General features: G+C 37.2%; 1 protein-coding gene across 1 annotated transcript; it reads left to right on the top strand.

Annotated features, from left to right (window-relative positions):
- Positions 1-2,453: 2,453 nt before the first annotated feature.
- On the top strand, positions 2,454-68,027 carry LOC131037767 (putative disease resistance protein At5g47280). Its single transcript, XM_057969961.2, has 5 exons — positions 2,454-3,244; positions 65,210-65,619; positions 66,097-66,452; positions 66,537-66,748; positions 67,210-68,027. Exons 1-5 carry the CDS (start codon positions 2,566-2,568, stop codon positions 68,025-68,027), a joined length of 2,475 nt encoding a protein of 824 aa, XP_057825944.2. The 5' UTR covers positions 2,454-2,565.
- Positions 68,028-144,179: the final 76,152 nt, after the last annotated feature.

Below are 144,179 nucleotides of genomic sequence, written 5' to 3' on the forward strand. Positions count from 1 at the left end.
TTGGATGGCCTGTTTCTTTTGTTCATTAGCTTCTCTGTGTGGAGCCTTTGTTCTTTCTTGGTTTATTCCTTGGTGAGGGTTTTTATGCTCTTTTTGTCAATTCTCATGGATCTTTGTATGAGGTGTTTTGCTCTCCTATAGTGGTGGAGTGGCAGCATGGGTTTTGGGTTGTGTTTGAGGTGTTTGGGCAGTCGGGATACTCTCTTTCTTATTCTATTGAGGTGGTCTTTTCTCCTATTGAGGTGGAGAGTAGGTGTGGGAGATTTTCTTGGCTACTGCTGTTCGTGTTGCTGGTTGAGGGAGCCGGCCAAAACCCTCATGGTTTTCTTCGTAGACAGTTCTGGGTTTACAGTTTTTCCCTTGTTTCCCATAATGGTTTGTTGGTTGTGGGAGCCTGTAAAAACTCTCTTGGCTAGATTGTTCTTTCAGGAAAAGATTTTATTTTCTGGGCCTCAACAGGTTATGGGAGCCTTGTAAAACCCACTTTCATGTCGACCTATGTTCCTTCTTGTCCTATTGAGGTGGCCCTTTCTCCTATTTAGGTGGAGAGTGGGTGTGGAGGAGCATATTAGTTGTTGCAATTTGTGTTGCTGGTAGAGGGAGCTGGTCTCAACCCTCATGGTGCTCTTCATAGATGGTTTTGGGTTCACTATTTTATCATTGTGTCCTTGAATGGTTTGCTGGTTGTGAGAGCTTGTAAAAACCCTCCTAGTCAAATTGTGCATATAGGTAATGTTGTTGTTTTTTGGGGATTAGAAGGTTGTGAGAGCCTTCTAAAACCCACTTTCAAGGTTGAGGGAGACTAGAAAAACCCTATGCTTTTATTTTATTTTTGGGACTGGCTGGTTGCTAGCAGGTTTTAAGGGCCCAATCTGGTCATTGTTTGGTTTTGGCTAGGTATTGGTTGTGTGGTCTTTTGTGGCCAGGAGCTTCTGTTACAGGTTATGGGAGCCTGGGAAAACCCTTATTCCAGTTGTGGGAGCCTTCTAAAACTCATTAATTGAATTATGGGCACCCGGAAAAACCCTTGGTTTCTGTTGAAGGGTATGGGAGGCTTGATAAAACCTTTGAGATAGTCAAAGGCTTTGGCCACCTCCACTTTCAACTAGGTTTCATTGATATCTCTTTGCTGCTAGGTTGGTTTTAGGTTGTTGTTTATCTTTGATGTACCGTTTACAGCTGTCTATTCTGGGTTTCGGATCTTGGTAAAATCCGAGGGTTTCGGATCACTTCAAACCCTGTTGCATGGGGTTTCGGGTCCTCTCAAAACTTGTTTACCTAATAAAAAACAACATGTTATTTGATTATACCATCACAAAATAACCAAGTATCACAAATTAGAGAATGATCAAAACGAAACATGTGAATTTACCAAGGAAACAAATTAGGCACTCCTTGGTCACAAGGATAGGTGTAGATTAATGATAGACATGAATCCTTCTTAAAAGTGACTAAGAAAGAATGTTATTATGAGTCTCAACCTATATAAGAATGCCTACATGTTTGCTACTTCATGTGTGGCATATTTGCTTGCACTTGGATCTATATAAGAATATTGGAACAAATTCCACTATTTGATCACTCGCCCAATATGACTATATACCACGACAAAAACTTAAAGTCATAATATTGAAGTTATAAATATTAAATAAGGATTGAAAACAACATGAAAATGTTGCAAAATATTAAACAATTAAAACCATGAATACGCAAAAATAGAATTTTCACAATTAAATATAAAATTATTATATATTTATTCTATGGAAGATTTTATATATATAATTTATAATGTCATAATGCAGAACTTGATCTTGATAGGTTCTTCAAGAACCATTCAACTTCACCAATAGACCATATATTTATTCAATATAATTAAGCTAAAAATTTTAATTATATTTATTTAATATAACTAGGATCTAAAATTCTTTCACATTATTGTGCCCAGCAAAACTACCAGCTCAACCTAACGATCTAGTAGCTGGTACAATGGAAGACAGCAGCTTGAGGGAGAACAGCAAGGTAGATCAAACGTAATAACAAAGCAAGGCGTATACGATACGTCGCGTGATTGTATGACGAAAGGCTAAAAGTCCAATGCTAATTCTTAATTTAAATGCGAAACTTTCAGGAAGCCAAACGCTCGTGATGGACTAGGAATTTTAAATTCGCATAGAATTTCATGGCAATGCTAAGCTCTACAAATGTCAAATCTTCTTAAGCAACAATATGTCAAACAATGTTATATAAGAGAAAATACAGTCTGTATGTATCGAGACCTTGGTGTGAACATGCGACAATATGTATAGATTCTAAGCATGACTTGATCTTTTCCTTTCAGCGTGCTCTCCACGTGGAGTAATAAACACGTCATGTTGTTTTCCTTATCACTTTCATGAATTAATTATGAAACATTCTAGATGCTGGCTTAGGCCAGCCAAGTCACGAAAGAATTTTCCAAGCGGAAGACACAGCCGGGATGCATTAACAAGTCTAAAATATAAAAAGCCAATTAAACAGTGCAGAGGAGAAGCTATCTTCTAATAGTTTTCATTGAAGAATCAGGCTATGGAGATGTTCAACTGCAAGTCTGTGGGCATTAGAGTAGACGGCCTGTTGAAAGCTCTAAGCCCAGCCATTCAAGAAATTTGTTTGCAGGATTTGCAATTACCCACACATCAACAAAATGCAATCTTTCACGAGTTTTTCAAGACCCTGATAAAAGGAGCCTCATTGATAAAAGAGAGTGAGAATATAAGCCCATTTAACCTGCCTATCAATTATAGGCATGCATCTCGAATCTTGGAGCTCGAAAAGGAGATCAATGATTTTATGGGACTAATGCCTGCCCACATATTACTGCATATGAGAAGGCTCATGGGAGATGTGGAAAGTGTTTACTATCCACAAGACATCCAGTATTTACATACACGTAGCATGCTCAAGGAGTCAATATTCAGACAAGCTTCTATGCTCACTAATGATCCGTGCCAGAATACTATGATGCTGCAACAAATGGGATCAGCGAATCTGATTGACTGGACAGAAATGGTGAAGGATTCGACGTACTCTTATCATGACAACGTTACTGGTAAATCTCAGTTTTATGTAGGAATGAAGAAATCTATTACGGAGTTGAAGGGTATTTTGTTCCAAAGAGAGGTGTCAGTCGTTGGATTACAGTGTATTGGAGGCGGTGGCAAAACTACATTGGCATTGGCTCTCTCCAATGATTCTGAAATTAAAGGTAAGTTCCACATCCTACAGTTCTTGTCTACATTTTTCTATGCTCTATGCGGTTACTCTATGACCAGGTTTATATGTGCGATTAACAAGAGGGGGGATATCGGTACGTACACTGATACTACACACTCTGCCTACATTAACATTTCCAACATAAGGTTTCTAAGTATTTTTCACTTTTTTTTCTGTTTTATTCACCATAATATGGAAATTAATACTACCTTAAAATCTTCTTTCATCATTAATGAATGATATATCATGATGTTGTTTGTGTGCAATAACAACCAGATATGCAATTATTGTTAGTTTAAAACGAGCAGAGAAAACACATAATAATGAGCGCAAAATAGCAGAAAGAATAATAGACACAACAAAGAACTCAAGACACAAGATTAACGTGGTTCACCACTAAGTGGCTACGTCCACCAGAAATGCAGGGAGAATTCTTATTAACCAATATCCAATCACACAGTACATCATGTATGGGCTGCCGACAGCCATTTATATAAACATATCAAATATGAAATGAAGAGTCTTCCGGGGAAGACAAACAACCATGTGACTATTGGGCTTCATATACCCAACAATCTCCCCCGTGAAGTCCAATCAGCACAGCCTGTAACATTCCCTGCATCTCCATTCCAAGGCTCATACTACAACCAGCTTTGGAGAAGATTTTAATATCACCAAACTTTGTTCATGAATAGTGTGAATTAATCTTCTCCAAGTCAGATCAGAGTTAAAAACATATTCTCTAACTACTTCATCCGGTAATCCATAATTAGGAACGCCATTGGTTGCGAATGCATAATACACTCCTCCATCAAAGTCTCTTGCTCTTGTGCTCCCCCGTAATAGAATATCTAGAAGATCACCATTATCAGATTTTAATACCCAAATATAAAACTCTTGTACAGGTGTGAATAGCCTACAAACATCACTCCCAATTCTCATGGTTGCCTCACTGAATGAATTTGTTGTATTTTGTGTAGAAACTTGTGCAGTACCTGCAATCAATGCATTCCACTCTGCCTCCACTGCTGCAATCTGCAACAATAAATCATCACTTCTGCAATCTGCCTATTCTTCTTCAGGGTCATCCTCATTCTCTAGATTCGAGACTACATCCTCCTCACCTCGGGAGGCATGCTCCTCATCTTGGAAGGGAAACAAACCAATCTCTTCTTCAAACAACGAATACAACAAACCCTCTTCTTCTTCAGCCAAAGTCTCCTCCTTTTTCCAGCCATCCCACCAATGATGTTTGGTTTCATCCTTCACTTGAACATCACTCTCTACCGAGTCTAGATTGCCAAGAAATTTTTCAATGACTGATCCGGCTTCATCATCTAATTCGGCCTCATCATCTGAAACTTCAGCTTGTTTATTGATAACATAAAAGCACCCAGATCCGGGATTAAACACAAAGTAAGGACACCCATATCCAAGATCAACTATCCAATCGATTCCCATGTCTGCTCAAGCCAACCGTGGCTCTGATACCCATTATTATATTTCCCTTTCAAAATGAAAATAGAATGATAAGACGAATTTTTTTGCATACTCTCCATAGAAGGAAGCTCAGAAATATTAAATTTTCGGAGGAAAGAACCAATAACGTATTTGCTTCTCTCAATATGATAGATTCAAACATAGAGAGAAGATTTCGATGTCAGCATCTTAACCAAAACCATAAATTTTGCTAGCGATACTGTAAAATTTTGGCAAATTGCTAGATTTCTGTTGCCTGAAATCGAGTCAGTGTCGCCTGGGTGAAAGACCGATTTCCTAAACCACAGTAGATCTATACATGTGTGATAAATCTTCTTTTATGCAAACTAATCTACAGGGTAAATGAAACTCTAGGATGAATCTTTCAAGCATTAAATTGCCACCGACAATGGTATGAAACGGTTTTCATAAAAATATGCCTACCAACAGGATCGATAGTTACGGAAAGCCAGCCGCATAGTGAGTTCGAAAATGAGAACGTTCTAACTCCATGAACTGTCAATTTAAAGCTGGAGACTTTTAATTGACAACGACGAGCTGTGGTTGTAGGAATTTCTCTTGGAAATAATAAATAGAAATATTACGGTATAATAATTTTTCATTTTCTATTTTTATTTTAATTTTGATTGTGTTTGTAATAAATGTTTTTTTTATCTTTATTCTATTTTTTGTTTTGGTTGTCATTTATTTTTTATCTTGGTCTTTGATGTAGTTGTGTATTTTACATTAAAAACGATTCAAATGTGATTTGTGATCAATTTTCTTACATCTATTTGAACTCTCATTCATCATATGATGGATCATGAAGTGTGATTTGAAATGTTTATGATAAAAAAAGCTTCTACACAATCAAATCCATAAGCTTGCATACAACATTGACATTAACTGTGGAGATATAATAGCATCAATCTTCTAAATGTTATGTAATTTCATTTTTTATTATTTATTTTTGTCATCCTAATTCTAAACAACGTTTAAGACCTTTACTTTTTCTTTTTTTTCTTCTATAATTATTCTCAATTGAACGTTAAATTTGTTGGAATATGGTTGTGTTTTATAACTAAAATTAGTAAATGATTGTTTCAAGTAGTTTCTAGAAGTGGAAAAATATGAAATATTTGTTAGTCAACTCTTCCAATGTTTTATGCTATTCAAATCTCTAGAAAGATCTCAATACTTTTCTATATTGAGACAACTCTTAACAATTTAAGAATGATGTAATTGTGTAATCAATTCATTAGAGAATAAAGTGATTGATGAATATTTGAGTGCTCTAGCACTTTGAGAAATTTGAACGAAATTATATGTTTACTATTTTCTATTTATTTTGTGTTTGGTTTATTTTCATCCACCTCTAACAAGTGGTACTAGAGCTAGAAGATTGGTGGAGATTTAGATTTGGAAGAAGATCCAAATTTTGTTAATTGAAAACAAGCACAACTCCCAAAAAGATTAAGTTAGTGAAAAGTAAAGAAGGAAAATATTGTAAGCCAAAAGTGAGAAGATCTAGGGGAAAGGACACAATAGTTGAGCATGTTCCAATGACTCTGATAGCATTTGTTGATTTAATCCCCATACTTGTTGACTTAAAACCCAATATTTTTGACAACATTGCACCCATAATTCTGACTTTTAAGTTTTTATTGGGATGATGACTACCCATAACTGAATGAAATGTATCACTAAGCACTTAAAATCAATGAATCATGTGATGTGACATCAGCACACAGGGATCGATCTCACTTTTTTTTTTTCGATTGTTTTGGATATCTTAGCAAAAAAATTTTTGGTGTGGTATCATATTTGATGATGTGGCCCTAAAACCTTAGTTATAAGTAGGGGACTTGCCAAGTAAGTTGCTGTAAAAAATTGGGAGTGATTTGAAATATCCATCTAGAATTTTGAGAGGTGCAAAGTTAAAGTGCTCAACTACTGGGTCCTCTCCTTGAGAAGAGAGAATGGAACAAAATATTCTTAGTCAAAAAAGTCCCACAAAATTTGCACGAAGATCTGAAGATTGGAGAGATATCTATTTGCTGAATTTTTTCACAAAGAAAAATTAACTATTTTCATAAGGAGGAGATGCATAGCGATATTTTAAGGAAAATCATTCTAAAAATATTTATTGGAATAGAGCACAGAAGAAGGAATTTATGACAAATTATATGCAAGTAAATTCTATATGATCAATGGATTGCATTGGTGGTAGCTTACATATATATTCAAAAGAAATTATAGGCATAAGTATTCGTGTGTTGAATAAAAATGAATCAACAAATATTATAATGTTTCAATAAAGTGATTGATAATTTATTATGACTCAAAAGAAGTAACTATTGTTGGGGAAATTATGAGCCCAATAAGTTGTGCATGTAAATGATGTTCAATTTACATTCAATATGCAAGTTATATTCTATTATATAATTTTGTATTATTACTTCCTTATTGTATATATCTAACTATCTTCTTGCTTGTGGCAGATGAGAGGAGCATTTACTATTTTCTATGTCCTATCTCAAGAATGCCACTCACTATAAGTATATAACAAATGGGGCATGGTCAAGCAATGCCTTGATCGGTCATGACCGATCAAGACATTACTTGATCGTGCCTTTTTGTTTATACTAACAAATGCATGTTACCGTAAATGCCAATCGGTGTGGAGTAGGATTGTAACCGAAGTCCATCAGTGTTTACCCAACACTAACAACCGATAGTATATCGGTGACTGTCAACGCTAACAGCCAATAGTTATCGGTGTGTTAGCCTTGACAACCGATAACTATCGGTGTAGACTAACACACCGATAACTATCGGTGACTAATATATTGCCACCCGATATGCATCTCGATATACCTTATATGCAACCCGATATATATTATATGCAACCCAATATAATATATATGCAATCCGATATATATTAATCGGTGTCATCATTATTTATGTTTAATCGATATTCATCTAAATACAAGATTCATTAGATCGATAAACATGAGGAACATACATAGTATGGTTATCAATAGGTTGTCCATATGCAAATGTAGAATGATTATCAAGGATGATTTAATTGCTTGATGGTTTTTATCATAGTTATCGATATGATAAAATGATTGAATGAGAGAATTCATAATTCTCTCATTCAATCATTTATCTTACCGAAGCTATTATGCATTAACACTCCCTCTTAGCTAGGTAAGATGAATGTAAACAATATATTCAAGCATCATAATTTAATTGATAGTGATCATGTTAGTCATTCATGGGAATCATACCACCTAATCATTTGGTATGAAGTATCACCTAAACATGTGATACTGAAGTTCATTACATCAATCTTGCGATTGACAAGATATCACCTAAGCATGTGATATCAGTATTGCCTACACACGCAATACTTAAGGATAATCATATGAGAAAGATTAATTTCTCACCTTATCCTAGTTGTGATAAGTGCACTGACATTTTATACAAATGTTTTATCACAACACAATCATGGCACATCCATGACATACCAGAGATCCAACATGATAACTGTTTTGGACATTATAAGATCATCACCTTATAATTTCCCCATACAAGTGTTCACTATCTTGAGAGATCGTCACCTCTTAGATGTGAACCCAAGGGATAAAATCCAAAATTGTCCTAACATGACAAAGAGGTTTACACATTAAACATCTTATAGGTATGCAAATATAGGTTACAAAGCAATTTACCTTTCTGTCATACCTAAGCCTTTTCTGAAGTGATCAACCTTCACTCTAGAAAGGGATTTGGTCAGAATGCCTGTAGTTTGGTCTCCTCTACAAACATATTCCAATTGGATTGCATTCCTATCTACCATATCTCGCACATAGTGGTATGGAATCTCAATATGCTTGGATCTGTCATGAAACACTGGGTTTACTGAAATTTGTATGCAACTCTGATTGTCACAGTGTATAACAGTAGGTTTCATAGGTTCTCCAAACAATCCCACAAGCAACTTCCTAAGCCATACTGCCTCTCGGAAAGCTATAGAAGCTGCAATGTATTCTAGCTCGGTGGAACTTTGACCTACAGAAGACTGCTTCCTGCTGATCCAAGATATCATAGCTGAACCTAGACTAAAGCAACACCTTGAAGTGCTTTTCCTGTCTGTTACACTTCCAGCCTAATCTAAATCTGTAAATCCATGTAAGTCTATCTCAACCTTCTTGTATTTGAGACCAAGGTTTAGAGTACCTTGTACGTACCTCATAATGTGCTTCACTGCAACCAGGTGTATCTCCTTTGGTTCACACATAAACTGACTTAGAGCATTGACTACATAACATATATCTGGTCTTGTATTTACTAGATACATCAGGGACCAAATCATCTGTCTATATTGAGTAGAATCAGTGGGTTGTGACTCTGCTGCTGCTTCTTTAAGTTTATGTAAGTTGGTTTCCATAGGAGAGGTCATGGGTCTACAATTTAGCATTCCGAATCTCTTCAAAATATCCAAAGTGTACTTTCCTTAGTTTAGTATAATGTTGTTAGAATTTTGTCATACTTCCAATCCTAGGAAGTAATAAAGGAGTCCTAAGTCCTTCATATCAAATTCTTTAGATAGATCATTCTTGCATTGTTTTATAAGTTGATAACTTCCTGTGATTAATAAGTCATCAACATATAAGATCAATATTAGCATATCACCTTTATTTCTTTTGTAGTAGAGATTAAGGTCTGCATCATTTTTGGAGAAGCCTAGTCCTGAGAGATGGGTATCTATTCTTTCATACCATGCCCTGGGAGCCTGTTTGAGCCCATAGAGAGCTTTCTTGAGTCTACACACATGAGACTCTATGTCATGGATTTCAAAAACTTTCAGGTTGCTCTGGGTAGACTTCTTCTGAGATCTCACCATTTAGAAAAGTTGTCTTAACATCCATTTCGTATACCTTCCATCCCTTTGTTGTTGCAATGGCTAATACAACTCTTACTGATGTATACCTGGCAACAAGTGCAAAGGTTTCTTCATAATCTATTCCCTCCGTTTGTGAGAAGCCTCTAGCTACAAATATGGCCTTGTGTTTTTCAATACTGCCGTCTGTAGCATGTTTGATTTTGAACAACCATTTAGATGAAACAACAGATTTCTTGGTTGGTCTAGGAACAATCTCCCAAACATCATTTTTCATAATGGATTGATACTCTTCAGACATGGCATCCTTTCATACTTGATATTGAAGTGCATCTGATACATTGCTTGGTTCAGCTTTAGAGAGGTCATTCATAAGGGCAACATAGCTAGTAAATTTATTAGGCCTTTTGCTTTCTCTGAAGGTTCCTAAGGGAGCAACAAACTTCTGAGCTTCTTGTACAGTTTTGGTAGCCCATGGTGGTCTTTTCTTGAGGTTTTCTTAGGTGGACTTAAAGTTTCACTCGTAGTTTCCTCAAGATTCTCCCTCTGAAGCTCAGGAGTAGGATCTCTATCTAAGTTGGGGTTGGGAATATGGACTTCAGTATCTAGAGAGCTTTGGGCTCTTTTGAAGGCTAAGTTTTCTTCAAAGATCACATCCCTACTTAGTTCAATATTCTTTTGGCCGGGTATATATATTTTGTAGGCTTTGGAGGTTTCACTATATCCAACAAAGATCCCCCTCTTTCCAGAGGGTTCTAATTTTAATCTTTTCTCCTTAGGTACATGAATATACACTGGACATCCAAAAATCCTAAGGTGGCTTATATCAGGTTTTGATTTAGTAAAGACTTCTTCAAGGGTCTTGTCTTCAAGATGAGAGTGAGGACATCTGTTTTGAATGTATACTGCAGTGCTGGTTGCTTCTGCCCAAAGATTGATATTTAGATTCTGATCAAGAATCATAGCTTTGGCACCTTCAACGATTGTCCTATTTTTCTTTTCTGTTATCCCATTTTGTTGAGGGTTGTAAGGTATTGTTAACTCCCTCTTAATCCCTGAATTTTTACAAAACTCTTTAAATAATTCTGATGTGTATCCCCCCCCCCATTATCAGTTCTTAGGGTTTTAATTTTGTTTCCTGAGTAGTTTTCTATTAATGATTTGAATTCTTTAAACCTATTAAGGATCTCTTTTGATTCTTTACATTTCAGAAAGTAGATCCAGGTTTTCCTAGAGTAGTCATCGACAAATATTACATAATACAAAAAAAACCCCAATGAATTTACAGCCATAGGTCCACATACATCATAATGAACTAACTCTAAGACTTTACTTGTTTTCCTAGTACTACTCTGAAAAGCACCCTTAGTATTTTTACCTAGGGCACATCCTGTGCATGCCCCTAAATGATATTGTTTTAGCTTAGATAGACCTGTGACAAGGTCTCCCATTGATGATAAAGCTCTAAAATTTAGGTGGCCTAGTCTTCTATGCCAGATTTCATTGGCATCTGTAGTTTCATGAATTAGGGCTATGTTGGGCTCTGTGCATAGCTCATATAGGTAGCCTTGTCTTTGACCAATTGTATTAGCTTTCTTGATAGATGAGTTCTTTGGCCAAGCCAACACTTTCTTGTCCATGAAGGTCACTATGTATCCATTATCCTCCAGTGTTGATATTGAGACAAGATTCCTCTTAATGCCTGGAACATATAGCACTCCTCTAAGTTGTAATGATACACCTTACTCCAGTTTGATGGTGTAGTTTCCAACTCCTTTGACAGGGTGTGTGGAGTCATCTCCGATGGTTACCTCTTCATCATATTCCTCTCTCATGAAGTCTAGTACTTCTCTGAATCTTGTGATGTGTCTGGATGAGCCACTGTTGATTACCCAGGAGTTCACTTTGTTTGATGTTTGATGTGTGAGTGTTGAATAGAGCACATACTTCTCGGAGTCCTCTTCCCTTTTAGATTTTCCTGATTTGGCAAATGTGGCTTGTTTAGCTCTTTCTGGACATTTGGCAACATAGTGCCCAAATGTGTCACATCTGTAACACTGAATTTGAGAGAGGTCCTTTTTTGAAAGAGTTCTTGCTATGATGACTTTTTCTCTTCCCGAATTGCTTCTTCTTGCCCTTTCTGTCTGAGTTCATAGTTAGAACTTGAAGATCTTCATCTATATTATTTTGTTTGATTCCTTTCTTGTTTTGCCTTGATTCCTCTTGGAGACAGTCAGCCTTTATTCTATCGAATTTTGGAAAGTTATCCCTTGCACTAATGCCTTGGACGAACGTTTCCCAGATACTAGGCAACTCATCTAAAGCAATGAGGGTTAATTCTTTGCTTTGGATCTCATATCCAAGGGTTGCTAGTTCATCCCTTAAGGTAGATATCCGCATGAAGTAGGCATTGACTGATTCTCCTTTTATCATGGTTATATGATTTATCTCTCTTTTTAGAGCCAAGTTTCTACTGGCATTGGATATCTCAAAAGCATCTTCAAGTGCTTTGAACATGTTGAAGGATGATTCGTGTTTCTTTATAATGGGCATAATATCGTTCCTTACCCCATCAACTATTATTTTGATAGCCTTATCATTTCCTTCTCTCCAAATTGCTTGATCAGGTTCAGTCTCAGGTTCTTTGGATTCAGTCTTTACGAATGATTCAACTTTGCTATCTCTTAGTATCATTTGAATTCTGAATTTCCATGCGGAAAAATCATCACCTCCTACAAGTCTGTCTTCAAATCTGATAGTGCTAGCCATTGATAGGATTGTGATGTTGAATATATACTTGATTTGAATTTTACGTAAAATTGAACAGCCTCAAGTTCGATTTAACTATAGCTCTGATACCATGTAAATGATGTTCAATTTACATTCAATATGCAAGTTATATTCTATTATCTAATTTTGTTTTATTACTTCCTTATTGTATATATCTAACTATCTTCTTGCTTGTGGCAAATGAGAGGAGCATTTAATATTTTCTATGTCCTATCTCAAGAATGCCACTCACTATAAGTATATAACAAATGGGGCACGGTCAAGCAATGCCTTGATTGGTCATGACCAATCAAGACATTACTTGATTGTGCCTTTTTGTTTATACTAACAAATGCATGTTATCGTAAATGCCAATCGGCGTGGAGTAGGAGTATAACCAAAGTCCATCGGTGTTTACCCAACACTAACAACCGATAGTATATTGGTGACTGTCAATGCTAACAGCCGATAGTTATCGGTGTATTAGCCTTGACAACCGATAACTATCGGTGTAGACTAACACACCGATAACTATCGGTGACTAATATATTGCCACCCGATATGCAACCCGATATATATTATATGCAACCCGATATAATATATATGCAATCCGATATATATTAATCAGTGTCATTATTATTTATGTTTAATCGATATTCATCTAAATACAAGATTCATTAGATCGATAAACATGAGGAACATACATAGTATGATTATCAATAGGTTGTCCATATGCAAATGTAGAATGATTATCAAGGATGAATTAATTGCTTGATGGTTTTTATCATAGTTATCAATATGATAAATGATTGAATGAAAGACTTCATTTATCTCTCATTCAATCATTTATCTTACCGAACCTATTATGCATTAATAGTACACACTTTAATGGATCAACAAAGAAACTATCCAACCACACATGAGAATGTTGCAACTTGAACAATGATGAAAAATGGAGATGAAAGTGAAATGCTAGACAAAACTTTGTTATGAATTGATATGATACAATGTACAAATGAGCTTGCTTATATAGGCAAGTAAGGAGAGAGTCGTTACAACTACCATGTGACAAAATTAAAATCATAATGTTGACTCATCTCTATCTAGAATGACACCTAAGATAACTGACATGAATAACATTAAATTATGGTGTCATGTGACAACTAAGCTATGCGTAAATAGGTGCTAACCAAGAACTAGTTGGTAAATATCTTTACTCACACCAACATCCCCCCTTCAGTGAAACTTGGGGAGAAAAAATATACAAATGATGTAATAATAATATGAAGATAAAATATATGGGTCACGACAACTAAGCCATGTTAGGTACCCATGAACAACTAATCATGTAACTAATCTCTCACAAATGGGAAAGAAGGAGAAAATATCATGGAACAAAACTCTCAAAAAAAGAGATATGCAAGATATAGACAAATGATAGATCATGTGATGTATGGATATCTCACATCAATACCCCTTGGAACTACATCCATCACAAGAATACAATAAAATCACCCATCCAGTAAAGGGAAAGATAGAGGCAACATTCCCCTCCCCCCTGAATCAAGTATCATCAAAACCACTAAACTATGTTTGAGGCCAAAAGAGAATCCAATGGTGACAAACAACATATCTCCCATTCGGAAGAAATAATTCTAATGGTGCATGTAAAGTAAACTTCATGTTCATAATGCAATGAAAGCGAAAATGTCTCGACAATGAAAGATTAGAAGTAAAGTTAAATGCCTCCACAAATGTCTCATCAAGACTACTAGAAAATCCTCAATCAAGCATGAAACAAAAAATGTAGGACACACAAGATCATTAGCCAATGAAAAAATTACAAAGAGAAGAGATAACTCCTCAATCATGAACTTCAAATATAAAGTAGAGGAATGAGAGGCGAAGATTGTAAGGCTTGAAATGAAACAATCTTGAAACCACAAATCTGAAGAACCAAATAACTCTTGTTATGTTGAAGTCCTAGAATCCATGTCAAAAGTCAATTCTGATGTAATTTGAAATTAACGAGTCATGAGAAGATCAACAAAACCAATAGGAGGAACTCCATTAGTCCTCATACTAGATGGATTAGTCAGAGGAATGTAAGAATCATCATTATCCTTAATGAATTTGAAGGTATAGAGCCTATGTATATGATCAGCCCTACCCATTGCAAGAATATCACCATTTGCATTATAAATGTAAGCTGCATCTTGAGTGAATGAAATTTTGTTAACATCCTATGTAATAATGTAAACTTAAAGTAGATTATGTGCTACCATAGAAACATGAAAGACACTAGACACAACTACAACAACCAGGCCAACATCACCTATGAAAGAAACTTGCACACACTGATTGCTTGTAATCAAGATGCCATGATATGGTGGAGGACCTAGAGAACTTGGAATCATGTTGTTAGCTAAATTGGAAATATGTACTAATGCACTTGAATCAAGAATCTAGCCAATGTTCCTAAGTACATGAGTGGTAATCAAGGTATAACCCTTTCCTTTGAGATCACGAAATCGGTCCTCATGTCTGGTAGGAGATGAACTTGATGAAGAAGGATCATTAATCTTATGCATCTTGAGTAATTATTGCAACTCATGGTTATTATTTTTGAAGAAAGTTTGTTCATCATGTCCATATTTCTTGCAAAAACCACATGGTAATTTGTCCTTATTGTAATTCTCATAAGTATGCCCAAGTTTCTTACAAAGTGAATATTTGGGTCTCTGCTTCTTCGAATTTGCCTCTTCGAAAGAGGGAGATGAAGTGTCACCATATTATATCTTGGACTTCTTTGTGTTCTTCCACTTTCTTTTGGAGGAGTGAGCCACCAAAGAATGATTCTTAGGAAGAGAATCTATCTAAACCAATTCGACTTGCTCCCTAGTCAATGAATCACAAAACTCCTTAAGAGAAGGCATATTACATGATCTTCCCCCATAGCATCTATTGTAGAGTAGAAGGTAGAAGAAAACACTAAAAATAGACCTTGAATCTTAAACAGGATCAAGAAAATACAGTGCTTATCTTCTTTTTCATGTCCACACCATTTCAATTATGATAATATCAACTTGAACTAGGTGAAAAATCCTGAAATGTAGGAAATTCATTTTGAGTGAGAGAGGTAAGATTGGCTTCAAGCTACAAGATCTTGAACTGGTTGACATTTCCATCCAACTCTACAAGCTTATCCCACACCTCTTTCAGCATTTTACACTCAACAATATGAAACAACAAATTATCTAACACATGAAGTCCTATGAGCCCCCTTGCCTCATCCATTTTGTTTCTATGAACAAATTGCTCAAATGGCTTATTAAATTCAGGTTAGTCTTCATCCAATAGTTGCCAAAGACCTTGTGGTAGTAACAACTAAGACATTTTGAGCTTCTGTGTGTGATAATTATATTGAGGGAGAAATTCAATCCTGAGGTTTGACATGATTACAAGAGCACACAAATAATGAAAATGCAATAGACACCCCCAAGAAAAGATAATTTTAAAATTCCCAGATGTCAAATTTTTCCAAGTGAAAAACAATTACAACTATGACAAATTGAAAAAAATAGCATATGAAGATGGGAAAAAGGCACCTGAATGGATGAGTACCACTCGTAGAGGGTGGTTTATTATAATTGACTGGCATTGGAAGGTGTCAATATGATACATAAACAATCACCATAAATACACTCCACCAAATATTCACAACCTTCAAATAATATATCTCAGTCCAAAAAGATAATTATTGTTGGAACTAAGGGAAAATGTGAATAGACATTATGCTCGTAGCCTTGATATCATTGCAATGTAATTTGCATCTTGGTGGGTATTTGCAAGTCAAAAAGAAGCAAAGAAATCACCTCAAGAAAATAAGAAGATATGCCTCCTTTGTATTAATAATTTTTGCCCAAAAAAATGCCACAATTGCATATATATTGCTTCAAATAAGATAACAACCACATGGCATTAACAAAAGCTGCACCTTACTATATAGCTCAGACAAATAAAAAAATGTCTACCCTTGTATTGTTGAAAAGAAATTAGATGACAAGGTGATTCTACAATACTGGGTTACTCTTTTTTGGTACATCTCAAGATTTTTGCTAAAAGCATATATCTTCTAGAAAATATAATGATTTAAGCCTTGAGGGGTCCCATTTGAATGAATCCATTAAAGATGTTTAGATCAAAATCCCTTAGGTCAAACTGCCTTTGAGAGAAAATCTATACTCTTAAATCATACCTTCAATGGAGTCTCCTTCACCCATATCAAAATGTTGACAAAAAATTGTTTTAAAATTATCTTTCTGAGGGTTGAATAAATTAATTTAGAGTTTTGTTTTGTAAGTATGTAGTACTTATTATAAGTTTTCCAAAAAGTAAAATTTTAAATATTATTATTTTCATTAATATATTTAGTTTTTTATTTCTTATGAATGTAGGTTTTTCATTGAACATTAAGATCTTTGTTTCACATGTAGAAAGAAAGGATAATAGAGATTGATATGCTCATTCCAACACAAAAAGAAGTTAATTCAAATGCATATTAAAAAAGTTATGCATGATGTCATACACCTCTATCCAAGTTACAATCACTCTAACTTCAAAAATAAACTAAAAATATATATATGCAACAAAAAATATTGAAACAATATCCATACACTAGATATTGGTGTGATAAATATATTTTTTAAAAATTAGAGTTTTATTTTTCTATAAAAATGTTATGCATGACATCATAAATGTCCCCTTTGAAAAATGTTGATTATTGTAAAAATAAAGTTATTAAAAGTTATCTAAAAATATCCACAATTTATTTCTAGTTCTCAATATATATATATATATATATATATATATATATATATATATATATATATATATATATATATATATATATATATATATATATATATATATATATACTTAGAATCTACAACAAAGGTCTCACAAATCAGTAGTATACTTCCTCTTCAAATTATAAATCATTTTGCGGGTATAATTGTTAGTAAGTGAAGATCTATTGCAAAATGTTGATTTTAGCATCAAGTTTGGCCAAAAAGTTCAAGCCATCCTTCTTCAGTATCGCAAATACTGCTCTATTGCATGGGGAGGATCCACTAACTTTAATGTGAGTACTCCACTTATTAAATATAAGAATTATAGATCCACCTTTACCTTTATCATGGTTAATAGAGAACTAAATTGACTCTTTCCAAATACACTTAAGGCTGATATCCAACACAAAATTGGTTTCTTTGAACTCTTTTTTTTTCTACTAAATATCAGAGGTTCACAATACAAAAAATACCACCAATGAGAGTTCCACAGTTAGAGATAGATCATATAGTTAAGCCAATCTACAATCCTCAAAAACTAACCCAAAGGCCGCATAGTCAGATAACATGTACAATTGCACATCATCAAAGGCGGTCAATACATAACACAAAAAGGACTATTCAAACATAGTTTCTCCATCTGGAGAGCTAGAATCCCTGAAATTCTCCATCCAAGTTTTCCATCCCTATGCACCATCACATCATCTCAGTACTTTACCCCACAATATGGGGTCCACATATGGATGAATGATTGCTTCAACCACTAGGATATTCTACACTTGAACATGTTGTCCTTTGATATTTTGTTCATTGAGCTCTCTCACAAAATTTATTAATCTAATTTTCAATAGGGATCTGTCACTATAGGATCTAGCCTAGGTGAAGCCATGTGAAATTTCTATTGTGCAATCATTGCAGCTCCATCTTGCAACAACCTCTCAAAATTTATATACACAATCCTCATAGCCACTGTCACCTGCACATTAATATCATGAAAGACAAGTCTCTTAAGAGACTCAATAAGGTTCTCATCTCTGCCATTAAAGAGGTTATCATTCCTATATTTCCAACTAAGCCACAGTATTTCAACATAAAGAAGAGACCAGAAAAAGTTAGCATGTTTCTTTAAGCTTATGATATGACCATTCACAACATCAAGTATATCAATATTATGACCAATACAGAGGCCAAAAATATTCCATATTTCTTTAGCAAACTAACAATAAAAGAATATATGATTAACAGACTCAGCAACCCTACAGCAAGTGCAAGAAATAATTTCCCCATGAAAATTATGAATAGGAAACTTATGGAGCATTAAGAGCCACCAAAAAAACCTCTTCTTGGGTTCAACCAGCCTACACCAAAGAGTCTAAAAAATCTTCTACCAACAGACAACATCAAGGATTACCTTCCAGCAAGAATTGACATAGGAAAGAATGGCATCACTGTCAACAAGGAGGGAGTATATGGCTTTAGCTTTGGTTCTAGGTGGCGGGGACCCATCTAGCCATTTATAGAAACAAAACATGGAACAATCAACAAAGCACGGTTTGGGAAGACAGAGAGGTGAAAAGGATTCTCTTAGCATGGTATAGGTTCTTCTATGGGAGGGGGGGACATTATACTCAGATAACATGATATTGTTCCAGCTTAAGAGATGCCCGTCTCTAAAAATATCAGAAAACTTCTCAAGACCTTTCCTTGCCCAAATTTTAGCAGAGCAACCCTGAACCAGAGCTAGAGGCTTACCATTATATTTTAGATTCAACCAAATAGAGTGTTCACCATAGAATTCCCCATTCTCCCACAATATACCATCATAGGAGATATAGCCTCTTACCACCTCCTAGGCTTTCCAAATTGATTTGAAAAGAGGAGAACCAAATGACCTCTAACCTCAAAGTCCCCAGCAATGATATCACAAAGATTCAAACCTCTCCAATTAGGGTTATTGTTAGGAATAGATTTATTGATATATTGTCTAATTAAGATTTTCCAAGGTTCCTCACCTTGCAAGGCTCTAAATATCCATTTAGCTACAAGGAAAATTCCTTTCCATCTTAGATCTTTTAGACCTAATTCACTTCTTTGCTTATTCATAGTGCACCATTTCAAATTCATAGCATGCCTTTTCTTACCTCCTTAACCATCTGACCAAAGGAATTCCCTAGTCATCTTTTGGATATGACAAAATTGGTAATTACTAAAAAGCCAAGAAAAAGTATAATAGATGTTATATGAGGAGATAATTTTTGAACAAACTTGAGCCCTCCCAGCAAGAGAAAGAAAATGCATATTCCACTTCCTAAACTTTTTATCAATTTTTCTTCTGATCCACACCCACATAGCTTTCAAGTTGGGCTCAATTGCAAAAGGAATATGAATGTACCTTACTAAATGATTAGGCCCACACTATTCTAAGGAATATTTATTGCACCAGTCAGGGGGTTGCATCTTCCATCCAAGTAAAATAGATTTGGAGAGTGCGATTTCACTCCCTGAGGCTTCTCATAATATGTCCTTGAGTTTACTCATTAAAGCATATAAATAGTCTTCATCCAATCTAGCTAGGATAGCGGTATCATCCTTAAATTGAATGTTGGATAAATTATCCCCATTAGACAAGTTGATACTTTTCACCATGGGGGAGGTAGTGGAATCTCTCAACAAGCAATACAAGGCATGAGCATCAATCACAAATAGGCTAGGAGCTTAGGGGCATCCTTGTCTAATAGATCTTGATAAACCAAAAATGTCTTATTTAGATCCATTAATCTCTACATAGGATTTAGCATCTTTCATCAAAATATTGACCATTCTACATAAATGTTCAAGGAACCCTAGGATTTCAAGCATCATATTAAAAAAACTCCATTCAATTATACCATAAGCCTTCTCAAAGTCCAACAAAGGTAAAGCAATGTCTTGTCCTAATTACTTGGCCCAAAACATGGCTTCCCAACATGTAAGAAGATTCTCACGTATGTATCTCTCTTTGACAAATCCAGTCTATGTAGGGGAGATAATATTTGGGAGGATTCTTTCCAATCTACAGGCAAGGATCTTGGCAAGGACCTTATAAGACATATTAATCAAGGTAATAGGCCTCCAGTTCTTAATTAAAGATTTATCCCCATCCTTAGGAATCAACTTGATCACTCATGTATTAATTTCCTCACCCAGAGAACACACCATCACAACCTCCCAATATACCTTCAATAAGTCTTCACCTATCCAATCAATGCAACCCTTGTAGAATTTAGTCGAAAGACCATCCGACCTTGGCACTTTCTCATTACTCAGGGATGAGATTGCTTCTTTAATCTCCTTCAACGATAGAGCCTGATTCAATCTCTCAGCATCCTCATTGTTCACCTTCCTAGGGATGATATTTCTCAATAATTGTCTAGTCTTTACCTTATGCAACACATTGTCCTCTCTAGAAAAGAGCTTTTGGTGAAAATGAGCAAAAGATCTAAGAATATCAGCTTGATTTGAAATAGAGTTGGCATCCTCACATATAATGTTAATGTTATCCCTAGCTTCTCTAGCTTCCAACAACTGAAAAAAGAATATGGAACCTTTATCACCATGTTCTAGCTAGTTGACCCTAGCTCCCGTTTTGGAATCTTGGATTTTTCTCATTTTGAATCTTTCTAAGTGAGTTCTTGGCTTGGCACAAAGAGTCTAGAGCCTCAAAGTTGGAAGGATCGGCTTGCAAGGTCTCTTCAGCATGGTAGAATCTTAAATGGGCCAAGGTTTCCTCTTTCCTAGAATGCTTGGCTAATTTATTAGCTATAGTTTGAAAGAGGGTTTTCCAAATCTGGACTTTTTGGGTCCAAGCCTTAATGGGGCCGACATCTTTCAAAACAAGATTATTGAATTGTCTAATAGTAAGTGTTGCCTGCAAAACTTCTTCTCTTCCCAAAGGCCACTATTGAGGGAAAAGGCATTCCTTTTAACATTCCTACTTGGGGTCATCTTGTTATGGGAGATAACAACTTGGATGGGGTGGTGATTCGAGAGGGTGTATGGAGTAACTTTAAACTGGACCCCCTCGCTATCTTTGCAAATGTTGAGAAAGTCATTGTTAAAATAGAATTTGTCACCTTAACCGATATTAAGGAAGCCTGTTTAATGATATAGTAATCTGAATAATACTCACAAACTACCCTCAAGAATATAACAATCTTCCCTAAGAACCAAAGATACCCTAATTATAAGTTTGGAAAATACTCACAATGCCAGTACCAACACAGTTCTTGACTTGGTTATCCACAATCTTGATCATAGCTTTGTGAATGGAATTAACTTTGTATATATATAGAAATGATAAATACAAAATATATAGCCTTGGATGGACTTTCTTCAGATCAACAACATGATAGGCTTCTTTAAACTCAACAACTAATTTGAAGAAAACTTTTATCTAAGTCATTTCATTATCATTTTTCCTTTTCACTACTTTCTCCAATCACTAAAGAAAATATATATAAGAATGAATATAATTGTCACCAGTTAGGAGTAGTTATTTGTTAACACAAAGACATTCAACTAACTATTGACAATACCAACTTATCTAGGTCAAACTTCAAACTGCATCTCTTAACACAACACAGATTTGGAAGGAGTTATAACAAACAACCAGTTCCATTTTGTAACAACTATCTCATGTAATAATACATGACTATCATAGGAGAGTAATTTATTTGTTTTCTCCATTGTCTTTTATGTTGTCATAGTGAGTCATTTTTTTAATAACATTACCAATTATAATCCCTAAAAAAAGTATACTCTGCAAGCCTGACAATAAAATGTTTAGACATTGAATGAAGAAGAAAGAAACAAGTGGAGGAGACAATCCCTATTAAAAAAAATTATATAATAAGCGTTAGATACAAGCCTCTCCCAACATTATTGGAGATATGATTTTGGTATAATTTCATGCCATGTTCAATTTTATTTCTTTATTTCATTCTAGATTTAATGCAGTGTCTTTTAAAATACTATTTGTACTTTTCTTTTCCAAATCCAACAATACACCATACTTCAGAATAACCACATCGTGGTAGGCTTACAACTTAAATCTATTCACAACAATGACAAGGTTGATGGTAGTTTCCCCCTTTGCCATTGATGTCAAACCACAAAACAAACCCCCAATAAAAATGAGACCAAAAAACTAAGATGAAATCTCTTTGCAAACATCTAAAAGTAATGTAAAACTTGAATCACAGTCAAATTTGAAACAAACCATTGCTAAATCAATAATTGTCAAGTCAACAAATCTGAATTTGAATCACAGTCAAATTTGAAACAAACCATTATTAAATCTGCAATTGTCAAGTCACCAAACCTGAATTTGAATCACACCATAACTAAAAAATTTAATCACCATAATTTTCTCTGCCTTTGACATAAATGACAAAGGGATGGGGAATGAAAGATAGAAATAATAATATACTTCACCTAAGTAGATGCACAAGGGCTTCACTGGCTAGGAAGTAGTATATCACGTGGATTCATATTGGGGGGTTTAGTATCCTAAAAAAGAGGGCGCAATATATTTTCTTATCGATGAAAATAGGGAGGTTTCTAATTCCGACTATGAAAAAATACAATATTTGGTGAATATAGGGGGGGATTTTGATTCAGGTTGTCTATTGGGAGAGGGTGACAAAAAAGGATTTTAGGGCAATATTTTTTGAAAATAGGGGGATTCTTTAGTATGCCATGAACATGCATGCTATAATCCAAGTTCATTAAGTGAAGTCCCCATGAGAAGATGCTAGTGTGAAGCCAAAGTTAGGGTGGCAAAGGCACAACCCCAAGTTGTGAACAAAGAAGTTCAAAAGTTATCGTAGGAGGAGGATTCATGAAGATATCAACAAACTAAGTTGTTTAGTATTAACATACTAAAGAAAAACATCATGATCGGAAACCTGTTCTTTCAAAAAATGATATTTGATAGAGATATGCTTAGTGTGAGAATGAAGAACATGATTATTGAAAATATTAATAGAACTATAACTATCACAAAATATGGAAACTAGACAATCAAATACCACCTTCAAATCTGTGAGCGTTTGCTTCATCAACAAAACCTATGTGTAACAAGAAGCAGTAGCAACATATTCTGCCTCTGTTGTAGACAAAGTGATAGAACCTTGGTTATTGCTCAACCATGCAACCAACCTGTTCCCCAAAAGGAATGCACCACCATTGGTGCTTTGTCTATCATCAACACAACCTACCTAGTGGGCATCTGTATATGTTTTCAAGGTAAAATCATTAGTCCTAGGATACCATAAACCATAATCTATAGTGCCTTTGAGATACCTGAAAAATCCTTTTAATTGCATTAAGATGGGACACCTTAGGAGTAGCCTGAACACATGCAACCATACAAATAGACTACATCATATCAGGTCTTGATGTTATGAGATACAACAAACTGCCTATCATTGATCTGCACTCTATTTATTATGTGGCTAGTGAATTGTCATTCTTACTTAGTTTACTACCTATAATCATTAGAGTACTAACCAGCTTAGAGTCGTACATCTGAAACTTTTTAAGCATTTCCTTGGCATATTTAGTTTGTGATAGAAATATTCATGCATCCAACTGTGATACTTGCAATCCAAGAAAATATGATAATTCCCCTATCATAGACATTTCAAAATTTGTTTGCATTTGATTGGAAATATCTTTACAATCTTCATCATTCCCATCGAAAATAATATCATCAATGTATACTACCACAACAAACACCCGATCTTCAATGGATTTGAAATATAAATTACTTCCAGCATTACCTCTATGAAAACCGTATTGTAGAAGATGTTGATCAAGCCTAGAATACCAAGCCCTAAGGTCATGTTTAAGACCATAGAGGTCCTTTTTGATCCTACAAACATAATCCTCCTTACCTACACACACAAAGTCTTCTGGTCGTTTCATATAAACCTCCTCATCCAAAAATGCATTAAGAAAAGTTGATTTCACATCCATTTGCTAGACTTTAAAGTTCTTATAAACTGAAAAAGTCAAAAATATATGGATTACCTCTAATCGGGCTACAACAGTGAATGTTTCATCAAAATCAACCCCTTCCTTTTGTGCATAACCCTTAAAAACCAATCTAGTATTGTTTCTAAAATTTTTACCATTTTCATTCAATATATTTCTAAATACCCATTTTGCACCAATGACATTTTTTGTTAGAAGGTCTAGGAACTAACTCTTGAGTGTTATTTTTCTCAATTTGAGTTAATTCCTCTTTCATGGCATTAATCTAATGAACATATAAACTAGCTTGCTTGCAAGACTTAGGTTCCATCTCAGAAAATAAATAAAGATATGCTTCTTTATTATAATATTTAACAACCTTTTTCCATGTTTGAATTTCATCATCTTTATGCCCAATTATCTGTTGTTCAGGATGATTTCTTCTAACAAACCTAGAAGTTTTCTTTTCACCAATATTTTCAAACGAAATATCACTAAGAGTCTCTCAATTAGACTCATCATTATTATTAGAAGTATTTTTTGCAAGATTAGTTGCACCAAAATTATATGAAGTATTAGGATTGACTTCTACAACATTATCAATTTCAACAATAGATTATTCACAATTATCATTTTGAATTTCTTCATCAATTTTTACATTAACACTTTCAATCACTCTTTTCAATCTATTGTTATAGCATTTATAGGCTTTACTATGAGTAGAATATCCCATAAACAATCATTCATCACATCGAGGATCAAAGCTACCCAACCCACCATCCTCACTTTTAATAAAGCATTTATTACCAAAGAATTTAAAATATTTAACTAAAGTAGACTTACCATACTATAATTCATATGGAGTTCTTTTATTATTTGGTCTCAATTGAACTCTGTTGAGAATGTAGACCATCATAGGAATTGCTTCTACCCAAAACCTGTGAGAAATTTTTGCTTCATTATGCAAAGTTCGTGCCATTTCCTTGATTGTTTTGTTTCATCTTTCCATCACACCATTTTTTTATGGTGTTTTGGCTATAGAATATTGCCCTTTATGCCATTCTCTTCACAATAAGCCACAAATTCATTAGAAAGGAATTCTCCAACCTTGTCAAATCTGAGACATTTAATTTGAAAATCATTCTCTATAATTGCCATTGCTCTAAAGATCTTAAGCGTATCGAATGCTTATGATTTTTCCTTTAAGAATTTTACCCATGTCATTCAAAAAAAATCATCTACAAACAACATAAAGAACATTTCATTTTTTAAATCTTTAGTTATTATTGGACCACAAAGATCAATATGGATTAATTTAAGAGGTTGTAAACTTGAATATTCTTTAGGCTTATAACTAATTCTATCCTACTTACCCTATTGATATTCTTTGTAAATAATATTCTAAGGTTTTACAATCTTGGGCATATGTCTCACTAAATTCAAAGAACTCATTTTTACAAGATTATCAAAATTAACATGACCAAGTCTTTTATGGCAAAGCCAGCTTTCATTAGTTTGACTTATCAAACAAATTCTACCTTTTACTTCCATTAAATCATAAACATTACTTTACGTTTTTTTATCTTTAGCTATTAGTTTTCAAAATATAGAATCTTTTATTTCATAACCTTGAGCATTAAAATTTACAAAATAACAATTGTTGTAGATTTGACTTACACTTAGTAAATTGTATATAATGCCATCAACATACCAAATAATATTTGCCTCTAAACTACCATTAATAGTCAAGGAACCTTTACCACGAATCTGTACCGAGGATCTATCTCCAAATTTCACTGCACCACCATTTCATTCTATAAATGTGGAATGCTTGTTTCTTTCACTCATCATGCAGTTCGAACAACCACTATCCACTATCCAAAGATTCTCTCATGTTGCATGTAGGGTTGTTTCAACAACAAGAAATCTTTTCTCCTTTCTCTAAACTTTCACTTCCTTTTGGTCTCCAGTATCTACATAACTCGTGTGATAATTTGTTGCAATGTGTCCAACATTCTAACATTTAAAATAAATCACATTAAAATTCCTTAAGGAATCAAATAAATTTTAATTAACCAAATTGATTTGTCTCCTTGGTATAATTTTGCAGTTAATTTCTTTGTGACCAAAATAGTTGCAAAAAATTACAATAGCCATAGAAAGAATAAAATCTTCTAAGATACAAATTCTTCCTTCTTTGTGATTCAAAATTATTAATTTTTGCAATATTAGAACTTTCATATTTTCCAAATCTCAAACCTGATTGATTGTTATTCTTTCTCTATTTAGCCAACATTTCACTTAACATTTCTAATCTTTTTCCAAACTTAGCTTTTTTTTTTTGAAACCATATTTAGCTTTTCGATTTCAATTTTGAATAAAACTAGTTTACTTTCTATTTTTGAATTAGAAGAAGTTCATATTTTACTATTTTTGCTTGTTTTTTACCTTCTTCAAGTTCAAATTTTAGATTTGTGATAATCAAAGTTTTGGCTTTTGTGACTTTCAATTGTTGTGACCCTTTGTTCTTCAATCTGTTAATCTCATCTAGAGCACAAACAAGCTCTTCTTCCAGTTCCACTTCGCCTTCTACATCACTATTAGAATTAACATCATTCCAACCTGTAGAACATGGTCCTATAGCCATAAAAAAAGTTTCACAAGTGTTAGAATCAGAATTACTAGCATCAAAATTAGTACTTTTCCCCTTAATATAAAGACTTTTCTTTTTCTTTTAGAACTTTCATTGTTTATAAGAAAATGTTAATATTTGTTTCTTTTTGAACCCTTCTTCCTCATCACTTTTAGAATAAGAATATTTGGTAGCAAAATGTCCAATTTTCCCACAATTAAAATACTTTGCCAAAGCGGTTCCTCTAGATCCTCTTCTAAATTTGTGTTCATCTTTTACCTTTTTAGTTTATTTAAAAGCAACCTCCCTTTTTGACTCATCATCACCTATCATTCTCATTGCATAAGCTATTAGAATACCATGTAAATCATCTAATGAAAGTTTACTAAGATCCATTGCCTCTTCAATAGAAAAACATTTTGCACTATATTTAGAAGGTAGAAACAATAAAAAAATTTCAACAATAATTGAATCTTTTATTGTTTCACCAAGTTCTTTGATTGCATTAACCATCTCATTAACTCTGAGAAAATAGTCAACAATACGTTCGTCTTCCTTCATTTTCAACTCTTCAAGATTGACCTTATTTGTCTACGATTTTGCTTGCTTTAACTTATAATCTCCTTCATAGATGATTTTCAATTTGTTTCATAACTCCTTGGTTGTTTTAAAATGTGTAACCTTCACAAAATCACTATTAGATAATCCACAAAGAATAGCATTATTTGTCGTAGCATTGTTTTCATAGTCTCTTTTTTTGCATGATCAGTTATAGCATGAGTTAGCATTGTATATTCTTATGCTCCAAAAAGCATAATTGGTGTCATCAAATAGTGGTCCTTTGTTAGAGGATGAACCTTCCTAACAAGCCATGTGCTCTAATACCATAATCTATTTAGACTAATTAGGTCTTTTCATAAGAACTGGCTCTCATACCAATTGTAGAACACAAAAGTACTATTGAGAGGGGGGTGAATCGGTGGTAAACAAGAACTTTAATCTTTCTTAAACAGCTTAAAATTTGAAAAAGTTTAAATTTGAAAACTGAAAGATACAAAAAGATGCACAATAAAACAATACACAAGATTTACATGTAAACATAGGATGGGAAAAAACACTGTGAGAACATTGCTAAGATCTACTATCCTAATCTAGCCTAATAATTTATCATCCAATTACAATGTTTTAAGGGCACCAACCTAAGGGGTCACCAAAACCCCGTCTAAAAGTGCACCAACACTTTCAATCCAAAATCTTTGAGCACCGACTCAAGTTTTAGTGGCATCTACCATTCAATACATTATCGAAGTTCAATTCACTGCAATTTTAAGTTTCAAATGACAATATTTGAAACTCTCAACAATATTGATATTAAATGAAAAATGTATCGATCTTCTAACTTCTAGATTTTTGTATATTTAGAAAGCATCCAATAGAGAATAACATTCTATAATCAACATTTCATGTACAAGTCTGTTTTGAATTGTCCTTAATGAATACATAGCCTCTATAATTCTTCTTCTTGTGATTCAACTTGAAACAAAGGTTAAACAAATTTCATTTCATGTATGAGCTAAAAATAATATGTGTTCTAAGTGAAAAGAAATGTATCCTCTTACATTCAAATCTGTATTCAACGTATTAAGCAACATTGCTTAATGATATATCAATATGAAAAATACTCACAAACTACCCTAAACGATATAGGAATCTACTAGTTTATTTTTCTGGATTCGATTGTGTGTAATTTTTTCCCACCAACGTTTCGAATCACACTCTGTGATTCATCATCAGGATGAAAAGAATTCCAAAGACATGAAAGATGAAACAATATAGGAATCTTTCATATGAAACAAAGATACCTTGATTATAACTTTGGACAATACTCACACCACTAATACCAACACAGTTCTTAACTTGCTTATCCATGATCTTGACCATGACTTTGTAAATGGAATTAACTGTGTATATATATAGACATTGGAAATATAGAATCTATAGTCTTGGTTATAATTTCTTCGGATTAACAACATGATAAGCTTCTTTGAATTCAGCAACTACTTTGAAGAAAACTATTATCTATCATTTCATTACCATTTTACTTTTTTACTACTTTCTCCAGTCACCAAAGAAAATATATATAAGAATGAATATAGTTGTCACGAGTTAGGAGTAGTAATTTTTTAACACAAAGAAGTTCAGCTAATTATTGACAAATCAATTTGACTTACAAAAGATAGACATCAGATGCAAAAATGAAAACACTTTCAATCTTTCCTGAATTTTTGTGCTCTGATTTCGACGAAATGAAATCCAAATATGACATTCTTAAGTCTTTTAATCATTATGGAGGAGATGAAAATGTTACCAAGATTACTAGCTTGCTACAAAAACTCATATTTTATAAAATATTTGTACCAAAAACCCTAGAGATCAAATTTTTTCTTCGAACTTTTCTAATTCACAAGTTCATATAGAAATGTAAGAGAAGAGCGTACTATGTTTATTTTAGGAAACCAACAGAAAACTTTGCAGGTTCACTGGTACAAGAAGGTTATCTTCATGACATTGGAGATGTTGACATCTTAAAGACATGGAGGACTCATGGAGTCTTTGGTTGAGATGTTAGTTTATGACTTGTCGGTTTTGATAGGTGATCCTTACATATAGGATGTTTTGGTATTATGTATTTCAATCATCTTTGTTGAAATTGACTCGTGGCTTAACCCCATTACCAATTTTCACAATTTTCCAGCAATGTCACCGAGTTCAAAGTTTAATTTTCATTGTCTTAAGGTGTTGAAAGTCGTTGATTTTTCAAACTTTCTTTTGGAAATGGTATTGTTAGTCATAAATAGAATCAAAGCCTTTAAGTTTAGATAGTCAAACTATTCCCGTACCCAGAAACTAGTTTTAAAGTTCTAAAAAGCCCTAATTGAGGGACCAACCTAAAAAGTTTCCTTCGTTGTGTGGTTCACCTTAAGGAGATTCCAAGATTTGTTGATTACTAAACCACATTAGAAGTGTCTAGTCACTTACGTCGGCATCACCTCAGTTGATATTTCTTTTGTAGCCACCCAACTACATGAAATTTCTCATTTTCCGAGACATAATTTGCCCAAAGATATGGCGGGTGCATCTCCTTAATGACAGATCGGGTGGCTAAAGCATGTAAAGATACTAACATGATTTTTGAAGAACAATCATATTATTTTTTCCTATTGAAATTTAGTGAGTTGATGGCATTGTACACATGTGAAAGGTGGAAAATTTTGAAATTCATCCTTTCTTTAGCAATTAGTTAGAAAAATGGCAAATTTGTTGGCATTTTTGATGTTTATGTTGTGATTGTCATTGATGGACACACAATTGTATTGAGATCCCCTTTATATGTATGAGCTCATGCTCAACCAGTATTTGTTCCAACCGGTATGTTGTATACTAGTCTCTAGACTAGTGGTGATTTTGCAGAATGTGTTTCCCGGTCTGAAGCAGCATGTCGACCCCAAGCGGTTCGCAGATCACAAGCGGTACGAGGGAGAAAAGCGGCACAACACATTCTTAACAGTCTTCGTTTTTGTCAAACCGGCAACTGGTATTTTGTATGAACCTGTAATACTCTGTGATGAGTTACCAATCGACATTTTGTGATGAGTTACCAATCCACCGATTGTTTGACGGTGCCGACACATTGACGATGATTCCTGTGTCATGTTACTAAGTATGTCTAGATTCATTGAACCTAGGAAATTGTAATGTAATCCTATTGGACCGACATGAAATCAAATTCCTTTAAAAGGACATCATGTATAGGGTTTTCGAGTTGTTGTTGCTATTGCCGAAAGGGTTAATGTCGAGCTAGGGTTTAAGGTGGAAGTTGAGAACGATCTTATCTGAGAAGATCAAGTTGTAATTGTGAGAGAGAGAAAGAAGACTAAAGTAATGCTGGAATGTATTAGCTGTGAGCAATACTGGATCTAACCAAGCAGTTTGTGCTATTAGATAGATCAAACACTTGTTGATTACTCACATCTTTGACAAGTCTGTAACCCTTAACCGGGTAGGCCTCAAAGCCTTTGTAAAATCCTCTAACAAGGTGGTTCACACATGTGAATCTAAAATCCTCTAACAAGGTAGTCTTTAATCGGACTTATCTCCTAACAGAGATTGAGATTCCTAACAGGATCTGTTCTGGTGAAGAACATTGTAAGACCTTAACCAGTCTGACCTTAACCGGTCTGGTTTCTATTCTGCAGATAGTGACTTGTGAGTTCCATCTCACCGTGGTTTTTCCTAGTTGGGTTTCCACGTCAAATATCTTGTGTTATGGTTGTATTGCTTTTGTGGGTGAATGTTTTATTTGCATTTTGGTTTGCATGTGTGGTAACCGGTTTGAGTGTTAGACTGCTTTACCAGTTTATTCTTTAGACTGTGTAAGTGTTTAAGTGCAGATATTTTTGGAATACTAATTCACCCCCCCCCCCCCCCCCCCCCTCTTAGTATTCATCAATTGGTATCAGAGCCTACCTTTCTATAAGTTTAACCACTTGGAAAGAGATATGGGGGAATACACCTTGAGGGAACTTACTCAATGGCTCACTAAGTCTGAGCAAGCCTATGATGATTTTATGGTCAAATACAAGGCATCTCAAGCAAAAAGAAGAGAACATGCAGAGAGGCTGATGGAACTATCTGAAAGTAGTTCTAAAGATGAAACTAACATGGAAGCCATGATTGCTGAAGTGAATAAGCTGAATGATTCAAACTCCAATCTGAGAAAGGAGTTGGAAGGACTGACTATTCGGTTTAGTCAAAAGCTTGAGAACCGGAGAAAAGCTGAAGATCTGGTAAAGGACAGAGATCATGAGATTAGTGCATTGATTGCTCGCCTTCATGAGAGCAGAATGAAAAAAGAAGACATGCAAGGAGAACTGAGCATTGCCATCTCAGAAAATGCAAGTCTAATGGAGACAAACACTGCTATTTCCAACGAACTCTTTGAGTCAAAGGAAATACTTGCTAAGTTTGGCAAAAGCATTGTCAAGCTAGAGCAAAAGCTTGAGTCATCTAGACCGGCAAAGAATACCAATGGTCTTGGTTTCTCTGGACATGAGGAAGGAGAATCCTCAGGAACAAATGCTGAAGCATCAAAGAAGCAACCGGCACTCAAAGGAAAAGGTAAGCAAAAATTCAAACCTGTTGCTTTAACTGTCTTAAAGAAGGACACACTGCTAATGTATGTAGGAGCAAAGCCTACAATAATTTTCCTTATTTTATCAACAATGTACCTAGATTCAATAAGTTCAATGGTCATTGTTATGCATGCAACAAGTTTGGGCATAGAGCATTTGAATGCAGGTCTGTAGTGGATAACACTGAAAGATATCCTCAGAGGACCCAAGGAACTAGTCCTGAATCTTTTATGAACCGGAATCACAACAGGTTTAATATCTTCAATCATCAGTCAAGAAGTGGTGGTCATCAAGCGGCAACCGGATGGAGAGAAAGTTGTATGATCTGTCATGGTCATGGTCACACTGCTGCAACATGTAGAAGGAAGAATGGAAGCATGTACAATGGACCTTGGACAGCACCTGGACTTGTTTGCTATCACTACAACAAACCGGGTCACATTGCAAGATTCTGCAGAAGCAGAAAAAGTATATCTGATGATATATCGGTCACTCAGGAAGGAGAAATAGATGTTGAAAAAGTTCAAGGAGACATGAAGAAAACATAGAGGAAGAAACCAATATTGTCGGAAGAGGAACTGGTTTTTGCACCTAGTCTGGAAATATCGGAACCGGCAAACTAAGCCTCAAAGGCTTAGGGGGAGCAAACGGCGAAATGCTTTCGAACCTCCGGTTAACACCGGTAAAAGACCTTAACTGCTATGCTATACCTGTCTCTTGGTAGAAGACCAGAAACGGTAAAAAGGCAAATTAGGGTTTACGCCCTAATAGAGGAGCATTAATGATGGTAGGTGAGAGACATGTATAAATGCATTTTTCAAGTCATTTCTCACTATCTGTTTTCGAGCGAAGAAAAGTTTTCAAGTGCAGAGCGAAGAAAAGGCGGTTTGAGCTTAGATTTCAAAAAATTGGATAACCTTGAAAGAGATTCAAATCTAGTTTGCAAGCGGTAGTGGAGAACTCAAAGCGGTGATTTGGTATCCGACGGAGAGTGAAGTGAAGTAGAATTAGGAAGCCCTAAATTCGCGTTTGAAAGGTATTTTTCGTGTTCTTGAAATACTCTTCAATGGCTTCCGCATCTCATACCAGTTCAAGTACATCAATTGAGTCGGAAAGTTTTATTCAGAGGAAGTCAAAATATAATGCTTTGTCACAAGTCCCGGCTGGAGTCATAGTCGAAGAAGGAATTTTCGATTATATTGATTGCAAAATAGAAGACTTAGGGTCTTTAGCCATTCATACTCAGTTAGGTTTATTTTACGAAAAGGATAAAAGGATCAAACCAGAGTTCAGTATCTTGGAGAAGAAGAAACTCCATAATGCAGCATATTTTTTGGAAGACTTCACAGATGATCACATCAGGATCATCTTGAGCAGAGTCCATGGTGAAAAGATGTACCTGGAGAGGACGCATGATATCACGCCTGAGGCAATTCATGCAATCACCAGTTTCAGCAACACAAGGGAAGTACCAACCCTAAGAACGGTAAGCAAAACGGAAATGACCAAGCTCACCGGTTCAACAAGTGATTCACGAGGTATGACAGTTAATCCTATCAAGGATGATCTGGTGAAATATGCCTGCATGGTGATAGGCTACAGAACATTCTCAGCCAGCAGGATTAATTATGTATCTGCTGCAGCGGTAAATGCCACTTACCGGATGATTAAAGAGGATAAATCATTTGACCTATGCACCGGTATGCAGAGGCAACTCCTGTTAAATCTAAAAGCAATCAAAAAGGACAATTCACTGAGATTTAAGTTTGGACAACTACTGGTAGAGTTGTTTTTCTATTTCCAAGGTTACTTTCCTGGTGTAGAAGATGTCCAGTGGTCTCCTGACCAACCGGTAACCAAGCAGATAAAGGAAAGTGTGCAAGGCATTGGAACCAGCTACCCTGAGGTACTGAACAAATACTTTGATGAGTTCAGAAGAAAGATGAGTCAGAGGGTACGAATCTCAGGAGACATAGTGAAGAAATATGAAGATGACATTTGTTTCACCATTCAGGTGGACAAATGCTTAATGGAGGTTATTGAGCCTAGAATGGAGGAAGTGGAGCCAATGGGCTATGAGGTTATGTATGACATGTTGGAAGGGTATGCCTCAACCCTTATTGCCTCGCCTCTTGATCCAAAGGCTAAGAGGACCGGAACCTACTTGGAGAGGATTGCGCCGGTTGAAAAACCATCGAAGAAGAAGGGAAAAGAACCGGCAGCTAAGAAAGCTAGGGCAGTGTTTGCAGCATCGGCACCGACTACCACTGCAATTCCAAGAGTGACCAAGCGATCACCGGTAAAGAAGAAACCGGAGGTAACACCAGCAAAAGTCTTCGAAAGAAAGAGCAAGACTAAAGCAAATGAACCGGACTCCGAAGAAATAGAGTCTGATGAACAGCCAAAGAAGGCTAGACAGACCAAGAAGATGAAGAAGAATGAACCGGCAACATTCGCGCCGGTAAATATAGATATCTCCTCTTACAAATCTTTGACACATTGTCAAAGAACAGTAAAGAATATTAGGAGAAAGCTACTTCATGATTTAATAGATTATTATGATGAATTCAATAGTGAAGAAAAAGATGAAGTACTGCATGAAATCATTCTTTATTTATGTAAAAATGACCGGTCACCATCAGAGATTAAATCTCAGACACCGGATTCATTATTTAAAGCATTAGATAATAAATGGTGCATTGCCATTGAAAAGGAACAAGAGATTAGGGAGAAAGTTTTTGCACAATACTTCCTCGAACTCTCAAATTCATAATTGTTTGATGTGTTGGATCAAAATAAAGGTCTCTTCTTCACAAGGAGAAGAAGACTCTGGTTGTTGGAGGGGAGAGTTGATGATGTTGAAAAAGATACACATCAACATATGGCTCATGCTATCAGCTCTCACAAAGCATGAATGGCCAACCTCCAAGCGAAAAAGGAACCGGTTATTTCCAAACCGGATGAGGTTTTTGATGAGGAAGGAAACCTGGTGGAAGAACCAGTTGACACTATCGATGTCAATGCCTTGGATGTAGATGATGTCACTCAAGACATACCTTCTGAGGGTACTGAATAGGGGCAATAGGCCGATCAGGGTGGTGAACAAGTTATGGACACAGCAAGCGGCAAAAGATCAAGAAGAGAAAAAGAAGAAGGATGAAGATGAGAAACAGAAGAAAGAGGAAGAGAAGAGAAAAGAGAAAGAGGAGAAAAGAAAAGATGAAGAGAATAAGAAGCAAGAAGAAGAAAGGAAGAAGAAAGAAGAAGAGGACAAGGAAGAAGAGAAGAAGAAGGAAGAAGAAGAAAAGAGGAAGAAGGAAGAGGAAGAAAAGAAGAAGAAAGAAGAGGAGAAGAAGAAGAAGAAGGAAGAGGAAGAGAAGAAGAAAAAGAAAGAGGAAGAGAAGAAGAAGAGGGAAAAAGAAGAAAAGGAAGAGCAGAAGAGGAGAACAGAGAAGAAGGAAAAGGCAGAGGAAGACAAGGAAGAAGAGAAGAGAAGAGAAGCGGAAAAGAAGAAAGTTGAAGAAGCCAAGGAACGAGAAGCGGCAAAAAGCTCTCAGGTGGAGACTCCGAAGGCAACCGGAAGTCAACCTTCACCGGTTGATCTCTCTAGTCCTATCGATCTCCAATCTGCAAGTGAGTCGGAGCTTATGCAGAGTATCAAGGTTGCTCAAGAGCGCCTTGAGATTATTCGCAAGAAAAGGAACAGGACATCATTCAGGCAATTGTAGACACACTTACCAGTTTAATCCCCGGTACTAATCTTCTTGACACTGATTCATCACTAGCACAACTCAAACTTCTGTGTACTGTAGTGGATGATCAGGTGCAGAGTCTAGAAGAAGCAGCAGAGGCCAATGTAAAGAAAAAGCACCAAAAGGCTCTTAATGTTGCTCTAGTGAAGAAATTAAATGAGCTTAGGACTGAAATGCTAAAGGATCAAAAGGACATAAGGAATGCCTTGGATGAGGGAAACTTGCTACTTAGCAAAATTTGTCAACCTCATCTGTTCTGTGATGATGTGCTAGCCAAGAAGAAACATCTTCAAACGGACTTACAATCCTACTTGAGCACATTCAAGACTCCTTATGATTCCTTTGCAGCATATGGGCAAACCGTTCACCGGTTTCAGATCCAGTCAGCCAAGATGGAGCAAGAGATCAGCACACGGTCTAGGATTTGTAGGAGCTTCAACTAGTATTACTTCCACGACTGCAAATTCTTCAGAAGTGTTATCTAAACCTGGATGCCCTGACAATCACACAAGAACTAAGAACAATAGATGCCATGGAGGAACAGGTATCCCAGATGCAAACAGAGAAGGAAGTGGCAACCTCCCTACTTGAGTCCTGGTCCCTATCCATGAAACAATTTTTGCAGGACTATAAATCAGTTTTTGACAAGTATTATTCATTATTGTCATAAACTCTTTTATATATATATGTAAAGCGGAAAAAAATCGAACCCTAGTTGCTCTCCCCTCTTCCAACTCCAAGGAGAGAGAAGGGAGGTTACTAGGATTGACGGTTTTCACTTAGGGGAGACTTTACATTCAAAAGAGGGGTTGAAACCCACAAGATCCAATCCCACACAATGCAAGATTGGATTCTAAATGAGTTTCAAGGGTTAAGACAGCAAGGCTACCCTCTTTTGTAAAGAATGTAGATAGAAGAATTAAGCTAGGAATGCATGCAAAGTGAGAAAGATTCGCTTATAACAAGAGATAGGGATATAAGATGAAGCTGCGGACCTGGAATTAACAGTAAAATGTCGAGACGGCGCTGTCCTGCAAATTTGAGCGAAAGTCGACGGGACGATGGCGCTCGGCGTGCACACGGTCCTCCGAAAAATCCGCGAAACGAAGGGGGATCTGTTCGTCTCTGCACAAGGATTCCAGATCTTCAATTACAGCTGCGTACCTGCAACCTACACACAGAAAAGCGAAGACGATTGGGGGGTTAGGGATTAGGGGTTTGCCCTTAGGTCAAACCCCGGTTTTGGAATTAACCAAGAAATGAGAAATGTTGTAAATGTAAATGACTGTAATGCAAAACAAGTACTAGTACCTTGTTGTAAGAATGTTTGTATTCTTACATGCGAAGGTGTAGATGTTGTTGTTTGTTGTATGTTGTATGTTTTAGTATGTGATCTCCTCTTCAATGGTTGAATCCTTGTCTTGAATGCAACACTTAGCCTTGAATGGAGACTTAGAATGATCAATTGCTTGAAGGAATGCTTGAATATCGTTTCCGCCTTTTTTTCATCTCCCCAAATGAGAGAGGAAAATGTAGTTTATATACTTGTCAATTAGGGTTGATAGACTGATTTTCCTGACCTTAGGCCGACCAGGAAATGTTATTTTCCAATTTGCAAACAAAAAGACCCGAAGCCCCATAGGAGACCGGGCCCAAAATAGGGCCAGGGACCAGGGCGTTGGGCGCTCTGGTCCCACCTCCCGGGACAGCAGAGTGCAAGGAGGGATCAGGCAGGGTGCTGGAAAAATGCAGTTTTTGATGTCGTGAGCAAGTTTCGGGGTCTCCATTCAAGTTCCGTGTTGCGTCGCCATCATGAAGACCGAAATGCAGTCGAAATTGCAAGTGTCGCAATTTTAGGATGCTACATTTAGCCCCCACTTTAGCGGGAGTATAGGCATACGCTCATACTTCTGGTAAAGTACAAGGAAACAACATTGAAAGGCTTTCACCACGTCAAAGAGGCAAGACACACCAAGCCCCCAGTGGACTAAGGATCTTACGACTTCGATTGACAAAGTAAAAGGGAAGATCACGAGGGAGAACCATGACTATCAGTAGTAAGGTTCCCTCACTATGAGTCATGCAAGAAAAATACCAAAAATTTTCAAGGCAAAGCTAAGTTCGCCAAGAAATTTTCAAGTATCCTGAAGGGATAGACGGGGTGTATGCCCCCCTACGTTAAAGCGATCGCACACGCCTCAATGGGGGTGATTGCTTTAAGGTAGTGATACACATAAGAAATGAGAAGGGAAAGGAGCACGTTATCACAAAGATTTAGCCCCCAAGTGTGAGATAAACCCAAGGATAATAGACACAAAACACAAAGCACGAGGTGACTTCACTTTCCTCGGGGTCAGTATGTTGTATGATAGTTCATGTATATCATATGTATGTATGCATAATTGTTCTTCATTCCCCAATCAAGGAAGGTCACCTAGAAGAAGGGAACACATGTGTCTTTTGAGTCAACATGAGAGAGACCAACAGAGATCTCAATGCTTTGCATCGTCCTCAAGTAGACAACACTAAGGACAACAAATAGAAGAATGAGAATAACATATAGAAGAAGTAACAAAAGAGAGGAGAAGAGAATCTGCTATGCTAATGTAACTAGTCTAGCATGTCATCGACCCCCCGATCTTCCTGATCAATGTTTTGGGAAGGTAGGGAACACGCTAGAGGAAGAACATCCAACACAGCAGATGGAGCTATCACAAGATCCAAACAAGGGCTATGTTCATGTTCCAAGCCACGTTGTTCTTGTCTAGGAGCTAGGATAAGTGCTTTAGAAAATTCGTTAGATAAATGGTTATCAATATCAACAAGTTCATATTCACTATCAGAAGCAAGAGAAGTAACATTTTCATCATGAATAACATTTTCATCTATAGCATCATCAAGATTTATAAAAATAGGATCTTTAACTCGCACAGGATCAAGACCATCATGTATCTTATGTTTAGGAGATTTTAGAGAAAATGGAATAATGCTTGTTGAAGGTGTTTTTGGAGATTGCAAAGTTTGAGAAGCAGCTGCCTGAGCTCTAAGACGACGCTTTCGTCGGCGTTCACGTGCAGAACGATTTCATCTAGTCTTAGTAGGAAGTGGAGAAGTTTGAGGAGGAGGAATATTCTCATCCTTATCACTTGGGTGTTTAGGTTGTGGTCTCTTAGGCTGGATAATAGGAGAAGAAGAAGGTCTCTTCTCTCTATAAAAAGGAGGAGGAGGAACTGCTCCATATAAAGGAGGAATATTTGGTTTAGGAAGGAGACCAAGTCCATCATGACGATGAGGTATAGGTCTACTTTTAGGAAGTTTATTAGGCATAGACATAGTCACATCCATAGGAATAGGTTGGGAATCTTCTTGAGGAAAGACATTAGTTTTATCTTTCAAAGGAAGAACTTCCTTCTCAAGAACGATAGGAATATCAAGTTTGGGTGTTCTAGGTTCACTTAGAGATAAGATCATATCTGTTTTCCACTTTTGATAAGATTTGAAAAGATGATCACTTCGCGGAGGAAGAGATTGGAATTATTTAGGCCAAAAATAATCAATAGGAACGCTAGAAGTTCTTTCAGCTGGTTTAAAGAGACTATGATTGACAGTAACAACTTCACCATTATGGAGAAATTTCAAACACTTATGAATAGGAGAAGCAATAGCTTTCATGGAAGATAGCCAAGGATAGCCTAGCTTCACACGAAATTGTTCGGAAGATGGAATAATAGCAAAGCTCACATCAAGGGATTTGTTATGAACTTCAATAGGTAATATAATAGAACCAATTGCAGGAGAAGAAAATGCATCAAATAATTTCACAACCACATCTGTTTTGTCATAGATCACTTGATTCAATTGCAAAGTAAAAAGAAATTCTTCAGTAATAACATTAACCATGCCCAAAGGATCAATAAGCACTCCACGGCAAGGTGTATTCTTGACTTTTGCAACTATGTATAAAGGACCATCAGGTGCCCTGATAGTTTCACTAGAATCAAATGTGATGGAAGGTTCTTTAGGGTTTTCTTGCTGCTCTACAAAGTTAATCACATTCGGAGTCATAGACACAAGACCATCAGATGAGAAAGAGGAATCATTAGCCTCAATTGCATTAGAGGTATGGGAAGGTAATGGATCAGTAAAAATCTGAAGATTTTGGTTAGGAGGAGCTACAGATGTATTGCCTTTATCATTCACTCCAGAAACAGAGATAGTATTATTATCAATCAAATCTTGAATTTTACCCTTCAAAGCAAAACATTTTTCAGTATCATTCCTAGGTTGACGATGAAATTGACAAAAAGATTTGTTATCAAAATAGGGTGAATTAATCTTTGCAGGATCTATTTGCCTTATAGGAGGGAGAGTAAGCACATTTTGTTCCAATAGCTTATTCATAATACTATGCAATGATTCATTCAAAGGAGTATACTTTCTTTCTTTCTTGAAAAACTTAGAAATAGGAGGCACACCTGATGCTGCATTCACATTGTTGTTGATGATGTTTTCATTGAATTTGATGGAATCTCTGTTCGGTTTAAACTTTCCAAATGGTTGTTGACTGCTATCACCCTTATCACTCGGAGCCATAGGATGTGATTGTTCCATTTGACTCACAGTCAGTTGATAATTGTGAAGAGTTGCACACAACTGTTGGAAAGATGTAAACTCAGAAAACAGAAGTTTATCTCGAATATCTTTTTGTAAATTAGAAATAAAGATTCTTTGAATATCATTGTCAAGCACTGGAAAAGAAATTTGAGCATACAAATGCTTATATCTACCAATGAAATCAGTCACTTTTTCTTTAACACCTTGTTTACAATGCATTAAATCAATCAAAGTAACTTTAGGACTTATATTGTTTTGAAATTGTTGAATGAAAGCATTTGCAAGTTGTTTGAAAGAAGTAATAGAATAGGAAGGCAACGAGCAATACCATTGTAGGGCTTTGTCTCTTAATGTTCTAGTAAACAGTTTTGCAAGCAACCTTTGGTCATAAGCAAAATCAGTACATATTGTTTGAAAAGTCTTAACATGTGTTAGAGGATCACCTTTACCATTATAAAGCTCCAAATACGGGATTTCAACATGTTTAGGGGGAATAGCTCAAACAATGTCAAGAGAAAGTGGGCTCGCAACATCAAATGTGGACACACTAAACTTAGATTGATTCATAGAGGCAATTTGTTGCTGTAAAGAAGAGACAGTTTGTGCAAGATTATTAATGGTCGCTTCAGTCGAAGAATTCATATTAGATGTGTTAGATTGAGATGGAGGTGTTATGTTATTGAAAGAAGGTAAAGAGTAAGGTGGCGGGACACTATGATAGTTAGTCATAGGAGATGATTGGAAAAGAGGAACACTACAAGGAGGAATGGAATGGTTGAATGAATTGCCCCCTTGCGTCATGTTCATCTGTGGAGATGTAATAGGGACACTCATTGAAGGAATGAATGAAGAAGTTGGATTAAATGAAGGAAGAGGATTAATTGAAGAGGAAGGATTGCCCCCATGACTGGTGATCATAGGAGGAATGTCTTGTATAGAAGTAGTCATTATGTTTGATGTAAAGGTAGGTATGCTAGCAATAGAAGTTGTCAAAGGAATAGAATGATTGACTTGAGTGGGAGGTTGTGTATAACCTAAATTTTCAGCACAACTCTTCATAGGCATCACATTCGAATCCACAATGTGTGCAATACCACGCAAAATATCAATTCCATTCTTATCACTTTGAAGCATATGTTTTAGACCCTCAATTAAAGGAAGAGCTTGACTATCGGGGTATTCTTGAGACATCCATTGTCGAAAATCGTCAAATTGGTTATCCAATTTCGCAAGTTGTTCCACAGAAACCTCATGGAGAGCTTCTTCATCATTAGGAGGATTAGAGGAATTACCCATGTCCTTGTTAAAAAGGCTATTCAAATTAGGTTCCATCTCCTCCGTAATTAAACCTTGGAAAGACTTAATTCTAAGGCTTCATCTAACGGGAATAGTGTAAGTAGGGCTTATTGTTGTAAAACTCATGCACTAGAGAGGGAGAAAAGATTTTGAATTTAGAGGTAGCAAATTTCAGTAAAATCAGCCAATCTCCTAGATTTAAGCTGTTAAATGCAATCACGACAATCTCTCGAAATTTCGGAAAAAATGTCAGGGACCGTGGCGCTCGGAGTGCACACGGTCCTCGCAACTTTTTTCGAAATTTGCAGGGATGAAAGTTATGATGATTTTAAAGCTAATCTGAAAAAATTGAGTGATTTTACGATCTGTAGATAGGCCAAATTAAAGTTGCAATCTCAAAATTGAACCCTACCTAGATTGTCGAAAAATGCAAAATTTGAATTTTGAAAAAGAGAGAGAAACTAAAATTTTGAATTTTATGATTTTAGAGGGAATACCAAAAGCAATGCAAGTTTTGAAATTTAAAAGTTGACTCAATTTCACGCAAAATTCAATTTTGAAAGCGAAAATGAAAGTTGTTGCAATTAAACACTTAATTTCAAAAGTCACAAATTGCAAGAATTTAAATAAAGCACTGAAATTTTGAATGAACGCCAACACACTTTTCAGATTTAGGACAGTAAGAACACAATTTTGACACAAAATTTCAATTTCAACAATTTTTGAATAATTAGAAGCCTTAATCCAAGCAAACTCAAGACCAACTTTGACCTTAATTTTGAAAGTGTTAGAATTGATAAAATCAGCCAAAATTCTGGATTTTAGCAGAAAAATACAGTAAGATCTAGCTCCCGAAATTTCGGAAAAAATGTCGGGGACGATGGCGCTCGGAGTGCACACGGTCCTCGCAACTTTTTTCCAAATTTTCAGGGATGAAAGATATTATGATTTTATTGCGGAATCCAAAGTTACAACTGATTTGGAGATGTTTTGATCAGTGAAATTGTCGGACAAAGGTTGAATCAAGAGGGTTTCAAAAATTAGGGTTTTGACACTTAACCACTTAATTTTCAAAATTAAAGCACAAATATGAATTGATAATTTGCAATAGAAGGGTAGATCTGAAACAAGCATTAACAATTAAACATTTCACAAGCTCAATTTTCAAAAAGAAAATTTAGGGTTTTTATGCAATCAACCTCTAAAATTCGCAAAAGATCAAACATGGAAATGTAATCAAGGAATCCAATATTCAAATCTAACCATGAATAATCAGAAAGGATGTTCACGTCGGGTTCACCAAAATGTAAAGTGGAAAAAAATCGAACCCTAGTTGCTCTCCCCTCTTCCAACTCCAAGGAGAGAGAAGGGAGGTTACTAGGATTGACGGTTTTCACTTAGGGGAGACTTTACATTCAAAAGAGGGGTTGAAACCCACAAGATCCAATCCCACACAATGCAAGATTGGATTCTAAATGAGTTTCAAGGGTTAAGACAGCAAGGCTACCCTCTTTTGTAAAGAATGTAGATAGAAGAATTAAGCTAGGAATACATGAAAAGTGAGAAAGATTCGCTTATAAACAGAGATAGGGATATAGGATGAAGCTGCGGACCTGGAATTAACAGTAAAATGTCGAGACAGCGCTGTCCTGCAAATTTGAGCGAAAGTTGATGGGATGATGGCGCCTGGCGTGCACACGGTCCTTCGAAAAATCCGCAAAACGAAGGGGGATCTATTCGTCTCTGCACAAAGATTCCAGATCTTCAATTACAGCTGCGTACCTGCAACCTACACACAGAAAAGCGAAGACGATTGGGGGGTTAGGGATTAGGGGTTTGCCCTTAGGTCAAACCCCGGTTTTGGAATTAACCAAGAAATGAGAAACGCTGTAAATGTAAATGACTGTAATGCAAAACAAGTACTAGTACCTTGTTGTAAGAATGTTTGTATTCTTACATGCGAAGGTGTAGATGTTGTTGTTTGTTGTATGTTGTATGTTGTAGTATGTGATCTCCTCTTCAATGGTTGAATCCTTGTCTTGAATGCAACACTTAGCCTTAAATGGAGACTTAGAATGATCAATTGCTTGAAGGAATGCTTGAATGCTTGAATGCTTGAATATCGTTTCCGCCTTTTTTTCATCTCCCCAAATGAGAGAGGAAAATGTAGTTTATATACTTGCCAATTAGGGTTGATAGACTGATTTTCCCGACCTTAGGCCGACCAGGAAATGTTATTTTCCAATTTGCAAACAAAAAGACCCGAAGCCCCATAGGAGACCGGGCCCAAAATAGGGCCAGGGACCAGGGCCCTAGGCGCTCTGGTCCCACCTCCTGGGACAACAGGGTGCAAGGAGGGATCAGGCAGGGTGCTGGAAAAATGCAGTTTTTGATGTCGTGAGCAAGTTTCGAGGTCTCCATTTAGGTTCCGTGTTGCGTCGCCATCGTGAAGACCGAAATGTAGTCGAAATTTCAAGTGTCGCAATTTTAGGACGCTACAATATATATATATGGAAACAAGTTTTTCAACAGTACTTTGTCATTGTTGGCAAAGGGGGAGAAGTATATCTGGCTTTTGGTTTTAAAATTTTGAAATTTTGATATATTAGGGGAGAAGTATATCAAAGGGAGAAGTATCTATTTTGAAATTTTGATATATGTTGTGATATATGCTATATGCTCTGATGATTATGCTCTGTATGCAAAATTGCTATACACTCTGTTGATTAAGGGATAGTGTATATGCTTAGGGGGAGCAATTTTGTTAATGGCAAGTTTTTGTTGTAAAACACTTAGATGTCAAAATTTTATTTTCCTAAGTGTTGCCATCAATGCCAAAGGGGGAGATTGTTGGCATTTTTTATGTTTATGTTGTGATTGTCATTGATGGACACACACTTGTATTGAGATCCCCTTTATATGTATGAGCTCATGCTCAACCGGTATTTGTTCCAACCGGTATGTTGTATACTAGTCTCTAGACTAGTGGTGATTTTGCAGAATGTGTTTCCCGGTCTGAAGCGGCATGTCGACCCCAAGCGGTTCGCAGATCACAAGCGGTACAAGGGAGCAAAGCGACACAACACATTCTTACCAGTCTTCGTTTTTGTCAAACCGGCAACCGGTATTTTGTATGAACCGGTAATACTTTGTAATGAGTTACCAACCGGCATTTTGTGATGAGTTACCAATCCACCGATTGTTTGACGGTGCTGACACATTGACGGTGATTCCTATGTCGTGTTACTAAGTATGTCTAGATTCATTGAACCTAGGAAATTGTAATGTAATCCTATTGGACCGACATGGAACCAAATTCCTTTAAAAGGACATCATGTCTAGGGTTTTTGAGGAGTTGTTGCTATTGCTGAAAGGGTTAATGTCGAGCTAGGGTTTAAGGTGGAAGTTGAGAACGATCTTATCTGAGAAGATCAAGTTGTAATTTTGAGAGAGAGAAAGAAGACTGAAGTAATGCTGGAATGCATTAGTTGTGAGCAATATAGGATCTAACCAAGCAGTTTGTGCTATTAGATAGATCAAACACTTGTTGATTACTCGCATCTTTGACAAGTCTGTAGCCCTTAACCGAGTAGGCCTCAAAGCCTTTGTAAAATCCTCTACAAGGTGGTTCACACATGTGAATCTAAAATCCTCTAACAAGGTAGTCTTTAATCGGACTTATCTCCTAACAGAGATTGAGATTCCTAATAGGATTTGTTCTGGTGAAGAACATTGTAAGACCTTAACCGGTCTGGTTTCTATTCTACAGATAGTGACTTGTGAGTTCCATCTCACTGTGGTTTTTCCCAGTTGGGTTTCCATGTCAAATATCTTGTGTTATGGTTGTATTGCTTTTGTGGGTGAATGCTTTATTCACATTTTGGTTTGCATGTGTGGTAACCAGTTTGACTGTTAGACTACTTTACCGGTTTATTTTTAGACCGTGTAAGTGTTTTAGTGCAGAGATTTTTGGCATACTAATTCACCCCCCCCCCCCCATCCCCACCTTAGTATTCATCAAAATTGGCAAGCAAGCATGTTTATTTGGGAAGTAGAAACTCTATAATTCCAATTATTTATGTTTTAGAATTCCTTGGGCTAACATTCAATAGGGATTATTCCCCCACCTAGAGATAGTATGGTGCTTCCTCATAAGGATCAACTTCCAATAGCCCAACCGGATTTAAATTGGATTCAAAGAGAGCAGGAAGATATCATTTCTCGATTGAATCAAGTTTCATGGAGAGAAAAGGTTAATCATGTTGAATACAGAAGGATAAGTTCATTTTAGAGTGAAAGGAGAGGTGAACTAAATTTTACAACCAATTTCTACAGAGAGAAATTGTTCCAGCAAAGAATCTCACACCTAATGAAAATTAACCCAACACATTTCCAAGTCAACACGGTACAAGTTGGTTATCCCAAGGGAAGGTATCACTCCCATACTCCAACTCGACCCAATATTGGTTGAAGACCCACAAAAGGATATCCTTTCCAGATTGACTACCCTAGCTTGGGCATGTAAAAGGAGCTATGGAGAATACGTAAGGGTTATCTTTGTGTTGGAAGAAAAAGAATAGGATGAAATTAATGATGCTCATCTTTGGTTAGCAATATTTGCAAAAAAGAACCTTGCACCTCTCATTAATTCATAAGTCTTGCCCTCTAGATGCATGACTGGTTTAAAGTGATAAAATTGGGCTCTTATAGTCCCTTTTTGTTTTTATTTTTGACTATCTATTCAATTTACTTCTTGAAGTGGTTGCTTTTTGTTTTTACTTTTGGCTCACCTCTGGACCTTTTCTTTTGATATATATTTTACAAAGGAGAAATTTGAGTACATTTCATATATCCTCAACTTTAGGTTATGATGGATGAATTAAGCTATTCTTCTTATGTTGAATACTATGCATTTGGGTTATCTTTCTTTTATCTATCAGATGAAAAATGAAATTTGCATGCACCCATTACTGTGAAAACTCAGCTTTGAATGAATGAAATGGTAACGTCTTATCTTTATCAATCTTAATATTTTAGGATAGAATATCTGTATTCTATTTTATTATGTTTCTGTGGAATCCCTTCTTCTTTCCTTCGAGCTTTCCGATTAAAATTTTTACCTTTTCTAATTTCTAGTGAAAAAGACACCTAAAAAAGAGCCAAATTACATAATAAGAGGGAGTTGTACTAATAGAAATCAGAGAAACATTGCTAATTCAATAGCAATTTCTTCAAGTGTTGGTTCTTATTTGTCTCTCTTGTATTGGTTATTTATGATCATCTTTGAGTTATTTTTGGGAGGAAAATTTGTCAACCAACAATGTCAAGATGTACTCTCGATACTAGTTGGCGTGTTGGCATGATACAGGGGTTTTCAAGAGCATTATATGCTTATTGGACTATATGATCTTCTTATGAGATTTTATATCATGGTGTTATGTTTATGTTCCTAACGCTTGAGATTGGAGCTTTGACATTGATCTTGTTAGTTCTCTTTGAATTGAGTGCATGATCATTTTCTTGATTACTCCATGATAATGATATGTTGCATTTGGAGTTTGGCATGTATTGATCGACTTTAAGTTCTCATGGATATATGGAGACTTAGCTGAGGATGGAGTTCTCTTATGATTAGACACAATTGAGATGGATACTTTTGATGATATTTCATCAAGAAGTTTAAGGAGCCTATAGCTTGGTTGGGCGTGTGTTCAACATGGACCTATAATGAGAGTGACCATGTATGAGCCATGACAACTTGGATATGTTGGAAGACAATTCTCATTCCCTAATCTTTGATTGCATGGCAGTTTATTGCTTGAGAGGCATTTCCCATTATTTCTTTTAAGTTCTTTATGACTAATCCTTATCTTTCATAGAAATGCATCTTGAGCTATGGATAAATGGTTAGTTTTCGAGGATTCGTATTGATGGATGGATAACATGCTTATCTCCTTATGCATATGATTGATATTATGATATCATTGTGAGGATGTTAGGAGATGATTTATTGGGTTGTATTCTTAATATGGGAATAGTTACTTTGAGGTTGATCTTTCATGTTTTAAAGAAGCTTACATATGTGACGGTAATATCTTATATATGTTTTGTTTAATCTAATAAGATAGAACGTTTGGGTGTTGTCGAGTCTTCTTGTTGGAGTTGTGGACAAGATCCTACTTGACATGGATTAGAACTTTGAGGTGTTGGCAAAAGGATGTGATTGTAATATGATTTGCATGTTTATCTTTGTTCAATGGCTAATTTTTGGAGGTCCAAGTGATCAGGATTTTTCAGTTTGATGGACTTAGGAGACTTATGGTGAAATGTTATCAAAGAATATGCAATAGTTTGTGTTGTGTATGTGGATCATTGTGATTTTTCTTTATTACTAAATGGTTTAATTGCTTTGCTAGATCTTTTGTATAAGTATTGATTGGTAGACTTGGTGTGCAATGATTTGTTTTTAGTTTTGATATTACCCATACAGTGGTAGTTCTTCAATATGTGTGCATTCCATTGACAAGTTTGATTAAGGGAGCTCATGATTGTAATTTATGGGTTGATATGTTATTGTCATGAGTTCTATTGATGTTTCAAATACCTTTGAGGTATGGATGATTAGATGGATTAGTACTTGATGTGGTTACTATTTCCAGTCATCTAGGTTTTTTAGTTGGAGTTACTAATCAATTGTGGTTGTTGTTCTAACTATTTTGGAGCATTCATGTTCAATCTTGTTCTGGGGGGAATATTTTGAACTTCATAGTTGTGTCTTAGTAGTGAATTTGAAATTGGATATATTGATGTTTTTTTAAAACTTGTGAGCACACTACAATTGTGACAAGAGTTTATAGCCTTTTTTATCACTTGGATTCCATGCTTGTGTTCTTCCAATTAGTACTTTTTCACCTTCTATTATTCATTTTCTTTCATAGGTGCTATGTTGGACAACGAGAGGATTTTTCGCTAGATATGGTGGACATCTTAGATGTTATTGTAGATACATTCTTGGAGCACGAGAGCATGTTGGAGATTCATGTGGTTTCATGGATGGTTATGATTGTGTCTCTTTGTGTTTCCCTTTGTAGATAGATCTTGTTCAAATTGGTCATGTGAAGGTGTTTGACAAGTGGGGGAATGTTGGGAATTAAGGTATCTCAACCTTAGCCATTCCTAGCATTGTATTTATTTGTTGCCTAAATTGTAATTTCTTGCTCATTGTATTTTGTCATCTAGTGTAACATGGCATGGTGAATTGTCTTCATGTTGGGAGGTGACATGGAAGATGAATATAATATATTTTATCCTTATACGGGCACATAGTTTTCTACTTTGGTAGAGATATTTTGTCATGTGTAAACATCTTAGAAACTTGTGTAAGTCGTTACCGTATGACAAATTCTTATGACAAGTTATGACATATTCTTATGACGGGTTGGAAAAGTGTTAGAAGCCATCTTGGGTTATGATGAGTTGTAAGAGAATTATTTAATTATAGTCACTTATGATGGACTCTTTTACAGTTGTAAGCATTTTCATATATGGCAGTTGTAAGGTGTGTAAGAGATTTTGTCATGCCTCTTAGTAGCAAAAATAAAAGTCCCCATGTTTGGAGGTATGCGAAAGGGGTTAGATAATGATGTACAAGTGTACATTTTATGCTTATAGGTGGTTGAAAAATGAGCCACGTGCATTTGGATGACCCTCTCTTTTGGCTTGATCTAGAAGCTACTTTAGACTTGTATTATATGTCTTTGATGTGGGTTAGAGAGGGGAGTGAGGAAATTGTTCTTTGCAGGGTTATGTTGTCATTTTTCTTCCAGAAGAGCAAGATGTAGACTCCAAGTAAGGGCTATGAGCTTGAAAGATTATTGTAATAATTTATTGTAAATTAATACATTGGTTTGATGATTTGAGTGTTGGGTTTTCCCCACATATATTGGTGTTTCTTCCTTTTTATCTATCTTTCTTGTATTCTTCTTCTTTCATGTTCTTGAAGTGTTGATTTACATGTCATTACGATGTCAAAATTTGTTTAGATCTGTTAACTACATCATCTTTTCTCTTAGGGTTAATGGATGGGAAATTAACTATGCATGTTTTTGCTTAAATAGCTTAGTAGTAGCTACATGTATCGAGTTGTGAATTTGATTAAAAGAAAAATGTAGGATATCAAAGGTGCGTACTAGAGTTCTTAAATGGTTTTCTGGTTTCATCTTTCCCTTTCAAAAAAGTCCTTAATATTCTACATTGAGGATTATGTATAACATGATGGTGTGTCTGAGGACCTTGGAGTATGAGAAAATTCTTCAAAAGATATAGCTTTATATTTTCTTCTTCCTCACATATTTTTTATAATCCTTTGCAATGGCTTCCCTTATATATGTCTTGACTATGTTTATGACCTCTAATTTTTCTAGCATCAATCTATCCAACCTTTGTTTGGTCTTGAGTTCCTTGGTTTGTATCTCAAAATGTATTTTCTTTTATAAAGGGGTAACTGATGGGGTCAATTAATCAATGGCTTGTATTTTAAGTTTATCCTCTTGTATTTCTCTTTTTCATTGTGCTTTTAATAATTAGGTCGAGGATTCAATAACGTATACATCAAACCTTCTAGTGTTTTTTTGGTCACCAAATGTCTGATTATTATATTTTATGTCAGCACCTTATTAGTTGAGGTTAGCTTCGGGTAGACCATGATAGTATCCAACATCACCTTCTTGTCAAATAACCCACTACATACTTTACCTTCATTAATCAAGGTCACCATGGTACTAGGCCTAAGGTATCATCTAGACCAATTTTTGTTTCCTTTTTGGGATCAATTACTTATTGGGAGACCAATTTGTGTGATTTTTCCTTCTTTTCTTTTTGTTTATTCTTCACACGTATTTGTAATAGTGCCTCTAAGGATTCTCCTTTAACCAAGTCCCTTTACGAAGGAGTAGTGGTGGATTTCCTCTTCCTTGGCCTACTCATTTCATCTTGTGTAGGTTCTAGATGTCTTCTAGATCTCCTACAAGTAATCTCCAATTATTCATTTGGTTCTATTGTACCAAATACCCATTTTTCATGGGACATCAATTTCATTTTCTACACATGCTTATCATTTTTTTTCCTTTGTCACTAACTCCATGAATTCCTGAGTTGTGGGGTATCATTTTGCTTGAGGGTCCTTCGGAAGGCTAAGTAAATTTTCTACAAAGGATTCAATTTCAGTATCTAGAATTTCATAGGGTACTTTAGGAATCCATAAGGTATGGATTTCTATAGCCTCCACCATGATAAATTCTTTTCCTACCAAAAAACTATGTTATGTATATATTATTGAACCATATCATAAGAGATCATTTCTATACTCTACATGTTCTCCTCAAAAGTTTTTATTAACCGTAAGTATATGGTTGTAAAGGAGGAGGAATCTTTGAAATCTCAAGAATGGTCTTGTACTTGTACCACAACAAGTCTATTAGGGTCAAACACATTCTCTGCATAAGTTGATAGTGCATTCATGAAATAGAAAACTAAATAGATGAGGATGGTACTGTAGTGAAATTGGTAGTGAATGTTTTTGGTGTGAGTTTCCTTCTCGAACAATTATGGGCACAAATATTCACACAAATCAATGCACTTTCCCTTCCATCACCATTTGATAGGTAGTATGTATCGTGATACTTGTAATAGATACCTCCAAGTTTGAGTTTAGTAAACCTTGAAGGTTGTCCCCACAGTTTCATGCATGATGGTAAGGTTGTTGATCTTTGTGATATCCAAGCTTATCTTGTCGAATGTTGCATCTGTAAGTTTTGTCACCTCTACATTCCTATTATATCCAGATACAATTATCTAACCTTCATTTAGTTGCATAAGAAAATTCAAGATGCAAATTCCAAAGTCCAAGTCTATTGTATATGACAACTAGGTGGCCATTAATCTTGCAAAAATTATGCAAGTTCAAGCAACAATATTAACCTAAGTTGTTGATTCATGTATAGGAATCAAAACCCAATACAATGATATGACATTTTTTACTCCTTGGGTACAGGTATGGGAATATGTATGTGTGTTAAAAATCATAAATTATAAGAATAGTGACACTGATAATATTTTAAATACATAATTGACAATATATGAAATACCCTATATTATCATACTCATAATTGCAAAAATTATAATATAAAATGTCATTAAACAATGAAAGTTCAAATTACAATCAATATTTAATATTTGTATTCTTCTTCATTAGAAGCATCGATCTGAACATTTGGTTCAACTTCATTTGAAACAAAATCATTTTTATTGTCACTCACACTATGTCAAACTTGCCAAAGTTGGCTCATCTATAGAGAGTTGGGCAATTTGTGCAACTATAGCATCTAAGTAAGCACACATAGGGGCTATATCCCAATTCTTTGTCACACAATCATTGTATTCGAGTTTCTAAGGTGAGAAGAGACTAAGTTTCTTATGTAGACCAAATCATATTATTCTTTTGGACCCAAACAATTGCACTTGATTGAGTGGGTGAAGTATGTACTCCAATTTCACGTAGCTAAAGAAGAATTTGTAGCCTATTTAGTTTGCATGCAAAATTTAGTGTTTAATTTTATAATTCAAGAATCAAAACTTAAAAGTTAGAACAGAAATTATCAAATAAAAATATTTAAATATAATATATAACATGATAGCATCAAAAGAAAATGATATAAATAAAAGATAAAAAGTACATACATGGGAGAGAATTTTGATTGCAATAGGCTATAAGAAAATAATTTATCTTATAATTGTCATGAAGAGAAGAAAAATTATATTCTTTTGAAAGATATTAATTGGCCAAAATCGCTTACGACAATACTTTTGATTTCTTCATCTATATATATCTTTCTAAATGCAACCAATAGACACCTCCCCATATATATATGGTGTCACCCTCCTTGACAATGAAACTACTACTTTCCTATAGTATGTTGGCAACAAGACAAATTTTAAGAGATGTTAGGGGATGGTCATCTTGTTCCAATGATTAACAATATTTTTTTGTACAATTTTGAAAAAATGTTTATGTTAATCATGATCTTTTGTCTCTATTATTGCTCGCGTTTTCTCCACCTAGAGTCCATGCCATCATAAATTTTACTTAAACATTAGCAACAAGTATTAGCATACCTTGTCGTGCTCATGATGAGCTTAATGAAATTCAATGTATGTTCCAGGTGAGCCCACCACTCATCATCTAAGATCAATGTTTTTACTTTTTGGGATTTTTCCATGTTTGACTACCTCCATACACTCCACAAGCTATTGATGACCATAGAACTCAAGGCATCTTATACTTTTATAGGTCATCTTAATATGATTATGTGAGATACAAATCATGTCTGAGTAAAAACACAAAACTATGTCACGTTTCAGGCTAACTTATCAGCACAAGTGAATTTAAATAATTCTAACTAAAAATTAAATTTTAGTCAAACATACGGTCCATATAGATTCATTATAGATAAGTTATATATAGGCCACAACTTTTCCAATTGGAAGTGTTTACTAAATGTATATTTTATACTACTTTTGGTCTAACTACAAAAAAAAATAAAAAAATCGATGTTTCAACAACTCCTACTCTTCTAAATTTTTTTTTTTTTGAAATGTAAAAATATCCTTTTATAGATCTATAAGTGAATTTTCCAAAATATATATCTTTTAATATTTTAGTTACTTTTTATATTTTATATTTAATTTTTTTTTCAAGTAGGTCATCAACACTAAAATACAAGGTTGATTATCTTGTCAAGGAAAAATATTAAAATTTATTAAAAAAAATTGAAAAACATATTATGCAGTAGATAAAAGAATCTATGTTAATATGATATAATTATTTTCTAATTTGGATAAATAATTAAGAAAAAAGGTGGTGGGAATTGGAAAGAGTATATTTCAACACTCACAACTTTTCAAATTTACTAAAAAAATATATTTATAAAAAATAGTAAAAAATATATCCATGCACTAAAGTTTCAAGTTATAAATATAAAAAGAAAAAAGCAAGAAAAAAATCTAAAATTTACTAAATAAAGTGTGGTTGCTTGTGTAACTTCAATGTCAACATTTTTTCAACAATTAAATTATAGTGTTTATAAAAAACTATATTCAAGTAATTTTAATAATTTTATTAAAATTACAAACAGAAAATAGACATAAGAATATAAATTTTGTTAGTTTACATCATTTCAAAATTCAAAATATATATTTCACTTTCTATTGATTTAATTTACAAATTTGAATCAGCATTGACCATTTCCTTTATAAAAGTGTGACACAGCTTTTTACTTTTAGTCGTCTCATCAACCTAACATGGTATAAAAAATGCATGTCACATATCAACAATAAAAAAATTTCAAAAAAAATTAAAATAATATTACAAATTTAAATTTAAAAATTACCTTCAACAACTCCAACTTGGAGAAGGTCTTGGATATGTCTTGTGACATATGATGATCGGTCTCAAATATTTAAATCTATTTGTCCTTTATGTAGACTTGTTTAACCCAATCTTTTTGTGTTAACCTTTTTTAATATTAAATTGAGTAAGTGGATTGCACATGGTGTCAAAAAATGTGATTGTATGTAGCCTCCACTATAGACTTAGTTTCTCAACAATTTTTGGCATTGCATATTATGACTTGACAAAATTATCAGGCCCCATCATGTCAATAAATTCCATGAGGGTATTGGCAATGAAACTCACATCTTTTACTTTCCATCAAATTCCACTGCCTTCAAAAACATTGCCCCTTTAAGGGACATTGCTATAACATTAATCAATTGTCTATTTTTGTAATCTTTCCATCAATAAAAAATGATCTAATGGACATGTTTTGAGTCATGTATACTTTATCACTCGTAATGATGTCTCTACTAAGACTTTCTACATAACCAATAAGGTAGTTCAAACATTTTCATACCCAAGACTAACATAATCAAGAGGTGTATTGTAAAGGGTATTCACCATATGATGCCAAATAAGGTGATCTAACAATGTTGAAAGGAAGCCCATTGCAAAAAATGCAATGAGCAATGCTTCAATTCACAACCTCTTTGATTTCATTTTTGAAGGCCATGTCCAACTGTAAAAGTTATTGCAAGATACAAGATACAAATATAAAACATCACTCTAATCATGTGATATAAAAGTTTCATCATTTCATTATGACAAGATATCACCTGAACACGTGATATTAGTATTGCTTAAACACGCAATACTAAGGATAAACATATGAGGATGGTTAAATCCTCATCTTATCCAGGTTGTGATATGTGCACAAGCATTTTATACAAATGTTTTATCACAACACCATCATGGCACATCCATGACATACCAGAGATCTTAACATGATAACTGGTTAGACAATCATAAGATCGTCACCATATGATGTGTGCATACAAGTGTTCATAATCTGAGAGATCGTCACCTCTTAGATATGAACATAGGGGGTGAAACCCAGAATGTCCCAACATGACAAAAGAAGTTTACACATTAAACATCTTATTTACAAAGCAGATTACCTTTCTATGATACCTAAACCTTTTTTGAAGTGATCAACCTTCACTCTGGAAAGTGGTTTGGTCTGAATATTTGCAGTCTGATCTCCTATGCTAACATATTCCAATTTGATCACATTTTTGTCTACCATGTCTCGCACGTAATGGTATGGAATCTCAATATGCTTGGATCTGTCATGAAATACTGGATTTATAGAAAGCTTTATACAGCTCTGGTTGTCACAATGGATGATAGTGGGTTTCATAGGTTCACCAAATAGTCCCACAAGCAACTTCCTAAGCCATACGCCTCTCGAGCAGCCATGGAAGCTGCAATGTACTCGGCCTCGGTGGAACTCTGAGCTACAGAAGACTGTTTACTGCTGATCCAAGATATCATGGCTGATCCTAAATTGAAGCAACACCCTGAGGTGCTTTTCCTATCAGTCACACTCCCAACCCAATCTGAGTCTGTAAATCCGTGTAGGTCTAGATTGACTTTCTCATATTTGAGACCAAGGTTTAGAGTACCTTGTAAGTATCTCATAATGTGTTCCACTGCAATCAAGTGGATTTCCTTAGGCTCACACATAAACTGACTTAAGGCATTGACAGCATAACAGATATCTGGCCTTGTATTCACCAGATACATCAGGGACCCAATCATCTGTCTATAGAGTGTAGGATCAGTGGAATGTGACTCTGTTGTTGCTTACCTAAGTTTGTGTAAATTTGTTTCCATGGGAGAGGTCATGAGTCTGCAGTTATGCATTCTGAATCTCTTCAAAATGTCCAAGGTATACTTTCCTTGGTTTAGTATAATATTGTCAGAATTCTGCCATACTTCCAATCCTAGGAAGTAATGAAGGAGTCCTAAGTCCTTCATATCAAATTCTTTGGATAGATTATTCTTGCATTGATCTATAAGATAATCATTTCCTGTGATTAAAAAGTCATCAACATTAGCATATCACCTTTATTTCTTTTGTAGTAGAGATTAGGATCTGCATCATTTTTATAGAAGCCTAGTCCTGAGAGATAGGTGTCAATTCTTTCATACCAGGCCCTGGGGGCCTATTTAAGCCCATAGAGAGCTTTCTTGAGTCTGCACACATGAGACTATACATCATAATTTTTAAATCCTTCAAGTTGTTCTAGGTAGACTTTTTCTGAGATCTCACCATTTAGAAATGTTGTCTTAACATCCATTTGGTGTACCTTCCATCCTTTTGCTGCTGCAATGGCTAATACAACTCTCACTAATGTATACCTAGCAATAGTCTATTCCCTCCCTTTGTGAGAAGCCTCTGGCTACAAATCTGGCCTTGTGTTTCTTAATACTGTCGTCTGTAGCATGTTTGATTTTGAATAACCATTTAGATGAAACCACAAATTTCTTGGTTGGCCTAGTAACAATCTCCCAAACATCATTTTTCATAATGGATTGATACTCTTCAGACATGGCATCCTTCCATACTTGATGTTTAAGTGCATCCGATACATTGTTTGGTTCAGCTTTAGAGAGATCATTCATAAGAGCAACATAGCTAGTGAATTTATTAGGTCTTTTGCTTTCCCTGAAGGTTCTTGAAGGAGCAGCAAACTTCTGAGCTTTTGCTAGAGTCTTGGTGGCCCATAGAGGTCTTTTCTTGACGTTTTCTCTAGGTGGGATTGGAGTTTCACCTATAGTTTCTTCAAGATTCTCCCTCTGAAGCTCAAGAGTAGGGTCTTCTTCTATGTTAGGAGTGGGGATATAGATTTCAAGCTCTATTGTACTTAGGGCTCTTTTGAAGGCTAAATCTTCTTCAAATATTACATCCCTACTAAGTTCAATATTTTTCTGACCATGTATATATATTCTATAGGCCTTGGATGTTTCACTATATCCTAAAAGTATTCTCCTTTTTCCAAAAGGTTCTAGTTTTAGTCTTTTCTCTTTAAGTACATATATATAGACAGGACACCCAAATATCCTAAGGTGGCTAATATCTGGTTTTAGTTTGCTAAATACTTCCTCAGGAGTTTTATCTTCAAGATGTGAGTGAGGACATTTGTTCCGTATATACACAGCAGTTTTAGTTGCTTCTGCCCAAATATTGATATTTAGATTCTGATCAAGAATCATGGCTTTGGCAGCTTCTACAATTGTCCTATTTTTCCTCTCAGCTACCCCATTTTGTTGAGGATTATAAGGTATTGTTAGCTCCCTCTTAATCCCTGAGTTTTTACAAAAGTCTTTAAATAATTCTGATGTGTATTCCCCCCCATTATCAGTCCTTAGGGTTTTGATTTTATTACCTGAGTAGTTCTCTGTCAATGATTTAAACTCTTTAAACCTACTAAGGATCTCTTCTGATTCTTTACACTTCAGAAAGTAGATCCAAGTTTTCCTAGAGTAGTCATCAACAAATATTACATAATACAAACATCCTCCTAGAGAGGGAGCGGACATGGGTCCACATACATCAGAATGAACTAACTCTAATACTTTGCTTGTTTTCCTAGTACTATTATGGAAGGCACCCTTGATATTTTTACCTAGGGCACATCCCTTGCATGCCTCTGAATGATATTGTTGCAACTTAGGTAAACCTGTGATAAGGTTTCCCATAGATGACAAAGTTCTATAATTCAGGTGGCCTAGTCTTCTATGCCAGACCTCATTTGCATTTGTTGCTTCGTGAATTAGGGCTAGGTTGGGCTCTGTGCACAGCTCATACAAATAGCCTCATCTTTGACCAATGACTTTAGCTTTCTTGATGGAAGAATTTCTCAGCCAAACCAACACCTTGTTCTCCATGAAGGTTACTCTGTATCCGTTATCTTCTAGGGCTAATATGGAAACTAGATTTCTCTTGATGTCGGGGACATATAGTGCTCCTTCGAGTTGCAATGACATACCTGTCTTCAGTTTGATGGTGCAGGATCCAATTCGTCTAACTGGATGTGAGGAATCATCTCCGATAGTTACTTCCTCATCATTATCCTCTGTCATGGAGTCTAGCACTTCTCTAAACCCTATAATGTGTCTGGATGAGCCACTGTCGATCACCCAGGAATTGGATTTATTTGATGCATGGCTTGTAAGTGCTGAGTAGAGGACATAGTTCTAGGAGTCATCTTCCTTTTTAGATTTTCCTGCTCTGGCAAATGTGGCTTGTTTGGCTCTCTCTGGACATTTTGCAACAAAGTGTCTAAACTTATCGCACCTATAGCATTGAATATGTGATAGGTCTCTTTTTGAAGTGTTCTTGCCCTGATGACCCTTCATCTTCCTAAATTGCTTCTTGGTTGTCTTATTTGTGTTAGTATTTAGAACTTGAAAGTCTTCATCTATGTTCTTTTGTTTCATTCCCATCTTGTTCAATCTTGATTCTTCTTGGAGACAATCGTCCCTTAATCTTTCAAACTTAGGATACTTGGACCTTGCACTGATGCCTTGGACGAATGTACTCCATCCACTAGGCAACCCATCTAGAGAAATGAGTGTTAACTCTTTGCTTTGGATCTCGTAATCCAGAGTTGCTAGTTCGTCTCTTAGAATTGATATCCGCATAAAGTAGGCGTTGATTGTCTCCCCCTTGTTCATGGTGATATGATTTGTTTCTCGTTTTAATACTAGAGTTCGACTTGCATTTGATATCTCAAATGTGCTTTCAAGTGCTTTGAACATTTTATAGGCTATCTAATGTTTTCTTATGATGGGCATTATGTTGTTTCTCACCCCATCAACTATTATTTTTATGGCCTTTTCATTTCCCTCAATCCATGTTGTTTTGTCAGGTTCATTTTCAAGTTGGTCATTTTTAGTTTGAACAAATGAATCTACTTTGTTCTCTTTTAAGATCATCTAGATTCTGAACTTCCAAGCTAAAAAATCATCGCCACCTCCGAGTTTGTCTTCGAATCTGATAGCGTTGGCCATTGGAGAAATGTGATGTAGTATAAAACCTTTGTTCTTAAATTATTCACAAAATTGAATAGCCTCAATTTCGATCAACGTGGCTCTGATTCCATGTAAAAGTTATTGCAATTTCCAATTTAATGAACAAGTTATATACTAGATGGTATATTTGATATTTTGGTATTATTATTATGACAATAATATTATTGTCTTTCTTTTCTGTAGGTATGAGGATTGAACATGTATCGATTTCAATGTCATTCCTTTTCTTTTGAATGATGTATATATAGTAAAGCAATCACGATCAAGTGGCACCTTGATCGGACATGTCTTTTAGACATGTCTGACCAAGATGTCACTTGGTCATGACTGTCTACCAATTCATTCAATGTTTATGATAACTTAATCGGTGTCATTACTAAATGGTAACAAATCGATAAACACACCCAATAATGAATCGGTGTCAAGGCAAATGTTAACCGATCGATATAACCACACCTGAATGAATCGATGTCAAAGCAAATGTTAACAGATCGATAACTAATAGCATTATATATGTGCTACCGGGTTAATACCCCGATAGCATATTATGTCGATCCATTTATGGATCGACATTAATGTGCTATCGAGTTACTAGCCCGATCGCATTAGATCGACGCTTAACTTTGTTAAGCAAGTCGTCGATCTAATCCATCTTTATCAATGTCAATATTATAATCAAATAAACATATTCAGTTCGGAAAGCATAAATCAAATAGCATAATCAAAACACAACAAGAGAGATTGATAGGTTAGGAGAGACTTATCTTGCATAAGCTACTAATACATTAACACCAACAAACCTCTTTTTGATGAAACCAAAACATTTTCCTCTTCAAAAGATGGTGGCAATGGCATGCAAGGATATTGGGCAATTAGTTGCATGAAAACAAAGGGAGGTTTTTACAAGTTTTTCTTAACAAGAGGATGTGCAAGACTATTTGATTTTTTACTTCTCATTTTGGCATCGTCTTATTATTTAATATTATAAGGCAATATTAGGTCATGTGATAACCCTTTTCTATTTTGCCCCTTACAAGCTTTTATTCCTTATAAAGGGATGGTGCATAAGTTATCTTTCACTCAAAAATTTAAGCTTGTAAACTCTATGTTACAATGGTTACACCACCAAAGAAAAGTCCCATCACTAGAACTTGGTTTAATCATTGTTGTATATCACCAAAGAGACAATGTTGTATCAATTTGAAAATTACTCTTCATTTTGACCTTGAGAGACAAAACTAGAACTTCTAGCCATATTGTATACACCTAAAATGAAAAAAACATTATTGTTTTGCCAATTAAAAAATAATATTATAACTCCTTATTATGCATAAAAACCTCAAGAAAATATTTAAAAATTACTAAACAACTTGAAAAAGGTTGAAAAAACTATTCAAAAACTTGGAAAAAATAAACATTTACTCACCTTGATGGGTAAATCTTCCTTGTCCAATGATTCCTAACCTTTTGGTGTGTGTTTTACTATTATGTAGGCTTCACCTTCAAAAAAAATGAAACAATTGTCAAAACCCAACAATGGTAGCTTGGAGGGAAAAATAGTTTTCTTGTTGCTTTATGTTTGTGAAATGACTTGCAAAATCTAAAAAGAGGAAGTTTAGGGCAAAATCCATCATGGGAGATGTGAAAGAATAAAAAATGGTTTTTTTGGGTTGAAAAAAAAGTTTTTTGGGTCATTAGGTGCATCTCAAGTTTACCCAGGTATTGCTTGGCTGCCTAAGCACTAGGCAGTACCCAAAGCAAACTTGGGCCCAACCAGCACCGTACACGAACCACATTGAACCTGCAACTAGGTTGAGCCTTTTGGAGAAGGACCTAGTAAGACTGGGGCCCAATGGAGGGGGGCTTCCTTAAAAACAGAGCGAAAGCTGCCGAGATTTTTCAGGAATATATTAAAGCTGGTGGTCCCATGAATTTTGCAGTTAGTCCAACTTTAAAGTTTAAACTCTTATATTTGAGGTAACAAGTGATTAAATATTCCTTAATATAATTCAGCCTTTTACAAGTTGACCTGAAAAAACATATTCTCGTCACACAAATAAATTGCAGTCAAGTTGAAAGGTTGTAAAAGAAAGGGTTTCTCTATTCTACTAATCAGAGAGTCAACATAAAAATTGTCATTTTAACACATAATAGTAAAACTCAAGAACAACAAAACAGAGAGATGAAGTTTTATTCAAAATTTGATATGGAATGATAATTGAAAAGTTATAAAATTAAGAAGAAAAAAAAATAAATCTTAAAAATGCACAGTACCTGTAATTATCATTGATCTCCCTTCCTGTGTGTGTGCAATGTCCGTCAAGTGTATAAACAGATAAAAATCAGATAAATTAATTTTGTATTTAAAAACAAAAATTTGGTCGGATTCATCTTTTTTGGGGGAATTAAATTCAGAAGAGTAACAACTGAGAAACAATATTTCTAAGCTAGTGGAGCAATTTCTAGCCCCACCCCATTTTCACCTACTCAAATATGCAGGTCTAAGAAGTAGAAGCTTCTAATTTTCAGGCAAAGATTCCAAATAATCTTGTAGCAAAAAAAATTCTCCATAAAACCTCCTACTCCTTAAAAATAGAAACTTAAACCGCCATGAGACCCCTGCCTAACAAATATTAACTTGTTGCATGTTATCAGCACTAATCACTGGTCAGAATCCTAAACTTCTCCGTACAAACATTAAATATAGGTGTCGTGGAACTGGATTAATAAAATGCATTCAAAAATTCTATATTTTAAAATATTGAGGCATAAAGCCAAATCCCACAACTTCTGGAGCCATAATATGGAGTCTTGAAGTCAAGATTACAGCATGAGGTTATTACTTTTATTATATTTCTGTGTCTGGTTTTACCGAGCACTTGGCATTCAATGGAAAATGTTTTATGAGCTGCTTCGTCTTCCAAATTGAGAGCCTCGACAGCTATCAATATTCCATTATCCAAAGCTCCTTTATATACAGAGGCAACGCTACCAACTCCTAGCAAGTTGCCCTTTCCAAATTCATTAGTTGCAGTACTGAGCTCTTCATATGGGATTCTAGGATGTGGAAACCCTATTGTGTTACACATTTCCCTTCACAAAGAAATATTTGTACAAAAGTGAAACATAGAAGCACTATACAACTAGAAAGGAGAGAACAATGTATTTAAACAATTTATGGAAGTGCCAGAGGCCTCCAGTTGACCCTGAACTTGGACATCCTGGAGATGAAAAGCTCCCTTGCCCAGAGAGTCCAGGCTCTCCTACCAAACAAATTGTATGAAAGAATCGGAAAGTTCAGCACTGAAAGGCATATTATGAGAATAACACTAAAGGCTATATTAATTATGTACTAATTTTCTTAGTGAAGTTGGTGAAATATATAATATTCTCTTACCATGCATGCTACAGTTACAGAAAAAATTAATTTTATCGACTATTATAAAATAATATGCATAAAACAAAAATAAAAGAAATATCCCTGCATAAAAACAGCAGTTGCATAGACCATTAATATGCAAAAAGATCATGCAGTGCTAAATAAAGAATGATAAAATACCATGTATGGTACCAAATAATTTGTTGTTGTAGGAGAGATCCCATCAGGCCTGGAATTTGATGGTCTATATTATGGACACAGTCAAAGTCTAAAGAATAAAATGATGTGATTAAAAACTATTTCAGTGCCACAAAAAAAATGTAAGCAAAAACTGAAAAACATAACAATAAATGTTGAAGCATCAATATAGGCCATAGACTCTTTTATAAAATGTCTCGGAGAAATGTGGTCTTCTGGACTGCATTCATTGCAGGATGTATACAAAATAGATTTGTTGAAAAGGCTTCGGAAAACTCCAAGGAAATGCAACTGGCAATAGTAAAGTCAATTTTTTCAACTTACGCCCACGTCCCCAAAACCAATGAGAAATTAGAAGCTTTAAACAAGGAAAGGTGTTATATCAAAGCATAATTTAAAGAGAAAAATTGCTAGATGCTTGTGTTTTAACCAGCCAGGAAAGTACCTAAATTCTCTGACAAAATCCTTCACAAAATGCGCACCTACAATAAAGGTGCGCAAAGAATTTGACAAAATGTCCCGAAGAATTATGGTTACGTAGAATGCAGTGATTTCTGGAGATAACAAATGGAATTGTTGAAAACACTTAATAAACTTCATACAAATACAACTGGAAGGTATGAAGTGAATTTTATGACGTTTGTTGATTTTCTCATGCCCTTATGAGTAGCCAAAAAATAGTTTCCACACCTTTTGCCAACAGTCACCCCTATCTGTGCTAAAATGGACACTTTGGAGCAGGTCAGGGGCATCCATCAAAACATAATTAATGGAGGATTTTTGTTAGATACTGGAGTTGGAAATGTTGCTGCAGAGATGAATGCAAAACGTGGAGAACAGAGCCAAAAAACGTGAATTATTTGATAAAATGTATCAATTAACAAATCTTCATCTACTAGTTATAAACTTGTAAGTCACAAACTAGATGACAAAATGTCCCGAAAACCTGCCTAAAGGTTTCACATGTGAATTATTTGACAAAATGCATGATAAGAGGACAAGAACAAGAATATTTTATTGAAAACGTTTTGGAAATTTTGGAAGGATCACATAGTCATAATGATGGGATTCTAACGCTTCTTTTTACCCATAAGGTCTGAAGAAACATTATAAGTAGTGCTTCAATGTCATCAAGCACCTCAAGGTTGATCTTTTAGTTACAGTTATACTTTAGATTAACACTGGATACAAAATAAAGAAAAAATGCTATAGGTTCAGCATGCATGATATAATATACAGAAAATCAAAATATAGTCAGCGCCCTTCGCTATAGTTCCATAAACAAGAACTAATAAAAACTGTATCACACAAAGTTTATTCATATTAAAGACACCCATGTCTAACAATCTCACCACCCAACATCATCAACATTGCCTTAGAAAAAGAATCCCTGTCAAACTGTAAAAACAAAACCCCTTCATTCATATTGCCAAATTTCTAGGTGTTTTTAACCCTTTTGAGTTTTTAAAACATCACATTATTGCGTACCATTTCTAATTCTTCTTTCTAGCATTCCATTAAAAATGTTATATTGCAAATGTATTTCTCAGTCAAAAGATGTGTCTACAATACGGAAAGGTAATATCCTGATTTAATGGCAGAAAAGAAAATTTACCAAAAATAAAATCCATCAAGTCTTACAAAAGTGGCAAACAAAATCAACCAGCTTCCTCCTTCAGTTATACTAACATGACTCATAACAGCTTTCCTGCCATATTCAAGTTGTAATATACAACAAGAAATAGACTGCATCGTCTGTCTATATATAAGCAAGCAGCTCCTTGCAAAACTTAGAGCAATGTAAATCTCCAATCAAAACACAAATATAACTGCGTCATATCTACATTGGGTAGAAAGAAAGGAAACTAAATACATAGATAGTTACGTCATATCTGCATTGTCTAGATACATAGAAACTACTAGTTTTTCTTATCATGAAATTTATATATTATGTGGCCCTTAGGAAAGAGAACACATAAATTGGCCATAGAAGCAAAGTGCCAATCATCTTCTATGGTCTAAAAGTTCTATGTACACACAAAAGTTTTATGTCTAAAGCTACTCATTCTCTTAGTTATAGTTGAACCTGAAGTTGTGACAGCCATGGTATTGGTAATTATCTTATATACTCTGACTATGTTAGGTATCCTGGATAAGGTAGAAGGCAGGGATTTTGTATAGTGCATGTCCCTTCACTACTTAGTAGTAAATTACTTTTGTGGGGTTGAGAATTCATAGTGGAATATTGTGTAGTTCACATATACTGGTACTCTGGCTATCTAATATGTATTTAAATTATTTATTTCTTCAGTGTTAATTTTTGGTTTATTTGGCATTCTGGAATTCACCATCTAAAAGGCACTTGTTTGATTTGGATATTAGATTACTTCAGGAATAAGGTGCTTTTCATCACTGTTTCACAAAGCCCAAACCTCAAAGGAATATTAGAGACCATGTGGGAGAAACTTTTTGAAAAGAAGAAACCTGAGTTTCAGAATGTTGAGGATGGGCAAAGACAGCTGCAGCAACAACTTCTTAAACAAGAGAAGCCAGTTCTAGTGATACTGGATGATGTTTGGTCCAGATCAAGTCTGGATAAATTACTATTCGAAGGTAGAGGATACAAGACCCTCATAACAACAAGAGACATTTCTCTTATCCCCCAAAACCCCTGTACTAAACTGTATCAATTACCATTGTTGAGCCAAGGAGATGCTCTGTCCCTTTTCTGCTTCTGGGCTTTTGGACAGACAACAATTCCAGCAACTATAGATGCAAATCTAGTAAAGGAGGTAATTGTTTTGTTCTAAACCATTGGGTTTTATATAATTGGATGAATGCAGTTTCTAGGTTTAATCATTCTTTTTACATATTTTATAAACTTTCAATGGGTAAAGCATAAATTAGCCTTACACATAGTGAAAGCAAGCATATTGAATGGAGGAAAAATTATATATAAAATTATACAACCAACACGTGGCTTGGAGAATGTGCCTCTATTGGCATATGATGAAAGAATAGAGATTCATCCACATCTGCATATTGCATGTAAACCTCATCACGTTTCATTGTCCTAGGCCTACAAAACACAAGGAATATGTAGCCAAGATCGAAACAAAAGGTTGCATTAACCATGTTATAGATGTTGGAATATAATTGCAGATCATTGTGAGGTTGACTTTATGTTATCCGCAAATATTATGTTCTGATGTAATCTTACTGGCCTATAAGACTTCCTGACAAATTTATTTCCTCGAAATCAATTATAGGTGCAAGCAGAATGTGGAGGCCTACCACTTGCTCTGAAGGTGATTGGAAGCACTTTGCATGGGGGACCTCAAGTGGCTTGGGAAAGGGCAAAGATCAGGCTCTCCAAAGGAGAATCTATATCAGATTATCACAGAGAAGGCTTACTTGAATGCTTAGCGACTAGTATTGATTTCTTGGATGATATAGTGAGAGAATGTTTCCTAGACTTAGGATCATTTCCAGAGGACAAGAAAATCTGTGCTGATACACTATTGGATATTTGGGTTAATGTTAGAAAATTAGAGTGGCAAGATGCCTTTGTCATCCTATTGGAACTTGCAGGCAGAAACCTTTTGAATTTAATTAGCAATCCAAGGTGAACTTCTCTAATCTTGTATACGTACACTTCTTGTTATCATTTATTTAAGCATTGAACTGAATTGTTGGTTGTTCTGAGCAGGAATCAAGCAGCTATCTCTTATGGAAATGCCTCGGAGCTGTACTTTTTTCAGCATGATGTAATACGAGACTTAGCCTTGTACTTGGGATTCAGAGACAGTGCAGTCCATAGTAAAAGGTTATTTATGCCTAGGAAAGAGAGTAGTTTACCTCAGAAATGGAAATTGCATACTAATAAAACATTTGATGCTCAAATTGTCTCTATTCACACAGGTGGGTTATTGAAAAGGGTTCATCACATATAAATTGTCACAGTTTTGTTAAGCACATAATGATTACTCCATGCAGCTTAATTTACATTTCATTCAACCTTCAAAGAAGCCTAGATATATATTTCTCTAGGCCACCCACAGAAACTATTGAACCATCATTCCTTTTATGTTCTAAAACATTTGTTATATATAGTCATTTATGTACTCTGTTGGCTCAAGAAACAATGCAAAGTATTCTGCATTTCTAGATTTATTGTTACATTTGTCTAGCTTTCTCATACATGAGATCATGTAACATAACTGGTCTCATCCTCTAACTAGTCGTTTGGCGTTTCTGTTGGTGTACATTTTCCATTCTCCCTGTTTCGACTGCAATATGATAGAAAACTAACCTAGAAATATGTATTCCTATTCCAACCTAAACTGCCCTAATTGGATTTCATTTGTAATGCTTTCGTGCAGGTCCTATGAATGAAACTCAGTGGGATGAAATGATTTTTCCAGAGGCAGAGGTTATGGTGATAGTATTTGCTTCAAGAGAATACTTTCTTCCCCCATTTTTGAAATCCATGAAAAAACTAAAAATTCTCATGGTATTCAATTATGGTTCAAAAAGGGCCACATTGGAAGGAATAGATGCCTTATCTTCACTCACTCAGTTAAAAGTTCTCCGCTTGGAGAGGTTAATTGCACCACTGGTTGAAATACAGAACAAAGCAATACAGAACATAGCAAAGCTCTCTTTAAGCTTATGTGAAGGGTTTGAAAGTACCTCGACATTGAACAATACCAAGCTGCAAGATTTTAACCTAGATCACTGCAGTGATCTGGAGGTGTTGCCTTCTGGAATCGGCCAAATGCAATCCATTCAGATGCTGTCTGTTACAAATTGTCATCTTATTCAGAATCTACCCTCTGATATTGGGAGTATGAGCTGTGTAAGAGTGTTAAGGCTATCGGCATTACCAAGCCTTAAAGAACTTCCTTCCTCAATTGGAAATCTTCTGTGGCTGGAATATCTTGACATATCAGTATGTGAGGGTTTGAAAAAACTTCCAGAGGAAATAGGAAAATTGGAGAAATTGAGTGAATTTGACATGAGGGAGTGTTCTCGTTTGAGGAGGCTACCTAGAACCGTCTGTGGGTTACGTTCGTTGAAACATGTTGTCTGTGATGAGGAGATTGGGAAGCAGTGGTTGCGGGCCAAGAGCTTTTCTATCCCCGAACTTGAAGTAGAAATTGTGGAAGCAGAGTTTAATTTGGATTGGCTTCATGATTGAGATCTCTGCACTTTAAATGCATTTCTTACCTAGCAAATAAAGTTTTAGGTGTATGCAAGTGCACCACAAAATGGGCCTAGTAGATGTGATATCAAGTACTTTATTCTTTCAATAAATTCGGCTATAGCATAGAAGAAGCCGCCGAAAATACGATCAGTTACTTTCTGATATTGAATGTATTTTCAGTCCCATTTGCCTTTGGCAGTGGATTGGAGAATCATTGTTTCCTATTCGTATGTATTGACATCCATACAAATTACATGGGTTTTTCAATGTTTGGTAATTCTAATTCTTTTGATGGTGATTAAAATTTAATTTTAATTGGTTAGGAAAAAAAAAATTATTTAATTAGAAAGGTTATTTTTTTTTTAATATAAGTAGGAACATGTTATTATGAGGTAGGTATCATTTATGTTTAGGTACTTTTCAATTAATTTTGATTAAGGGATAATTATATGCTATAGCATCTACCATCACTACATATAACAAGGAGCATCTTAGTATCAAAAGATCTTTTTATGAAAGATCTTAACATTTAGGGAATGGTTCTATGTGAGTAATTTATTCTATTTAGTAATCATTGTTTTTTTTAATGAGAATTGGTTTTGTTTTATTTTCAATGTATTGTGTTTTTACATCCATTTTTTAATTATGTGTTGGTTGTATCATATGTTCATTTCCCTTAAATTATCATAGAAAACTTTAAAGCATCCTTTCACAAACTTTGACGAATGAGTACGATCGTCACTTATGTAGAAGTGATACTCTCTAACAACTCTTTTGTCCTCATCTATGCTATCATTTGCATGCATGAATGCAATGTGTACAAAAATAGAAACTTGTATAGAATGGTAATACATAGATTACACTTCATTTTGAGGTTGTAGTGTATAATTTTTTAGCAAAATCAATGATAGAGACAATGGTACCAAGAGGAAATGTGTCCTTACATAGCTTGAATTGCTCATCTAACCATTGAGCTCTATATGTATGCATTATGTACTCATAAACTAGTTTCTCTTGAAATGTTCTCATAAATTCATCTACACATATTGCATTTTTCACTAACTCACATCTCGTCAATTATTTTCCATCTTTAACCCCATATGTGACTATCTTGTACTTTCCAAAAGAAAATAGTTTCTTACCAACTTCATGTGTGCTATCCAAATGTAGACATTTTGGCAAATGTTGCAAACCACCACATGTAGTATAAGAAGCTCTCAAACATATCATCTTATAATAAATGCAACCATCATCTCTTTTACATAGCACACTTGAAATAAATTCTCTTGGTGACTTAGGAGGTACTTTTATATTGCATTCCTGCAAAACAGCGCTAGTGTGCAAAGTACACCATATATGATGATAAATATCATAGTGCATGGAAAATTCAATATAAATCCTACAACAACACGTGGTGCATACATGATTAATCTTAACATAAAAAGGTTTTGCCATTTCAAAATATCTTTGACTAATTCTTATTTGAGGAAACTTTTGAAGGAATCTTTCATCAAATTTTGTTTGAGTCGTATCCAAATAGTGTTTGGCATGAGTCTCATGGTTTCTAGATCCAACTTGCCTTCTAACAACGTCTCTTTAGTTAGGAAAAATACTTGTTTTGTCATGCCAAAAAATTTCAATGAATGTTCTTAGTGCATCAACAACAACCTCGTCTTTGCATGGCAGTCTACTCGAGAATGCCCAAAGAGAATTATTGTTAGGATCCTCTATTTTCTCCTTCCTCCCCAATGCTTTATGCAATGTTGTTCTACTTATGTTTAATGACTTACTTGTTTTTCTTATCAAACGATCTTTTATTATTTTCTTTCTCATTATGGTTGATGTATTAACACATCGAGTAACATTAGAATATTTAGCACGTGATTTTGAACCTATATCTTGATATGCATCAAATAGATTTCTCAAAATAGTACTTTCACTATTACTTTCAAATGATCTTAGGCCTGGAATTTTCATTGTCTCTCTAAAATTCAAATTTTCAATCATTTCAACAATTAATTGGCATCTTGCAGTTTGATTTAAGTCTTCAAAATAGTGTTGCCATATTCTTTTAACCATTCTTCTACAAGTTCGTTCATTTATTTTATCTGGCATTGGCTTCAAATATTCTCATCGATATCAATTAGATACTTTGGTTTCATACGAATAACTCTAGAAGGTGTTAATATTGGTGCATTACGTGCATTAGGTACATTCATCGCATGAAATTGAATTGGTGCACGTCCATCATTTGATTGATTATTCATTGTGGTCTCTTCTTCCATTGCATTAGGTTCATTCGATAAATCAAATGTTGTTGGTGCATCTTCATCGTTTGTTTGATTATTGATTGTGATTTCTTCTTCAATTGCATTAAGTGCATTTAGTACATCAAATTGAGATGTTGTGGATGATGTACCTTCTTGTCCCATTATTCTTAGGTCACGTAATTTCTTCATACATAAACAGCCTCTCATTGTTTTGGTGTTCCTCACTTGTTCTTTCCCATTATTAATAACAGTTGTCCTAAATAGAATCATTTTCCATATATATGTAAAGAAAAACTTAAACAATCAAATAACCATAAAAATGAGTATTATCATTATTTTTAAAAATCAAAACTATTAAACAATCACAATAACATTGACCAAACTAATTAGAACAAGAATTAAATCATTTGAAATCATGCAAACCAAAATTTTCACTTGCATTCACATATAAAACTATCTATAAAATTGCATAATCAGTTGCAGTGGGGCCTTCAACGACTTCAAAAAATCCTTTTGAGGCCATTGGGCAACTGAAAATATGTGCTTGAAATGCATACGGGTTACGTTTAGTTAACTCATACGTGTTATTAGTCCCTAAAATGGCCCTGCAGGCCAAAGTTAATATTTCCAATACCCCATACACGATTTTATATATTAAAAACCTAAACGCATTATAATTTTAAAAACCATACATGTTATAATTTTAAAACCTGTACACATTACTTATAGTAAAAAAAAGGCTAAGGAAGAAGGGGGGAGAGAGAAAGGGAGAGGGAAAGAGAGTTGGGGAGGGAGAGAGGGAAGGAGGGAGAGGGAGAGGGAGAGGATGAGAAACAAAGAGAGAGAGAGAGAGAGAGAGAGAGAGAGAGAGAGAGAGAGAGACTAACCACTCGACACAAGACTCTAACCACCAACTTGTGCCTTGACACAACTGACAAGGTGAACTACTAAATCCTAAAGTGTGTGAGGGAAACACATGCAATCTCCAACAACTTTCCATTGGGATAGGACATGCTCAGACCCATGAGACCAGGTGGAGTTGATGTCTGGTACCTGTAAATTTGCATCCACCACTAAAACACAATACAACATATATATGCCACATATACATCATAAATGATCAAGCAAGTGATAGAGAATCACAACAACATATCGCGCTCAAATGAGTGGTATGAAATCGTCTCTAATCACAAAGACACTAAAAGAAAATCACAAATATTGTAGCATCGATTCAAACATCAGAATCATACAGTAGTGCTAGCGTAATCATAATGTCATCAAATTCCCATAAGCAATATGATCTGTCATGAATGATGAACATATATAAATCATCAAATATAGATCCATCTTCATATCCAATTCAATAGGGTTAGTACACAATATGATACCAACAAATCATCATAAAGTAGACTAAGCTAAATCAATATAATCCATTGATGTACAAAAAGACAAGATGACTCGGGGGTGGGCACTACATGAATTCTCCTCTATCAAACCTCAAGAACTTGATTTTAGCATCTATTTGATTCTCAACCATAGATTTGAATACCTTAATGCTTTAGAATTTTCTTTTTAGAGAGTAACCCATTCCATTCTAGAATAATTATCAATGAGTAACATAAAATACCTCTCACCATTTATTCCTCTTGTCCTTGTAGGTCTATAAATTTATCTATGAATCAAGTCTAGTGGTCTTGTGGTACAATACTCCCTGTTCTTGAATTTGTTTGTTGTATGATTTTCCATTTGACATTCTAGGCAAACTATATTAGCAAGTTTGATGATATTTTGTAGATCTCTATAAGAATTAGTAGAATTGATTTTCACCATGTTCTCAAATTTAACATGTCCTTGCCTTTTGTACCATAACCAACAATCAATGCTCTACGTTAAAGAAAATAACTATTTCCTCTATTTTCCTTAACATAGTTTACATTACCATTTGTTCTTATACCTTATGCAACTAATATTTTGGAAGCTCCTATTTTATCTTACATTTGTACCCATGAAATATGAGCAAGAAACCTTTACTACACATCTTACTCACACTCAAAAGATTACGTCTGAGACCTTTAACATAATAAACAACATTTGTCTTATGCTTATCATCAAATGGATATAGTTCCTTTACCATAAATAGGTACAACCTCCTCACTAAAAATATTTATTGATCTACCATCATATTTTTAGAATTCTATGAACTTCCTTTTGTCTCTGGTCATATGATTTGAGCATCTAGAATCAATTATTAAAACTTTCAGTTTAACTTTTGCATGTAGTGGAGTGTTATTAGTCATTGACCTTTCACTATTATTCTCATTATGAGGAGTACCACACCTTCCACTTTACTTTTATTCTATAGGTAAAACCAATTATTCCTCATTTGAGTCATCACCATCTTCATCTTTAGAGAAATAGGTTTCCATTTTAAGAAAAGTCTTTTTAGACTTATCTCTATCATCTACATTTTTTTTGTCATCTTTCCTATAGTTATCTTTTCTTATGTTATCGTTATTTGATCTCATATTATTATTATTCTTGAAATTACATCTAGAAGGATGATGACCAATTCTTCCACAATTAAAGTATTTAAAGGCCAACTTCCCTTTGTATTTATTGAATTATTTCTGAACAATCTTCTCAAAAAATTTGATTCCACATCATCGATGTCATTGCTCATTTCAGATTCCTCTTCAATCTTTTTGGTAAATTTGAATGTTGGTTCCTTCTTCTCATTGCACTACTCACTATGTTCTTAAATTTGAAAAGAAGACAGTGATCCATAGAGATAATCCAAAGTATATCTATCCATATCATGACTTTCGTCAATGGCATACTTCTTAGGCTTATAATAGTTAGGTAGTTATCTCATCACTTTTCTCATAGCTTCACTTTCTTCATTGTTCAACCGATACCTTTTATTGCATTAACTATCTCATTCACTTGCTGCAAGTAGCCTTTAATGTTCTCATCTTATGACATTCTCAATGTCTCAAATCTCTCCTTTAGATTATTCATTTTGACTTGCTTGGTCTTCTCATCTCCTTCATAAATATTTCTCAACTTATCCCAAATTTTCTTTACATTTGTGCATCCATTGATCTTCAAAAACTCTAAGTCACTCAAATTACTAACAAGTATATTGCTCATCTTGGTATTGTTTTCTTTATTCTTAATATCATCTAAAGTCGTAGGACCATCATTTGGAGTACTATAACCAATTTTGATAATGTCTCATATACTATGTGGTAGAGAATTCAAATGGTATTTCACTCGCAAGTTCCAGGTAGAGTAATTTGTTCCATCAAGATTTGATGCCTTGAAATAGATGTTATATTCTATCCTAGACCTTCCTCAAGTGGTTAAGCTTATCTTAGAAGAACCTTGCTCTAATACCAATTATTGAACACACCAGAAGACTAAGGGGAGGTGAATCAGTCTAGATATTAAAATAACCTATTTATAATCCTTTGAACTTAAAATAATAATTAAATTATAATTTTGAAACATGCAACTATAAAGTGCAACACATACAAGAATGTGAGATATATGTGTAAAAACCAAGAAGGAAAAAACCATGATGAGAATCACATTCACAATATGAATAAATGATTACAATTTTTTAGGATCAAGGCCTAGGAAGCTCATTGCACCTGATTGGACTTACAAAACTAAGGTGCACAACCTTAGGGAAAGATACAAGGGACATGCATCACTAAGACACACAATCTCAGGTGTAAGATACAAAGACTACATAAGCTACCAAAAGGACTCACTATCTTCTAACAGGTATAGGGAAATTTTTAATTGGAATGAACAAGATCTTCTAATCATTAAACTTTTATTGGACCACTATGTCAAGTGAACAATATCATGGTGAGCATTTCTCACTTTATTTACTATTTCTAAAACAATGTCACACTAAATATTTGATCATCAAAGCTCATCACAAACTATAATTTGTAGTTTACTTCTTCACAAATTCTTGCATGTCATTCACACATAATTCACACATTTGCACATCCATTTATACAAGGTTATTCATTAAAACCCTCAGTTAGGTCAACCATAGATAGAATATACATGAATTACATAAATTTGACCACTCAGACTAAAAATATAGAATATGGTCCATTATAGGAAATAAATAAGTCCCAAATATATCAAAACACATATTCCTAAGTCAATGTCAATGAATCTCACATGCTAAGACCTCCTCCAAAGTCAGCATCAAACATACCATGTAGAAAAACAATGAATCACAATAATTAGTTGGCCCAAAAACATTACCAAAAGCAAATTACTCAATGTAGATCTACACATTGTACCACAATAAGACCCATATCAACTTTGTAACTCAACCACCAATGCATATCCAACCCAAAAGAGTATGATCCAAATAAGAAAAATCAATTAAGTTGGCCTAAGACCAACACATCGAATGAAGCCAAACATAGAACAACATAACTACACTTGCGAATGAAACCATCACTAGAACTCTGAATTGTAACACTACACAAACCATATGGACAAGTCCTCCAAGATGCAACACTTGAATCAACACAATGGAGCATAGACAACCTCACTGTCAACAAATTGCCACAACCAACTTCATCATCTAAGAAAATGAGGACCTAAAAACATGATAGTGTAACACACACAAAACATAGACATTATATCCCAAACTACAAGGCATCATCATCAAGAATTGGAGGTATGCAAAGCATTCCTCTATAAGGACATCAAATACACTTTCCTGCATATTGTAACTTCTACAAATGTGACTTCTAGAAACACCTCATACTTTCTCAACATCATCACTAGATAACATAATAGCATCTGAACAATGATTTCAAGGCCATATACAACATGCACACAACTAAATAACTCCAAATTCCTCTTCACTTATGCTACCTCAACACATAGTCACAAAAAACATAGACTATGTGATCAATGATGACACCAGACAAGTTTAACATCAACACTAATACATTTGGACTAGATTTCTGACTGAGGTTTTTGATGGAGAAGGTATATTGTGGCCAAATTTGATTTTTTTTTGAAAAAATGCCTCCATTCGTCATAATTCCGACGACAATTTCCCATTTGGTTTCGACGAAGAAGGCATTAGCAATGAGAATTTTCTTTTTTTCAAAAAAGTGCTCGAGTTCATCGTAATTCCGACGACAATGGTCATTACTTAAAAAATAAGAAGAGGGGAATTCATTTGTGCATTGCAATCCCGTGTAGGCGTCCATGGCGACTTCAACCCCCAAGAACATCAAACCCGCGTCGAAGGCATTTGTGGCATTGCTTGCAATCCCGCACAGGAGGTAGATTCAAATTGCCCTAGTTTTTAATTTCATGTTGCAAAAAATATACATGTGGTGGTTAATTGCCCTAGTTTAATATCATAAAACCATAGAACTGTGATTGAGGAGTGAGCGTTCAATTTTGTAGCAGCATTCCCTTCCTCCTGTATACGCGCATGTTGATTGTTCACATGAGATCACATCTCTTTGCGGCATCGTATCAAACAATTCACGAGCCTTGTCCATGTTTCCACATTTTGCATTCATGTCAAGCAGGGCATTTGCAAGTACAACACCTAACAAAATTCCTCTATCCGTTATGCTTTGATGGATGTCCATACCCTGTTCCAAAGCTCCCATTTTTGCACAGGCAGGGAGGATGCTGGCAAAGGTTGTGGAATTTGGCTTTATGCCTTCCAATTTAATTTGCTTGAAAGTGTCTAAAGCCTTTTCGACAAATCCATTTTGTGCATATCCAGCAATCATTGCAGTCCATGAGACAACATTTCTTTCAAGCATTCTATCAAATAGTTCACGTGCCTTGTCTATGCTTCCACATTTTGCATACATGTCTACTAGGGCAGTTGCAACTACAACATCTGACAAAATTCCTCTATCCTTTATGCTTCGATGAATGTCCATACCCTATTCCAAATCTCCCATTTGGCACAAGTAGGGAGGATAGTAGCAATGGTTGTGGAATTTGGCTTTACACCTGCTGATTGCATTTGCTTGAAAGTTTCTAAAGCCTTCTCAACAAATCCATTTTGTGCATATTCAGCAATCATTGCAGTCTAGGAAACCATATTTCTTTGAGGCAATCCGTCAAACAGTTCCTGTGCCTTGTCTATGCTTCCACATTTTGCATACATGCTAACAGAGCAACTGCAACTACATCTGACAAAATTCCTCTATCTTTTATGCTTTGATGGATGTCCATACCCTGTTCCAAAGCTCCCATTTTGGCACAGGCTGGGAGTATGCTGGCAAACGTAACTAGAGAAATGCAATGATCAGCTCCAAAGACATTAAACCACTACTAACAAAATTGAGAGTCTAAAATATGATAGGGAATAGTGTGAGTTGTCCTGAAATAAAATATTTAATTTTCAATTTCAACTAAAACATAATTACTCAACCATTTAATGTTATTAATAAGTGTTTAATTTATGAAAGAGATAAATGGTTGGCCACAAGTACATGAGTTACTAAATGCACACAAATAAGTGAATTTGATATTCAAAACTATCTATAATGAATTGAATTCTTGTCCATTAGTCATTTATGTTTGCAATAAGCATCTTTCTTTGTTTTTCTTAATCTTTATTCATAGTTATGTGCATATTTCACATTCTATAAGTAGGATATCAATTGCTATGGCTGAACACTAGCATGATGTTTGTGTTGTGGTATAGATGCGTGGAAACATAATTATGGGATTGTTATATTATAGAGATCATAAATCTAGATATCGCATATTAGTTCTAGCTCTTCTTGGATTGAGTCTAAAGTTGACATACAGTCATAAAGCCATTATTAGTAGATCTATCCATTTCTAGTAAAGACAATTGAGAAAGTCATTTTGATATTGAGAGTTTCTCATCTGTTTACCTATTGATCATTATTAAGCCATAATATTTAGATCTATTTATCTCTCTTGCAAAACCTTTGTAAAGTGTCTTAGATTGTCCCTACTACTCACTCTTCAATGAAATAGTGGAGTTCTAAAGATTTGTTGCACAAGATGGTGTTGAACATATCAACAAGGCTAGCATGGAAGGCATGTTCAAGCTTCCACTTGTACACCTTACAACAGATGATTTGTTGATAGAAGAAATTCTTGAAATAGGGATACAATCAAAAGACAAGTAAGTACATACAAACCTCCTCAGTTGAAAGTAAAATCTGTGTATAAAAAGAGTACATTGAATCCCAATTCATAAACACAATAGAGATACCGATGGAGACTTAATTGGATCTAGCATGTCCCACCAAAGTTGTTAGAGTATGCTAAGCTAGTACATAATGTTTTGTAAAGCCACATTAGTATTTTACCCAGATCAATATCTACCAAAACTAACTATAGTAATCCTTTTGAGGATTCATTTCATGGTGCTAGATCTTCATTTAGTTCCACTTCTTGTTGGAGAAAAGAACAGTTATTTCTTGAGGTAGACAAATATCCCATCAACAAAGGACAAGACCCTTTCTAGAATATAACAAATTCTACTCCAACAAAAGATCATGGGGGTTTCACTAGAGATATTGAATAAGAGATAGACTTCTACTATTGCATTAAAAGCATTGACATGTTCTTCATTTATTGATGTAAACTCTCTATGACACCACCACAACCAACAAAGGTGTAAAAAGTTGTTTGCAATGCATGGAATTTTAGGATTGTCCTTTGAGAAAACAAAATTAAAGTATGGAAGCAGGATCTTCCAGCTCCTGAGGGAATCTTGATGAAAAATAACTGTAAAATATTTGGGCGAGCTTATATGCAAAAAATCATGCTTCCTGATGGGTTTATGTACAGAAATAAGCATGAATTAAGTGGTAAAGGGGCTTCTGGAAACAAGAGGGATAGAGAGGCAGTGGAAGTGAAAACTTCTGGTGTTGTGTCTACTCCATCTCAGAATGGGAATGGCAAAGGTGCTATACGAGGAGCTGAGAAGGGTGTTGGAAGAAGTGGGGGTGTTTAAATTCCCCCATTTAAGCTGGCTCAAATGATGAAAGATGTGGAAGACAAGAGCAGTGTGGAATACCAACACATGACATGGGATGCCCTTTGGAAGAGTATCAATGGGTTAGTAAATAAGGTAAATGCATCTAACATCAAGAACATCATTCCAGAGTTGTTTGTAGAGAATCTCATCTATGGGAGGGGTCTATTTTGTAGGTCTTGTATGAAATCCCAAATGGCATCCCCTAGATTTATAGATGTTTTTGTTGTGCTGGTTACTATGGTAAATACAAAATTTCCTGAAGTTGGCAATCTGCTTTTGTGAAGAATTATTTTCCAGCTTAAGAGGGCATACAAACGCAATGACAAGCACATGTTGATAGCAACAGCCAAATTCATAGCTCATTTAGTGAATCAACAAGTTGCACATGAGATCATTGCCTTGGAACTTCTCACCCTTTTACTAGAGAACCCCACAGATGACAGTGTAGAGGTTGTTGTTGGGTTCGTGAAAGAATGTGGTTCTTTGTTGCAAGACCTTTCACCCAAAGGTCTCTATGGGATTTTTGAAAGATTTAGAGGTATTCTCCATGAGGGGGAAATTGACAAATGAGTACAGTTTTTAATTGAAGGCCTTTTTGCAATTCACAAAGTTAAGTTCGAGGGTCATCCAGATGTGCTCCAGATTAGTTAACACATAAAGTTTTCCTAGAAGATGAACTTGATCAAGAAGCTGGTTTGGATGTTTTCAAGCCAGATCTTGATTTCTTAGAGCATGAGGCAACCTATGAAAAACTGAAGAAAGATATCCTTGGAGATGCTTCTACGAATGAAGCAGAAGGCGAGAATGACTTAGGTGATGATTCAGATGATGATGATGATGAAGAGGAATGTGAGGAAGCACTGAGAATACAGGATGAGACAGAGACAAACTTGGTCAATTTAAGACGTACAATTTATTTGACAATCATGTCAAGTGTTGATTTTGAGGAAGCTAGTCATAAGCTACTAAAGATCAAGCTTGAACCTGGTCAAGAGAGAACATACCTTCGTTATTATGGTCTTCTTGGGCAAAGATTATGTATGATCAATAAAATTATGAGGAATTTTTTGATAAGTGTTTTGTACAACAGTATTCTATGATACACAGACTGGAAACAAATAAACTGCATAATGTTGCAAAGTTTTTTTCCCACTTACTTGGCACAGATGATCTTCCATGGCATTGTCTTGCTTATATACATCTGACAGAGGAAGATACTACTTCCTCTTCCCGTATTTTTATAAAGATTCTCTTGCAAGAGCTGGTAGAGTAGCTTGGTAGATTGTTGCTTAATGAAAGGTTGAACAATCCAACAATGCAGGAGTCTTTTGATTCAATTTCTCCAAAGGACAATCCCAAAAATTCATGGTTTGCTATCAATTTATTTACTTCTATTGGTTTTGGTGGTATCACTGAGAGTTTATGTGAGTATTTAAAGAATATGCCAAGGCTTGTAATGCAGCAACAAAAGTCTATTCTTGAGTCAGATGAATCTACCTCTAATGATGATTCTTCTAGTTCATCAGGTTCGTCAGATTCTGATACATCAGACTCACATTCTGAGAGTGAAACAGACAGTGAGAGCAGTAAGGAGTCACCAAGAAAGAAAAATAATTCAAAGCATGACAATGAGTATGAAAAAACAAGAAGAAAGAAAAGGGCGAGGGCATCTAACTCGGAGGATGGAAGTGACAGTGAAAAAATCAGAAGGTAAAAGAAAAGGAATTAAAAATCTTTCTAGTTAGTTATTCAAGGCTCGAGTAGACACTGTTTTCCTGGACTGTGACAAACAAAAGAATCACTCCCAAGTGCTTTGGTTTTATAACAGATGATTATAAGATGCTACAATGTTGTCTTATGTATTTTAATAGCCATGGGTTTTAGAGTTTTGTACTTGACAGGTAATGGATAAACAGTGTTAGGAGGAGAAAATATTGAAGGCCAAGTGCAGATTGTGATAATACTAGATCAATGAATCCTGTTATTTATTGAGTATTTCTTGTTTTCCATGTTGTGTGATGTACCATAAGCAAAATAGAAATCTAAATTCAATAAGATGCTTTGTTCAATGATGATAATTTCTATTTTCTTGCTTGTGAAGAAAGACCATGTCAGACAATATCAACGAACAACAAAATAAGGAGACAATTGCTAGATTGTGGTCTAACTTGAAAAGAAAAGGTGATGGAAAATGTTATTGTCCATGCAAAATTTGTAAGGGGTTAAAGACTAGAAGACTTCTAATCAAAACAACGAAGAAATATTGTAGGATGCATGGTCACATTGAAGGTGGACATGATTATCATCCATTGGTATGTTTTTCATTATATCGTTTTGACAATTTATATACATAATAAATCATGTGATGATGAGATCATGATCATGTTTTATTTATGTTTATCAATTTTATATAGGTCGAGCACCCCAGAGCACATGGTATGGATCAACACAACCCTGAGAATATGGTTTTTGAAGTGAACGAACATGGAGGTGTGAATATCGAAGCTGAAGATAATGATCCCATGGAAGATGACAAGCCAGAAAACACAATTGAAGATGATGGTACAAATACATTGATCCATGACTCATTTAGTACTTGCGTAGCTAATCATGATGATGAAGATGACCTTGATGTTGTTCATGATGTCGCTCTACTTGAGAAGGCATCTGAGGCCCTTTACGAAGGCTCGCAGGCAACTCTTCTCTCCATTGTATTGTTGTTGGTGAACTTGAAGGTTATGAATGGTTTATCCAACACAACAATGTCACGTATGTTAAGGTATGTCATATATGTCATAATAAACTATGAATCATGTTGTACCATTAATATTCTTTATTATAACAAATTATATTTTTTTGTTGTAGATTGATAGGTGAGTTTTTGTTACCACCATCAAATATTCTACCTCGCTCATACCGAGAATTATCTGTCGTTATGAAAGATATTGGAATGGAGTATCAAGCAATAGATGCTTGTCCCAATGATCATATTATATATCACAAACAACATGAATTTCGAACTGAATGCCCTGAATGTCATATTAGTAGATATCGAACAAATCAAATAACAAAAAGGGTTCCTCGCAAGGTTCTTTGCTATATTCCCATTATTCCACATATGCAACGATTATTCAAGTGCACTAGCTTGGCACAATTTATGGATTACCATGCATGCAATAGAAGTTGAGATGACATTATTCGAATGCCTGCGGATGGTTCAACATTTATGGACATAGAGGAAAAGTGGCCACACTTTAAAGAAGAACCTCGTAATCTCAAGCTTTCATTGACAGCGGACGGTGTCAATCCATTTGGAGAGATGAGATCTGTTTACTCGGTGTGGCCTATTTTTGTTATCAACAATAACATTCCTCCATGGATATCAATAAAGAGGGAGCACATAATGTTGGCAATGATTGTTCCAGGTATTTTATCATTTAAATATAGTCGTCTAAATTTAATTATAAATATTGCAGTAAAATGGTCATAATAATTAAGTAATGTTTTTGTTCATTCGATTAGGTAAGTACCAAGTTAAAGATATGAATGTATATATTGAGCCTCTTATCAATGAGTTGATGGATTTATGGAATGGTGTCGCTATGTATGATGTCTCTAGACCAATAGGACAAAGACAATTTCAATTCCATGCGATGCTTCTATGGACAATACACGATGCCCCGAGGCTAACACATTTTTGTGGTATGTTATAGTGTTTAAGTTGTGCATGAACATTATAATTCAAAAAATTATCATATTTAATCCAATTATACATTATCTTGTAGGTCTTCAAACAAAGGGAAAATTTGCATGTCCTGTTTGTGGTCCAAAGATGAAATCTCGTCATTCAAAAAGTTTAGGAAAGCAGGTGTTTGATGAGTATAGGCACTTTCTCCACAAAAATCATAAGTATCAAAATACTGAAAAACATCTTTTCAATGAGAAAGAAGAGAATACATCAAAGCCACGAAGAATGACACCTCACCTATGGAAGTTGGAATATAATAGAATTAATCGTCAAGGTAATGCCATTCCATCTATTGGTTTGTCATAAAACATCTTTTCTATTTTGTTTTGTTTACTGATGATGTGATTGATGATCATGAAGGTCGTGAAGGCATAACTGACCACCTTTCTAAGGGACTAAAAAGTTATCCCTGACAATTTAGTAGGTTTCCCACCTACGAGAAGTTACAAATTATTCATTTGTTTGATAGTATGCATATTGGAAAGAATATAACAGAGACAGTATGGAAAATATTGGATAGAAGGCGTGACAAAGAAAAAATTGTCAAAATATGTAGTGACATTCAGGATTCCAATCATGCAATGATAAATGTCATTCAATCAAATAGCCATGGAGACTAGATTAATATAATTGAGCTTCCTTGGTTATTAACGGCCCAACAAAGCAATGCTATAAAAGAAGTCATATGAAAAATTCGATTTCCCACAGGATTTGCTGCAAACATAAACAATCTCATATCAAAGAAAAGCGAATTTGGGCCAGGGATGAAAACGCATGATTGGCATACCTTCATTAAGGTAATTCATGTTCTTGTGTTTTTAGTATGTATTTAAGTACTGTGCGTACGTGTACTTTTCATTATGTTACAAAAAAATGAAAAGATAATTTTATAATTGTTATAGTACATTCTACCTCTATCTCTCCTAGACGACTTTGACAATAATGTCAAGCAAGTCATATATGATCTTGGAAAATACATGAGGTAAGTAGTGATATTTGTTTAGTTCATTGTATAGATATTATATTTGTGATTTGTTTTACTTGTTATGTAATATATATTTTTTGCGTCTTGAATACCTTGTAGGTGGTTGTCATGTAAAGAAATCCATAAAGATGATATAAAATATTGGAAGAGAAAAATTCCTCATTTAATGTGTGAAATACAAAAGTGTCTACCTCCAGCTTTTTTCAATGCACAAGAACACTACCTCATACACCAAGTTGAGGAGATTGAATTGTTTGGACCTATACACACTAGGTCAATGTGAATGGTTGAGAGACACTTGAAATTTTTGAAGGCTTTGGTTCGACAAAGAGCACATCCTGAGGGTTTTATGGTGGAGGGATATATGGTATACCAGACTATGGTGTACATTTCTAAATATCTTCCTAAGTTTGCAGTAAAGATCCACGTGGATCGCATTTGGGATCCCAACACCATTAACAAATTCAAAGGGGAGTACTTGACGAGGAAAGGTAGATTGAGGAAAGTGAGAGGTAATTATAAGATGTTATTGTAGTTAATTAATTCTTAATCTTCAAAATAAATCGATTGTAAGACATCTATTTATTTTTTGTACAGTTGGTCGAGAGTGGGATGCACTACATTTCTATATTGCAAACAATCTCGATTGGATGACGATATGGATTGAACGTTGTCAACATTTTGGACGCACATTAACATGGGAAGGTGTGGCTTCATTGGTTAAAGAAGCACATTGTAATGGAGATTCCAATGTTACGCAAAGGGAAATTGATTTAGCATATGGTTTAAGAGATAAATAGGTACGTATAAATTTATTAATCACCCATATGTTTATCAACTCACAATGCAATAAATTTTACATGTTTGACATATCGCAAGTCAAACACCACAACGCTATGTGTTGTAATGGTCATAAATTTCGCATAAAAATGTTGGATGACACGAAGAAATTTTGTGATTCTGGCATCACTGCAGTCTTTGAGGTGACAAATATTTCATCAAGAAATGACATTCATCCTCAACAATCTCAAAATTGATACTATGGCATTTTGGATGATATACTTGAGTGTGACTTTAATTCCTTCAAATTAGTTTTGTTCGTCGTCACATGGTACAGGCTACGATTGAATAAAAATGATCCTAATAGAACTGTTATTGAACATGATAATGGTTTAATAATGCTAAATACAAGGTCATTTGAACCAGTTGGGGATGATCCCTATGTTCTTCCAAGCCAATGTGAGCAAGTATTTTACTCACAGGTTCCACATAAACTGGGTTGGTCATTTGTTGTTAGACATGATCCAAGAGGAAGGCCGATAATGTATAATGTGATGGAAGAAGAAGATTATGAAGAAGAAGATACCGAAGAAGTAGAAGATGAAGTGGATGATGATCACGATCAATAGTTTCTCAATGACGATGAAGAAGAACAAGAAGAAGAAGAAGAAGAAGATGATGATGATGATGATGATGATGGTGATGGTGATGGTGATGGTGATGGTGATGGTGATGGTGGTGATGGTGATGGCGATGATGGTGATGATGATGGCGAAGATGTTGATGATGAAGATGATGACGACGACGACGATGACGACAATGACGAAGACGACGACGATGATGATGATGATGATGATGATGATGATGTTGGCGATGATGACCTTGATGTTCATGATGATAAAGAATGAAATGTATGAGGTATGCGATTAGTATATTATCTATTTAATATTGACTTCTTGATAGAATTTTTTTTACATAATTAATTCATTATGTTTTGAATTCTAATGCCATAACATAATTAATTCATGATGCACCTTTTAATATGGAGGTGGAGATAGGGAGAGTGACTATTTATGTGACAATTTTTAAACTATGTTTATTTATGGAAATTGGATTGTTTATTAGCTATGTGATGGATGTTGATTTAAAATACATATGTGATGGATCACATGTTTACGATGATGCATGTGACATTTTTTGAACTTTGTGTTTATTTATATAATGTGGATTGTTTATTACCTATGTGATGGATGGTGATTTATGACACATATGTGATGGATTGCATGTTTATGATGACACATGATATGTGATGCTAATTGTGATGCTCAATTACACATATGAAGACACATCATGTGATGCTTCTAATGCTTATGATATGTATGTATTTATTGTTTATCAACTTACAAATGTAGTAATTCTTATGATGCTCAATTGATGGTGTTGATTTCAGGTATAGTCCCTGTGTGATGTTGTCACCCTTGGTGGGAATAGGTCGTTGACTACAGATATCGTCAACCATTTAGTTGAGGATCCTGCATAGTCTACATAAAGTAAAGGTAAGGAATTAAAAAATTTACAATGATTTTGATGACAACATCTTTTTATTATTTTATACTCTTTTTGTCTACAAAGTTCATGTTGTTCATGTTGTGTACTATGTAATTTTTAGCTAACATAAGATAATTGAATTACATTGTACAGGACCCTGAACCCCTTTGACAAGGATCCTACATAGTCTCATGGATGAACAAGTATAACTAGTCAATACACGCTATAGAAGCAGTTTATTTTTTAAAAATTACTTGGAAAACAAACTTCCTCAGTTTTTCAAACCTCGACATTAGCAGCAAATATAATTTCGCTAACGTTTTTTATATTTTTTCTTTGTCACAGGTTGACATGGATCCATCATATATCGCAGACAGAGATGTAGCTTGCGACACTTCTATCGAGCAGGTAAACCTCATTGTAATTGTACAAATTAGATAGAAGCAAACTGTTACATTATTATGTTATTTTTTTTAGTGATTTATACTAATTTTGTAATTGTTAATGATATTCTTGACATAGACGGATGTTCGGGGAAAGGGAAAGGGAGTTGCAGTACCTGAGCACCTTTCTAGTGATGTGGAATCATTAGGGTTAAGCAATGATGACCCTGAAGATCCCACAGACCTTATGAAATGCCTCTTATAAAAATTAGAAAAGAGATTGTTTCTTTGGCAGTCGTGCATCCTACCACTGATGAGATATGAGAGAGGGTGGAATTATTGCTTCGGATAGCAGAAAACTTGCAAGTAAGCAGTAATGAAAGCTTTAATTATAACAAAAGTTCAATAATGGTTTATATTTTATTCTCTTTTATGTTATTAACTAAAATATGTGCGTATTGTTTTTACAGCAATTTATCCACCCTCATCAAAGTCGTTCCCATGATCAAGGTGTTGCAGGATCTTCAGGTGATGACGATTTTCTTGTATTATCACTTTCTTGGCTTATCACTTTGAGTACCCAAAACACATCATACTTGATACTGTCAATTTTCAAAATAAAGGTTCATCCTTGTTTACAATTCTTGCACTTTTCATATATTTAATATTTGATATATTTAATGTATTATTCTTTAGGTGCTGTCAATGTTACTGTGCAAATGTCGTTGCCGCCTCATCAGAGGTTACCCTCACCTGTATTGCCAACTGCAATATCGGCAATACATAGCATGCAGACATCCTCTAGTGCACGTCATATTGGCCCGCCCCCTATTGGTAGATCCCTCTTTTTCTCTATCTTCTGTCATGTGTTTATATCCCTTCAAGCCTTCTTTCTTGAATTCTAATGCCATTTCATAGTGGATTCATTTTTTGCAGGAGGAGATGCACATGAGGATGTGCTAGAGGTGACTATTACTGATAACATACCATCATTTCTTGGATCTTCTTGTATTGCTAGTATGAGAACGTTGCAGGCCACATTGGTGGTGAGCGACGAAGAAATGATTCCCTTAAAGATACAAAAGGTTCCAGGTACTTTAAAATCATTATTATATATACTCTAATTGTAATTTACTTTATGATCACTCATTTTGGACTAATGATCCCATGAAATTTTTGCAGGCAATGATATTTTCTATAAACATCTTAGTGACATTGTATTGCACATATTTGGGCCCACCATACGTAAAAGGTGGTACATCATATGTGAACTAACCCTAATCCACTTTTGATTTCATATCATTGCTAGAATAGTTTTCCTTTGATCCATTTCTTGAAGTGTAATAAATGTAGCTTCAGTTCATTTCTGAATCTAACAGGTTTGTTTTTGCTTTAAAAGGTGGAATGACCATGAAAAAAGGTTAAAAGATGAATTGACAAATCAAATGGTTGAGTGGTTTGGAAATGACACCTTTGAAAAAACTGAGCTCCTTGAAAAAGTTGGCACATATCTAAAGTATGTGAGGGACCAATACAGGACCCATTTGGAGAGGAACCTAAAGTACGAGCGTCCCCCCATGATTCCAAAGAGGGAGTGGAAGGACTTGATTTTGGATGCCAAGGAGAGAATTGAAAGGAAAAAAGGAAATACACCACTAGACGCCAGAAGAAGGTATGAGATACTATTAAGAATGCAATTATGTACTAATTAATTACTCTTTATATTTATATAGTCTAACATATTTCAAACTTTTTATAGACTGAGTGACACGTCAAAGGCAACCAAGGCAAGGCAATAAAAGCACGGGCAACATAAACTCGGCTCTGGTGGTTACATGAAACTTGCTACATGAATTGTAAGTATCTCATGTGAATGAAATATTGCATCAAAATATTAATAAATTGTAAACATTTTTTTTTTATCAAACAATGCAAGCAAAATTCACGGTACCAAGCAAAAACGCAGGGCTCTGAATTCAATAGAGCACCCATAGAAGATGACAAGAGAATTGCCTACCAGCAAGGCTATTCAACCGTGGCTAATCGACTACGAGAATTGAGTGGGCATACACAACATTCAAGTGCATCTGTCACACAGGTAAATATGCTAAATGGAATTTGTTTCAAATTGAATACTTTACCAATAATCTAATTGATATTGAGTTCCAACATAAAGTGACTATATTTGTTTGAAATAAGCAAGCAATGATAACAATGTGCATGTCATTGGAATGCAGCCTGCTAATTGTGAAACACCACCTGCACATGAAGGTCCGGGCGTGCATCCCAGTAGTGGACATGCATCCTAGTAGTGGAGGTATTCATTTGCTATTCAAATTTATTTATTTAGCTATTAATACAATTAAACATCTTAATTTGTAATTAGAGTAGTAATTAATGTAACCTTTTTTGTTAATATTTTGGAGCATGTAGTCAGTGGTGAGCAAGTGGAGCATGATCTGGGTACACAACATCAAGAACGTGATGTTCCCCACTCAGGTAAAGAGGACCACTGTTATTACTTTAAACAAATATAATTGCAATTGGTGTTCAGCATTAATGTAAACTTTAGTATTTCAACTCCAGATGATCTAGAGGGTGTTTAGCATGTTGAGGTTGAGGCTACACAAAATGATGTGGCCCCATCAGGTAAAGAGCACAACAATTATATTCTCTAAATTAATGAAATACTTGTAACAATAATAATTTCTTTTTTTGAATTTAACCCATTTCTTTGTTATTGTAGAGGACCCCCCTTCGCTTTAGTGTCCTCGTCCTCAATATAGGACTAGGCATACATTGAGATCATGAGCAGTTGGCAGAACATCTGCAGAGGGGGGAAATGATGAAGAAACCGATGTTCCACTTAGTCTTTTCATAGCTTCAAAGAAAAAACAAAGAAAGAAATGATTGTAATCTAACTTATTTGATAATGACTAATTTTTATGTGTTAGTGAATGTAATTATGTGCTAATTAATGGTTATAGATGATAAGTGTTAATTAATATTGATGAATGTTGCATGTTAATTAATGCTAATCAATGTTATGTGTTAATGAACGTTATGTGATATTAATGAATGAATGCTATATTTTATTAATGGTAGAAAGAATGAATGAATGAATGTTATAAGATGTCAACGGGGAATTTAGAGTGATGTTAGGGGGGGGGAGGGGCCAAATGAGCCAACACAAACAACAACACCACAAGTTGTTGGGTATAATGAACTCCCGTATTGTCTTGTATATACACAAACAATATGAGTTGTTTCTAGTGTTGATATCCAGGGTAGGACTACAAAAGTTATGAATATGCCTCATCCTTGTAAGTTTTTTTATTACTTGTAAGTAATGAATATGCCTCATCCTTGTAAGGTTTTTCATTACTTGTAAGTCATGAATATTGCTCTTTACTTGATTAAAATTAAATGAAAATCTTTAATGAATACACAAAACTATATACATATGCAGGCGCACCATGGTTGAGATGGTCCAACTCCCTAGTCTCACTCTACGACTAAGCTCATGCCATATCTAAATCAAAGACATCTCAAATACATCATTGGTGGAAAGCTGCAAAATGCCATTTTCATACATAAGCAAGACATACACAATTGGGCACAATCACCAAGAGAATGGTAAAAAGTGTGTTTGAGATTGTATCATGGATGCAAAAAATCTCTTCATTAATCCTTGACTCATGATTGCTATAATACTTCTTTAGACTTCTCATGTCATTTGTTGCACTTCTTCACTATTTTGGACTGAGTTTCAACTATGTATTTGCCTTGACTTATGACTGTATCTATCTTTGTCCTATCTTTGTAAGCTTCCTCTTTTAATTGTGGTTGTAGCTTTGATAATACCTTTTTAATGTCGCACTATTTATAAGGAGGACAACTCCTAATGCATGTTGCAAATTGTGTTCTAGTGACTGAGACTAACCTTTTTGTACTTGATGTTTTTGACTAGTTGTCATAACCTCTGACTTTGATGCTTGTGCCTTAATAGAACTAGATGTTTCTTGTATGCATACTTGGTCAAGGACTGCATTATGATGCTATAGGGCTACAAACTAAGATTATTTATTGTATTGAGTTGCACATTTGACATGAGTTGCCCTATGACTGCTATGCCTCTTGAGGTTATAAGGTGTTGTTCTTGTCAAGTTTTGACAATGCTACAACAATAACGTGTTATTTGTTGTTAAGGTTTGAAAAGACCTTTTAGAAACGTATACCCTGCTCTTTCTCACTCAGTAGACTTGATTACTGTCATTTTATTTGGTAGTAGGTATGACTGCCTACTGGCTTTACTATAGACTGCAATCTCTCTAGACTGTATTTTCTGAGTGTTGTTGTTCTATACTTGACCATCTATTAGGAAAACATAGCTTGAAATGTCCAAAACAATTAATGAATGACTGCACTATCACCAATCTATCTTGAAGATTTGACTACTCTTTAGATTATGATTATGACTGTCATGATATTTCATGAGACTGTTCTATCCCCATATGAAACCCTTTGTTCCCACAAATCAATGCTTTTAACTTGACTGCAACTTTATAGTGATCATTGTCTTTGTATAGTAAGCTTGCTACTTTCTCAAGTTTTGATATATTGGAGGCTCCTAGGATGGTTTCTATCTTATAGTCACAACACCTTGCTATAATTTGCAGCTATTCTATGTTTATTTGTTTTCTATGTTTATTTGTTTTCCACTCTTAACTCATAGTTCAATCGAATATGGTTCATCTTGGAATCAATGCACATCGGTTATAATCAGATTATAACTAGTCTCAATGGTTGCAAGACCTGAAGAAGGATTTTTATCATCAATTAGATGCATACTTTTGGGAATATACAAAGACAAAAAAATATATTAGAACCATATTTTTTGTTGAGTCATAATATGATGTGTTAATTTAGCTAAATAAGGGAACCAATGTTGTATTAGGTTTAATTCCATGATGATAGTTGAAGCTTGTTAGAGATAGGGGATTTGTAGTAGTTGGCTTGTTAGGTTATGTCACAATCCCATGAAGGTCCTTGTAAACTGTTCATGTCAGTAGACATGAGACTGTTATGTAATGAATTGGATCAGCTAAACCTAGAAGTTTCGTAACCAATGAATCAACGGACTCAAGTGTATGTTAATTATCTTATGATAGTCATTTATGACCGTTACTCTTAGTAGACATTAAGCAGTTCGCTAGATAGCTAGTTAGTAAACCGGTGAGTTAGTTGGCTCAAGTGTATGCTATTTATCATATGATGGTCATTAATAACCATTATTGTTAGTACACATTAAGCAGATGGCTTGTTTAGATGGTTGGTAACTAGTGAGTTTGTTGAGCTCAATAATTGGATGTACAAGTTGAGCAAGGGAGGTGAACACTAACAACTCATTGGTGCTTGCAATATTAAAACCTTGGCCAAGATGGTGATGCTTTATCTAAGTGATTGTTAGATCACTTGAACTAAATACACCTACTAGTCAGATGGTCATAGTAGTTAGGGGTTACCTATAGTGTGTGACTGACTAGTTGCGTGTAGGTTTTGAACACCAAGATCAGATGGCCAGATGTAAAAGAGACCCAATCCTTAGAATGCACCCTCATGAAGGGTTGGGTCTCTTCCAATTGGAAGGGGCATGGGAGACTGGCAAGTCTACGATTGAATGGAGAAGCCCTTGATGATTCTCTCCCTATTCCAAACTATTTCGAGGCTTGATACAAAAAGTTTCAGTTGGAAAGTTAAATGAATTGTAACCTCTGAACCTTTATCTCTTCCCTCAAAAATGAAACTTGCCATTTGAATTCCTTTCTCATATTGATTAGCTTAATAATATTTGTTCAATGTTTTTTATCGTTAAAAGATTACCTTCCTTTTAGATAAATTACTTAGATTCTTATTATGTTGAAGAACATTTAGTTAGTTTTCTCCTTCAACTGAAGTAGTTATGTTTTATTTTGAAATGCTCAATTTTTTATTTTAATATAGATCACAATTTATTTTCTTTAAGTATAGAATTAATGGAATATTACATATGGTATCACAACAACCAAGTTCGACATTGAACCTCAGCCTTTCCACCTATAAACAAAACTATATACATATGTAGGCGCACCATGGTTGAGATAATATGCAGGCGCACTATATACAAAACTATATTCACAAGTAAATCTTTTATTTAAATCCACAATATGAAACACAAATTTTTACTGAAAGAACACAAGTAACCTTATCTCCTTTAGATAATATCACAAGCAACTACCTATAGAAAGATGCAGTAATCCACAACATATACACAAAGGAAAGACGAATGATTATATTATGTATGTTCGCAAAATGGTACAATAGTAAGCCTGAGGCTATATTCTACTTCTTCTCTAATGATCCTTATTGTTACAAAAGTTCCCTCATTTATATGAGGGTATACATTGTCACCAAGCATCGTGGCTTTTCAGCACATAACTATTAATTAGTACTTTTGTTAACAAACTGGAAGATAAACAAGTTCAACATTCTTGTGTGTTCAATGTACTTATCATCTTTATACATTAGAACGTCATTGTTTAGTGTCCTCATGTCGCTTTCTATCTGGAAATGATTGGATAGAATATGCTTAACACAAAGTGACAATTCTTTGTCCTGATCCAACTCTGCTACTGCTCGATTCTTCTCATCAGTGAACTCTTGTGTCCATTGTTCCAACGATACTAACTCACCATTACTATAAAAAGAGGGCACCCTAGGGGTATTCCCATCGTCTAGCCTCTGAATCTCTTTCCTTAATTGATTTGCCAATTCATCATGGGACTTCAAGTAAGCCTCAGCTTCAAATTTCTCACCTGGATTCATCAAACTATTGTCATTCATCATGCCTTCCAACCGAGACTTGAGCTTTTCATGCTCTTTCAAAGATTTGACCGTTCCAGTGTATATCTTCCAATAGATTTTTGCAACCTGCACCATACTTTTGAATCTATGCTCAATGACCTCGAGAACTAACTTATCCATCTTTTGTTGTTCCTTTTTTACTTGCCGAGATGTCTTTTCGGCCCTGTTCCTCCAATACACAGCGTCTAACAAGGCATCCATGGCATCTCTGTCAACATTGTATGTCATCCCTGTTTGACTGGTACCTGTATCAATCTGAAGCAATCTTGCTTGCAGCCTTTGTTTTTCTTCATCGGTTTTCTCATATAGGCTTTTGTATGTAGAATTTTCTCAGACCAGAAACTCTATCTAATCTTGGTTCAGTTTGGCGACATCCAAATTTAGTTTGGCAATTGTTCTAGGGTCAGTCTTTCCAACCTGCTGCACCATCAAATGTCCAAAAGCTTCTTCTGTATCAACCAATATAGGTCTTTTATCTTTGGGATAGATAGCCCACTATAAAAGAGCCTTCTGATCTGGATCATATCCTGATACTCTAAAGAGTTTATCAATCTCTTTTGGCATCATTTTCTTACTTGGGTCCTGTTTCTTGAGGAATCCATCAAACAACAAGGCAAAGTTCATGTCCCATCCAGAGTATAATAGCACACCAACATCCTTAAGCAAATGTCTTCCCTTCTCAGGTGTCATTTCTCTCATCACAAGATCTATCTCCTCTTGTAACTCTTGAAGTTGCTGCTCTTCTTCACTATTTCTCATGTTATTCCTAATTTGAGATCCTTTATGTTGATAGAGGAATGCAGTGAACTCCTTGGAAGCAATGAAGTCACTATCAGCAATGAAATCCTCATGCTCCAAGAATTTGATGTCAGCCACTTCTCAGACATTCAGTTGTCCTATTGCCAAGTCTATCAGTGTATCCTCTACATAACCAAGGGGTAATCCTCTCGAGGAGTGAATGGAATGATGCCAGATGTGGAAGCAGGAGACATATGAGCCAAAGGCTCTATATTCCTAATAGTATCAATGTAATCCCTAAAAACATGAGTTGGGACTCCCTCAAGTATTTCCAATTCATGCTCCATAAGTTTGTTGGCCAACTCCAAGGGGTCTTTAATCTTTTGTAGCACGTTCTCATCCATTTTCCTTCTAAAAAGCTTCCATTTATAAGCCTGCATTGCTTTCTCAAACTTTATTCGCTTCACTCTAGCCTCTTCTCTACCAATGTTCTTAATGAGGTCATCCAGTAGGTAAGATTTATGCTCTCCAACCTTCAACTTTTGTGATGACCGGGCTATCCTTATGTATCCTTCAAGATCAAAATTGGGCCTTGGATCCCCCATAGCCATTCCATAATAATCCAATTTTGTCTACAACAGGCCATAACTCTTTGAACTTTTCACAATAAAATTTGAAAAATACTAACAACCTAGGTACAATTGATTGTTTCCCATGGCTTGTTAGATGTTTTGTACTCACTATTGATAGTTGCCTCATAATTTCCAGACAAGCCACTCTGTTAGGGACTTTAAGTGGTAGTAAGTATGGTCTCCCTTCGAACCCATATACTCTGATTGGTGTGCAGTCTGAAAAACAATACCAATCTCCCCAATTGTGTTCAATTGAGGGATCTTTAGTGAAATCTTTTGATCTTAGGAATCTTTGAACCTCTAGTGCAAGGGCATGATCCCATAGGCATCCCAACAGTCTATCTAATGACTTGACAAAGAACTCCTCAAAATGCCAATATTGATTATTCACATACCTCTCGTCCCATGAAGAAACCCATAGTTGCACTGGTTTTCTCATCCCAGCATTGTCATATGTCCTAACACATAGCTCTTCTGGCCATAACCCTTCATCTTGGCCCACATATAATAGCATATGCATAAGTAAGGAATAATGCTTGAAATGAACATTGATGACATCCCCCTTTAACTTTTCTAACCCATGATTCAAAACCTCAACCAAATAAGCAGAAAAATCAAAGAAGCGGGGGTCCTTAGATTGCAAATCAGCACAAATGACCATGGCTGCAATATCCATCAAAGGATGGGCTTTTATCCCTAGCACTTGGGTAACATAGTAATAGGTATACTTGAAATATGGATGGAAAGAGTTGACATCATAGGGAGCTTTGTCATCCTGACCTAGTGGCACTAAGGACCCTGCATTCCTAGGTCTATGTATAGGGAGGCTCCATGTTTTGTAAATGTGCTCTAGGTTAAAATATTCACTTGTTAACTTCTTGAGGTCAATCAATTCTTAAAATCCCCAATCCAACTCAAACACGGTGTCAATAACCTCCTTTGTGATTGCAAGAATTGGCTCACCCATGTAGTTATATATGGTCCTAGTTTTAGGGTCATAATTGTTTGCCAATGCCTTCTTGAGCTCCACATTCATGAATACATTAGCTATAGCTAACCTTGCTAAGTTCAATCACCATAAATTGTTGATAGGTTGAGGGGAAACTCTTCTGTTGTACCCATAGATGAATAATTCATACCCTCTCAATTCTATCCATATGTCTCCAAGATCCTCAAATCGGTCCTCTAGACCTTCCTCATCAGCTCTAATCTTCTTGGACCTCAAACTAGACGATGGCCACTGATCAATCAGGTCCTAGGCCAAAGAACGCCCTTCCCTTTTCTGTCTTTTAGGTTTTTCTTCTACAGTTATAGGTTCTTTTCCCTTTCTGGTCTTATTAGTTTTAGATGATGATTCCATTTGAATTTTAAAAAAGAGGTCTGTGTGCAAACAACTTACTTGGAATTACTGAGCTTTATCTGTGAATTCGCCCAATTCCTGCTTTCAGTTTGTCACCTATGAATTCCTTAATGTTGTGTCCTTTGATGTTGATCCACTACTTATGGCATATTTAATCAGTTAGTAATGGCGGTTTGGACAATGGTCACTCGGGCACACATTTGAATTTAATGGCGATGTGACCTTCCCTGGGATTTGTTTCTGATTTTTGTGGCAATCAATAATCATTTTGATAAAGATATGTCTTTCGATCATTTGTTTCTTTAGTCCATCGATCTCTTTGTTTCTATCGATAATACTTTTGTTTTGAATATTACTTCGATCAATTTTTTTTTCCCTTCATCGAAATATTGTATTTGGTCAGTATGGCTGTCTCCTCATTGAAACATATCTGATATCCATCAGGTCTTATGTCGAAGAAACCTTGGGCTTCTTTGTCCTCCTTTATTTTTCCATCGAAATACTTCTTTCATCGATATCACTATGCCCCATCGATGAATGAGTCTATTATCTCACCAAAGCTTTTCTTTATTTTCCCTTATCATTCTTCATCGATAAAGTTACATCGGAAAAACCACGCATATCGAGAACATGCCTTTTAACCTCCTCAAAACCTATATCCACATTGATATCTTTTATCAATGTAGCTTCCTTTTGTCTGATCGATATTATTCTTTTGATGAAAATGCTCCTTTCGGTGGGTCCTTTTTATGTTGCACCGATAGTATTATTTCCTCGAGAACTTTTCCCATCAATGAAGACCCTCCCTGCTTTCTTCAATATCTTTTGTCGATGAAGTTATTATCTTTGGTGAGTCCTTTCTGGAATTCATCGGCGTTTCCTTCCTTCGATGGCTCTTTTATATCGATGAGACATCGTTGGGTCTCATCAATACCTTTTGAATTCATATTGATATTATTCTTTCGATGAAAACGCTCCTTTCGGTGGGTCCTTTTTATGTTGCATCGATAGTATTATTTCCTCGAGAACTTTTCCCATTGATGAAGACCCTCTCTGCTTTCTTCAATATCTTTTGTGGATGAATTTATTATCTTCGGTGAGTCCTTTCTGGAATTCATCGGTGTTTCCTTCCTTCGATGGCTCTTTTATATCAATGAGACATAGCTGGGTCTCATTGATACCTTTTGAATTTGGATCGATATTATTCTTTTGATGAAAACACTCCTTTCAGTGGATCCTTTTTATGTTGCATTGATAGTATTATTTCCTCAAGAACTTTTCCCGTTGATGAAGACCCTCTTTGCTTTCTTCGATATCTTTTGTCAATGAAGTTATTATCTTCGGTGAGTCCTTTCTAGAATTCATCGGTATTTCCTTCCTTCGATGGCTCTTTTATATCGATGAGACATTGCTGGGTCTCATCGATAATAATAATTATTTTTTGATAAAAATTATCATCGTCAGAATTATGACGAATACCAAGCTTTCGATCGACGATGTAATCGGCGGACATATAGCGTTCTCGTCGGTGAAACGTTAGGGAGTCATCACACTTCCGACTCAAACGACACAAACATTCGACGAGGATGTTGTACGTGCGGTGACACTTCGTAGTCGGACAGTCATCGATGTCTTCGAATGGACCGATGACACAAGCGTCGAATAAACAGCATCACCATCGGTGCAAAGCTCCAAATCGTCGTCGGCTTTGCGACAGAATCTACTGATTCTGATGACTTCTTTGACCGTTGCCAGAGTCCATTGGATTGTCATATTTCTGACAGGCATGACATCATCGACCAATCTGATGCTAAGTTTTCGACGGTTGATTTTGTCGGCACTCCGATGAAAATTCGTCGCAAATCTAACAAACGACTATTGCAAATCAGCTCCGAATGTACTAGTGCAATGGCAACACAAACAACACAACTCAATTTTCCATCATGAATGCTAGGTTAGAAAATGCGAAGATGGTGCTATGGATACTTTTGTATAACCTTTTTTTCTTGTATTTCATTATTGTTATCCAAATACTTAGCAAATTGCCTTATATTTTGTGCAATAGTTATATATTGAGGTTCATTTGGGTCTCAATGTCAACTATTATGATCTTTCAGGATATATTGGTTAGGGGTGTAGTAGGTTCCTAATAGGAACACTTATCATCAAATAGATCAAGAAGCCCCAATGTAAAGGAAATAGTTAGTAAGAGATCACTTTCTATCTCCCTAGCTCTAGCACCCATAATGGACTAGGTTGTCATTTCATCCCAAAGGAAAGCAATTGAGAGTATCAATGATATTGTAGTTGTTGCCACTATAATATCTAGTCATTGTCTAGGTTAGTATTTGATGATGTTGGCAAATGCACATTCCAATGAAAAATTGTAGGTGATTGAAGATTTTGTCATTGATGGCAACCTTGCAATCATATGATATCGGCAAGACAATTTACCAACACCAGCAACGACAGACTCTACACCGGCACATAGAACACTGGCAGTAAAAGGAAGTATACCGGCACCCAGGCCGACAGGAATTTTGTTTATAATACATTTTGTAATTAATTGTAAAATCATTGTAAGCCGACTTGGCAAGTTGTAAAATGACTCATATATGTATGAGATCATTATAGAACATTTGGTAAGGAAGCAGATAGGCGAAATAAGATAGACCTATTATGCGAATTATAGGTTAAGGGTTTATGTATGAAGCAGAGCTAAAATCAGTACTGGATCTGGCATAGTAGATGCTATTTTGAAGAAGTACAAGACATTGGATTTATATAATCCATTTTGTAAGTCAATGAGACTTCCCATTTTGTAATTGAGCAGTGAGCTCTAGGCACTTGGCCTTCCTGCATGTGCAGGCCCCTATTGTAAGAGTAATATTCACTTATTGGCCAGTAAGCGAATATTGTGGGTCACAAATCCCACCGAGGTTTTTCCCACACCGGGTTTCCTCGTTATACTACTATGTTATGGTGTGTTTTCTTGTGACTGTTGTTATTCTTATTTACTGCACTATTTCTGTTTACCGATAGACAGTATTAATATACTTTTAATGTTTTAATTCTAAGTAAATGCACAAACCAGTAAGATATTGATTCACCCCCCCCTCTCAGTATCTTTGGGAATCCTAACAATTGGTATCAAAGCTTGGTCCTCTATTTTTAGAAGCCTAACAGCTTGAGGAAGATCTTGACGCCAGTAGAGATGGAAAACTTGATGAACCAATTAGAAGCAACTCTCCCGGACTATGATACAAAAAAGTTGAAAAATATCAAACTTGAAGATGATCTAAAAGTTGCACAGGATATTATTCAAGCACTTCAAGAAAATCTTGCCATTGCAAGAAACAAGAGAAGAGAACTTTGTGAAAAGATGCAAAATGAGAACGATGAAAAGGAAACTCTTAGTGATCTGATGAATAAGTTGAAACAAGAAAACATGGAAACAAAGAATGAGATGCAGGATATGACTATGAGATTTTGTAAATAAATTGAAGATAGAAAGAAGAATGAAGAAGACCTGACTAGAAGACTAAATGATGCTGCAAATGAAAACACAAGACTTAGTTATGAAAATGATATGTTGAAGACAAATCTGATGCATGCACAAAATGACTCAAATGAACTCATGAGACAGAAAGGTATCTTGGAAAGAGAACTGGCTACTACAAATCAACACAAAGAAAAATTCAAGAAAAGCTCAGAAGAACTTGGTGACTTGCTAAAGAATCAGAAACCAAATGATGACACTAATGGCCTTGGCTTTGAAGTTGGCGAAAACTCCGGTACTGCAAACATACATGATCATAGCAAACCGGTAAGACAACCTAATGTTTATAAATTTAATGGCAAATGCTTTAACTGTAACAAGTATGGTCATAGAGCAAATCAGTGTAGATCTAGAAATTATCAGAGAACTAATATACCCACTGGTCAATGTTCCAAATGCAATAAAATTGGTCATAATTAAGAGAATTGTAGAATGAATGTAAGATGTTATGTTTGTGGAAGATTTGGACACTTATCTAATCAGTGTAGAACACAAACAAACATAGGATATGGGAAAGCTATTCAGAAAAACAATGTGACATGTTATGCTTGTAACAAGATTGGACATATTGCAAAATTCTACAGAAGTAAGGCATCACTGACAAGTAACAATGGTGCTAGTTTGAAGGGTAAAGAAAAGGTTGAAGAGGTAAAGCAAGAATTTTCAAAACAATGGATCAGAAAGTCAGATCTAAATGGTGATAGGAATACTCCTCCACCGACAGAACAAAGTAACACTCCACCGGCAGAACAAAGTAACACTCCACCGGCAAGAGACTCTTCATCTAACTGAAGAAAATTCCTTTGAGGGTTTAGCAATCAAATGTGAAACATGCTATTATTCCCTCGGTTGATGGTGAGAAGTTGAAATTACTTCTATACTGGCAGATAAGTTAAGTCATTACTTAAACTGGCAAGCATTAAATGTGGTGGTTGGCAAAATTAACATTATAAAACAAGTGTTTTGGCTCCATTTTCATTTCACCGAGCATTCAAATCTTCGAGAGTGCAAAAATTCCCGAGCGAAGGCATTCCAAGCAAAGAAGTGAAGCAATTTATCAAGCAATCATTCCTTAAGGTAGATAAATGTATTTATAACCATGGCTTCTTCATCTATTCCTGAATTCATTGCAAACCCTAGACCCGTATTCCAGTTATTAAATGCCTTAGACTTGTATTCCAGTTAATTCCCAAAATTGCCAAGAAAGATGATAATATTGGTGCATTTTCTCAAATCCCTAAGGGAGTAGTTTTTGTTGAAGACCCTAGAATGTATATACATTGTCATATAGAGGAATTAGGTGATCAAGAAATTTAGGATATGTATAAATCTGTAATTTGTGATGAATCCAAAAATATTAAACCTGAACACAAGATAGTAGAAACCCTAGGTTTCAGTGAAATTCTCAGTATCCCAAATTTTCCCAAGGATGTTATAAGGATAGTACTAAGTAGGGTACATGGTGCATTCTTTTGGTTAGACTTAGTTCACAAAATCACAAAAGAAGCAGTAAAGGCTGTGACAAGGTTACCCTCCACCAGTAACATACCTGATAAAACAAAGAAGGTATCAAATGACCGAGTGATAAACCTAACCGGTGCAACATCTAATAAGAGATCATTAAGGGTAAATGATGTAATGGATATCAATGTCAAATTCATCAGTATGATCTTAGGCTACAAAACCATACATGCATATAGGTTACAATCAGTCTCTAGCCTATGCATTAAAAGTGCCTATGAAATGGTGAATGATAATGCAAGAATTGATGTGTGCGAATGGCTTAAAGATGAACTAATTGAAAATTTGGGAAAAATAAAGAAAGACAAAAAGGGAACATTCAGATTTGGAAACCCACTTGTCTATCTAATGCTGCACATAACCAAACAAGTACCCAGTATTGGCAATAGAAATCTTGGTTTTGATATACCAGTAGGCAAACAATTGTTAGATTTACTGAACAACATGGGAGAGAATAGAGAAAAGAACATAAATGAGTATTTTCAAGCATTAAAGGCCCAGATGAAGACCAAAGTTAGATTGTCACAAGCAATTGTGGACAAGTATAAGGATGAAATCTGTTTTGTAATAAAGAAGGATGAAATTTGGATGGAGGCAGTTATCCTAAGAACCATCTGGGTTACTGAAATGGGGTATGAAATTGATGACCACATAATAGAAACATATGCAAAATCCCTCCTAGAAGCACCTAAGGAACCTAAAGAAGAGGTATTTGGTAGTGCTGAGACTATTGAAAAACAAATTCAATCCAAGAAAAATGTTAAAAAGGTTGAAGCAACAATTAGAAAAGGATCTAGGCAAGCTAAAGCTATTAAGGAAGATGTACTTAAACAAACTGGTATTACCGAAGAGGAGTTAGAAGCACTTCAACCGGAAACTCCCCTTTCACCGATTGGAACTTCTTCAAAAAGTGACATACCAGCTGCATTCAAAAGAGTTGAGAGAAAAAGGAAACCTTCACCAGTATCTTCACCTTCTCCTAGAAGAACAAGATAGAAACAACAGGCAGTAAGGCCCCCAGCTAAGAAATTAACTCCAAAGAAGAAGATAACCCCTAAGAAGAAGACTCAACAAACCATTGCTCCCATTGACAAACTTCTCAATGAATAACAGAGGATGGAAAGTTGAAAAACATTAACAAATTATATGACACATTATCAGTTGATGACAAGGAGAAAGTAGAAAACAGTGTAATCCTACACTTAGATATCTACAAGAAATTTTTGATGCAAGTTGTTGATGAAATATCGACAGAAATGTATAAAAGACTTGAAGCTAGAAGGCAAGCTATTGTTGAGCTTGATAAGAAAATAAAAATTGAAAAACTACTTGCTGTGCATCCTGTCAACTCACCTGAAGAGATAGATCAACTAATCTCTGAGGCTAACTGGTCAATATTTTCATCTTCTCACCGACATGTAGCACTTATGGTAGGTAGAGTAAATGAGATAATAGAAGAAACATCTAATGCATGGGACATATTCCTTGCAGAGAAGGAAAAGCAGGAAGAGTATCGAAGCCCTAAACCCATCAAGGTATATCAAAAGGATAAGGGAAAAGGTAAGGTTAGTGGACCACCCAGCATAAAAATAACACACAACCTATCCCCACCACCTCTAGATACTCCATTGGTAGTTACCACTGACAATCAACCGGCTAGTGAGAGTATGGACACTCCACATGAGGAGCCAAATCCTGATTCTGAAGTGTTATATACAATGAACATTGACACTCAGAAAGTCAATATTATGGTAGATAAGGAATCAACAGGGAAAATAGATATGGCAACTGAGCCACCGACAATAGATAGCACAGAAGATAAACTGACAGTGGACAACACTAAGAAACAGGTAGAGCAACAGGCTCCCTCACAGGAACAGGTTCATACAGAAACAATGCCACCGGCAAAAGCTGAGAAACCCAAACCTTTTCTGAGAGAAATGCAAACACAAATTGACCTACCAGAGGTCACTACAAGCAAAGAAGTTACTCCCACTGGTAGAATATAGATTGCTGGTTCTTCCATTTCAGATTTCAGATCAACAAATTTGATAGAAGTTCTTTTGGATTCTATCAAGAAAATAATAGAGTGTAGCTCACAAGCTTACAAAGCTATTGATGATACAATCCCAATTTTGAAAATGATAGCACCCAAATGTAATGTGGATAATAAAGGTTCTTTGAATCAACTTGACACATTTTCCAAGTATATTACTAACAACATTGTGACGGTTGAATAGATAAATGAGGAAGCATTCAAGGAGAAACTAGAGAAGGAAAAACATAAACTCTTTGAAGAAGAAATAAAGAAGTGCATGAGACAATTTGACACTCTTTTACCGACACTATGTAATACACTAAAAGAATTTAAAACTTTGTATAGAGATACATGTAAAAAAAACTTTTTGACAGTTGATATAGACATGAAGATCAACAAGGTATAGGAAGAAATAAATCAATTAGTTGACAATTTCATTAATTCATCTGAACCATTATCAGTTTTTGAGCAAAAAATAACAGGTTTTGAGGAGGAACTTCTAAAATTGGAAAGAGAAAAGGAAAGAATAAAAGGAAAGGCAAAAGATCTAAAATGGAGACTTAGTCCAAAATTGGACTACCTCGCCTCCTTGAGAAAAGAGATTTCTGAGGCACTAATTCAAGGACAGAAAACACCGGCACAACAAATGCAACACCTCACCGGTACAATTCAGAGGATAGAGGATGCATTAAAAGATAGTAAACAGTTCACTAAGAGCCTGAATATGGTATTGGCAGACCTTTTTCAGATTGTAACCAATCGGTTACAAGGATGAAGCTAGAAACCACACTCAATTGACACTTTGACAACCTTTGTCATTGATGCCAAAGGGGGAGTAGTGGTAATGAGAAAAATAATCAGCAAATGGCTCATCAGCTCAAGGGGAGCACATATTCTTTTGGTACACAATTTTTGGCAAGACAATTCTGGCAGATTCTTTTTGGATGACACATTTTAGATTTTTCTCATGAGTGTTGCCATCAATGCCAAAGGAGGAGATTGTTGGCAAATGCACACTCCAATGAGAAATTGTAGGTGATTGAAGGTTTTGTCATTGATGGCAACCTTGCAATCATATGATACTGATAAGACAATTTACCGGCACCAACAACGATAGACTCTACATCGGCACACAAAACATCGACAGTAAAAGGAAGTATATCGGCACCCAGACCAACAAGAATTTTATTTATAATACATTTTGTAATTAATTGTAAAATCATTGTAAGCCGACTTGGCAAGTTGTAAAATGACTCATATATGTATAAGATCATTATAGAACATTTGGTAAGGAAGCAGATAGGTGAAATAGGGTAGACCTATTATGTGAATTATAGGTTAAGGGTTTATGTATGAAGCAAAGCTAAAACCAGTACTGGAGCTGGCATAGTAGATGCTATTTTGAAGCAGTACAAGATATTGGATTTGCATAATCCATTTCGTAAGTCAGTGAGACTTCCCATTTTGTAATTGAGTAGTGAGCTCTAGGCACTTGGCCTTCCTGCATGTGCAAGCCCCTATTATAAGAGTAATATTCACTTATTGGCCAGTAAGCGAATATTGTGGGCCACAAATCCCACCGAGGTTTTTCCCACACCCAGTTTCCTCATTAAACTACTATGTTATGGTGTGTTTTCTTGTGACTATTGTTATTCTTGTTTACTACACTATTTCTGTTTATCGGTAGACAGTATTAATATGCTTTTCATGTTTTAATTCTAAGTAAATGCACAAATCGGTAAGATACTGATTCACCCCCCCTCTCAGTATCTTTGGGAATCCTAACTGATGACACATCCATGATCAATACCTTAATTTATAACACAATTCAACACCACCGATTGTGATCCTTATACCACATTGGCAGGCATACCTACACTTGTAGACCTAGAGTATTCTTATAGGAGAGATAGAATATAGTACTTTGAATTTTTTGGATAATGCCTTCTGTAGACACCTAAAATTATCCCACACCTGTGAACACTCATTTTACTAACTATTCCTCTTTATTAATTAAATAATTTTAATTACTTAATTAATTTGACTTTATTCTTCTAAATTAATATTATTCCTCCATTTCAAATTCATAATTCTATTTTTTCTCTAATTAATAACAAATTAATATTTAATATTTCCCTTCTAATATTAATTGAATAATTTTATTATAAATAGTTTTTGAGTAGGAAAAAAATGGGTTTTATAGGGACCTGAAACCACAGAGTTACAGACAAAAATACAATAAACAATCTAATTTCACCAGCACAACTGTTAAATAGATAAAAGACAAAAAACCAAACAAAAACACAACGGGAACTAAAACTAGATAAACATTAACTTAAAGACTTTATAACCTCAACTATCTCATTCCCTAGAGTATTCATCTCTTGGGCTGACTTTTACAGGTCCTGAAGCTCCTGATTAGAGGACTCCTCCTTTCTCTTAAGATTGGCTCTAGTTCTCTTGGATGGACAAGACTCCTCTTTCTATCCTTTTTCTTTGTCAGCACCAAGGTCCACAATCAGGGCACCCTGCTAGGGTTTTTCCAATTTTTCCACCATCATGTTCATCATGGCCACAAAATTATTGGTAGTCTTGTGACTTTGTTTCATTATGACATTCAAAGTATCCCTAATTTTGATAACTTCCCCTTCATGCTGCAAGGTTTTCTTCTCATTTTCTTTTTTCATTTTTTCAGTAAGTTCCACTATTCTTTATAGACACTCCGCCATGGATAGCTTTTCTTCCTCCATCTAGATTGCCCCTTCGGCCTTTTGAGGTTGCACTTTTTCAACCAACTCCTCCATTTTAATAGCAGTTGGCCTATTCTTTAGGTTAAGCTCTTTAATTTCGTGAAAATCCCATTTAAAATTTCGTGAAAATCCCATTTAAAAACCCTAAAAAAGGCCCACTACACTATTCCTTGCAATAGCCAACACATCATATGGAGATTCCTTGTCCAATTTAAAGTAATGTTCATCCAATCTGAGGTCTTTTGGAAATCTTGGCCTATTCTCTCTATTAGTAGCCAGATGGGAAGAATGGGAATCTTCAGGGAAGCTAGAAGTATTAGAAGGGTCACCTGACAAGTCCTCAGAGAAAGACACCAACTTATTCTTTGGAGTGGCTTTCATTTTTTTTTTGAACATGGACAGGGTTTTCATAGAGGTTTCAAGATTGCCTGAAGGCCTACTCAAAAGGGGATATTTAGGCATCTTTTTAGGGGGGAGAAATTTCCTCTTCCCAGTTTGAATCCCCATCAAAATTACCCTCAAACATGCTAGTTTAAGTGTCATACCCTTCTGAGTCTAAGGGAAAAATGGGATTATATGGAGCAAGTAGATTAGCAAAGTTCTCATGAATGAGTTGGATAAGATCAAAATGCAAAACAGGGCCATTCCTAGGATTTTTACGGTGCTCTAGAATATAGTGTTTAAGAGAACACAACAGATAATGGGGGAAAGAAACCCTAACCTTGTACCTAAAGTGGTTGAGAAGGATGAAGTGGTAGGCATACACCCTTGTGAATCTCTTGTCTATAGATATATTCCATAACCACTCTAAGTACCTCCCACCAGAGCTTCTTTATGGTGTTAGCGTCGAAGTAGTTGTTTGAAACCTTTACTAGATTTTCTCTTTCCTCCTCTATTTTTGGGAATTTAACCACCACTTCATTAGATATCTTCCTGTCATGGAAGAAATTTCATACCTTTAGTAGAGAGGCCCATAACATCCCCAATAAGATCCTCGTTGATTATCATTTTTCTTCCAGATAGAATAATGCCTTCCTCCTTCCAATTTTTGACGAAATAGCTCACAATGTCAAGGTTAGCTCCATGAAATCTTTCCAAGAAAAGTTTCAGCCCCCTTTTATCAATCTATTTCCAAATCTTATACTTCTTCTGGTGCTTTTCATAGCTTTTCAACTTCACTCTTTTTCCTATTACCCCCCATTTTTTCGTAGGTTTCTCTCTTCTCACTTGTAGGGTAGATTATCTTAGCTACAAATGTACATCAATTCCTAGACACCCACAAAATGTACCACTTCATGCGGATTGAAGGGTTAATAATGATGTTGATGTTGTAGTGAATAAAACTGTACCTTTCTCTAATACTCTTAATCATTTTTCAAAATGGAAACTTTTCCATGCATAACATCATATCCAATTAAGGTTTTCACCCTCGCATCTAGATCCTTGTAGAATTTCAACGTTCGTCGGCTAGAGAGCTTGACTCCCTCATTAGATAAATAGCCAGCGACCACATTTGCTTCCCTAAACACATGTGGAATTCTTACATTTTCAAAGTTGCTTATGAGGGATCTAGCTTCGCCAATCTAATTTTTGATGGTCCATGAGTGGTGGGACTTACCTAAAAGGCATTCAATTATATTTTTAAAGTCCCCCTCAATCCATAGGTTTTTAATATCCAATTTGTTGGCAAGGTCAATGACTTGGAATGCTCCTATGGCTTCAACTAAGTGATTCGGCTGAGATTCTTAGTTAATCCCAATTATTTAACTTAATTAAACAATCTTTATTATTTTATTAAATCAATTTATATTATGTTCTCATAATTAAATAATTATCCTAAATTATTTAATTGGCTAATAATGTCCTCTCAAATTACATAAATTCCTTAATTTATTTAATTTTATTTCTCTCCAAATTCAATTTCCTGAGCTCATTTCAATTTCAAATATTTAGAAACCAAAATTTCCTCCAAATTCAATTTCATCTCAATTACCTACATCACATGTTGAAAATGAGTAACTAGGAGTCAACAATCACATTTTTCTAACTTATCAATGAGCCCACTCTTTTCAACATCTTTTTTTTTAACTAACTCATCTATCCACTCATCAAGTTAATATAATGACTAAAAATATTCAATCAAATTCAGTCACCTTGAGTGATTACCTTCAACCAACTTGTCTCATCAATTCTCAAATATTGATTGACTCTATTGTCAAATCAATCTTGACAACATTGAAATTATAGAAATCTATAAAAGAAACATCAATTATCAATATCAATAACCACATTCTTTGAATTATTGTGATCACTCTATACATACTGTATGACTCTAAGAGTCACTACCATCATAAACAACAAGGAAGAAAAAAGTAATGAAGGAAAGAGTGTTACGGTGAAATTTGGTTTGCACATTTGATTATGTTTTCTTTGTTATTTCTTTGTCAAATCTTGAATGTTTCCTTTATTCTTTGTGATCAAAGATTTGTAATAGATTTGAGTTTGTGGTTTCTCTTACATGCAATTCAATTTTTAGTGCACTACACCTTCATCGCATCAAATCTTGGGATATCTATAGACTAGGTCAGAGGTCATTTGGGTACAACTTTTGATCCACATTCAATATCCCAATATTTTCACCAACCTAGGCTCAACACTAGTGTACATCAGGATCAACCTATAGATCTTTCGGTTGATCCAGAGGTAGATGTGCAGGCTACTAATCCTTCAGTGAGTGTTGAGCATCAATATATGTCTTAGGGCTTGGATTCAGTTGACCTAGATAGGATATAGTCTATAGGTTTTATAGATTTTTTGATATGTTTAGAGTCGTCATCGATGCTAGCTCAACTTCATAGTCCCTTGCACTCAACATTATTGTAACACATTAGAGAGATGGATGTAGATCATGGCACAAATTAAAGAACTCATTTGGATAATTTAATGGAGTTGATCAATGCAAAAGCCTTGGATCTTGTGCCACCTAATACATAGGTACATGTAGATGTATATATGTGTGCATGAATGTTCAATTTTTTTTTTAACTATTTAAAAATGTTATAGCTAAATGATATATATTTTTAGGTCAGGTCATGTACATTGGTGTGATTCAATTGATGGTACTACTATTAGGACACATGAGTTTTGAATTTTTAAATTGTGCGTGCATATACATGTATAATTCTTTAATATTTTATATTAAAAATTTAATATGTGTACACTTTTACTTTTATGTATGTGTTGTATGTCTATCTGCAAGGCTCAAGACATCGATTATAGTAGGATTCTCACTTCGAGGATCCCTCGATTATGAATCTACATGACAACCAGGCTACTACCTAGAGGTCTATTTGCATAGGCATTTCCATACACACACATGCGCGCATGCACACACACACACACATTTGCATTTACACGTGTTTGATGTTATGGACATGATTTATGTTTGATATGATAAAAGATTTATGGAAATAATTTATGTTTGGAATGATTAAATATTTATGGACATGATCAATGTTTTATATGCAACCAACTAATCTAGCTCTCCATCCTGAATAGGCCATCCTTATTCACCTGGTCATTGAGAACAACTAGGTAAGGGAGAGTAGTGAGTTAGGCTATCGGGAGGAAAGAAGAACTAATTGGCTCATTCCCGATGAGTACATGGAGTTCTAGCCCGAGAAGCCCCTCGGGGTGATTCAATTGTGGGTGGGAGGAGGCTAGGAAACCGATGGCTATCCTTCCTACACCCTCGATGGGTAATTGCTTTAGCTAGATAGGGAAACCCGACAAACGAAACCATTGCGGCATCCTTGCAGTGGTGGGTGGGAGGAGACTTAGCCAGGCCCCTACAATTTAGCTGGGATTGGTAGCATTCCTCGAGCTTGCCAGATTCTATATGCCTATCAAATGGGGTAGCAGGGTGGGCCCCTACTATTCTATGGGGATGCCATTGCCCCTATTATATTATTATAGCGGGCTTATCGATGAACTCACGAAGGGAACTAGATAATTTTTTGAGGGCGGGCCCAACTGATCTAGGTGGTTTATTCATTTATTTTTGGTTGGGGGATAGATCTACATGCAGAGGTTGGTGTCCCCAAAATGGCCAGCCCCTACGGGCAGAGCGAGGGCAGAGAGTAAGGTATCAAAACTGAGCGCGATAACTTGAAGCAGGGACATGCCATTAGGCTTTATCTCCGGATCCAACCACCTTCAACTGTTTGCCTTTCTTATTCTTGCACCTGACTTCACCAACTGGTTCCTGATGCTGAGAACAAGTGCTTTCTTTAATGAATGCTCCTTTAGAACATCTGTGCAGGCAGGCAGATTTACACTTCCAGCAGACTTTCTCTACCCGTGCATGTAGAGCCCTTACGACAAGTGGTATAGAGGCCCCTACTATTCTAAATTGTGCATGCAAAACTCCACTCATATATAGGATGTTGTGGGGTTTCCCTAGCCAATAGTGGGGGTGGGGGACCCGCTGCATGCAGCGAAATGTGCCTCGAATTAGCGGTGAACAGGTGCAATGTGGTGAAGGAGACTGGGAACTATAACTAGAATTGTGGCGAGGTTAATTTGATTCTACTGGGGCTCCAGTTCATGTGGCTTTTCTTTTAGAGTGGTCCCTCGGTTCATCAGCTTAGTTCGAACTCAAATAGTGGCCCTCATGTCGGTTGAATAGTAGGGTTCTATGCACCATGTTATGTATAGATCCTGATCAGCATCTTGTTCACCTGGGGATGTTCCTGCAGGGGTGATTGAATTGTAGCCCGCCCAACAACTAACCACATCCTATAGCCCTACAATTCTATGGGGACAACTATCTATAATTCTGGCATCTCAATTCTATACATAACATGCCCCCAATATTATAGAAGGGGGGCTGACCTGCAGGGGTAGACCTATAATGGCTGGTTCTAAAGGCAGATTCTATACGTAACATGCCACCAGCCATCTAGCAGGATGAGAAACTCCCCTACAACTATTTTAGTTGATGGGTCGCCCTATAATAATCTACCTTTGCATGCATGCAGTGGCCTACTATTCATTGGCAGGGGCCCCTACTATTCTATGGCCTGGGTGTCTGCCTGCAGGGTGATACATGCCGAAACTAGAGTGGAGGTAGATTAGTTGCCCTACTATTCTAAGGGCCCCTTAACACTCTAGTCCCTGGGGTTCTAGCCGGGGGAGGTGGGATAAGTAGTTGATAAATGGCTAGAACCCCAACACCCTACTAGAATAAGGGCCCTACTATTCTAAGGGGCGAGATCACTATTTTATTGATGACCAAACAACATCAACCCCCCACTAGATCAATCAGCTTGCTAGCCTATATAATGGTAGGGGGCATGTGGTGCCCCTACCATTCTATGGCAGAGGAAGATAAAGAGCTATCCGTAGTACCTCCTTTCTGCTTGCCTCAATAGAAAGAAGTACTATCGTCTCAACCGTGAACTAGAACAGTTAGTTAGACTCTTATAGTTAGTTAAGAGAGGACAATACTCTCAGCCTCTATATGTAACATGCCTCGATATTTGAATAAGTAAAAGCATAATTATGTATATAACTCATGAATGCATAAAACCATATATAATAGGAGCATTAAGCATCTCATCCCTTCGGTTCACCTAAAATTCTATGAGGTGTTGGTTATTAATAAATGAGGTAAATGGAATCACCCAGCATATTCATTGGTTCTTGACCTGGAACTGATGACTATGAATCTTTATATCCACCGGGAATTGGATCTACCTCCACCCTTGCTTCCAAAACTATATATCCACCTGGAATTGGATTTGAAACAACTAGAACTAGGTCAAATGCTATTGAAACTATGGGTGCCCCCTATAAATTCTATGGCAGATGCTTCCACTTCAACTTGGTAAACTGCAATCACCCTTGGAATCAGGCCCCCTACTATCTATAGGCCATCTCGATATGGAACTACTTTAGGAATTGGAATTGGAGAGGCAAGCCCACCCCAACCTCCCTCCCTTTTTTCATGATCGGGAGCCCAACTCTCCATACCTTTACAAATCGAGAGAGCCCCTACAACCCACCATCCTTTCCCTTCCGTTGTTCAAGCCAACCAACCCACCTACTTTCCTTCTCATAGTGCGGAATGAAGTATGCCAACTATCAATTAAGACTACCGTAGAATTGTAGGGGTAGGCGGCCCCTAATATTCTATGCCCCCCTACTATTCTGAAGGGCCGGGAGGAGCCCCTACCATTCTATAGGCGGGTGGGTGGGAAACTATCTATAGTTCATCATTGCCCTAATAATTTTATCACGATCTCTATCCCCTTAAAATAGTAGGGGGGACCTAAACTATTAAAGAGAGGCCCCACCCATGTTATGTATAGAACCTAGCATACTCACTACCCCATATAATTGTAGGGCATTCCAAACTAATCATGAGAATAAAATGAAAGATCGATCTCGGGCTGTTAAAAAAAAAAAAGAGCTTCCCCCAGTCATATGAGCAATCAAAATGATCAATGGCGATAATTAATTGCTAATGAGAAAGGCATGCCTCTCTTTAATTTTGATTTGAAAAGAGATGGCGATGGACAAGATATTCTTTTAAATTGTAAGGTTTTCAAGGCCCCTTCTTTCACAATAATATAATAGTAGGGTCGATTGAAGGGATATCTTTCCCAACCCAAGATGAATTCTCCCTCCCAAGGTTGAACAACAGATGTTTTCTCAAAGGTCAGAAGCAACAGTTTAAGCCCGAGACTAGAGCAGGTGAAATTGCTTAATGGTAATCTTTATATTATGTACAATCCTAACATAATTACCACTTCCTTATCGGACTTTGAAATCACCTTGTCGAGCCAACTTAACATTTCCTCATCCCTGTGATTGTAGATTCTTTCTCTTCAATTGCAACTCAATAAGTTGAGCTTCCCATTCCACCCTACACAAAACCCATTTATGTGATTCGCTATGCTCTGTCGACAAGTGAAAGCATTGATTCTATGTGTAAGTGATACAATCCATCGCTAACATGAATAATCAGGATGGAGGCTTGGATCCTAACAACAGAGACCGATTTATTATTGAATTGGCTTGCACGAGGTGTTCCTACACTACATACCTTCCTGTCCTATATCTCGACTTCTTTCCCAGCATCCCTGTTCTGAAGATCTCCACCCCAATCTTGAAAGGTGCTTAAGGGGGTAAGTAAATCATAGATCACCTAGCTCTAGATTGAGATCAAGTAGCTTATCCACCACTACTAGTAGCCATAATCAATAAAAGAGATACCAATAGCCTAGGTTGACCCAATAGTTGGTCTAGCCAACAAAAGAAAAGGTATAAAGGCAAAGGTAGCTAGAGTATCACTGGCAAAGGCATATAAGCCATCCACCTCCCTGAGTTCCAGGAAAGGTAGAGGAGGCAGGAGCAGTTCCAGTTGCAAAGGTAGACAGAGCATAGGCTAGCTTATAGCATACATGGGAAGTGTCCTTTCGGGTTAGAAATTGAGGGCCATAGTCTCAAGGTTGTGATCCAGTTCCTTATAATGTGCTAGAACCAGCACCAATAACAGTAGTAGCATCAAAAGCAGTAGCAAGGGAAGCACCAGTATTAGATCCAATAGGAGATATGTACGTGTTCCAACAAGTGATGATGTTCTGACAAGTGCACTAGGTGTTCCTACAATAGATGATGTTCCACTATCTATATGTGTTACTAGAAGTAGATATTCACGTGTTCCAAGTTATGATGTTCCAACCAGTGGTGTTCCAACAAATGTACTAGGTCTTCCAACTTTTTACACATCCTAGCTTGTGCTAGGAGCATATCTCAGTGATCTAGTTTCACCAGTAGAACTAGTAGCACAGTAAGCATAGCTAGGTTATAAGTATATCTAGTATGAGTAGTTGATCCAGTAGCATCTGTTGATTCCGTAAATTACGTAGATCATTATGTACATAGAGCAAAGACTAGAGCACCTAAGGAATAGATCGTAGTATAGCTAGGCACAGTTACAGTATGAGTAGCAAAGACTAGGGATGCAGGAACAAAACTGGTAGACTCAGTAGTAGACCCAGTTGTAGAGCTAGTAGCATTCCTTCACTCGGTTCCATATCCAGATGCATCATTAGAAAAGGTAGAAGCACTAGTAGACTCAGTAGTAGCACGACTAGTAGCTTATCCACTACGAGTTAGAAAGCCTGATATAGCAAAGACATGAGCAAAGGCATAAGTTGGCACATAAGCAAGGGTATAAGAATCATTTTATCTAGTTGAAACTAGGGGGTGCCTACTAGATTAAGCTAGCCCTTTAGAATAGGCTAGTAGGGGCTCCAATTATAGTTGCTAGCCCCATAGAATTTTAGGGGCCCCTGATAGAGGATATATTCGAAGGGGTGGGTGGATATAGTTGTGGGCAAGTTACATATAGAATCAAGTGCAACCTCTAGCATGCTAATCCCTTCAAACTATAATCCCCTCATTCATGCACACTCGACCCCTACTATTCTATGGCTAGTTGCCTAGTTGGGGGCCGCTACCTGGCAAATAGTAGCCCCCCCCCCACCAACTAGATCTTCTAGAACTATAGTCCCACCCAATCTACTAGAGTCTCCCATCTGAACACCCTGCAACTAGCCATAGAATAGTAGGGACCTACACACCCATGGGCCCACCCTCGCTCCCCATAGAATAGTAGGGCCCTAGCGAATAGTAGGGGTGGGGGGCCTTCTGGTGCAGAGGAAGATTAGTTCCCGAGGAATCATCTCATAAGCCGGGGCCACCCTAGTGAGATGTAGGGGCCATCCAAACCTACCTTTCCTACCCCACCCCCATCCTAGCCTAACCATCCTTTTCATATCCCAAGCCCACCCTTCATTGTAGTATAGTGTAAGCTTGTTACGTATAGAATTGAGACTTACCTGAACGCTTATTATAGTTGTTTGCCTAATTTTCATTCGGTGTATTATAGTAGTAGCCTGGTACGAGAAGGAATGACCTGAATGAAGGGTTTGGTCGTGAGAGAAGGGATGATGCAGAAGAGAAGGGATGGTTGGGAATTAACAGGTAAAGGGTCGGGAATGAACGGCCCCACCCTAAAATTATATGGGCAACCGATCGGAAGGGTTTGGTCCAATGAAGGAAGAAATCCGGGGTAAGGTCGAGGTAAGCAATCCCTTCTCCTGGAACTGTGGCCCCTCTGTTGATGTAAGGAATTGTGGTTCAGGCTGGGCCCTCTCCCATCGACATTACATCTCTTGGGTGTTAGGCCCTACTGTAATGGGTACATAACTGAAGAAGGAATGAGGGATTGGTCGAACCAAGCTCTCATGTCTGAATGAAGGGTTGGTTCGGCTCCAATGAATGAAGGCAACATGGGATTCATGGTTCGGGTTAGGTGAGAAGGAAAAGAGATGTGTTCATCAAGATAAGGCTCCTCTGTCGATGTCAAGGCCTCTTTTCTCCAATTCCATGTGAGGACGAGTTCATCAAGGTGGTGCGAAGAGCGAGCCTAGGTAGGCTTTTTTTGCAGTAGCATCAGTGTCGAGGGTTTGCATAGGTATTGTAGACATATAAAAATGACCATATTCCTAAATGAATATTTTATGTTCATTCCTCTATTTAATTAAATCCAATTTAATTAAATCACCCACATCCCTCTATTTAATTAAGTAAATTATTCAATTTATTTAGTTAAATTCACTAGAACCCCCTTTTATCATTTAATGGGATAAATCATTTTATTCAATTAAATCCCTTCTCTCTGCTTTTAATTAAATTCACATTTAATTAAATAGTTTACCCCAAATTGAATAAATCTAATTTATTCTAATTAAATTCTATTTTCCTCATCCACTTGCAAAATCCTACATCTCCCACTTGCATACTAAACCCTATTCCTAATTTCTTCTAGAATTCATCTAATCCTATTCAATTAACCCTAAACCCATTCATTATCCCTTTTCCCTAAATTTGAGAAGGTCACTTCTCAAATTTGGAGTAAAGTCTCCAAAAGGCATTAAAGCCTTTATCCATTCAACAAGCCAACTAGTTGAATCCCCCCAAACTTGGAAGGGCTCTTACAAGTTTGTCCCCAAAGTCTTTAAACCATTAATGGTTAACTAACCCTTAGTGGCATGGTTAGAGACTTTTTGACTAACTTAACCTCCATCTAACCCAAGGGTCTCATCAAGCATTTATTGCTTTGACCATGGTTATTCCTTTATCCTTTGCACAAGAGTTTACCTCTTGGGTAAAAGCTTTATCCAATGGATAAACTTAACCTAACCTTAACCCTTACCTTCTAAGGTAACCATGAGGTCTTGTCTAGCATTTAATGCTTCTTACATCTCCTCTCAACCAACCTTATGTTGACAATTGTCACCATTTCATTGGTGAAAATTGTAAACATGGATTGATTAACTTTCAAACTTGACCCTTGATTAACTCTTTCAATCTTGGCCATCCATTGCCCTATTTTTGCTATAAATAGAGCTCTCATTCTTCCATTTTAGCATCCATGCAGGATCTTAGTATCACACTTATGCTCAATTTTAGCACATCTAGTCTCTCTTTGCAATAGGAATTGATCTAATAAACATTTTAGACTACTTCCTTTATCATTAGCTTAAATCATATAACTAGTATATCATGTTAGGATAGTATTACTACTAATCTTATCATCTTATAATCTAGTTTATTACATTTATAGAATCATGCATAGATAGGATGCATTCTCATGTTAAAATCAATCAAAGCATCCCTCGTTCTTGCATTTGTCATCCCTAAACCACTTTTCTCAGTGATCTGAGAGCAAAGGCATTGGTTTGAGGGACCTTGTGAGATAGAGAACCATGGAACCAACCTTGGGAAGTTGAGTGATCCTTCATGACTCCATAGCTTGCACCAAGAAGTCCTATGGGTGTGTGGACAAGTCTCTTTGGGCTTCACTTTTCGCATTTTGAGTTTCATTGACCTGCTTTTCCTGCATACAGGTATCACCCGTATTCTAACAGGCTAATAGTAGGGGCTATGCAAGGTGGGAGGGAGCTAGAGCCAAAAGAATCTATAGGCACCCTACATGAAGACAATTATTTTACATAATGGCTCTTCTCGTGATTAGTTTAGAATGCCCTGAAATTCAACTGGGGTAGTGAGTACGCCAGATTCTATACGTAACATGCCCACCCCCCCACCCCCCATCATAGTTGTTATAGTTCTATGGTTCAAACCCTAGGGAAAATTAACTATTATTAGGCAAGAACCCTCTGATTCAGATGGGTGGGAAACTATAGTTTTGGCTATAGATTGGGGTGGACCCCTACTATTCTATGGTGGAGGATATAGGGTAAGCTAGGGGTGGGAGGGAATGTGTGTGGGGCAGCAGGGTGGGGGGCTAAGTTCGGGTTGGGTGGGAATAGAAGGTGCCCAGGGTGGTAGGGCTAGGTCGAGGGCCTGAGACCTCCTGAAGTAGGTCAAGTCGGTTGTCTACATGTCATATAAGTCTTCTTACTGATTGAGAAACCTATATATCTCTGAGACACTAATACAGTCCATTCCATATTCTATTCTAGTTGGCCAAATGATAATAGTGAGCGGCCCCTATCTATATCTCTGGGCCAAATAATAGGGCGGGCCCGGCTCTATATATTTGGCCCTCCCTCAATAATTGGAGCTTCCCTGGGCCCTAAAGGCCCCTATCTCTATCTCTAAGGAAGCTAGGGCCATAGAATATTGTAGGGGCCCCGACTCTATATCTCTGTCCCTCCCTCAATAATTGGAGTTGCTGCCCTACTTTCCATACTGTCTTAGTAATTGGAGTTGATTCCCTACTCTCCATACGTTGAGAATTCAGAGTTGATGGAGAAAACTAGAGTGGGCGATGAACCGTGGGGCACGATGAACCATGGGACAACACGAGAGATATAGATAGGGGCCCCTACTTGGCAATAGTTGATTCCTACCCATCCTTCAGAGCGATACCATCTGCATATTTGGATTTGGTACTCGCCTTTATCCATCTATAATAGTGGACCAAACCCGGTTCTATAGGTAGGGCCCAGATCCATATCCGGGTAGTGCTTTGATTGGTGAATCCGCTTTATTAGCAGGCATTCTCACTCCTCGCATTCTGGGCCCCTATGATAATATACCTCCCGGGGGGTGGCTGACCCCTACTATTCACAAAAGGGAGTAGGGGGCCTGAAGCACCGCAATATAGAGATAGGGCCAAGGGGCCACCTCAATTACCGAATAAATGGCCCTAGATAGTGGCCCTATCTATATCTCTGGGCAAGCAAACCTAGTTTCATCTATTCTCATTCTGTCGGCGTTGGTCAAGAGAGGGGGCCCTACGGGAGTGGCCCGCATCTATATCTTTAGGCAACCCTAGTTTCATTGGGAAGATCTATTGCCCCTCCACTGCCAAGTGAAAAGCAGAGTGGGGTAGCCTAATCCATACGGTTCATCGGGAGCTAGCATCGACACTATCTCAAAAAGATGAGTCTACGGTGCATCCATATAAAAAATCGGTGTTATACCGATTTAACTATTCCCTCATCTATCCCAATGAGCGCTAGGAACCTATACTTCTAATCTATCCATCCTCCCGAGCCAAGTACCTCTAATATAAATCTAAATATAGTAGCTTATCCACTACCAGTTAGAAAGCCTGATATAGCAAAGACATGAGCAAAGGCATAAGTTGGGATAGAAGCAAGGGTATAAGAATCAGTTTATCCAGTTGAAACACCACCTGTGGAAGAGTACATTGATCTAGATCCAAATGATCGTGATGCAAATGCAAGGGTAACATAACCACTAGCAGAGCTAGAAGCACCAACAGCTGACCTAAAAGCATATCCAGTAGTTGATGAAGCCATTGCCCTACTATTCTAAAGGGGGTTGTTGATCCAGTTCTGAATTTTCGTACATCTATAGCTGAAGCACTACTACCACCTAGCCCAGAACCACTTTAAGATCAATAAAGCAGAGGAAGAAAAGGTAGCACTAGCAGCAGCGGAACTAGCAACAATACCACTTATTGATCGAGATCGGGATTAGTCCTATAGTGAGAGTGATTGAGAAGCTTTTAAAAAACCAAGATCCCGTTAAAGATCCAGATCCATACCTAGGAGCTGTTTATTCACCGCTAGCACCAGAGCAAGAAAGAGATGAAGAGTATAGTTCTCGTGATTCAGAGTAAGAACCTGAGTTCATGTTTGTGATCGAGCCAAAGATCCAGGCCCATATCTAGTAGCAGATCCATACCCACATCTAGATCGATACTCAATAGCCTTATCCGTTTACCCATAAGCAGTTACAAAGCCAGATGTATACCTTCCATATCAATAATGTGTTCTTAATTTTGGTACATTAATAGGCTTTGGTGCATAGCCTAGGCCTAGTGTTCCGGCTTTTGACATATCCTAGATCGTTTCAGCGACTTCCCTTCAATATCCCGTTCGAGTGCCAATGCCAGTCGTTTCAGCCAAAGTGGATTCGGGTGATTTGTTTTTTTGAGTATATTGACCAGTTGAATAAGCAGTTGACCAAGTGAAAGAAGCACTAGTAGCGGGGACGGTTTACTTTGATCCATTTGCTCGAGCAGAACTAGTTGATGATTGTAAGCGATATCCAAAGCCTGAACGAGATCCATACCCTGCAAAAGCATAGGGAGAGCTACAGGCACCTATGGCAGGAATACCACTCGGCTTTGCACTTGCTTCAAACAGCTACGGTACCAGATTGAGTTATAGATCCTTTTCACCTTGGTATTGAATCAAAATCAGTTGACCCATAGCCAATTGATTTTATTGTTTAACTTGCTGATCCATAACCAGTTGGAGTTTTGCCTGTTGGAGATAAAATAAGTGATTAAGCCGAGTGAATTCTCTCCTTACGTGGCCTACATGATGCATGATTGATCTGCCCCTATTCCCTGCATGATCAATGCCCTACTGCCTCTCTTCCTTTTCAATATGTAAAACAACCATATCGACTGGGCTGGATGCTCTCAGGATCAAAGTAACCTAGCTGCCTGCCCAATGCCCATTTCTATGTCACGTTATCGCTCTATTGTCTTTGTGCCGGTTTCTTAGAAGTCTGGGAGGGGCGCTGGACGAAGTGATGGTGAGACTTGGCCAATTAGATATAGATCTGCAACCATGGGATCTTGATCTCGATAGAAATCAATCTGTATTTTTCTTTCCACCCAGAACATGAATAGGCTTTGGAACTAAAATAGAACTTGGAAATGCTTTTGCAGCGGGGACCGGATTTGGATATTAATATGGTACTGAAAGCCCCCAATCACCTAGATAGTAAACCACCTCTATTGCTAGCTCCATATCTGCTAGATCAATATGAGGCATTCATGCACGTTCTTTTTATAGAGGCTCTTTTGGCTGTGGATACACCTTCTTTGGAAGGGCTCTCCAGGTGGCTGTCAATGCACTTTATTTGATAGTTCAGCGCTGCAATCTCTTTTTTATGGTTCGATCAGGTGAGCCCAAACTAGGATCCTTACTACTAGTCAGAAGAGCGGGTGTGTACCACGCAACGTGACCGAGGTGAAGAGTGTGTATATAGTAGTAGGTGCATTTGACTTACAATAGGGACATATTTCTCAAACTAGGATCCTTACTACTGGTTGGAAAAGCGGGTGTGTACCACGCAACGTGACCGAGGTGAAGAGTGTGTATATAGTAGTAGGTGCATTTGACTTAAAATAGGGACATATTGCTCTAAGGAAAGCAATAGATTTTACCAGTGGATCTTCAGCGAAATCTTGCACCATACAATGTAAATTATCCCTTTACCGAGTTAGGCAAGAGGTCCGGAAAGGAACCAAGTCAACACCGACCTCTCTGCTACCACTATTAAACTACTAGAAAAGGGTAGCTTGCCAACCACCATATCTAGCCAGCCCTAGATATAGGGATGAATGGGGGGTCAGCATCGAACACTTGACAACATCGGAAAGGGGTTACCTTAAACGAACTACGTGAGGAAGAGTTACTTTCTCGACAAAAGGTAAAGGGCGACGAAAGCTCCCTGAATTCCTTCAAAATGTTATATGCTACTACCCAGACCATTAAATTGCATGCTTCTTCCCGTCACACTCTACTAATAAGAACATCATGGGGAGCAGTTTTTATATGTGCACCGCACGATATAAATTGGAAAACTTCTGTCTGAATTTGAGAAAAATGGTTGCTTCCGCTTAGGGTAGGGAACAGGCCATACAGACCATGATGAGTGTAAATTTTGGTTTACTTGAAAGAACTTCTTTCCCAAATCCTTGTCCCAGAACATTATTGAACTGGGTGGAAAATGGCTACTTCTGCTGAGGGTAGGGGACACATCTTTTTCACGTGAGAATTTGTTCACCGCATATGCACAGATTCAATTTGTTGTGCATGGAGGTTTTTTTGGTATGGCCAGAGTTGTTTCTCGTTTCCAGGGAGGACAGACAAGACTTGAGCAGACTCAATCTTTGGTGCCGCGTATAGAGATACTTTGTTGGGGTAGATCCAAGAAATTAAATGGCCTAAGCCGTAGCAACCAGATGTAGTCAACTTTTATATCCAATGGGTGTGTTTCAAAGAAGGGGCTAACTCAGATAATCTAGTTGTCTCACTATAGGGAAGCAGTTGGTTTGACGATCTAATTCGGAGCTGTGCGTAACAACTAGGTCTTTATACTATAAAAACTAGAAATAATGTCATGCTTGGAGAGAGATTTATAGATGCTTCCCGCTCGTAGTACCTACCAAAGAATGCATGTGACTCGATTTTGTTGATTCTTGGAAAAAGGCATAGTCACTTTGTCTTGTTGCTGGAACATCAATGTCTTGCGACACCTTACTTGCTTGGAAGGAGATCAACGGAGATGCTCCAACCCAGAACCATAGTGGTATGCACAAATATATAAACGATGCACTCTAGAGATCGCTACTACCTACTCTAATATGTGCATTTGTTACTCTCAGAGCTTCGTTCATAAATCCATAAGTAGTATAAATAATAATAATAATATTTATCCCCATACCCTAAGTCTTTGAGTCTTCTCGGCAAGCCGACCTTTAGGCCCCTACTATGGCAATGGTAACTGAAACTCTCGCCTCCTTCGTTATGAAGGTGCCCATTCTTATAGGTGGTCTCCCTATGTAAATGTGAGCAGCAAGTCCGGAAAAAATGAGAGAAATGAAGTCCTAAGCCTGAAGGGTAAGCAACAAGCCTACTAGATAAGAGTAATTCCTTAGGTGTGTTCAGCTTGTCAATAATAGATTTTTTTGGGTGTGAGTGCGAAACCCATTCTTTGTTATTGGATATCCTGATTAGCTATCAATTCTACTCTTCATGGTTGTTCAGTTGGAGCACTGTTTGGGTTTCCCCAAAAGCAGTGGGTGTGAAGTTACTTAGATCACTGAGAATGGGATCGGCCTAGCGTTTTCCAATCTTTTGTTTTCTCTTGTCAGTGGGCGTCTTATTCTGACCCGATCTTCTTCACTTCATTCGGTTCCTTGGTCAACGAGGCCATCCTGGACGCAACCACTGCGCTAGTGTGCGTTTGAGCTACTGCGAGCTGGAATCCGAACTTGCATTATACCAACCAATACACCTACGACTGATACTTTTGTCAGTAGCTACGAGGCCTATAACCATCCTAGCACGTTCGCAGATTTTACCGGGAGTTTACTGCACTCAGTCTCATTCTGTGGAAGCTGCCTCTTCGTATGGGAAGGTCGAGTTCTTGTGGCTTCTCTCGACCTGTGCGGGGCCTATAGCACCCAAGGCTAAGCTCCAAGCAATCGAATCAGCCAAACGTGTTGTGCACCTACGTTGGACTGACCCTCAATACAGATTTGGGCTTAGATCGCTCCGTGCTTTCGAGCACCGTGTGAAAGCTTCTCAGCTACTTTGGATGTACTATCGATCGGCTAAAATGCCTCCAATTGCTCCTATGAATAATCAATTCTATAATGGTCGGCCGGTCCACTAGTCTTCTATATCCGAGCTTCTCGCTCACGCGATGGGTGCACAGATAACTTGTTTTGTTACGACAGATCAATCACACTCCCAGGAGAAGGTACATTTCTGGTTAACTATGCGCGCTTAGCGATTATGACACATCACTACCAGAGGTAGTAGGTACAACTTCCATTCATTCGTTTGAACAATAAAATAAGGGCAGATGCATTCTTCGTGCTGTGAAATTGATAACTCTAAGAGAAGAACTAAATAAATGGATCACCCAAATCACCAAAGATTCACCGAGATTCACCAAAGAAAGATTCACCACTGAAATGAACTAAATAAATCATTTGTTTTGCACTGTACAATCAGATGGGAAATACGCACTTGCTCTTATTAGACGATGCACCCTTGCAATTGGTACGAGCTAGATCACTTTGAAACAAGTTTTGATCATTCAATTGATCACTCTACAGGCATTCGTTAATAGCCGATAGAATAGCACCTCCTTCCCCCCCGCGATCATCCATCGTACTTGAAGATGCACCCCCATATTATAAATGGATTAAGAACTCGAGCCATTGAGGAGAGATTGGTCAACTCGACTTGCTAAAAGGATTGGTTCTGGGTTACCGATTCGACCCAGTTGTTCATACGTATTTGGTGAATTATAGAAATCTTCGTCTCCGACTTTAGCTTCTTGATTTATCAATAGATTCTCCGAACATTAAATAGTTTTGCCATCACTCGTTAATCAGTATATAATGGGTGGGAGTGCCCTTTCCTCCATCATTCATCAACTCGAGAAGGCCAGCTCTGCCCACCTTTATGGGGGGTACAGTGGTTCGATAAGGTAGTATAGCCCAGAGCCTGTTGTCCAATTCGTCAAGTGGGAGAAGACAAAAGGAGTGAAGTACGATCCATCGGCATAGGAATGGCAAACTGTACCCAAGCCGATTCACTGGCAATAGTAGTATCATTGTTCCATTTTTGAGTCCAGACAGGACTAAAAAATAATGCTGATCAATCTGCCTAAGTAAAGCCATCTCGAAACTGAACAAATAGTGTTTAGACATATCGGCGAAACATAGGAAAATGGAAGATAAATCACTCGAACCAATGATTCAAGCTGCTTCATAGGTCGAGTTCCTTCATCCCTCGACTGCCTATAGAATTTTAGGGTGAGAAGGGTGTCAAGTCACTCTATTGTATATGGCCCGGAGGACCGGAGGGGCTCGACTGACCATAGGGAGGGAGAGGGCACTCGACCAAACCAAAGGAGAGGAATTTCTAAATGCACCTTTTGTTCCCAATCCTCTTTTTGACCACTGAGCCTTTGGAAAGAGAGTCGAACAAGTGGCCGGCTAACTTCAACCCTCTTCACCTATTCATTCCGAAGCAAATAAAGCAGAGAGACTAGGGGGAGCATTCGTTTGAAATCCAATGAGAGAGGGGATGAAACGAGAAATGGAAAAAATCCTAGATTTGCTAGCTATGTCTAGTAGACAATTTCATGTTTCAAGATCGGTTTACTCAATGAAATTGAATCCTACCATTTGCCATATATACGGAACACAATTTGTTCTGTTCTTAAGTGGGTTTGCTTACTGAAATATAAGGGTATGGTTTCCCAGTTATGTCCCACACAAAAATTAATGTTTCATTACTAATCTTACTAGTGAAATAGAAATCCTCCACTTTCGCCCATGCTGAGATGAATTATTATCATTTCCAAACCCCTCTCCCAGCTTCGAAGCCTCTGTGCCCATCCGACCTGGAATGAGATTTGGCTAACTTTGCCATATATGTTAAATGCAAAAAATGTCACTTCCCAACCCAAATTCTTAGTCAAATCTCTCTCGATTTTCCATATATATATTCCAATGGATTTTTCACACTTTGAGACGTGGTTGCTTACCAGAATACCATTCCTGGCTTTTACAGATATGTCCAAATGCAAAAAGTGTACTTTTCGACCCTTCCACTTAGGGAAATCAATTGGCTAGATTTGTCAGTTATATGTCGATGGATCGGTCACTATCCACCTGGATCTTATATTAGTATTTAGAGTTGGATATGCCGCTAAGTACCCGCGGTGCCTTCACCCCTGATTTTGATTCGTTTACTTCCGTAAGAGAATTGAAATTTATTATAGCCCTCGAGTGCCGCTAGCGGCGATCATCACTCCAAACATATCCTCTCCTCTACTCTCCCCATCTAAACCCAAGATTCCTATGTAGGGGGTAGGGGGCAACCTTGTCATTGCCATAACTCCTAGGGGAATCAATCACTCACAACTGCTGGAAGTCAAGATCCTGTTTCCTGAGCCGATGCAATGAATCATGGCAATTCATCCTTATCCATAGGGGTGCATGTGAGTTAGGTTTTTATAGTAGGAATACCATCCATCCGATTGCAAATGGGTGAAAGCTTTCTTTCTTTCTTTTGGGGCCTTACCTGCTGGCACGAACACATTGAGTAAACCGCTACCTAGGGTTCTCGCTTTTAGTTGTTTCATTCCAGGTGGTGCCTTAACCTAAGGAGAAGTCGGGGTAAAGCACTCAATTGACCTTATAAATGGGCTCAAAGGAGAGGACTGGAGGACCGGAGGGGCTCGACCAAAGGGAGAGGGCCTCGACCGACCTTCTAATAGGGAGAGAGATGATATCCCTTGACTAAAAGTACCGCATTGCCCATTGCAGCCATCATAGCACATTCTAACTCCACCTATCTTACTCAGGGAGCTACTAGAAGGAAAGAAAGAAATCAAGAAATAAATAAAGAAAGACAGTGAAGTGAATTAAAGATCCTCCATTCTATTTGGCTGGGTTAAATGCCTTTAGTAGAGCAATGAAATCTTGAAATCAATTAAGAGAACCGGGGGCATTGAGGAAGGAGGGTTGACCTGGAACCTTGATTAACGGGCGGACTTCTCCCTGTGTTTATGTGTTTTATCTGGCTTGAACCTGTGTTGATCATCCATCTGCTTGTTTCAGACATCATCCTGGCACATCTATAGTAGGAATATCAATCCTAATGGCAAGAAATCCAAGTCAATGAATGAAGGTGTCAGCTCCTTACTGGGCAAATGCAAAACAAAAGCTAACAAACAACCCCTTATAATTTTAGGGTAGATGCCCCATAGTTTCGAAGGAAGGCCTTTAAACAAAGAAAGAAATCAGGGACTCGACTCGCTCTGTCTCCTCTCCATTTGGTTAAGGCGAGAGGGGCTCCAAGCGAACCAACACATTGTTTTTATTGATCGACTTCAAGTTGAGGGTTTAGAAAAAAGGAGCTTGGTAGCCAATCCTGTAAGTCAAGGAGAAACGATAAGGTCTTGCCTAAAGGGTAGTTGGGCCAACAAACCATCACTCAACTCGTAGGCTAAAGCCTTGATGAACTATACTTCCACAAAAGGGTTCAGTCGTAGATATCTATCTTGATTTCTTTCAAGGTCGAGAACTTACCTCTCGCTCCTGCTTGCTTCGTTGGAGAGGGATGAAATGGCTCAACTGTTAAGGTCAATTCCAGTTGTGTCATCCCAGGGGAGGCTTTGCTTTTATAAGCTACCCAATGCAAGGATCCAAGTCCCAAATAAAAGAGTAGAAATCCCCAAGCAAGGTGTGAAAGTAATTGGATCAGTTGGAAGGGTGGGAAGTGAACGAATTGAGCGTTGTGTAGCCAAGGCCTCTAAGCCCAATATTCTTCCTTTCTTTCTGTATTTCTTGATAGCTTTCTTTCTGGATCCAGACCCTACCGGAGAGGAATAAGGGCACATTGATAGGATAGGCGAGGGACTAATGGATAGATGACTGCTTGTGTAACCAGTAAGCTCTCTTCGGCAAATATCCTACTTTCGCATCCAACCATTCAAAGTGATAATCCTTATATAAGTAATATAAAGGCTCCCTAAAATTCTATGGGGCAAGGATGGAAGATCAACAATGAAGCCAAGTAAAAAAAAAAAGGAGTCACTCAGATTGATGCCTATGAGTGGGTGATAGAAATCTTTCTTTTTTTTATTTTGTCAGGTCAACCTTGGAAAGCTGGTTAGGCTAGAGCAACCTATAGAATGGTAGGGGGTTTGAAATCATAGTTTATCTCGAGTTCCCCTGTGTCGATTGTTGCTTTTGATCCATCCGTCTCCCTATCTTTCTTTTATCCGATCTTCCTCAGGCATGGAGTCGAACCAACCACCTCAAGGCTCCACTTCAAATGCATGGGTGGACGTAAACCGCTTGAAAAACATGACAAGTCATGCCAGACATATGTGCAGAACCTCACCAATCCATTCCCCCACTATCTATATATTGGGGAGCAGTTGGAAAGTGTGACATTTTGTGTTTGAGATAACTAGGAAATCTAGGATTGGCATTTGCCTAAGAAAACCCACCGCCTATTGTTTCTCTAGGGCATGACAAGTGGAATTTTGTATAGTTGGCAAAGTGAGCTTTTTATCACTCAAAGGGTTGGCCAACCTTTGAATCTCCTAGATCCCAGCACCGCTATGGTTGCTTCTCTGCTTCTGCTTCTCCCAATGTTTGTTTGTCGATACGACTAGTGCATTAGGATTGAATCCCTTTCCTATGGATTACCTTCCCTAGATTGATGGGTTTGATCCTGCTAAAAGCAAGAAGAGGTGAGAAGAATCCATGGAGCACAGTTGCACCCATTCCCCTCCAGTTGGTTCCATTCCTTGGCACATCAATGTAATTCCTTCCTGGTCAACTGCTAATGCTTTCTTTCCGGATATGACTTATTGAGTTTTTCCCCGCTTGGATGCACCATATTCCACTGGGGCTGATTAATGCGTTCATTAATTCACCTACTAGAGTAAGATCCCTATTGATTTGAAACAACAAGAAAAACATTTCAATGCCCTACTATTTTAAGGGGATCATGGTTGTTGGATTGAAAGCTTCGGAAGGGAGATATTAATTAGCCATCCTGAACCAGGGGTGCCATCCTTTACACCCTCAGGTAGGATAGCTATTCAAGCTTTCAGATGTTTATCAGCAGGCCCCCCTCTTTATTATTGAGTTCTAGCCCAATTAAATAGTTGGGAGGCTAAAGGGAGTTCAACTGGTAGTGCTTGCGGGGTTGTTTCTTTCACTCCGTAGAATAGATAGTTAGCTAGCCAACAGTTCTTCCGAGGGATAGTTATAGAACAACAAGCTCAATAGCAGGTTCAATCAGCAGGTATTATAGCCATATAATTTTAGGGTGGTTACCCGACAACAATAGAGAAGTTGGCATTGGATTGTTTGGCTTCATTCACCCTCGGTAGTAGAAACTATCCTACAACTAGAATTCCCTCCCGGAGGTGGAGGATGGGCCCCTACTATTCTAAGGCAACTATCCCTCAACTATCTCAACGACATCAGGGAGTTATAGCCTTGACTGGAGGGACCTAACTAGAAAGGAAGGTTGGTTACCTGACAATGAGAAGTTGGATTGTAAGGTAGGGGGCAACTATTCTATAAACCCTTGGGCCCTACTTAATTAATTTCTCAACAGTCATTTCGAGGAGCCTAAAAATTATATGGCCCTCCTTATTATAGTTGTTGCTAATTAAAAAGAGGGGGGCCCTCGAGAACCATTATAGCTGCAGGAGGCAATGTATATAACTATACTAGCAGCCGAATAATATGAAAAATGAATCTAGCATAGTTGGAAAAAAAGTGGTTTTTTTGCAAAAATATCATATTCTTACCCCAGGGAATAATATATTATATTGAAGGGCCTAGAACCCTGTTTCAATTATAGCCGTTGGTTGGGGTTCCGGGGCTAGGGTAGCAATAGTTGGCACTCGTCTATCATTGTCTCTAGCTTGATGAGTAGGCACTCGAGGGCTTCCCAATGATCGGTAGCTATCTATTCTATATAGGTATAGGGCAGTTTCTCCCCCCAGGTATATATAGGGATAGAGGCTGACAGGACGAGCAACCGACTTCAGAAGATTGAGGGCCCCTCCCTATCTATCCTCTAACTCCAACTCTATATGAGTTGTGGGGGGGGGGGGGCTCGATAGGTAGGTGGGATGATAGGACTTCCCTGGGCCCCCGGGGAACTATGATTCACGGTCACCCTATGGAGACACCTGGTTCTTTCAATCAATCATGTTGGTTAGGGCTCGTAATTACAAAATTTGATTTGCTACATTCAAAATCGGATGAAGAAAAACAAGGCTCAATTACAGGTCATTTCAGGATGCCACCTCTCTTAACCAATTTCTGAGCTATTTAGCTCATAAACCATACCCTAAATTGTGGCCATTGTATTAGGGGGTTCAAATTGGTGGGGCATTGGAATTTGCTCGTTTTGCCGATTGCCTTTTCGCCCAATTCGTGTCATTTCACCCCCTACTATGAAGCATTCTCTTGAGTAAGATGTGATGTATATATAGCAACTAAGCTAACCATCTCATCTCTGTTATGAAAGAGACTAAGAACCAAGTTAGTCCGAATGGTATGACTATCGCCCATGGGGATCAAATATACCCACGACTTCCTTGGGATAGCCCAGAGTGTAGTTTTTCAGTGTAGATGGTTAGATAGGTCCAACATTGAATAGGGCAAAATCTCCCAGCTCGGGCAAACCGACCACCCCCATTGGCTCGGGCCTAAAGGGTCGGCTGCCCACCCCAAAACAGTAGTTTGTATATGTAATTGGGGGGAGATATTTTGGTAATATCGAGTGGCCCAGTATTTCTTAGCAAGTGGGAGCTAGTAGTCCGCCTTACTAGATACAATATTATGAGGACCATTATTTGAAATGACACCCTTGGATGAAAACTTCAATTCTCTTTTCATCAAGTGAAAGCTAGTTGACCAAGATCTTTAAGATGAGCAAAGGGCTAGGGCTCTCTCGCCCCAGCAATTCCCCTTGGGGTGGCCTTGGAATGTTAGCGGAAATGGAGAGGGGACCCGCAACTACTAACTTGAGGGAGGAGAAGTGCAAATCGGGGGTAGTCCAAGGGTTGACTGAAAGGGCATCCCCGCTACGGTGGCTTTGAGGAGTGGTCATTACTGAGAACGGAACCCCGGAGTGATAAACCTTCAGTCAAGTTCGATGAAGCCATAGGGGACTGCGGCTATTTCAGGATGAAACACTTCTATGAACTAACGCTCTATGGTGGAGAATTATACCCTCAACTTGGGGAGTAACGAACCCAAGGGAATAGAACATTTCACCCCATGCGAGCTAGGAGACCAATTCTCCTAGCTTGAGAGACTCATAAAAGTGGGTACAGTCGAAGGAACATCTACAACATGGATTAGTCAAGCATCATAAAATTCTAACTCTCCAATTAGAACTCTCCTCTTTTGAGAATTATCTCTCCATAATTTTATATATCGAATTATAACTATCCATAATTATCTATCTATCCAGAATTGGAGATATCTATATATCTATATATCCATAATTTTATATTTCTATCTCTTATCCCATCATGAGGAGATGGCACTTACTGATATCCATCATGAGGAGGAGTCATTACTGACCTGCTTAACTAACCTGCTATGCAAATGCTTCTTCACTCCACTTCTAACTATTTAGTGCAGGGAGTACTAATATAGAATTATAAGTACTAATGAATATCAAATTAGTTGTCGCATATAGAGATATATCAAACAAGTAGATAGTATATGTTGGCTATAAGTACTCAAAAGGTAGATATTCTCTGTTGGCTAGAAGTACTAATGAGACTTTCTTCACAATAAATAAGAAGTGCTTGCAAGAAAGAAGAAGAAGAAGAAGAAGTTCTCGACTGATTCCATACCCTTGCGGGGGTATGGGCCGAGCGAAGAGAAGAGTGATAAGAAAATGATGCTAGACTCATATAGACATGCTGGATCAGATGTTCCACTGTACCCACTTTTATGAGTCTCTAAAACTAGGAGAAAGCCAGAGCAAGAGTCAGTCCCATAGCCAATTTCAGAACTAGTGCTAGTCCTCGATTATTTTAGTTTGAAGAGTGGGCTAGGTTCACTCTTCTCCTATTCTCACCTCTGCACTTGAGGGGTGGTAAATTGGGGGCTATCTATAAAGAAAGCATGCTATTGCCTTCCGTTACCTGTCACCTTCCTACGGCCTATGCCTCGCTCGCTGTCTGCCGAAATGAATTTCATGTCTAGGGAAGAGAGGAAATGCTTATTCATTGCATCGATGGAATGAGCTACACTTCTGGATGGTGTGGGTACTGCTTCCTACCCTTACACATTTTGGAAAAAAACAGAAACAAAATAGGGGTTGTGCCATTCTCTATCCAAATCCAATCGGATGGGCCCAACCATCACGTGAAACACTTTGTCTGAAGAGGGAAAGGGTCCATCTTGCTTCTTGTTTGTGAGGTAGATTTATCACAATGGTGGAGAGAAGTTAGAAGGGTAGAAGATATTCTAAAGTTGATCGGGATGGTTGTCCCCCTATGTTGGACCAGGGCTCGTGGAACATCACCGCTAAACGAACATAATCGAAGGGGTAATCCAAAACGCTCTTAACCGGCTCTACTTCATCTGCTTCCTTTTCAATCAAATTTCAAGCACTTGTTTTCCACTTTATGTAGAAATAGGTTACACCTTACATTCCTTTCTCTCTTGGCAATCATACTCAATCAAGTGCCCTAACCGAATACGGCTCACTAACTTGGAATGGATGGAAAATGATGATACCTATTCGATAACTACGAGACCTACTGGAATGTATTTCGATGGGTAGGAGTAGTACCTATCTATAATTGTTGGACTCCCTACCCCCCATTATTTGTGGGCTTGGCCAAAGGTGGGCCACCACGCCTTTATCGTTCTTGTACTTATTGAAAGAAATAAAGTAGTAACCTTGACGGACTGCTGTCAGTCTGACTTCGGAACCCTTGCCTTCTAAGTGAACTACATGACTGAATGAAGTTAATGAACCAAACAACTAAATAAGGGTGGGTGGCTAGGCTATCGGTTGGTAAGATACAGTTTGGGAGTGCATCTCACCCGAGACAATAGATGGTGGTAATAACTTCGAGGAAGCCAATTCGGGAAAGGCCAAAGTACACCAACCTAAGCATCATTGATCAGTGAATACAACCGCCCCATAGTTAACTCGAGGTCCTGTTGGGCGCATTGGGATAGAATGGAGGGAAAAGAACTAACTAAATGTGGGCCCAATCAATCTAATCTAAATAGGTGGGTGGACGCTTTCTGCGTTCCCTAAGTTGGTTAGTCCGAACGGGAATCAGAAGTGGGATGTTGGGTAAATAAAGAGGGCTCGCAAGAAAAGGCTGATCAGGCATCAGGGGTTTATTTTTCCTTTATTAACCGAAGAAGAATGAAATAGCTAATAAATGAGTTATCGAGTTACAGCACAAACAAACAAGATAAGGGCTTGTCTTTGAAAAACGGCCAAGCCCCTACTACTGAGTTAGTTATAAGTATTGATCAACACTTATAGAAGTAGGTGGGTGTGTGGTGTTTCCTCCTTAGTTCACCTTATATACATATCTTAAGAAAATAATATAGCCTCTCTCTTAATGTACCTCGACCTCCTATATCGGTCGAGTCACTTAATGTACCTAAGTTACTTACTTATTCCTTAGAGATTAACCAATTTAAGGCCAAAGCCAACGTGAGTAGAGGACATCTTTAGCTCCTTCATCTCGTATCGAGTGGTGCATGTGTGTAAAGTTGGAACACTGAGGATGTTTAAGAAGTCGGAATAGGTATGCTGGTCCTGTCTCTGCTCTAGCTACCCTTAGCTTTGCTTCGTCACCCCGATCACGAGAATCATCTTTTGGATTTACGGCTGAAATGCTTATACCTCTGCTGTTTCTACCTCTACTTTTGGTGTATATCCTACTGCCCCTACTCCCGTTTCCTATACCCTTGCAACCTTTGCTATGGCTCCTTCTGGATCTGGAAATGGATTACGAAGGCGTTGACGAGCATCATAATCTCTACCAACATCATTATCTCTACGAGCATCATAATATGGACCATGATCTGGAATATAATAATCTGGCTCCCCTATTTATATAAAGGGTGTCACGGGGCCCATACCAATCGAGAACTTTGCTGGTGGATTTACTGTAGCCAGATCTTTACCCCCTTATACCCCATTCAAATAATAAGGGGGTTTTCAATATCTTTCTTCTGTTGGAGGATCGAGTGAACGGAACAATGCTACTTCATAATATTGGGAACAAACACTAGTCAGCGGAACACCACCTACTCGTCTCAAGTTGGAGCGGACAACAGAACCCAACAGAGGAGAACACGTGGCTACATTGGGGGAACAAGGACAGGGTATAGTGCTCACTGTGTTACTGTCTCTACCGCTTGTCCTCGGTGCCTATGCCCTTGCTATTGGTGGATCTCGGGGATACAGCTGGGTGAACTAAAATGGATGGGGCAACTGGCTAATTCAACTACCTCTGCCATCTTTGCCATTCACTCTGCCACCTGCAACCTTATCTACTGCTTCTGTGGGTGCTACCCTTGCCTCTCTACCATGCTACTGGCGGTACTGGGTATAAATCTCGAAGAGGGCTGCGGACTTGAAGGATCCGGATTCAAATATGTGAGGTCAACTACCTATGCTCTAGTTGATCGTGCTCTTGCTTCCCCATGCTCTAGTCCCCTTATATAAGTAGGGGATCCTACTTTCCTATGTTTGGTCTTGTCCCTTTAGCGCCCACCTCTGGTTCCCCTTTTCCCCCTGTCTCTCCTCCTCATGCTCCCTCTGATACACGCTGATTTACTAGCACCTAAAGGCAATGCCTCTGTTACTCATCCTTGCCAGTTCCAGTTTTATTATTCTAGGGGTTTAATATCGAGTTACAGATCTGGATCCATAACCACCACCAACAGTTTTAAATGGAGAACCTTTCATATAGTAGGGGGGGCAGAGCTAAATGCAGGCCAGTGCTATAGCCCGTTTAAAAGCTAGCTGTTGAGCCACCACCAATTTCCATTTGAGTCCACATGGCCAATTCCAAAACCTCTGATATGTGGCCCATGACTATGCCTCTGATTTATGCGATGACTACGCCTCCAATCCATCCTTAGCCAATCCCCATCCAATCCATACATGGGCCCGTCGCATCTAACCCTTCCGTGCCAAAACTACATGGACAATATCTGCAAGTCCCTGATTTACCCTTGGTTGGTATGGTCAGGTGTATCTCCAGTAGTAGTCTCTCTGGAATTAAGAAGAATAGGTCGGTGTTCGGCTCAATTTTTCCCTAAGGTGGGTTTGGAGTCCCCGTTTCCCACATGAATGCATTGATTCAATCCATTTGGGACCAAAGAGCAAGGCAGTGGACGGGAGTTGGTCTAACATGCAGGGTTGGGGTGCTTGTCTTAGTGTAGTAATCGAAGTGGGGCCGTAGGAGGTGAACGATGCAGAATTTAGATACTTCCATCGAAGCACCAAAGAATACATCGTATTATGAGAGCAAGTACGTATTTCTTTGCTTGTTATTGTAGTTCCATATCCCGATGTAGATCTACCAGTTTTAGATCCTCTAGTTTAAGAACCAATTCCAGCCAAGTTTTTGCAGATTCAGTGCCATAGTCAGAATAAGAGCCACCAGCGGTCCCCTACAATTCTATGGCAGTTCTAGATTGAGTTGACTAAGAATCAAAGGCATAGACTACGGAGAAAGCAGGGGCATCACCCCTTTTATCGCTTTACTATGGGGGTCAAAGCTTATTATAGTAGGGCTTGGTCAACTGTTTATGGTTTTCAATCTAGAGGCCTTGGATTTCCAAGAAATGGGACTGGAAGGGATGCTCCGGCTCCTTCTAACTCTCAATATTGATCTGCCTTTACTCTCTTTTAACTCCTCTGAGTCGAGCTGCAATTATTTACTAAATAAGGAGTGCCTGTACCGAAGCTATTAGTGGTTCTAAATCTCTAACTAGAATATCTAAATCTGGTACTCAAGTTGCTACCTGTGCTTTTGTGTTCTATACCGAAGCTACTGATGCTTTCACTCAACCAAGTGCCCTTATAGATAGTAGGGGTTGATGGTGCTTATTAAATATGTGCTTCAATTCAATAGGAGAAACAATGACTTATGAAGTTGCCCTAAAAGAGAGGGACCGATAACACTATTATTTAAGACTAATAACTACTCCCAGGCTATAGTTGCTCCTAGGTATGCTACTTCCTCCATCTGTTACTGGCATATTTCAAATGCTACTGTTGGACCTGGAATTATCTATGCACCTATAGGCTATGGCTATTTAAGGGCCCCCTATTTTTCCCAAGTATTTACTGAGGTTCTATGATCGATCTTTTTGTAAGCCACTTTATTTTGCCCCACGAGTGTCGGTAACTAGAACTAGAGATAACAGAAAGAATGAACACAACTCCTAAGTTACTGGTTGTAGAGGCTTGGTCGAGCACTCCGTTCCTTATCTAAAGTATTTCCAAATTATCTGACTTTACGGTCTTTATAAACTCAACCATCGGGAGAGGAAAGATCTCTTTCTTTGTTTTGGTTCGACTCTGAGCGTCTCTGCTCTTTATCCCCTCTATATATATATTTTCCAACCAACCGATCAAAATATCTTGAATTTATTCTTTTTACCAAGATCTAGTACCCACATCAGTAGTACTAGTAGATTAAGTAGCTGGTTCTTTAGTATGATAAGCATAGGTATTAGCACGGTAAGTAGCAGGTAGAGGTAGTAGCTTTAGTGCCAGATGTAGATCTTCCAGTTAGAGAGCCAGCCGCCCTTTCTTTAGATTATGCAGTTAGAGATCGATACCCAACCCTCTCATTTCCAGATCAAGACACATACCCACCAGCAGAGGTAGTCATAGACCCAGTTGAAACATCCATCATAGAAGAACCAATTATCCAGCCCTTTCACTAGCACCAATGGATGGAGAGAACTACCTAATATATAAAGAACCACCGTACGAATAAAAACCACCACCACATAGTGAACCACCATATGGGAAACCAACTATAGTATCACCATGGAGAAGAGATGGAATTCTCATCGTTGGGTCTGCGTAACGGTAATTTGCTTCTAACCTGCTACTAGTGATGCAAACTCCTCTCGCTAATGGTGGCCTTTACCATAGCCGGGTGTGGCTGCTGCTACTACTAGTGCCTCTTCTACGGTGGCTAATGCCTATGATCGAGATTTGGATTTGTATTCTGACTTTGATTCACCAGACCCTACAGAACCAGATCTATCCGGACCAGATCTCACAGGACCAGACCACCCTACAGGAGCAAATCCATCCAGAGCAACATATATAGATTTAGAAGTCGATTCAGGAGATGTAGCAGATGTTGAGTCGGTTGATTAAGCCGTTGATTTTGACCTTGATTATGCAGTCGATCCATGCGCAGTTCCAGATCCAATTGGAGAACCCATTGATGGCGGGGTATAAGCATCAAAGGCCACAGAGGCATAGGCAGTACTTTGCCTTGATTTAGTGAATGATACCGAAGAGAAAGAAGCATAGGTAGCTAAGCATGCGGAAAAATCAATAGAAGAAGAAGCAGTTTACTTCGCTGCATCTGAGAGAATACCAGCAACAGATTAAGTTCTATATGATGCAGATTCACTGGTAGTTGCTAAGGCGTCGTAGGCAGAGGTAGCATAAGCAAGAGCAATGAAAGAAGTCATTGATATTTCTTAAGTTTACCTAGTGAAAGCATAAGATTCAATTCCAGAAGCACCCTCGTGGGCAGGGGTAAGGTTGCATCCGAACCTATTCTTCACTATCGTTCTAGGACCTATTCCCACAGATCGATATCCCAGCAACAGAGATAGCCGAGGCGGGGGCACCAGCAGAAATAGAGGCAAGGGCAAGGGTAGGCACAACAAGAACAAAGGCATAACCAATTACAGAGCGAGCATTCCTTCTAGTTTCATAACCAATTGTTGTTGATCCACCCTCATAAAAGCAAGCAGCACCAATAGTACCATCAAAGGTAACAAAGGCCATAGGCGCAAATATGGTTCCAGGACTAGAGCCCACTGGAGATTTGGATCGAGTCATTTTGGCGATTGATATATTGCTCAAGGCTATGCAGCGAAGGTAGTAGCAGCATAAGCATCCCCACCCATTCGAAAGCCAGCATCCCCACTAGTTTCCATTCAAGAGCTTCCAGTTTTATATTATATAGTTTCGGGGTAAAAAGCAGGAGATAGCGGCATAAGTAGCAGAGATGAGGGAGGCGAGAGCTTTAACTAAAGTATCAATTACCATGGGGGGACTCTTCGTATCATATTGTATGTCTAGACGTCAATGGCCCAAATTGATGGGGAAGGGAAATAGAAAATGTTAATCTGGAATTAGAATTTGTTCGTTTGGAATTTCTTTTATGGACCAAGTACCAATGTATTAAAACCCCAGTACGCGTCTACTAAAAGTAGGAACTCTACCAATATTCCATATCCTGTTTGAGATCCTCTAGATTTAGTGCCCGTTCGAGAGCTTGGTCCAACATCTCTCACATACAAAAATTGAACGATTCATAATCCAAAGCTACCCTTTGTTGGCATATGTGCAGAGTTTGATGACATGATGATATTGTATGTTGTCATTGATGTCAATATGCTGAAGTATGAACCGGTATATTGAAGTAAGCAAACTGGCAAGAGAACCAGTATGATAGTATGAAGTGAACTGGTATGATGGTATGAACCGATATATGCAAAAACGTGAACCGGTATGTTGGAATGTGAACCGGTATATGCAAAGCTTGTATCGAGGTTTCATTTGATATGACTACCGGTTGGTAGTCTTAGCTTCAGGGTTTCCAGTTGATGCATTTCAAGTCTGTGTGATTTGACCGATGACATCCTGTGATGAGTCAGCATTGGAATGAAGATTAGATCGTGTTTCCACGTCAGCCTTGTGCGTGTGAAGAATCTCCTTGAGGATCTTGCATGAAGAAGATTGATTCTATCCACCTCGGGAATGTGCAAAATCACAGTAAACAGTGGAGAGCGCATGATGGGTTATCAGCTTCCAGAAGCAGTGAAGAACGGACGATGGAGAACATCTTGAGATTTGTTTAAGATTGTTTTACTCTATGTAATGTATTTAAATAGTTAGGATCGGACCGATTGTATTGTTAACCTAGATGCTTAGGGTTTTAGGTTTTTGCCACCAACCTAATTGCTGTCTATAAGGTTGATGATGATTCTCATTTGAAGTTGTTCGCAAATGAATGTGTGTGAAGTGATTCTTGCCAGACCAGAGCAATGAGTAGAGATCTGTAGAGTGTGATTACAAATGTAAAGAAACTGAAGCAGATCTGCCTTGGCATTAAGTGCTGTTATCATATCAGTGTATTACCTGTTGACTTCTAACCATTTCAGCAGATGGAAAATCCCTTTATCGGGTAGCTTTAATAGGCTTTTTGTAAATCCTTTAACAGGGTGACTCAAAATCATTGAGTTCTTTAAATCCTCTGACAAGGTAACCTTTAACAGGGTTTTAACCTCTAACTGGGTATTTAGCCATCCCTTAACTGGGTGATCCCTAGCAGGATCGGTTCCTAGCAGAACCTGTTGTAAAGTCTTTAACCGGACTAGGCTCCTAATAGAGCGAACTTCAGAAGAGTTCAAGAACAACTTGTGGGTATTCATCCCCACCGTGGTTTCTCCCAGTTGGGTTTCCACGTGAAAAATCATTGTGTTATGTGTGATTCTTTTTCATGTGATGTTTTAGTATTTTCTGTTAAGCGATAATGCAAGTTGATCCAATGGTCATTGTATTTATGATTTTTTACTTGCTTAAGCATATGGGTGAAGTTGAGATGAGATGTTAGGTCTAAAGATGATCTAGATGAATTGGTTTATGTCTTTCACAGTCATATTGTGTTATCGGTAGTGCCTTGATTTAGATCGGTGATACTGTTTGCCAGTTAGTGCAATCTTTGCAGTTTAAGTTGTTGAAGAAGTTTTTGTGTGTACTGATTCACCCCCCCCTCTCAGTACCTGTTGGGTATTTACTGTTCATCATTATTCATCATCCTTACCAGTTTAAGATACAACCATGGTTAATATCTATCTATGTAATATTGCACTGCCCTCTCCCAACGATAGGAGATTGACCCTAAGCCTTCAGATATCAGTTGAGTGCATCTCTTGCCTTCTCCCTCTACCTCTTAAGTAGTTTGAAGAGGTGCTTTATTTGTTTTAGTGCAGGTTAGAAGTTGGGATGACACAACCAAAATTAGAAGCTTCTTTTGAAGCTCATATATTTAGAAGGGGGTCGGGTGCTCCCACCCCACCGGGAGAGGATTAATGCAAATAAACAAATAGAGAGCCTCCATTCTGCGCTGCTTTCTCAGAAATTGATTTGATGAGTGATGCATAATGATAGAACCAATCTTCTTAATCTACTGGTCTACCAAAGCTTCTATTTCTGGATCACGATCATTTGAATCATGACCACGAAGATCATAATCTGGATCATGATCTGGAAGGTATGCTGCTGCTTCTACTAATGCTTATGGTGCTGAATATGCAACCCTTGCTTCTTTGACTAGATCAAGGTAAACTAGGTAAACTAGTGCCCTACTATTCTAAGCCACTACCCCTACCATTTGAAGGGGATCTGTTGCTGGGTCTACTGGATCAACTAGTTTGTTCTTAAGCTATTGGATATGGATATCACTGTGGATATGGGTATGGATCTCGATCTGGTTAATATGCTTCTTAAATGTGTGCTTAAACTCCATCACCAACCCCCTGCATCTCCTCCTTATTCCCCTACAATTCTATGGGGCGATTCTAGAACTGCAATAAAGCCCTTCAAATAGTAGGGGTAGTGTCGATTCTAGAACTATTTAGCGTATTCTAGCGTCAATCTAGCTCGATTCTAGCCCTTCTTATTATGGCTTATTAATTCTAGATTAATCAGTACCCTTATATTCAGCATTCAACCCGGGGTAGGGGAGGTTCAACATGTTACGTATGGAATCTGGCCCTAACCGAATTGTAGGGGAAGGGAATCCTTATTAGCTATGGAAGAGTAGGGGTTAAAGTACGGGGCCGACCTTTAATGTTGTAGTATGGTAGTCAGATTCTATGCATAACATGGGTGGGTGGGAACTATAGGGTGGCGAATAGTAGGGGGTTCAGATTATATACATAACATGCCCCCTTTAGTAGTGCCTTTCCCACCTTTGTTTGCTCCTTACTCAGATGCTCTTGCCTTTGCACTACTATTATAAGGGGTGGATCATTTGTTCAAGTGCATAAAAGAAAGTGGATGGCCTCATTGCAGAACAAACGGTAAGGCCTACCCATGTATACTAGTGATGGTGCAAAGTCAGGGATGGAATTTTAGCGAGGTAGTGGGACTATTGAACCTTCTCCTAATCGCTTGCAATTTTTAGCGAGGTAGTGGGATGGGTGAACCTTCTCCTAATCGCTTGCTCGTCCTCAGACTATTGAACAGTTAAGGCCCATCCAACCTTAGTAATGAAACCTTTATAGACCTACCACTCGACTTATTTTGTTGTTATTCTATAAAGGCGAGCGTAGGAGACACTATAAGACCAGATAAGGGACACATACTCTGCCTCCTACCATAGGATGGGACCATTGCATCCATTCACCAAACCTTGCCCCATATTGTCTAGCCAGAAAGATTGCAGGATCAGGCACCAAGCACAGCATGACACAGCTAAGGAAACAAGGTATAGAGAGAGCCCAGGTAAGGGACCAAGGGGAGAGACCTTACTTTACCTTAACCTTCCCAGGTCAACCCTACCCTTACTAGGAAGGAAGAGTTACTAGGCAATGGGAACAGTGACAATACCCACCCCTACCAGTTAGCCCTACTATTCTATGGGTGGATTAATTTGCCTTCATGCCCTACAATTCTAATGGGGGTACTTTTGTAGGACCCCTGGGTTTGCTTAAGCGCAAGGGGTTTCAGGAAAGCGAGACTTATCATGAACTCACGATCTAAACAAAGAATGAGACACTGGTCCTTATAGATGAAACAAAATAAGGCCGGTGTGCCCCAGCTACTTCCTCCTAGACCAATTTGAGGGAGGGCTACTAATCAGTGCTCGATCCGAACCAGAATTGCTGGCTTGTAGGGACCGGTCTACATCAGTTACTTGTTCTATTGGGCATAAAGGACAAAATTTGAGAAAGGTCAAACTGGGATGTTCTCCAGTCATTGAGCACTTCTAACTATTCTGATAACCCACAAGCTCTGCTTGGGCCAGGACCGCTCGCTCCCTTTTGCGCTCTGATACCTGACCTCGTTTCTCTCCTCGAAAAGGTAAGTTGAGGTAAGCTTTGCCCTCGTAAACTGATCCCCGACTTACTTTAGCAGGCTAATTAATTACGGGTGGGTGGGAGTTCTAGCAGGTAAGCTCTATGGCTAGGTGTGGGTATTCATTGGGTACGAGCGGTGTAGGGATAGTGATCCCCTCCATTCTGGATTGAGATTTCCTAAGGAGGCCCTACTATTCTAATGCTCATAGCTCTCCTCCTCTCTCCCTATAGTAGGCTCCTGGTAGTGAGTGCCTTCTTCTATGGCCTGGTACGCATTATTTCCCTGGAGGGGAATAGGTGTGCGAGAAATGCCCACCTTCCTTCTTTTCTGCGGAGTGCAAAAAGAAATCTCGGGTCTATTTTAAATCCCATAAAAACTATAGAAAGGGGCGGCTAGAGTAACAATTCTAGTTGATGGAATACGAGGTCCTGTATGATCTTATGTTTGCGATATGCTTGTCGATAATATGGGATGAGGTGTGCTCCCCTCAGTGGGCAGGAACAATGCTGGTAGGTGGGGATGCACTGCAACTATAGTTTGCAACCGGGTGTAGATCATAAAAAGAAATGACGTGGTAGGTGTTAGCCTCCAACGTCTCAGTTGTGAAAGGGGTAGCCCACTGTCCTATGGCTCGGTGGCCCCCCCCTAGTATAGTTGCTCTTGGCCTCATGTTGCTGCTCATTTATTGCTTTTAGACTTTCCCAATGAGCGGGAGCCCTCCCTACAATTCAATGGGACTACAGTCAAGCCCTCTCATGCTCAAAACAAAGGGATAAGGAGCACTGCTAGCATATTTTGCATTGTTGTCCCTACCCCATGAACGCCAGTAGAAAGCTTAAAATCTTTTTGATAAGGACCACCGAGATTAATGAATGGTTATCTTTTTTCGTAGTAAACCGCTATTGATAGCTCTATAAATAGGATATAGCTTTGGGCGAAGTGTTGAATCCTTAATGGGTTATGGCTCCTGAAGTACATATGGATCTAGATCCCCTCACTTTGAATCTATATTTGGAATAGAGTGAAGGAATGCTAGGACTGGTGGATATGAAACATGCTATGTGTCTCGATCTCGAACAGGCTCTGGTACTTATATTCCTTCCTCTGCAAGGTAATAGGTATGGGCTTACTCCAGTCTTGGCTTCTCCCATTCATCTTTGCCCTGGTCTTGGATTGGGAGGGAGCTTATAACCTGCTTACTCTCATCCTAGTAGGAAGCAGGAAGTTAAGACAACAATCTCGTGCTAGTAGATGTATAATCCATGTATGTGAACCCCCGCCCATAATACTAGTATCGTTCCAACATATGTATGTTTTCCAGATGATGTTCCCACAGAGCCGCCTATATAATGTTCCGGTTCGAGGAATAGTGGAAGAATAAGTTGACCTTATTTACTTAGCACTACCAGCAAAGGAGGCAACATCAATGTAGATAAAATATCCACTTAGACCTCCACTCAGTTCATAGGTTATAGTCCAACTCGATATGAATCTGCTCGATATGGATCCCCAATGAATGGGACTGTCTAAACATGAATGCGATCTGGAGGTTATGGCTCTGGATCTACTGCTTTTTGTTCAACTCGGTCCCCTACCCCCTACTATTTTAAGGGTAAGGGCCCCCACCAGGGCTAAAGATGACTAATGTTGGCTCTTATACTGACACTAGGCTCTTCTACTGCCATTGATGCGAGAAATGTCCCTGCTTTTGGATCTCGATCTGTCAAAGACGATGAAGCTCGTACTGGCACTGCTGCTTGATCTATAACTTGGTAACTAGAATCCTGATCTAGATCGAGAACGATCACTGCATCGTATAGGAACTGCATCACGATCATAAGGGACTGAATCACGCTCACGATTTGGAAATGATGAAACTACACCCCCTTAGGGCTCTACCTATTATGATATTGATGGATCAATAGGTGAATTTACTGGTTCAACTGGCTTGACTGGCTCGGACGCTTCAACGGGCTTTCTAACTACCTCTTTCATTGGAGAATGGCTGTGGATAGTAGTAGGTAGTATAGCTAGTGGCTTTACCTTAGGTTAGATGGCTGAGAAAGAGAAAGGTGGTGAGAGGTGCTACCGTTTATGGGTCAACGTCGAACTAAGCACTCTCGAAATGTGCTGGTCTAAGTGGATATTTTATCTACACTGATGCTAGGTCTCTATATGAAGAAACTACTACTGCTGGATCTCGATCTGCTTAATCTGGACCTGGAACTACTCCTGGGTATGGAACAGCTTGTGCCGCTTAAACTGATGGATCAATAGGAACTACACTCTATGGTGCTGTAGGATATGAAACAACTGTCTCTACTGTTGTATATATATACATATACATATACATATACATATACATATATACATATATATATATATATATATGTATATGTATATATATATATATAGATATATAATGCTAGCTATGCTTTTGGAACTGAGCGAGATGCTATCTATGACATTGGTTTTGGTTCTTCAACTGGATCTACCCAGGGTGTGAAAAAAACCTGGCCCCTACGAGCTACCAAAAGTAGTTGGAACAAGGAGAGATTATAGGAAAGAAGCTGCCGATGCTGGTAGATATGGTGCTGGTGGTTTTATACTATGCGTAACTAGTAGGGCTGCTGCTACAGGTGCTTAAACGTGTGCTATTGGTGCTGCTGGTAGGTAAACTACAAGTGCTTTTTCCCTACTATTCTAAAGGGTGGTGCTTCCACCTATGCTTCTCTATATGATGCTACTAGTGGTTCTTTGACTGGATCAAACTCAAGATAAAGGTCGTAATAAAAAGAATCTTGGCATGAGGTAGGGGTTGGGTCATTCCTCCGTTCTCTCTCGTCCTCCCGGCTCTGTCCCTCAGGTTGGGGTAGGGGTCAGGTCATTCTTCCGTTCTCTACTGCTCCGGTCTCTATTGGTAAGGGTAGGGGTAGGGGCTATAGTTAGGGGCCCTACTATGTAGAGGGAGGGCTTTGGTTGGAGCAAACCCCGCCCTACTATAGATAGCTGGGCCTGACCAAATGATTGTTTAGCCAATGATGGATTCCACGCGATAGAATGGATCGAGGAACTGAGGACATTTCCAGTACCGACAACAGCTCCCGCTGAAGCAATTATAGCTGCTCGCGCAGGGGCTGTCGTGGAATCATCCACATCGGTGGCCGTGGGAATTCTGGGGCACCACCCACTATAGGTCGGTCGCTGTGTGACTGCGAGTGGGGTTCTGCACAGGGGCTGTGAAATCGAAATCGTTAGAGTGCCCTACTATCTGGCAGCTAAGAAGGAAGGGTGGGCTTAATTCTCTACTCCACCCATCATCCCCCGGATATCTAACGTACGGCCAGATTCAACGGATAAGATGCTAGGGTGGAGGAGCCTGCATGATTCCGTTCAACTCGAAGGAGAGACGTTGGGTCAGTAGAGCCGAAGAGGAAACCATGCTCAAGTCGATCCGATGCCCACTATAGCTCCCCTCACTGGGGCGCGACTGCTACACGAGAATTTGTCAAAACATATTACGTAGTAGTGCCAGTGCCATTATAGCTCTATTCCGGGCGGAGATACTGACGTTTTTAAGGCGGGGTCCTGCTGTTGGTTTGGGATCAAGACTTCCGTTCGAAGCAAACTTGATGTGTGTGAAGATTCTTTCTCGA

This window comes from Cryptomeria japonica, chromosome 4, assembly GCF_030272615.1.
Source record: "Cryptomeria japonica chromosome 4, Sugi_1.0, whole genome shotgun sequence".
Taxonomy (NCBI): domain Eukaryota; kingdom Viridiplantae; phylum Streptophyta; class Pinopsida; order Cupressales; family Cupressaceae; genus Cryptomeria; species Cryptomeria japonica.

What these genes read in the sequence shown, in the direction of transcription:
- LOC131037767 (XM_057969961.2), top strand. Translation starts at nt 2,566, where the DNA reads ATGGAGATGTTCAACTGCAAGTCTGTGGGCATTAGAGTAGACGGCCTG. An exon ending in AATTTAATTAGCAATCCAAG is followed by an intron (nt 66,453 to 66,536) that starts GTGAACTTCTCT and finishes TGTTCTGAGCAG; the next exon opens with GAATCAAGCAGCTATCTCTT. An exon ending in AATTGTCTCTATTCACACAG is followed by an intron (nt 66,749 to 67,209) that starts GTGGGTTATTGA and finishes GCTTTCGTGCAG; the next exon opens with GTCCTATGAATGAAACTCAG.